Source organism: Nelumbo lutea, chromosome 8 (genome assembly GCF_056320005.1).
Source record: "Nelumbo lutea isolate HS-2025 chromosome 8, American lotus-T2T, whole genome shotgun sequence".
NCBI lineage: Eukaryota > Viridiplantae > Streptophyta > Magnoliopsida > Proteales > Nelumbonaceae > Nelumbo > Nelumbo lutea.
Window position 1 is genome coordinate 34,180,817 of NC_142691.1, and position 144,179 is coordinate 34,324,995.

Below are 144,179 nucleotides of genomic sequence, written 5' to 3' on the forward strand. Positions count from 1 at the left end.
CCATTATTCAAAGTATATATGCAATTATCAAATGAATTAAGAACAAAGCCCATTTTTAAAACATCATTATGAAAAGTAAAGTACCACATCCTAGGAGATTGCTTTAAACCATACATAGCCCTTTTAAGTTTATAAACTTCATCATCATTTCCTTTAATTGTATAACCTTTGGGTTGAGTCATATAGATTTCTTCATTTAGTTTTTACATTCATTTGGCATATTTGTAGGTCAAAATGGGATGCTAAGGCCATTTGAAGGAAGGGGAAATCCATCATATGGATGGCCGAACCATGCTAGATGGTTGGGTGAAATTTCAAAAATTTTCTTTCACACTTTCGGGAATCGTATTCCCGGTTCTAAAAAAATTGCATTTTTCTAGGATTGTTCTTGCACCGAAACCGAACAAGATTTGAAACCAACAGAAAGGAAAAAGTATATATGATACAAATTCCACAAATGTAGCTCCCAAAGTGGTAGTTCACACCCAAAGAAAGTACCAAAACCAGCTCCCACTAAAGATAGTGCAGCTTGAATCAAAGTTGGTTTAACAACACAGTTTTCAGCAAAAATGTGATCCAACACCTTGGATCGAACAAGGGAGGTGGGTACGAATTGGTTCTGATATTTTCTTCAAAAACCAAAAGTCAGAACTAGTCAAAATCAGCCCAAGAACTGGAGGTCAAAGTAGGGTTTCTAAGGCAGCAAGAGCAGAGAGAGAGAGAATTGAGAGCAGAGTAATTTGAAGCAAATTTCGATCTCCTCTTTTCTTAGCCTTAAGGATCAACACTCCTAACCGAATTAGGTGGTCTTAATCCAAATCTTTATTTGGATTGAAACTCTCTAAGTGGATAAGACTTATTCGCCCATATTTGCCCATATCCAAACCCATACTCGCCCATCACATGATCGCTTAAGCTGTCATGTGACCACTTGATTAATCCAATTAATTTTGGACTTTAGGCCCATTAAGCAAGTGGCTCACAACCCTAGGTAGTTGCTGGCCCATTTGGTTCAATTTGTATGAAGTGGGACCCCAAAAATGACCATACATAAGCCATATGAATTCGGCCTAGCCTCTGTGAAAAAAAGGCTTGCACAAATTCATTGTCAAGCACAGTAAACCCCTGAGTCCATTAGTATGGGCTCTTAATGGGCTCAACATTTACATTAAATGATCATTGAGTCCAACCATCCTATGAAGGCTCAAGGATATTGGACTTAAGTAGGATATAGTCCATCAGGTAAATAGCCCTAAATGGTCTCTTACACTTAACCTCTCAGCCCATAATGATCAAACACTGCCTGATAGAGAAGGACCTCTCTCTTGGTTGCAAGGTGCAGAGTGCATTCTCAGCTCAGATGGGTCTCGGGAATTAAAACCTTTTGCAAATCTTTTTCTTAAAACAAAATATATAAGTATATATATTATCATATAAATATATTTTGCAAAACAAATCTCAAACAAGTTTAAAATCGACTACCGGCAGTTTTGGTTTCCATCAGAGAGAGTGTAGTCTTGATCATTCACTTTGTTTGACAAAGGAGCTGATCTTGTCACTATGATCACCTACTCGATTGAATTCTCAGACTGCCCCAACATACCGAGGTTTTGACTCCCAAAGGATCTCATTGATTAGCAAATCAAAGATAGCCCAATCCAACACCCAGGGCAATACCATAATCGAGTCTAGGGGTTATGTGCAACTTTTCAATTTTGCCCACCAGTCTCCAATGTCTAGAGCATAACTGAAAATTGGTTCGAGTTCAATGTTTCAAACAAACACACACTACATGTGCTTTAGGTCCAACCCTGACAGTTGAGACAAACTGCCCCAACCTTCTTGGCAGAACATCAGTGTCAACCTTAATCGGATAAACTTTCCCAAGTTTATCAAATAGCTGAGAACATTCTAAACTATCACAAGTCTCATAACTGTCTAGTTTAAGGGTAATTGTACAGAAACACACCAATTATAACATGAAACAATTATGTACTTTTATTCATTTACAATAAATGGATCTGTACATCAATCTAATTGGATCTATGGGCATACACTATCCAACACCATTATCATCCTAACATATGTGAATTTGCTACAAGAGAATATGTTTCTTCATAATCTACTCCTTCTATTTGATTGTATCATTTTGCTACTAGTCTAGCTTTGTATTTCATTATACTACCATCTGATTTTAGTTTCTTTCTCAATACCTAGTTGCACCCAATTGGTTTTCTATTAAATGATAAGTCAACTAGCTCCGATACATTATTTTTTTATAGGCTCTAATTCTTCATTTATTGCATTTTTCCATTTTTCACTATCATGTGCATTCATAGCTTGCTAAACATTGTTCGGTCTAGTGTTTCATATTCATTTATTAAACTCTCATCAAAGTTTAAGAAGGTATAATAAGGTTTCATATTCATAGGTATAATAAGGTTTATCAAAGTTCAACTCTCATTCTTGTTATTGTGCTTTACTTTTCTTTTGGATTTTCATTTGGGTTTTCATTTGAATAAGGTTTCTTTGTAGTTCCTTCTTCCTTATCATTATTTTCAAACAAATCCACTAGTTTCTTTTTATCTAGAGTTTCAATTTGGTCTTCTAAACCACTACATTTCTACTTTCTATAACTTTCATTCCTCTATTTGATTTACGGTTTATAAGTTTATAACCTTTTGAATTTTCATGGTAGCCTATAAATGTGCATCTTACACTCTTGTTGTCTAGTTTAGTTCTTTGCTGATTTAGAATCCAAACATAGGGAGTTAATTTATTAATTTTTGTAGGTACTCTATTTAATATATACATGGATGTATTTAAAGCTTCCCCCCAAAAGATATTACTTAGTGAGGAATGACTTAACATGGATTTAACCCTATCAAGTAAAGTCCTATTTCTTCTTTCATTTACCCCATTTTGGTGGGGAGTATACCTAATAGTGAGTTGATGTTTTATACCATGTTCTCTACAAAATTCATCAAATAAATTAAAAATATACTCACTTCTTCTATCACTTCTATGTGTTTGTATCTTTCTTCCTAATCGAATTTCTACTTCAGTTTTATATTCTTTGAATTTATCTAACATTTTAGAATTTTGTTTTAAAAGTTAAATTTGTCCAAATCTAGAAAAATCATATACAAATGTAACAAAATATTCCATTCCCCTATGAGTTTTTACTGTTAGGGACCCACACACATCTGAATACATTATGTCTAATAATTCTTCACTTTTCGTGCCTTTTCCAAAAGGCAATCTTGTCATTTTACCTTTCAAGCATGGTTCACAGAGTTTAAAGTTTATATCCATTTTTGGGAGAAGTCCACTATATGTCATTCTAAGCATTTTATACTTATTTATGTGTCCTAGACGTAAATGCCATATATAAGCATTAATATCATCACAAGCAAATGAGCAATAAGAAAAGGAAGATATTTTATTAATAATGAGATAGTACAATCCATTAACTTTCTCTCCCCTTACAAGGATATGTCCATGTTTCTCAATAGTAACTTTTTTTGACCTAAAACGAACTTGAAATCCCTTTTCATCTAGAAGAGGGATAGATCAGAGATTTTGCCTCATTGTAAGAGCATATAATACATCATTCAAAATATAGTTTGTAGAGGCATCTATGGGAATTTTTAATGTCCCTATTTCCAATACATCACAATAAGTATTATTCCCCATGAAAATTTTATGTTCTCCATCTTGAATTTCCTTGAAATTCACAAACAACTCCCTATTCTTAGAAACATGGCGAGTTGCGACTGAATCTATCCACCAATCTAGATGATTTGAATCAGTCATGAAGGATTTTTAAATAACACAAATATTGTCTTTAGTTCCAGAAGTTCCACATTCTTATTGTTCATGTTATTATTTTGATAGCCATTTTTCTTATTATAATTCTTATTTCCTTCCTTCTCGAACTCCCTACAATCAGGTTTTGTATATCCAACTTTTCCACAATTGTAACAAGTTAATTTCTTTTTGAAGCTTTTATGAAAATTAGATTTTTTATGCCACTTGTTTTCCCTTTAAAATTTGTTTTTTACTTCCCTATTCCTATTGGGTTGTTATTTATCTTAGTGGTAGTAGTGTTAGCCATCATAGCTTGATCTAATTTCTTTTTGCTTTTCCTTTTAGCCTCTAATGCTAATAATGTAGTGAGACTTTTTAAGTTCAGAGCACTTACAAAAAGGTTCAAGGAAATAACTATAGGTTCCCACGAATCAAGTAAGCTATGCAATATATTAGAGATTTGTATTTTTTCAAGAATGGGATTTCCAGAATTCATAAATCATTATGATTTAGCCCAAATTCTTTATCATGTCTAAAGTCCCTCTTAAGATCGATTGTAACTCTCAAGTGGCGGTCCCGCCAAACACAAAGATGATAGTGCCGACTCAGGTCCCTTATAGTGACTACCTCCATCTCCTAGAAAGATTCAATGAAATGTCTATTAAGTTGGCCAAATTGGAAGCCAAGAAATCCCAAACTGTTTAATTTGCTCCTGTAATGGGAACCCAACCATCTTTCCCTCCTACATCATATGCCTTTGTATCCTCCTCATCCCAAAACCCAACACCTATGCCAGAAACAACATACTAGTCATCTCCCTTTGTCTTTACTATGGAAACCAAAACAGTCGAAGACATTTTCCACCCATAACTTTAAGAATTCAGCCATACCACAACCCACTACTACATCCTTAGGTGGAAAGAATTTGAATATGACTGTCATGCAATCGCCACTCCAAGATTTCTTTAAGATTGAATTATAGCAGATGAAAGATGAATTGAAGAGACTGAAAGAAGTTCAAAACTTGGGATTTATAGATTTCAAAGAGTTGTGCTTATACCCTGATGTGGAATTGCCTATTAGATTTAAGATGATAGACCTTGAAAAGTATGACAAGAAGGGATACTCACAAACTCATTTGAAAATCTTTTTGCAATGATACGTTTCAATATGGATCAAATGAGAAGTTACTCATTCAGATGTTCCAAAAGAGCTTTATGGGGAGTGCTAGAACCTGGTTTGTAGATTTGGCAGATGGAAAGAAAAATACTTGGAAAGGTTTTTAAAGCCATTCTTTGACCACTTTTCTTACAACATGGAGTTATCACCAAATCGATCAATCTTGAGTCTCTGACTCAGAAGTTAGGAGAAAGTTTCTTGGATTATGCAAATTGATTGCATGAAACGGCAGCTAGTTATGACATTGAATGCCAAAAGAAGAGATGGTGAGGTTGCTCATTAAGATGTTGAAGGATCTATATCATACCTTGCTAATTGGATAACCTTCAAAGGATTTTAGTGATGTTGTGAAGGGAGCTATCTGAATCAAAGAGGCTCTTAGGCATGGTCGAATCAACCCAGTGATGATCCCTAGAAATTCACCATCAGTTGGGACATCCTTTCCAAAGTATAATGAAGGGAATGAAGTGCAAGTTATATTTGCTTTTGACTCTTAATTACCTTAAGCCCATTATCCAAAAAGTTTTAAAATTGCAACATGTCCCAGATCTTCTCAGAATAGTTGGATCGATCCCGAGCAAACATACTATCCTTCACCCGCACAAGAACAAACATATCATCTGCCTCCCATAGCCTTGATGACTCATCAGTCTCCTCAAAAGGAAAGAAGAAAATTCCCTCCTTTGTTTGATTATTTCAAATGCCGCCTCTAATACTAGGGCACCTTTGTCAGCTTAAATGTAACTTTTGGAGTAGGGGAACAATGCTCTCTACCCTACTTTCACATTCTCCGAGAGCATCTTTTAATCATTGTACACAGTCCCTAAAGCAGTCCATCTCATGGGTACTATGTTCAACCTAATTCCTTGCAAATGGGTACATAAAACAATCTATCTCACGAGTCCGACCACTTCCATCAATAAAATACCAATTTTTCCAATGACTTTTTTTGCCATTTACTTTTGCTTTAATTGCCTACTCATGACTGAACAATAAATCCTATTGAGTCCTATAACCCTTAGAGGAAGATGAAAATTCCCATTTCTAAGAAAGTTGCATAATTGAAACCTAAAATAATTGTGAAGTTGCAATGAATCATAAAAATATGTCTTTGTAAAAGGTTAGTTGATAATCTTTGATGCGCATATGGAAATACCTAATAAAAGGGAATAGCCCAGTGAATAAAAGCACTAATGCTCATCCCTACCCGCCTCATTGGACGTTTCCAATAGCATTGAGCATAAATCTTAATCATTTTCCAAGAGCACCCAAATATCCTAAAATGGGGTAGTTTTGACAATTTAAGTATATATCTTCTATCAATTTTCCCAATGCCAACATAGAGTAAGAGTGTCGTCATGTCCTAATGCTTCATTAATTCTCAAGTGACCCTAATATCTCTCAAGTGACCCTATTACCTCTGGTCATCTTAATTCTCAAGTGACTCTATTATCTCTCAAAATCTACTAGTTAGCCCGATTGAGCCATGCATAAATACCTTTTCCTTGCTAACTAGTCAAATTCCCAGTGTACTTTTATTCCAAAAAAAAAGAAGAAAGAAAAAAAAAAAGAAAAAAGAAAAGGAAAAGGGAAAAGGGAAAATCAAAGGAGAGCAATGAAAAAGAAGCTAGGGCAACCTAACATGGAGGAATGCTCAAAGAAGATTGGAAAAATTGGAAAGCTTTAAGTAGATGGAAGTCAAGGAAAATCAATTAGAGAATCTGGGGCAGATGAAAAATGAGAGTTAATGATAGAGAAATATTTGTAGAAGGTTGAAAAAGAAAGAAGTGGAAAAAAACTTGGGTAGATATATCTTTCAATAATTCTAGAATCGGTTAGTTTGAGTATTTATTTATCGATTTTCTAATGTGTAAAGTCCTCCATGATTAATAAAGAAACATGGTTCATATTGGAAGATGCCAATAGTATGTAAAAGAAGAGAGAGAGAGAGAGAGAGAGAGAGATGATGATGAGAAAATAGCAGCCCTACATAAAGATCAAGTATCTAGTTTTCCATTGTATATAAGTTTTTTAGCCTTTTACCCTTCATTTCAGATTCCTTGTCTTAAATCACATTTTGTCCCACTCATTAAGTCTTCATTGATCCTTTAGAAATCAATAATTCAGTACAGGATAGACCTATTGGCCGGTGATGAGGGATTTTGTTTTGAACCTTCTTTAATCAAGCATCTCTTTCATCACAAATCCTCCTATTAACCAAATACTAGGGCAATTTCCCATAAAACCTGGGTGTTTCTCAAAGCAAATCTATGATTGTCTCACTTGCATTTTTTATGCACATGCCTTTATAATTGCTTTGGTTTCGATTATCTCTTTCAAAGATGGGGGAAATTCTTTTATCTCTTGCTAAGGTGTGATGTGAGTTCCGTTTGACATAATTGTTCTATCTTGAATCAATAGTAGTGGCATCTCTTCTTTCGATCATATAGCCTCTAAAAATGTGCAATAAAAGAAGAAAATTTTAATCTCCTTTCTGTTTGAACTTTTGCACTATCTTTATGTTTTGGAAGTTACAAGAACAGAGAGAGAGAGGGAGAGAGAAAAAGAGAGGGAAGAAAAAGAAAAAGAAAAGAAGAGGGAGAGATAAAATGAGGTCATCCTGGGGAGTTTAGCATTTGAATCAAACGTAGGTGTGTCTTAAAGAAGAAGTTCAAGTTGCACCACTACAAAGTCTTTTATAAAGGAATTCAGTTGTTCATTCTGCACCAAAAAATAAAAACAATAAAAAAGAGAAAAGTAATAAAAAGAAAAGAGCAAAGTATAGTAAAAATGTGTAGAGAAATGATTGTCAACAAGGAGAATGATTAAGTAAAAAATGACAAATAAGCTAAACTAAATTTGTTGAGATGATAATTCATAAGCTTTTAATCGCATTTTACATGTTACTGACTTTCTTTAATTTTTTTTGTCATCATTTTCATCTTTAATGTGACTTTGAGATAGTTTCATGTCTTCACTATTATGCAATACATTGCAAATTTTGGTTTCTACCAAAGTGATTACATTATTCTCATCATGAATCATCAATTTTTTATCACGTCATCGGCTTTGTTGTTTAATTGAATCACTAGTTTTTCCACTCTTGCACCTTATTGTCCATATTGATTTTCTCTTCTTTTTATAGCACATGAGTTTATTGAGCTTAACGCTTCATATGTACATTTTTAATTAAGAATTTTCTACTACATAGCATATGATTTTTTTGCCTTTGGCACATCCCAAATTTGAATTGTCTGCTTTATAGAAATGAGTGTCCACGCTATTGCACATGAGTTATTTCTACTCTCTAGCACATGACATTTTCTACTCTTTAGCATATGAGTTGTTTCCGCTTTCTAGCACATGACATTTTTGTTAGACAGTTTTGTATGCCCTTAGCTTCAATCTGATTTGATGTACTTTTGTTATTTAGTGGAAATAAATAAAGTGCATGTTTGATTCATGTTGTTTGGTTTAATTCTGTGTAAAACCCTAAAACTGGACATTTATAGAGACTCATGTTAGTTTTAAATGTTCACAGCCGTTGGATAAGTCTGGGGAGATTTATCCTGCCAAGGCTGATACTGGTGTGCCACCAAGTGTTGGGATGGCCTGTCTCAGCCATCAGGGTAAGACCCGAGGCACATGCAGTATGGGATTACTTGAATCCTTGAACCGGACCAGATTTCCAGTATTGCCCTGGACCTTGGAGATAGATGGGCAAAACTGGAAAGTTACACCTGACCCCTAGACTCGATTATGACATTTCACTAGGTGTTGGATCAGGCTGCCTTTGATATGCCATTCAATGAGATCCTTAGCGGGGATCAAAACCTGGGTATGTTGGGGCAGTTTGAGAATTCATCTGAGTGGGTGATCATAGTGACAGAATCAGCCACTTTGTCGGACAAAGGGTAATGATCGGGAATGCACTCTCTCTGATGGAAACCAAACTGCCGGCAGTTGATTTCAATCGTTGGAATTTTGTTTTGCAAAATTAATATATTTATATATATATGTACGGTTTTGAATTGTTTGCAAATGGTTTTAATTCCCGGGATCCATGTGAGAGGAGAGTGCGGCACTGTTCCTTGCAGCCGAGGGAGAGGTCCTCTCTTGTCGGGCAATGCTTGATCATTAAGGGCTGAGAGGTTAAGTGTAAGACCATTGAGGATAATACCTGATGGGCTAATCTTGCACCTGCCCACAGTCCCTGGGTTTTTATAAGATGGCTTGGCCCAGGGACCACTTAATGTAAGTGTCGGGCCCATAGGGTCTATATGATGGACTCAAGGGGTTCATTGAGTTTTTCAGTGAATTCGGCTGGGCCTTGTATTAAAGGCTGGGCCGAACCCATGTGGCTGGTGTGTAGATCAATGCTTGGGTCCCACGCCATACAAAGAAGCCCAACTGGGCAGCAGATTGGAAAGTAATTAGACACTGAACACTTAATGGGCCAAAAGCCCATTTCGAGGTGGGCTGATATGATCACCCATCCATGGGGCGAATTTGAGATTAAAGTTAGTAAAAGGATTGGGCCTTTAGTCTTATCCACTCTTAGAGACCAAATTCAAATTAGATTTGAATCTGGCAACCTCCTGATAAGATCAGGAGTAAGCTAACTCTATCTGCAAAAGGGATTAAGATTATCCCCTATCCAAATACTGATTTGGATTGGGATAACTCCTAAAAAGGAGGTTTATTAATCAAGAAGAAAGGAGGAGATTTTGAACCACCTTGAAGAGGTATAGGATACCTCCTGCAAATTCAGATCAGATCTGATTCATACTCTCCAGAAAAACAGAAAACAGTTCAGCCTTTTGTTTTGGAGATCTCCTCCTGCCGCCGCCATCTGCCATTGCAAGATTAGATCTTTGCAGAAAAGAAAGTCAAGAAATCTGTTCTTGACATCAGTCTTGCAAGAAAGACTGAAAAGGATTCAGTGTTTAGTACTTCCAGAGGATTCTTGTGAAGGATCCAATGTGTAGGACGCACCCTGCTGGTTCTGTTCCATTCACAGCTGTGTCATCTTCAGCAGGAACGGATCTTGGAGCATTCTTTGGGCGTGAACACCAACTTTGGGAGATACTGCTTCTCCGGATCAGGTATATTCCTCCCATTTATCTTTTGGTACAGATCTGGTTTGATTATGGTTCAAGTAGGATCCTTGAATATTGTATTCTAAATTCAGGGAATATGATTCCCAGTTGAGAGAAGGTAGGAAATTTTTGAAATTCGACCACCCATTCCGCAACCTTTATGGCGTCCATTAGATGGATCCTACCCTTCTTTCAATTTTTTGCTTTCCAACACATATGTTGTTTCCACTTTGTGGCACATGAATTTTTCTTCTCTCTAACACATGAATTATTTTGCTTTATAGCATGTGTTTCTCCACACTACGACATAGGTTTTCCTGCTTTATAACACATGAGTATTTGTCGTTGAAAAGCATATGGTTTTCCCACTAAATAGCACATGGATATTCCGCCTTTAAAACATCACAAATAAGAGTTCTTCACTTCATAACACATAGGTTTTTCTACCATTTTGGCACATCATAAATCACTAATTTCTTTGCTTTATAACACATGAGCTTTCTGTTGTATAGTACATGAATTTTCTACCTTTGGCACAACACAAAGTAATGTTCTACTACATAGCATACGATTTTTTAGACTTTGGCATACCACAAAGCAATGTTTTCCGCTGCACAACACATGGTTTTTCCGCCATTTAGTGCATCACGAAGTAGTGTTTTCTGCTATAGCACATGGTTTTTCTACCTTTGGCACATCACAAAACAATATTTTCCACTTTATAGCATGTAGTTTTTTTGCCTTTAGCACATCACAAATAAAAACTTTCTATAGTATAGCACACGAGTTTTTCATGTTTGGGACATTACAATAAGTATTTTTCGCTATATAACACATGGATTTTTTGCCTTGGACACATAACACATCAATGTTTTTTCTGCTACTAGCACATGTTTTCGTGCTTTATAGAACATAAGTTTTTTTGCTATATAGCACATGGATTTTTTGTCATCTAGCACATCATGAATTGGATTTTTCATTGTATAACACATGATTTTCTGCCACTTTGTCACATCATAAATCACTTATTTCTTCACTTTATAGCACACGAGTATTTTTTGCTACACTAGTACATCACAATTTTAATCAAGGCTTTATCATTGTTTTCATCGTTGTATAACACATTATTGTTTTTCAATTTTATGCTTTCCCACCTCATGGTGAATAACTTATGTCAGTCCAAGAGATCATCCGTACTTATTAGAAAGTTCACTATTGCCAAAATTAAATAGACATCATAAATTGAATTACTTTTATCGTTGTTTTTTATTTGTTCTCTATGTTTTTCTTTATGACAAATGTACCCTAACTATGAAGGTTCTTTGGAGGGGTCACTTTTCTAAGAACAAAATGGCTTGTACATGATAGAGCAATGCTGCACAGGAACCTTTCCATTCACCTTAATCCTCATTCCTCATCTCGTCCCTCCTACAAGCTTACCCTTTGCAAAAATCTCTGTGTGATTCTTTTTGGTCTTTGTTATTTCGTAGTTTCCTATCTCAAAAGAAAGAGGGGCATCTGTTAACACTCAATTTTTGCTCATCTATCACCTGAATCCCTTACTTACCTAGAACACCCAATCATACCATTCCGATCCTTCTAAAATTCTTAAAAACCTAAGAAACCTGAATTCTACCTTGAGAGCCCCTAAATCCATCGTTAAACCCATATGATACCAATCCAACGACCTTGATCGACCCCCATTTACACCTCAATCCTCATATCAGATGCCACCATTAAACTCAAGACCTCTTAAAATACCCACCCAGCAAATTTCAACTTAAAATTCCTTTGTGTACCCTTCCATCAAACAAGATTCTATTCCAACGTCTCTCATTAGCCTACACACTAGGGACCCAGATTCCCTTCATCTTAACACATCTGAACTGATTAGACCACACCATTAAACTTTGGATACACCAAAACACCTACCCATAAAGTTTTAACCCAAGATTCCCTCGTTTACCCTTCCATCAAACTAAAATTTCATTCCAGATCCCTTCGCTGACCCAAAGTTCTACAATCTTAACCTCCTAAACCAATCAGACATTACTACCAGATTCTAGATCCCCAAAATACCCACATGTAAAATTGTAGCTCAAAATACCTATGTTTACCCTTCCATTACACCAAGATTCCATTTTGAGGCTCTAGATTAACCCAACCAAGCCCTTTCTAGAACTATCCAATCTATGGCTATTTGGCCCAATGTAACCCCACCAATCAACTCAGAATGTCCAAAAACCTCACCTTGCCAAATTTCAGTCAAAAAATACCCCTGCTTATCCATCCATCTAGAAATTTTCAATTTCAACCAATCACATTTAGCACATGTAAAACCCTTCTATGCACTCATACCCATCTAAACCTTGAAATTTTGGCCCAAAAGTCTCAGCCATCCAAACATGAACCCTGGTTTGACCCCTTAGACCAGTTAAACCAAAGTTACACTCGATTTAGCAAAAGTACCTAATTGCTCTTTAAACCCCTAAAAATTACAAAATTTCCATTATAACCTAATACTTAAGCCTACTTTCTTTCATTTGAAGGAGTAAGAGACTATATTCTTCCTCCAATCCCCCAGAAACTACTATTCTCAACTATTCCTCCCCTTCCTCTTGGCGGTAGCAGCCATTGTCCAAGTGTTTCCTTTAGGCCGAAGCTATACTGAAATTGATTGCAACAATGGTTGTTCTCAAGGCCGAAGCCATATGTATGTTTCATGTATTTTTGTTAGTATTAGTTCAATACGGGCCCATATCCATCTGTTTCGGGTCTGTATCAGCCGATACAATCCCAATATAGTCAATTTAATAACATGCTATTAAAGGCAAATTGAATAGTGCATTTAAGACAATGTTTAAATTCGAATTTGAATTTGACATGCTACTAACTTGCCTACTAAAAATCACAAATAGAGGACCAAGGGATTTGAACCCTAGTCATTTGTTTATAATGACCACCACTCCACCATTATGCCATACCACAGGTGTTTGTCATATAAATCTGTATTTTTATTCTTAATTAAATTCGTTTGTTAGTGGATGATTACCAATAAAAGCTAAAATTCATCATTAAAATATATAATAAATATCATTGTTTAAAGAACCGGGCTAGACATCAACCCAGAAAAGGGAGAGCTTCATAGGTTAGAGGTTTAACCGAGGTCAAATTGTGATGACGTAATATTATATATATATATATATATATATATATATATATATATATATATATATATAATATTGTATACATATATAATAATACATATATATATTATATTATATTATATTATATTATATAGTGGATTCTAATATATTCAAATTATATAATTGTATTTTTTATTTTTATTTTAATTTTTTTATAAGGCACCTATATCAAAAAGTTACCCAAAATACAAACAAAAGTCACCACAATAGGACATCTAAGCAAAAAGTTATGGCCTTTAGAAATTTGCATTAATGTGCTAAAACAATTTAAAAAATCAATTGTTTTTCTAAAACCATGACTGATTCACTAGTTTTCAAGTTTGACTAGTCGGGTTAGCAATTTTGGCAAAATTTTCATTTTCTACTGATCCAATAGGCCAATTAGTCCTATCTTCTAAAAGATGGTAAATATTAATACAAACTATATTGATTCCTTAAATACTATGGTATGTATGCATACACAAACATTTTAATTCTTTCATCATTTTTCAACAATTTCTAATTATGTTTCAATATTTTACACTTTATATAAATCATTGAAATATGGATTTTTATGTTTAAATAGCTTATTTATAGTGATATAAAACTCATATTTATTATAATTAACAAAGGCTTTTAGGATTTATATGATTTTCTTAGCGTATCCATACGTGTCTTAACTTTTCGTCCATATCCATGTGTATTTTAAGCATATCTCGATAGGTCTCTTAAAATTCTCTCTTCGATACACATTGCATTTCCGATACTTTAAACATTGATTCTAACAAAGGCCGAAATCCCACCAGAACTGGTGACGAATCTTTTTGCCAAACCAAGTTGTGTAAAATCTTAGCCTAGGTAAACCCATTCTCCCTCCCTTGCTTAGGTTTGCTTCTTTCTTTTTTTTAATTTGTTTTCCAAAGTGAGTTGATTGCAATTTGAGGAAGGGGAGGATAGCTGACGGAGCTGGTTCAGACAGCTCCAGTGACCTCACCACATCCCCCTCATTTGATTTGCTCATGGATTCGATTTGAATATGATCATGTGTGGGTTGAATCTTGTTCCTCTGAGCTTTTCATTTTTTATATTCTGATACTAAACTCCATTCTCTTCGACCATATTTTCTCAGACGATTATTTAAATATAAATTCATTATTTCTTAATTACTTACTGATGGAGCGCAATCCGACCGGACTTAGCTGTCAACGATTTTGCCTCTGACTAGAGCAACGGGGAGCCTAAAACGGAGAAGATGAGGGAACTCCGGGGGAAACCCGGTGTGATAATTTCGAAGCTCAAGTTAGTATTCTCTCAAAGGCAAAGTAAAGACCAGATGGCACAAAGTTCACATACCTTGTTGTTGGGGGTAGGGGGCCTTTTATAACCACTTCGCGCACTCACTCCGAGGCCTCTGTCATGTCGGGTATGATTACCTCTGTTTTTGCTGGTTCGGGTGTCATCATTTCTGCTAGGATAGAACCGCCACTGCTCCTTGTCGGAGCCATCTCTGTAACTAGAGATGGCGGTTTCAGGTGGCCGTGTCAGGTGGCCATTTTGAAGTGTGGCCGTCAAGTGTCAGATCCCAAGTCAGTCAGGTGCGCCGCCCCTGGGTACGAACTTCCTCGGTGTCAGGCATGGTACGGTTTGTCCAGTTTGGCATCCTGGAGGCGAAGTGTTGGAGTGGTGAGCGAGGTGAAGTCTTGAGTTCGGAGGTATGTCCTGTCTTTCCATAGTGCAGGCCAGTTCGGTGAGGTGTGTCCCGAACTGCTATAAGGCAGGTCAGTTCGGTGAGGTATGTCCCGAACTTCTATAAGGCAGGCCAGTTCGGGTTGCTGTCCTTTGAGTGGCTTGGGGCCTAAGGGAGAGTTCGGGCTCCTAGTAGAGAGTTCGGACTGCTGATAGGGGAGTTCAGTCCGTTGGTTCCTCCCCTTGGTGCTCGTGCCTTAGGCGCGCTTTTGTGCCGAGTTGTTGCCTTTGCCACATGTTGCGTAACTATGAGGTCGGGCCAAATCTTCCTTCATCAATTGCCCCCCACTCCTCGTGCCAAGAGTCTTGCCCTGGCGCGGGGAGTTTGCGAGGTGCTTTGTCATGGTTCTTCGGTTTTCTAGAGTGTCCTAAAAGGCGAGAGACGTGCCTACCTGCTTACAAATGTTGACAAATGTGGCGGCGTGCGTTTATTTTAAATTTCAAGAAATCGCACCACTGGGAGACATGACAACGGGTCTTTTGATTTTGAAAAAAGTGTGCCACTACCGTTTTGAGGAGACGTGCGCTGGTAGTTGTCATTTGCAGAAAGACGTGCACCGGTGCATCGTCAGTTTCAGAAAGACATCCTCTGATGTTTCATCAATTTCAGAGAGACGTGCACCAATCACGTCTCGGTCTCAGGGGACATGCGGTCTGCGCGAATGCGGGCCGTCAGATTGGCTTTGATTTGCACTGTTGGTTCTTGGTTACTATGGTTATAAATAGTAGGGGACCCCAGTCGATTTGTCACTTCTGCGATTTGCTTCTTGAACTCGCGTCCAACTTTTCAGCTCGTGTCCAGGCCTTCCAGTTCGCATCTAGGCTTGTTATTTTACCTCCAATGTTTTCTTGCTTGTTTTAGTTTTCGGAGCCTTCAAAACTTTTTTCGGGTGAGTACTTTCTTGAATCCACCTTTTCTTCTCGATGTCTAGATTGGATAGCTCAGACGATTCTTCAAGTAGGTCTGATGTAGGTTCTACAAACTGAGTCTCATCCCCTGATGGCCTTAGTGATCCTGAGGTGGAACTTGAGGACGACTTCGAACCCATAGGCTGAGCCGCTTTCGGCAATTTGGCGTCTACCTCTCGTCGAGGTCGGATGCTAGATAGGTTTGGTCATTCGACCATGACGTCCGAGGAGCTCCAATCTCTTATTATTTCTTACAATTTGCCTGGCGGGTACGCCTATTTCATTCCTTCGGGTAGCTTTACTTGGGAACACGGTCCTGATGAGATCATGATATTTCGGGAGCAGCTCGCTACGGGGCTACGATTGCCTTTCCTCCCCCTTCTCATCGAAGTCATAAACCACTTCGGCGTTACCATTGACTAGCTTCATCCGAACACTATTCGGAATTTGGTGGGGACAACCTCCCTTTTTTGCGAACAGGGCTTCCCTTTAAACTTGGAGATATTTTCCTCCATTTTAATGCTCAAGAAACAAGCGGGTTGACTTCCCGGGGGAAGGCGGGCGTACTACCTGTCTCCTCACCCAGGTTTTAAGCTTCTGCATGAACTTCCTATCAAGGTCCCGGCGTGGAAGCGGGACTACTTCGGGGTGCGAAGTGCACAAGGGTGGCCTTTTCAGACCGGGTGGGGGGAGGCTGCTCCTGATTCTGGTGTCACTCTTGATAAAGAGACGGTGAAGGGCCTCCGACAATGGGCATGATAGGGGTTAAAATGCCATCAGTACCTAACGGAGGCCAAGCTTATTACGGCCGGCCTGAGTTCGGGTAGGTTCCTTGCTCAGAGGTTTCTTGTTAGCTTTGTTCCTTCATTTTTTTTGATGTCGAACTCTTTTCTGCAGGTGTGATGGACTCAGAGAGGACTCGTGGGGGGCGCCTATTCCAAGGCATAAAGAGGAGGAAGCGGGTTGCCAAGCGAACTCGTATCGAGCTGTCCTAGGATGAGGAGCCTCAAGTTCTAGACCACACGTCGGAGGATATGCCCAGGGAGCCCGAGGTGGCTCCTTCAATGCAGGAAGCGGCCGGGGCCCCTTACGCCGAGACCACTCATACGTGTGTTCCCGCTTACTCTAGTGCTCCTGCTTACTCTAGGTCCGCTCATATGCGAGCTGGGCCCTCGAGCTCGGGAGCTCAAGGAGAGTTTAGGAGCATGTTGTCGCTGAATTACGCTCTTCAGAAGAGTAGGGAGGCCACTTTCCTCGAGGAGATTGCGACGTGGACTGATCTTCCCTTGAACCAGATTGCCTGTCGTGCCATAACTCATGCTATGGTGGTGAGTCAAATTTTGTCTGCCCTCTTTGTTTTCTATCCTTCTTGTTGTCGTTAATCACTTGTTCTTTTTGGTAGGTGAACTCTTCTATTCACGCCTTAGCGACCCAAGTGGAGAGGAGCTCGAGGCAGGTGCGAGCTGCCGAAGAGGCTTTTCGTGCCGCCGAGGCGAATACCCAAGCTGCTGAAGCGGCCGCTCATGCTGCCGAAGAGGCTACTCGCATTGCTATGGCCAGGCAGGCGATGTCCCAGCGGGATGCCAAGGCCATGGGGGTAGTCATGAAGCATATGGCGGACCTGAGGTTGGACCTGCAACATTAGGTTGAATATCTTCAGGAAGACATCAGGGAGAAAACGTAGATCTTTTCCCAAGGTATCAAAAATGCCAAGAAGAAGGCCATTGAGGACTACATCGCCTCGCCGCGTTTTGACGACCTGATGGTGGATTCTTACAGAAGGGGATTCAAACTGAGCCGGTGGATGATCCGGAACACGTACCCCGACCTCGATATTAGTGCCATATCCACTTTGTGTATAACTCAGGAGATGGCCAAAGCTGCTGATGGCGAGCCGGATTCCGAGGGTGAGGCAAGGCCTTCGGGTGTTGTTGAAGTGCCTTCTGATGGGGAAGAAGTAGGTCCGAGCTTGTAAATTTTTTTTAATGTACTCTTCCTTTTCTTGCAATTAAATAGACAATCTTTTCGGTTAAGTGTTGTTCTTTTTTTCGAACTGATAATATGCCTGATCTGTTTCTTGCCCGGGTTATTGCACTCGCGCGACCTGTTTCGGTGTTTAATACTTAGTCTCTGCTTCGCTTTAGTTTTTTGACTGATATTTTGCCGAACTGATAATATACCCGACTTTTCTTTGCTTTCCTATGCCGATGTTCCTCTTGTTAGCTCGACATCCTGACCCTTAGGCTCTTGTAGCGATTTCGTCTACTTCGCTTGGCGGTCTATAGGCAGTATCACCTCAAGTTAACGATGTTCCATGCTTAGGGTACTTGTTTGCCTTCTAAGGTTTCGAGCTCGTATGCCCCCCCCCCCGAGCGCTCTCTTTACTCTATAGGGTCCTTCCCAATTTGGTCCAAGTTTGCCTACGCCGGGTTCGGGCACCATAATCTTACGGAGAACCAAGTCGCCGACTCGGAAGCTTCGCTTCTTTACTCTAGCATTGTAGTACCGAGCTACCTACTGCTGATAGGCCGCTGTCTGGATGTGTGTGAGGTCTCTTACCTCATCCAGTAGGTCGAGGTTGGTACGTAACTCGTCTCCGTTCATCTGATCATCATATGTTTCTAGTCGCAGTGTAGGTACTTCAATTTCCGTTGGGATTACCGCTTCAGTGCCGTAGGTGATGTTGAAGGGGGTCTCTCCCGTGGCAGTTTTTTCTGTAGTTTGGTGAGCCCATAAAATACTTGGTAGCTCTTCCGCCCATAACCCTTTAGCTCGGTCTAGACGTGCTTTCAGTCCACATAGGATGGCTCTGTTCATTACTTCTGTCTGACTGTTTGCCCACGGGTGCATGACCGATGTGAAGTTCTGACGAATTCCCATATTCTGGCACCATTCTTGGAACTTGATATCCTCGAACTGCTTGCCGTTGTTGGAGATTAGAACCCGAGGTAGCCCAAAGCGACATACTATGTTCTTCCAAAAGAAGTTCTATATGTTTCGGGTTGTAACTGTTGTCAGAGGTTTGACTTCTATCCACTTTGTGAAGTAATCTACTGCCACCACTAGAAATTTTCTCCCACCTGTTGCTAGCGGGAATGGCCCCATTGTGCAAAGGGCCATGGGCTGGTGAGGTATTTGAGGTCGGAAGCAGGCTGATGGTGGATATTGGCGTGCTTCTGACACCTGTCGCATTTTTTGACGAGCTCGACGGCTTCTGCCTTCATCGTTGGCCAGTAGTATCCTTGTCGAAGTACTTTTTGGGCGAGTGCTCTACCCCCAGGTGTCCACCGCACAAACCTTCATGAGTGTCGTGGAGTACGAGCTCGGCTTCGGCAGGACGCAGGCAATGCAAGTAGGGGAGCGTGTAGGACCGTCGGTACAACCGTCCGTCTATTATGACGTATTTGGCTGCCTAGCGCTGCACCCTCTTGGCTGCATTGCGGTCCGCAGGGAGGGTTCCATCTAGCAAGAAGCTCGCGAGTGGGTTAATCCAGCTCGGCTCTGCTTCAAGGACGGGAGCGACCTTCTCTACCCCACCGAGAATACTAGGCTGAGGTAAGTCCTCTATGTACACGGTTCTCATGGTGTTGTGACTCGTGCTGGCTAACCGGGACAAAGCATCGGCCTCAGTGTTCTCTGACCTCAGGATTTGCCTGATGAAGTGTGACTGGAAGTTGAAAAGGGCCTCTTTTACTTTCGCTAAGTATGCGATCATGGAGAGCTCGCATGCTTCGTACTCGCTTGTAACCTAGGTTACCACGAGCTGGGAATCGTTGCAGATGACTATCTGCTTTGCTCTTACCTTTTGCGCTAGGTTCAGCCCGGCTATCAGTGCTTCCTACTCTGCCTCATTGTTGGATGCCGCGAACTCAAAGCGTAGTGCGTATTCCAATTTTGTGCCACCCGGACCACATAAGACTATTCCAGCCCCGCTGCCCTGCTGGTTCGAGGAGCCATCTACGTGAAAGATCCAGGGCTCCTCATCCCAGTTCGCGCTTGGCCTGACTAGGAGAGATGCCACATTGGCTGCTACTTCACGGGGTTCAGACTCTATTGACTTGGGAGCTCTAGGTTCACCCGAACTGGGGGTCTCGGGCTCAACCGGTCCAGGGGCTTCGAGGCTAAATGTGCACTCGACGATAAAATCTGCTAAGGCTTGGGCCTTAATGGTAGTCCATGGCTTGTACTGGAGGTCGTACTCGCTAAGTTCGATGGACCACTTCGTCAGACGACCGGAAACCTCGGGCTTGAGCAAGACTTGTCTTAGAGGTTTGTCAGTCAAGACGACGACGGTGTGAGCCTGGAAATATGGACAGAGTTTTCGAGCTGAAATCACCAGTGCGTACACTATTTTTCTATCTGCGGGTATCTCGTCTTTGCTCCCTGCAGAATTTTACTAACATAATAGACGAGCCACTGGACCTTATCTACTTCCTTTATTAGTACTGAACTGACCACCTCGTCGCTCGCCGAGAGGTACAATTCTAAGACCTCGCCCTCCTCGGGTCTGGCTAAGGATGGCACAGTGGCGAGGTAGGTTTTTAGCTCGTCGAACACGAGCTGGCAATCTCGGGTCCATTCGAACCCTTTGCCTTTGATTGCCTTAAAGAAATGCAGACAACGGTCTGCCGATTTGGACATGAAGTGACTCAGAGCGGCTATGCGGCCATTTGGCCTCAATACCGCACCGGTTGACAATGTACCCTAGAAACTTACCCAATGTGACACCGAAGACACACTTGTTTGGGTTCAGTCTCATTCTATATTGATGCAAAATTTGGAAGACAAAATCTAAGTCTTTTATTAATTCTTGCGAGAACTGTGTTTTGACGACCATGTCGTCTACATAACATTCTATTTTCATGCCAATTAAGGGCAGAGAAAGCTTATTTACTAGCCTTTGAAAGGTTGCCCCAACATTCTTTAGTCCGAAGGACATGACCTTGTAACAGTACAGGCCGAACTCGGTTATGAAGCTGGTTTTTTCCTCATCGGACTGGTCCATCTTGATTTAGTTGTAGCCTGAGTAGGCGTCTAGGAAGCTTAGCATCTCATGTCCCGAGGTCGCGTCAACTAGGCGGTCAATTTGAGGCAGGGGGAAGCAGTCTTTTGGGCAAGCTCGGTTCAGGTCGGTGTAATCGACGCACATACGCCACTTGCCGTTTGTTTTTTTACCAGCACTGTGTTGAATACCCAGCTCGGGTAATGAACTTCCCTTATGAAGTCCACTGCGAGGAGCTTTTCAACTTCTTCGTTGACCGCCCTCCAGCGCTCCGGGGCTAAGTTGCTCTTCTGTCTAATGGATCTAAGTTCAGAGTCAGTGTTAAGTTTGTGAGTTATAAGGCCAGGGTCAATACTGAGCATATCCGTTGCGGACCATGCTAAAATATCTAAAATTTGAAGTAAGAAACTCACCAGTTCAGTTTGTAGAGGCTCCTTGACGAAAGCACCAATTTGTAGTGTTCGCGCCGGATTTGTAGACGAGGTTAGGACCGCGATTGTTTCCTCAGTGGGCGAAGCTCGTTCCTCGCCCTACTCCGTAGGCCGCTCCAGTTCGAGGTCATCGACTGCCTTGGTTTTTCCCTTTAGGGCGGCAACATAGCATTTGTAGGACTCAAGCTGGTCGCCCCGCGCTACCGCCACACCAAAGTCCGTGGGAAACTTCATTGCCAAATAGTAGGTGGAGGCCACTGCCCGTAGAATATGCATAATTGGCCGCCCTATTATGGCGTTATATGGGGAGGGGGTCGCGACTACTAGGAAATCGTGGTTGAGTCTTATCGCGCAAGGCCATGTGCCGAATTCCACAGGTACTGTTATCTTCCCCAGGGGCCTGACTTCCTCTCCGCTGAAGCCCACCAGAGGAGTGTGAGCGGGCTTCAACCCGCTTCTCTGCAACTGTAGTTGGTCGAACGCCGATTTGAAGAGGATGTCCGCTGAACTACCTGAGTCCACAAGTACGCGCCAGACTTCGAAGTCGTTGATCCTTAGTTTTATGACGAGCGCATCATCGTGGGGATAGTGAACACCTCGCACGTCGTCTTCTGTGAAAAAGATCGGTTCTTCCGTCTTCGGCCTCTTTGGAGGGTTCTGCTCCTCTCGGGCCGCTATGCGTACTGACGTTCGTGCTGCTGCCGAAGTGCAACCTGCTACCACCGAACCGCCCACTATCACATGGATGGTTCCCCGAACTGGCCTCTCTTCTGGAGGAGGTCACTGCAAGGCTTCGGTCGACTTGCTACTGGATTCGGGGGCATCCTTTCCGTGCTCCCCTTGCCGACCTACTTTATTATTATTGTCATTATGTACAAAATTTCACAAGTATCTGCAATGGATGAGTCTCTCTATCTCGTCCTGGAGATTATTACATTGTTCAGTACTATGATTGTGATTTTTATGAAAACTACAGTATAGATTTTTATCTCTCGTTTGGATTACTCTTTAGGCAAGGTGGCCACTTTATGTAGGGGGCGTCCTTGATCGTCATCATGATCTCGGTCTACCTTGTGTTCAACGGTATGTAATCTGTCTGAACTGCTAAGGGAGCATGGGACGGCTGGCTTGGCTTCGCCTCTCGGGCCTGGCTTAGGTTGGAGGGCTCACCTTCTCTTTTTCTTTTCTTGACCCTGCCTTCGGTTCTTTGGTTGATTTCTTCCTCTGTTCTCATGAACTTATCTGCGAGCTTGAGGAAATCGGCCACGGTTGCTGGCTGACTGGCCACTATTTGCCATTTGAATTCTTTGTGCGTTACCCCTCTTTTGGCTGCTGCAAGCTGTACCGCGGGGTCTAACCGTGGTATCTGCAAGCATGCTTCATTGAACCGCTTGATGTATGGATTCTCCTTCTCTCTGGATTACCTCGAAGATACTTTCCTCGGTTCTGGGGCACCGCTTGCTGTAACAAAGTGTGCGGTGAAGATCTGCACGAACTGGGCCTAGCTTTTTATTGACTCGGGAGCCAGGTTCCGGTACCAGGTGCGGGCCACCCCCCTGAAGGTGGTGGTGAAGGCCACACACATGCATGACTCACTAGCCCTAGCGAGGTGCATTTGTGACTGGAATGCATCGACGTGGTCGTTGGGGTCAAAGGACCCATCATACTTGTCCGGAGATGGAAGTTTGAAGTCTCTGGGCATGAGGACTGCTAGAAGTTCTAATGAAAGGGGGGAAGGAACTAAGAGAATTGGGATAGTTTTTACCTCGTCCGAGCTCGTCTCTTCCTTGCCTCTGAGCTCAGGTAGGACATGGGTAGCAGTTCGACGACTTCGCCAACGCTTTCTTTGAGCGGGCCTGGTGCTGGCGCTGCTGGCCTCCGTGTTGCCGAGCTCGATGGGGCCGAAATGTTGGTCTGCTGCTAGGGCACTGAACCGGTTCTCCGTGAGTGGTAACTTGGGCTTGGAGCGCCAAGGTGACTTTGTGGTTCCTGACCCGCCTGCGAGCTGCGAGGCGGGAGTAATTTTTCTTTGCTTTCGGCATGGGGATGAGGCCTGACTATTAGGGGGGTTCTAGGGTTGGGAAACTTCTCCTCAGTGAGGTCGTCCACCTTGAGGGGAGGCCTTAACCGACTTCGAAACAGGGTGCCAGGGGGGGAAGCAGTGATTGGTTTAGGAGTAGCTGAGGGAACTGCTGGTGATAATTGTGTTGGGAGAGGTGGTGTAGTACCTGGTGTTACTGGAGTTGGTGCTGCTGGAATTGTTGCATTTGGGCTTGCATTGCCCGCATGCATTGCATTAGGTCATCCAGCTGGTTCTAGCGGGTCACCAGTGGTACAACAGTTGGTTCAGCAAAGTTTGTTTCAATAGGGAGTGGAAGAGGGGTGTTCAATGAAAGAATTGATCAAGGAAGGTTCAGGGGCACCACTACTTGTGGCACATTCAGACTGGGGATCCCATCCACTGAAAGAGGGATGGTGAACTGCCCAATGCACACCACGGGAACTTGGAGTTGCTCTCCGGTGGTGGTCATTTCTATGCTGCGTTCGACGTTGTTGGAGGAAGCCATGGGTGTTGGAGTTTTTGAAAGGAGGGTAGGTAAGAGAGGTAAGAGAGATTTAGAGGGAGGCTTTTAGAAGCATTCCCACAGACGACGCCAATTGATGGAGCGCAATCCGGCTGGTCTTAGCTATCAACGATTTCACCTCTGATTGGAGCAATGGGGAGCCTGAAACGGAGAAGATGAGGGAACTCCGAGGGGAACCCAGTGAGATAACTCCGAAGCTCAAGTTAGTATTCTCTCAAAGGCAAAGTGAAGACCAAATGGCGCAAAGTTCACTCACTCCGATGCCTCTGTCGGTCGGGTATGATTACCTCTGTTTCTGTCGGTTCGGGAGTCATCCTTTCTGCTGGGACAAAACCGCCACTGCTCTTTGTCGGAACCGTCTCTGTAACTGGAAATGGCGATGTCAGGTGGCGGTGGCAGGTGGCCGTTTTGAAGTGCGGTCGTCAAGCGTCAGATCCCAAGTCAGTCAAGTGTGCCACCCTTGGGCACAAACTTCCTCGATGTCAGGCATGGTACGGTTTGTTCAATTTAGCGTCCTGGAGGCGAAGTGTTGGAGTGGTGAGCAAGGTGAAGTCTTGAGTTCGGATGTATGTCTTGTCTTGCCATAGTGCAGGCCAGTTCGGTGAGGTGTGTCCCAAACTGCTATAAGGCAGGCCAGTTTGGTGAGGTATGACACGAACTGCTATAAGGAAGGCCAGTTTGGGTTACTATCCTTTGAGTGACTTGGGGACTAAGAGAGTGTTCGGGCTCCTAGTAGGGAGTTCGGACTACTGGTAGGGGAGTTCGGTCCGCTAGTTCCTCCCCTTGGTGCTCACGTCTTAGGCACGCTTTTGTGCCGAGCTATTGCCTTTGCCACGTGTTGCATAACTATGAGGTCGGGCCAAATCTTCTTTCATCACTTACCAATTACGTCGTGTTCTGAACTTATTATTCTATTTAGTGGTCGATCACTAGTTTAAATCGTGCTCTTCTTTCAAATTTGGGTTAAAGTAGCCCCCTGGTTTAGTTTTTTCTTTTTAAAATTATGCAAAGAAGCATTGTTTTCTTTTGGATTGTTTGCTTTTACTGTAACTGGAGTCAAAGAAGGTAACCGATTTGAGCTGTCCAGTGAACATGAGGTTTTTTATTCTGTAGCAAATAGGAAAAGAAATAGGCAAATAAATAAGACAACAAATAGAATAAAAGGATAAAAAATCAATAAAGAAATGAAAAGGAGATAGAATAGGAGGTATCAGGCTCTTTGCAGTTTGGTAGAATGAAAAGGGAAGGGAGGTCGGTTGTAGAGAGTAATGCAACTTTGAAAAAAAATGAAATAAAGCTAAAATAACAAAATAAATAAATAACCTAATGACAATAATAGGATGCTTTTATGACTAGCATAGCAATTAAAAGGATATTGGCAACTTGCGTAGATTTAGTAGATTTAGAGAAAAAGTGTAGGTTGGTGAATAATTGATAACCATTGATAAAATTTAAACAAATTATATGTATGTATGTATTTAGAGAAAAAGAGTAGGTTGGTGTGTGTGTATATGCATGTATGTATGTATGTAATTAATAATAAGAAAATAAATAAATCAATAAGACAAAATAAATAAAAGGAAAAAAATGCATAAAAAAGAAATATGGAGGAATTTCTTTATGATGATTTATTCTGTTTGTTTTCTTTTAGTTAGCTTATTTTTTTTTGTTTGGATAATTGCCTTTTAGTTTTGTGTCTATTTGGGATCTTCATGTAGAACCCACCTATTGGACTCGAGAAGAGTGTTAACCCTTACTCTCTCTCATCCGATTAATGTAGTCATGCCTCAGGTTTGGAATCACCATTGAAACAAAAAACAGTTTAAAAATCATTCTCGGAGGTCTCATCACCTTCATTTTCTTAACTAATGGGTGGCAACTCAAAATCCAGCTCAAGTGAACCGTTTTCCGACGCTCACACCAATATAATAGCACTTTAAATAAATACATACAACATACACCTCTAATAGTCTAATTGTAGCGTACAACATATCCAATGCACCGATAGGATACACCTCATACCAATGTCTGATATGGAATGTATTATATCAATGTTTTAAACATTACCTAATACATGATATATCTCGCATGATATGCACCGATATGTTGCATATTTTGAAGATTTCTCAATGTATTCTTAATGCATTACAATCTAGATCCAACCATGAGATGGTGCATGAATTAATGGTATGTTACCACTTACCAGCAAAATAGGGAAAATAAGGAGACTGAAGAGCAATGGTATGATACAAACTCAAAATCAGGAGACCTAGAGCCAGTAGCACGTGGTTGAAACATTTGATTAGTACAAGACTCCTTGTAAACAATGAGCTCACCACAACAGTTCCTACAATCTAACCAATGGACATCAATTCTAATAACTTACAGAAATGCATGCTTCTTATACAACCTTGCATCTATCAGACTAGTGTACACTAAATAATACAATAGGGTACATACAAGAGACGATTTTGCATTATTTCCCCCTTCCCCTGCCTCTCCGATTGTATCTCCCAATTCTCTTTCTCTGCGGCCTCTCAACCTTGCTGTTGGTTCTCCGTTCTGGATTGTGGTTTACAGTTACTTGAGGTTGATTCTGCAATGACTCATCATATTGCCTATTTGAACTGTTCCAAGACCCACTAGCAAAGCTATCGGTTTCTTCAGCAATTGGCACCTCCATTGAAGCTTCACTCAAAAGCTCACAGGGCTCCTCAACAGGGATGTTATCCAACTTGTCACGACTTAAATCAATTGGGTTTGAACCTCCTTCATCAGAAGGTTTCAAGTTGTAATCTGCATGCAATCCTACAGACCAACTGAACAAACACCACCATGATCTGCTTAGAACAAGTTACATAATGCAGGAAAGGTAATGATCCTGTAGAAAAGATCATTGCCGTTGCCTGCCAAGAAGATACTGACCAAAAAAATGGTGTGAGATGCCTTTACGGGAAGGGTCACCTTGATGCTGGAGAACCGTTGGCAGTAAATCTGTCTCCCGATCCATTTGCTTCTTTCTGTGTTTCATGATTTCCATCCTGTGATCTTGAATCTGCAAATACACTCAGAAATCAGAAATGACAAACTTTATTAAGGTAAATGCTGTGAAACAAATGTATAAAAGATGTTCTTTCATTCCGTGTTTTCCGTTATTGATATCTGATAGAACTTATTAAAAAGAAGGTACGAGACAAATTTGAAAAAAAGCATCCACTTGTGCACAACTGAGATCCATCCACACCATCCTGCAATACATGAATAACAATTTCTAGAAGGAAGATCAAGAGACCTAAAGGGACTAGGTGTCAGTGAGGCAGCCCAATACATGATCTCTAACAAGGGTTTGTTCATATGACTATTATGGCAGGAAAAGAAGCTTATCTCTTACCCAACAGTCATGACAGTAACCATTTTTAGTTCTTTTTCTACCATTCCATATATCTTCTATTTCTTTCTTAATATGGCCACTTATTTGAAAATTTTTTGATAAGGTTACTAACAAAGCTTCTACTCTTATTTCTGTTGTGATTAGAAAACCCTTTCTAGCAGAACAAAGGAAAGAAGAAAAGTAAATACTAGGGCTACCAGTCCTCATATTTACATGTCATGGGAAAACAGAAAATTACAATAACAACCCACCTAATAACAGTAAAAAGACTAGACTTCCCATTAAATATTAGTACTAATTATACAAAAGAAAAACCCACTCTAATTTTGATCTGGCTTTGTATTTCAGTCTCAAAATTCCCCCCAAGCTGAGCATGGATATTAATCATGCCTAGCTTGCCCATCCAACAATTTTGATTTCAACATTAATGATATCAGCTACTCTTTTTCTTTTTCTTTTCCTTTGCTTTTAAAAAAAAAAAAAGATGCTCTTCAAGTGCACCCAGGTGCATAAAGCAAGGTGTCATTTAATGAATGTGCCTCACTTGAATCTAGGTGACACCACTTCCAAAGGGTGCACTCCCGAGGCACAGGCAACCCAGGCTTGCCCCCCTTTTTAAGCTAATACCCAAGTTTTTTTTTTGTTTTTTTTTTTTGTATATTCTTATATATTTTACAGCTTTATAAACGTCTATTAAGTTTCAAACAATCCTTTATTGTTGCTTGTGTGCTAATAACGATATATTAACTTTTAAAAGAAACAAGAACAAAGGCCTTTTGAATACCTAAATCCCTAGTAGTTGTTTCTTATAGGATATCAGCTAACAAAATTACCACTGACGAAGCAACAAGAGTTCAACTAGTCTCTGACACCCCAAACAAAATTCCAAGCAAAGACCTTTTGCTTTATTCCCTTTTTCTTTATTTTGGAGAGAGAGAGAGGCACATCACTTATTTTGCTGCCTACCAGCCCTATGCCTCCATAGACCATAAAGGTCCAACCTCATAGGATTATGAAAATAGACACCTAACATCACATTGGTTACCTAAAGTGATACAACTTGGAGAAGCAATTACATCAATAGTTTCATAGGCTTTAATTGTCAAATGCTTGAAGCACTTGGTATGATCCACATCTATGTCAGGTATGCATATTATTTTCTTTATTTATTCATTCATTGAAGCAATGACCCATTGAAACAAAGGTTTTGCCCATCTTCCTCAATCTTCATCTTTCTAATGATTTGTTCTATGGCTGTTATGAAATTTTAAACTCTGATTATTGGATGATCACATTGTGTCATTATAGATGATCATATACTTTTTATTTGATAGCATATACATTTGCATCTGCTTCGACAAGACCCCCCTTTCAACTAATGTTATGCATCTTTATTTTTCTTAATATAAAATATTTTTATTAAAAATAAAGAAAAAATGAGATCCCCCCTTCCTCCTAATCCCCCTCCTCTTAAGAAGGCTTATGCCTCCATGTGTTCGGGAGGCTTACGCCTCTAGCGTTTTGAACTATGCTTCAAGCCTCTAGGTAGTGGAACGCCTCACGTCACACCTCTGTTTTAAAACATTGAAACCTCTTTAGTCAAATCTCTATTTAAGAAGGCATCTTTAACATCAAACTGATATAATGGCCAGTCATAATGCCAAGGACAACAAAACTCTCACTGAAGTTACTGCCCCCAACAGTCTCTCCATAGACCCTCCTGGACCAATCCGGAATCTATGGAGTGTTTCACCTCACCTCCAGTTTGCTCCATTGGCCAAACGGAGACAAAAAAAAAAAATCAAAACAAGGTGTTACTAGTCAAGGCTTATTATCCCAAGGCAAAAACTACTCTTCAAACAGCCAAATTAGGAATTTCATTGGGCTTGAAAAAATGGGAGAAAGGGAGAAGAAAAAGGGGAAGAAGATGGAAGAGAAGAAAAAGATTGCACTCGCAATAATCTATAAAAAAATAGGAAAAATAGAAGAGAAGAAAAAGATTGCAAAAGTTGGAAGAGATAGAAGTAATGGAGGAAGATGGAAGAAAAGGGAAGGAATAAGAGAGTAGTTCAATCCCTCTATCCAGCCTCGAAAGATATCTTTTATTCTTTAATTGTAATCTGAGTCCAATTAATAGGGTGGCCAGCATTAAAACAATAATAAAAAGGGTAAAATACAAAAAACTCCCTTGAAGTTTCTATCAATCATAAAATCCTCCCCTATAGTTTCATTTGAATAAATACCTCCCCTAAACTCAGTGTTTTAAAAGTGCAAGGGCCAATTTGCACCTGAAGCGAGATGCACAAGGCAAGGTGCAAAAATACAAAAAATAAAAAAATGCATTAAAAAAATGCAAAAAAAAATATTAAACATAATATTAATAACAAATATAAACTTAAGTTTTAAAATTAATGGTTTAAAAACCTATTGTCTAAAATTAAAATACATAAACATAACATGTAAATCATATTTAAATGAAAATTTAAAAATAAAATCAAACATATAAAACATTTTCAAGCATGTAATGCCTACAATCCCTTTTTATCTCAACTGCATTACTTCAAGTAGCTAATGTGATGTAAAACATATTACATTCCTAATTCTATGAGTCGCCTTTGTGCCATGCCCCATGAGGCAAGCCCAAACAAGTCCATGTTCGGGTCTTAAATTCTTAATTATCACACAAAAGATAATGATTTTATAATTTTAATTGCCTTTTAAGAAGATGTTTTATTAAGATGAATGAATGAACAACATTAGCAAATAGTGGAGAATTATTGTTTGTGTGCAAATTAAGAATTTAAGACCCAAACATGGACTTGTTTGGGCTTGCCTTTAGGGGCGTGGTCGGGGGTGGAGCCCTGGACCCAGCCGCTAGGTTCAAAAAAAGTAAAAAAAAACGTACAATTTTCAAAAGGCACACGCCTAGGTGCACCAGGCGTACACCTTTTGAAAGTGTTGCGCCTAGGACTTGGGCGAGGCACCTACCCAAAAATGCGCCTCGCCTGTGCACCTAGGCGCGCCTTTTAAATCACTGCCTGAACTTTTGAGAAACTAGACAAAAACCTTCCTATCACCTTCCCAAACAAAAAATGTAAGATTGATGCACTAGTTTTTCCAAATACACATTCTAGCCTTTTATAAATTATTTTACATATAGAATTACTATATTAACCCTATTTTAACTTGACAAAAACATCCTTTAACATCATCTTCTAACATTTTTGTTGAGTTAAAATAGGGTTATTTCAGTAATTTTGTATCTAAAATAATTTATAAAAGGGTAGAATGAATATTTGGAAAAAATTGATGCATCAGTCTAACGTTTTCCGTCTGGGAAGGTGACAGAAGGGAGGTTTTTCTTGAGTTTCTCAAAAGTTTAGGGAAGGTATTTGTTCAAGTGAAACTATAGGGGAGGTTTTTATAATTGTCAGAAACTTTAGGGGAGTCTTGTATTTTACCCTGATAAAAAATGCAAAAAACAAGCCCATAACTAAGGCCCACTACTCAAAAACATAAAACATAAACATAACTGAATAAAAAGAAAGAAACTAACGCCCTTTCAGCCCATCATTTCTATAGTGTTGATGGAGGAAAAGTGTTCAAGGTGAATACAGATCCATGGCCCATAGTGTCTCAAAATTGTTGTGGCTTCAATCATTGTTGGAGGACTTGGCATTGTAGCAAAGAAACCTATGAACTTATATTTTGATAACTAGGCTGCAATTTATGTAGTCCACAATCTTGTCCAACATGATACAAAGCATATTTAGATGGATAGACATTTTATTAGGGAAAGGATCACCTCATGAGAAGTTTGCTTGCCTATGTTTCACCTACATTGTAGTTAGCATATGTTCTCACCAAGGGAACCACTAGAAACAAGCTTGAGCATGATTTACACAAGTTGAGAATGATCGACATCATAGTTGTCTAGGTAGGTGCCTAGGCAACAAGTTGCCCTTGGAGGCTCGCCTTACCCAGTCGCCAAGCAGTCTTGTATATTGTCTTATAAAATACTTTTATATTGTTAAACAAAAATATTCATTTTTCTATTTATAAACTAATTTCTTTTTATTATTTTCTTATTCGTTAGGGTTTAATCAACACAAACATCGCTAACTGCTGTATTGAACCCTCAAAAGACTTCAAAATCTGAACCAATAAGGGAGGAACTCAAAATCTGAACCCTCAAAGACTTATTCTTCTTCTTCTTCTTCTTCCACCTTTTCTTTTCTTCTTTTCCTATAACAAAAATAGGGGTTCAGCCCCTACATGTTTTGAATTTTCTTTTCTTTCTTCTTTTTCTTCTCATAGATATGTTGATTTTCTAGACTTAAACATGAATTTTATGGATAGTCATTAAGGAAAGATGGTTATGGGACTTAAGGAACTACCCTAGGATATGTGGTTTTTAGTTAAAAAAATCCATTGCCTAGACAACTAGGCAACAAAGCACTCTCTTGTTGCCTAGCCTTGCCTTGGCGCCTTGAAAACTATGATTGATATCTATTCCCAACTTTAGGGGGGAGTGTTAACAACTATTTTTAGTATGTTTTTTCTTTAATTATTGTTATATACTATTGGGTCAGACAACTCTTTATTTCATTTTTAGTGGTTCTAATTATTGTCAGTCCGTGAGAAGGTGAAAGAGCAAGAGATGCGATAGAGGTTCAGATCTGTTAGAGTTGATCAATCTGATCGAACCAACCCAAAAAAGAGATATTTATATTAATCTTGGGTAAATGGACAAGATTGACCTTACAAAGAGAATAAAAGAGTTGTACACTAAAGTACACGCCTATTACAGTACAAGAAAGAATAATAAAGTACAGTAGAATTACAAAACTACTCTTCAGTTCTTCTACACTCCCCCTCAAACTGATGTTGGGGTATAAGCATCAGTTTGTCAACAAGAAAATTATGTCGGGATTTGGTCATGGCTTTGGTGAAGAGATCCGCAAGTTGTAGACCCAATGAAACATGTGGGAGAGAGATCTGACCTGCATGGAGAAGGTCACGAATGAAGTGACAATTCACCTCAATATGTTTAGTGCGCTCATGAAATACGGGATTGGTTGCAATCTTGATTGCACTCATATTGTCAACAAACAGAGGAGTAACAAATGAGTGATTAATATTCATGTGCCTTAAGCCAAATTATTTCACTGCATACTGAAGACATGGCTCTGTACTTGGTTTCAGTAGATGACTTGGAAACCATTTGTTGTTTCTTGCATTTCCAAGAAATCAGAGAATCACCAAGGAATATACACCAACCAGTAGTAGAGTGACGAGTGTCAAGACAACCTACCCAATCTGCATCTGCATAAGCTCGGAGTTGTAATGGATAATTTGGAGAACTACAGAATAGTGAGGCTGACATGGAGCAAAAACAAACTGACTCACAATCTGAACCACATAGAAAATGTCCGGTCTAGTCATGGTTAGGTAGATAAGCCTACCAACAAGTTGTCAATACAGGGTAGCAACAGGATGGAGATCACCCTCATCTTTACTCAACTTACAGTTAAGCTCCAGAGGTGTATCAACATGTTTAGAGTCAGTCAAGCGAGAAAGAGTCACCAAATCAGAAGCATATTTCTGTTGGTTGACAAAGTAACCACGATGACATCTTTGAATTTCAAGTCCAAGAAAGTATGTTGTTGGCCCAAGATCCTTCATTTTGAAGGATTTACTAAGCAGAAGTTTGAGTTTGTTAATACCATCTGCATTATCTCTAGTAATAAGGATGTCATCAACATAGACCAAAAGAAGAGTCAATCCCTAAGCTCGCTTGAGAGTGAAGAGAGAGTAGTTTGAAGCACTCTACTAAAAACCAACCTCCAACACTACTGTACGGAAGCGATCAAACCAAGCTCGTGGAGCTTGTTTAAGGCCATATGGAGATTTCTTCAGTTTACGCACCAACTAAAGATTGTCGCAATAGCCAGGAGGTGGTTTCATATAAACTGTCTCTTGTAACTCTCCATGGAGGAAGGCATTCTTGACATCCATCTGGTCAACTGTCTACTGTTTGAGAGCAGTAATGGCTAGTAGCAAACGAACTGTTGTCATTTTGGCCACAAGTGCAAAAGTTTCATCATAGTCAATTCCATACTCTTTGCAGCCTTGAGTGACCAAATGGGCCTTATATTTGTCCAGAATAGCATCAGATTTGAGTTTCACGATGTAAACCCACTAGCTACCAATTATGGAGGCATCTATGGAGGAGAGTCAAGATTCCATGTATCATTCTCCAATAAAGCCTAAACCTCTAAATCCATAGCATCTTTCCAATGCTCAACTACTACGGCTTGGCTGTAAGACTTAGGAATATCTATGGATGACAAAACAACTAAGAATGAACTATGACTCAAAAAGAAGCCATAGCAATCAGGTGAACAAGAAATACAAGATCACCGACACAAAGGAATAAATGAAGGTAAATCCTCGGGGGGAGAATCTGCACTTACAGTAGTGTTGGATGGAGAGGAATGACTAGTCACTATTGCTTGAGGTGGAGAGGTGGAGGAGACAGGAAATGGGCGAACTAGATGCTTCCTAAAATACGTCTAAAGAGGCTAAAATGGAGAATCACCTGTAGATCCAAGGTTATGAAGAATAGAAATGGATGGTGCAGGCAATTTATAAATATGTTCAAAGAATGAAAGATTCTCAAGAAAGATGACATTGCGAGAAATGCACAACCGACGGACTTTGGAATCATAACAAAGAAACCCCTTGTGTTTCGTACTATATCCCATGAAAGCACACATAACTGATTGAGCTATTAGCTTGGTGCATTCATGGGGAGGGAGATAGACGAAACAAACACATCCAAAGACACGAAGTATGGATAGGTTTGGAGGGCGATGAAATAAGTTTTGTTGGGAAGAAGAATTTTCAAGATTAGGTGTAGGAAGACTATTGATGAGGTGAACAATAGTGCAGGTCGCCTCCACCCAGAAGGTAAGGGGAGCATGAGAGTCTTGTATCAAGGATCTCACCATACTAGCAATGTGTCGGTTCTTGCGCTCTGATACTCCATTCTATTGAGTACTGGGACAAGATCTCTGGGACTGAATACCATGTTGTTTAAGATAGGTTTGAAACTCACCAACCTCACCATCATAGTACTCTCCCCCTAAATCTGACCTCAAAATATTTATGGTGCTTTTAAACTGGGTCATTACCATGCATGAAAGTTCTTAAACATGGAGAAGCCTTCTAATTTCTTTCGAAGAAAATAAACCAATGTGTAACGAGTACAGTCATCAATGAATAACACAAAGTACTTATAACCCATGCATGAAATAACTGAAAACAACCACACATCACCATGAATGTGATAAAAAGGTGTAGATGCATGTTCAATAGAAGATGAAAAAGATAAAACATGACTTTTAACAATAGCAGCAAGTTAAACAAGATTTATCAACATTTTTAACTGAAGAAGTATTCATAGGCAAGCAACCAGAGCAAAATAAATAACCCAAATTTTTAGCATGTGACCCAAACTCTATGCCATAAGTGCCACACATTATTATAGGAAAAAATAGATGAACTATGTGTAATGAATAGAAAACAAGAATCCAACGAAGATATCTTAGTCTAGAATTCTGAAGCAAACAGCCTCCCAAGCTTATGCCCCTTCCCCTTCAGCTCCCCAATGTATTGGTCCTGAATAAAACAACCATCACGAGTTAATAAGACATTATTACCATCATCAACAAGTTGCCCAACAGAGATTAGACTAGTAGTCAGTTTAGGCACAAAGAAAGTTTTGGGAAGATGTAAGGATTTGGTCTTAGTAGTGGATAAAGATAAACCATTACAACCATATATAGGTAAAGAATCACCATTAGCGGTAATAATATGGTTGCCAAAGGTGCAAGGCTTAGGAGACTGACCGAAGGAGGCCCCAGTCATGTGATTTGAGGCCCTGGAATCAATAACCCACATGTGACAAGGAGATGAACACAAAAAAGCAGACTTACCAGCCAGTCCAAAAGCAGAAAAAGCTGAAGAAATAGCTGAAGACATGAGCTCACGAATCTTTTCTTCAGTCAGATTTCGCTGAGCATCTAGCTTGTGAGCTGATGATGAGGCGGTAGTATCAGTAGAAACAGATTCAATTGAGGCTTGATAAGCCTTACGGTGTCCTTTATTGGGGGGCCTAGTTAGGCATTCCGCTATAATGTGTCCTTGTTTGCAATAGGTGCAAAAGTTTTTCTTCTTGCAGTGGGATGCCACGTGACCGTATTCTTTGCATTCATAACACTGCAACTTCGAGAAGTCTTTCTTACCCTTCTGTTTGGTAGCCAAAAACACTGTATCAATCCCATGTTCCTTCTTCTGATCTAGTGCAGATAAGGTAAGAAGATGAGTTTCCTCCCTTAACAACTATCCAAGGATTGCATCAAGTTCAGGCACTGGTTCTCTATTGAGAATACTAGAGTGTAGAGTTTCATAATCAGGCCTGAGGTGCATCAAAAAGTGCATGGTCTTTCTCTTATTGAGATGCTTCTTAATAGTATTCACACAATAGTCTATAGACAGATCCCCAAAGTGAGCCAATTCATATTTAGTCTAGAGATTTACAAATCCTGCATAGTATTCCTGAATCCGCTTCTCCCCTTGAACATAGAAGATATCAATTTCAATCTGATATTGCCTAGACATATTCGATTGTTGATATACCTTTTCAAGGTATCCGAACATGTCATGGGCATATTTGAGACCTCTCAATGGAATACTGACCTCCATTAGGATAGACCCAAGTATCCATGAAGTAACTTGAGCATTCTCAGTTCTCCATTGTTTCATCCCTTTGACATCACTGGTGCTAGGCATGGAAGTAGAACCATCAATGTAATCCCACATGCTTTTCCCTTCAACAAAATACTGGAAATGAAACTTCCAAAGAGCACAGTAGCTCCCATCGAACTTAACAGAAATAAATTTATTCTTTTCCAGAGCCATAATGAAAAGGAAACAAAGTAAAGACTGATCAAATCAAGCAATATAGTAATCAAACTATGAGTCAAAAAAACTGACAATAGAAACCTCTTACAATCACCAAAAAATTGTCCAAGTTCCAACAAATGGAGAAAACTTGATACACAATCCAGAAAAGGAAAGTCTGGATGCAGCCGCCCAGAAGAGATGTATCTCTCAAAACTTCTCAGATCTCGATGAAAATTTCAAAATATGGTGAGAGGCCCTAAGTGACACTTCCTTTCAATTCTTATTGCAAATTGATGTCATACGAGAGAGATCTAATGAAATCTCTCTCCTAGATGCGCAAAACACAGAGAACAGTTCTCTGGAGAGATCGAAACAATCCAGAGTCAATTGACAATGATTAAAGTTCTCAAACTGATAAAAAAGGAGGAGATAAGGATTAGAAAGTTGCCTGCTCTGATACCATGCCAGTTTGTTAGAAGGTGAAAGAGCAAGAGATGCGGCAGAGGTTCAGATCTGTTAGGGTTGATCAATCTAATCAAACCAACCCAGAAAAGAGATATTTATATTAATCTGAGGTAAATAGACAAATTGTCCTTACAAAGAGAACTAAAGAGTTGTACACTACAGTACATGCCTATTACAGTACAAGAAAGAATAATAAAGTACAATAGAATTACAAAACTACCCTTCAGTTCTTCTACAATTATAGCTGCCTTAGTGAGGGCAATATTGTCATTGTATAAACTTTTAGTTTTTAATATAAATAATAGTGAGTGGGGCAGCCATAATACTTTTGGCACCCCTTTTCCAAACTTCTCTTTTCTTTCTCTTCCCTAAAAACTTTCTACACCCTTTTTGTCTTGTTTCTCTTATTTAGGGATGGCAATTTTCCCCATAAAACCTGGGACCCACCCCGAATGGGACCAGTTTTCTCCAATCTTAAAGGGGAAAGGGCAAGGCAGGGAAAATATTTTTGCCCTGAACCAAGGATGGGACAAGGATGGGGTTTGCATATAATTCCCCAAACCTGATGGAAAATTAATAAAATATCCCTAGATTTAATATTGATTTTTAAAATATCTCCAAGTTTTCCCCAAATTCTTAAAATCCTAGGATCCCATAATTCTATTTCTAAAGCACCTCCAAATTGTCATAATTCAATTCATAAAATACCCCCAACTTCCCATAATCTTATTTGTAAAATATCCAACAATTAGATTATTTTTAGGTGGTTGCCTTGGGACAGGGAAAATTTGGGGATTCCTCATCCTGGTGCCCCATCCCGAACCTACCAAGGATGGGGTAGGGATAGATAGGGGTGCCCTGCCAGAACCCTGTTGCCATTTCCACTCTCATTTTTTCTTTATCTCTAATTTCTACTATTCTCGCATGCAAGTTGTTAATAGAATCCTGCACTACTTGAAAGGATGGCCTGGTAAAAGAATGTTGTACTCAAACAATGGACATCTAAAAGTTGAGACCTACACAAATGTAGACTAGGTCGGGTTTGTTGATGATAGAAGATTTGCATTTGGTTACTATGCCTTAATTGGAGGCAATGTTGTTTCATGGAAAAGCAAGAAACAATCAGTTGTCGCTTGATCTAGTGATGAGGCAAAATACAAGCTCCAAGTTTTATTATACCAATCAATTGGTTATAAGTTTTTCCAGTATGGTGTCTTTCAGGTATCATAGTCAAACCCATATTATAAACATCATAAAGTCAAAAAATATATATAAAAATAATGCCTTATACACAAATATGTAGCTGCTTAGGCAAGGCAACTCTCTAAAGGCACCTGCCTAGGTGCCGCCTTGAGAACCTCTCTCTCTCTCTCCCTCTAAGGTCATATGGTTTCCCCTAAAAATTACTGTTCGCACCAACCAATGGGAACAGTCTTCTCAATTTTATAATTGAATTATCTTTCATAATTCAGATCTTTAATTCCTCTTACCCCCCACCTACACCCTAGTAGGGTGCTTCCTCCCTGTCCTACATAACATCTCCAATTGCTGGTCTTATCAATCAAAGCTGTGCCTTAAAAGTGATGAACCCATTTTATAGATAAGTACCTAATTAGCTCTATGCAAACTAATGTAGATTGATACAGGCTCAACTCCCTAATTGCCTTTCGGTTATCAACTCCCCCTTTTCTCCCTTTTCATTTTTAACCATAACTAAAACTGCAACAAAATCCAAGTTCCCCACCGCCAAATGCCAAAACCCTTCTACAACTTTTCATAAGAAAAAAGAAAGTCTACCCCAAAATGTCCTCAATCACAACTACTTCACCTTCAAGGAATTAAAGGTCTACAACTGAATGGCTAATAGCATGTTACAACAGTTCAGTAATACCTAAAAAGTAGAATAATGTTAAAAAGAAAAGCTTACTACTGCCAAAAAATTGCAAAAATAAAATTCATGTCATACTCAAACCATTTTGGTATGAAAATAATTTCAACAACTGAGAATATGCTGAGTGGCACATACCTACAGTAGGATGAATTTCCTTCAGAGCAGAACACTGATGTGGTTCAGAAGAACACTCAGCCTGTACAGTTTCTTTCACTGGAGGACTTGGCTTTTGATTAGACCCATGAGTTTCACCAAGGCCATCAACTTCATTGTCATCACTGCAATGTATGGAACCAAACAAAATAAAATTGTAAAGAGATAGGCATGTTTGTTGGAGAGAGAGAGAGAGAGATGGACAGAACTTTAATACCACTTAATGCCAAGAAAACCACACCAATGCAAGAATAATTAGGCATGTTTGTTTGAGAACTGGACTATTGACAAAACCAAGACATTGATGGACTTCAAAACCTACCAAGTGTCAACAGATTCCATTATCTTAATCCCACTTTCCTAGACCTGGTTATTTTGACACAATAAATTTTATTAATGAAAACAATTCATATGACCTCAAAACTCTCAACTTACAATTTGTTAAAAGAAAAAAATAACAGTCATGCTCTAACAATTAAATTCCACCTTCAAAACCTTTCTCAGTGTTTTAAAAGTGCAAGGCGCAAAAAAAGCGCAAGGGCCAATTTGCGCCTAAGGCACAGGGTGAAGCATACGCCTTTTTGAAGCAAGGTGCAAAATTACAAAAAATGCTAAAAAATAAAATAAATGTTAGAAAATTTTAAAAATACCAAAAAAGGCAAACACTTCAAAAAATATTAAACATAATGTTAATAAAAAATATAACCTTAAATTTTAAAATAAATGTTTTAAAAAAACCTATTATCTAAAATTAAAATACATACCATGTAAAGCATATTCAAATGAAAATTTAAAAATAAAAGCAAATATATAAAGCATTTTCAAGCATGTAAAACCCACACCCTTTTTTTCCTCAATTGCATTACTTCAAATAGCTAATGTGATGTAAAACATATTGCATTCTTGATTCTATGAGTCACCTTTGTACCACGCCCCTCGAGGCAGGCCCGAACAATTCCATGTTAGGGTCTTAAATTCTTATTTCTCACATAAAAGACAATGATTTTATAACTTTAATTGCCTTTTAAGAAGATATTTTATTAGAATGAATGAATAAACATTAGAAAATAGGGGGTTCTTGGATGAAAAAGTGCAAAATTTTAAAAAGGCGCACACCTGGGCTGAGGCACAAGGTGCATCAGGCACACGCCTAGGTACACCAGGGTTTGCGCCTAGGACCCAGGTGAGGTGCATACCCTAAAATGCGCCTTGCCTATGTACCTAGGCACACCTTTTAAATCACTGTTTTTACTGATCTGAAATTCTAAAGATGTTAGTTTAATAAAACCACAATCATACCCAAAATTCTGACCAATCCAATTAGACAAGATAGAGTTTCCAATATTCTGCAGCTGTAGTTGACTTGGAATCAGTCAAACCACCACTTTCTTCTAACAATATTTGCATCTTGAGTCTTAGAAATAACCTTTTAAAATAGTCCAGCAATGGTCCATGAAAATGCAAAACAAAAGCTTCATCATCAGCATCATCTAAGCTCTGTCTCAAATATATGGGTTGGCTACATGAATCATATCCCAGTATCCCGTTCTATTCAGTGCCATTATTGAAAATTTATAGCATCAATGTCAGTATCAACATCAATCTCCTTCATTATCTGGTTGTTTTGATAGGATCAAATAGATAGTTGATTTTCCAAAAGGTACCGGAAGCCAGAAAAACCTGATCCAGATTTTGCTATTTGATCAGGAATTCAGGACACAGTAGGGTGGTATCCATTTGCTTCTTGGGATACAATATAAAAGTATTTTTACTGGTATTTCAGTTAACTGAGAACTGTAACCTGTAAAGCACATTATTTTGATTAATGTGATATCTGAAAAATATGACATACTATGTATGATTTGATGGGTGATCACAAGGTTCTGAAGATCTTTTCTCTGGAATGTTTTGGTGAACTTTGGCACTACACACACACGTACAGCGTTTTGAACTGTATGATCAGTTAAAGATGTTTTCTCAGGCCTAATCCATTATGTAAGAAGGTATTTTAAAATATGTTTTTGCAATTGTTCTCTGTTAAGTACACTAATTCTGATCTGGTCGGGCATCACGGGCTTTTCATTAAGGTGAATTTGACATTTTGACTTAGGTGTCAATTGAGATAAAAACTGAGCTGTTATCAGATTCCATCTGATCTTTTCGTATTGATCTGTTAGTCAGCTATCATGTTTCATGTCTTAATTCATTCAGTCCAAGACATGTTCTCTGTTAAGTAAGAAGGTATGTAATAAGGTATTTTAAAGTATGTTTTTGCAATTGTTCTCTGTGGGCTTTTCATTAAGCTGAATTTGACATTTTGACTTAGGTGTCAATTGAGATAAAAACTGAGCTGTTATCAGATTCCATCTGATCTTTTCGTATTGATCTGTTAGTCAGCTATCATGTTTCATGTCTTAATTCATTCAGTCCAAGAGGGTCTATTTTGGTGGTCACCTTAATTATTTCCATTATTATCCATTATTATAGCATCTCTTGATGCATTTTTTGGTGTAACAGACAGAACCAAAGTGATTGAGTTCCTTCATCTCCTGCCAGCCAGTGCTCATAGTCTGCTTCTGCATATGATTGGAAAACTCAAGATTCACCATCTTGACTTTTAGGGAGGAGTGTAGAGGTACATATTGAGCTATAGATTGGTCAGGTGAAAAGATATAGGTCCATTACATGTTGGTATATGGATATATTGTTGTATGATTTGGTGAAACAGGGATATGACTGAGGGTTCTTTTATACTCTTCCTTTATTTATCTATTTCTTTTGGATAAGCAACTTCAATTTTATTAGAGAAATCAATATATGCAGCAATACAAGCATCCCAAGAGAAGTGTGAGACTCACCTCCAATACTTGGAAAAACACAAAAAGAATTACAGCTGAGCCCAATATAATTGATCCCTATTGGATCCTTTCTTAGCTAGAGAACCATTCATCCCATTAGCTGACCTCCTTCCTGTTGTACACAGTCATATTATTGGTTAACAAATTTAAAGAAGAAGAAGAAGGTGACTTTCTTTTGACTGTCGAGTTAAATAGCTGGTGAGGCAAATGGTGGCGCAAGTATTAATTTTTAACATATAAATAATATTTTTAGGTTTAACTGTACAAACCATGACCCATAGAATGGGTTGGATGATTCAGCATTTTAATATTCCAGGATGAATTGGTTTTGACCAAGTCGATAAGCTTTTTTGTTTTTTTTTTTTTTGGTATTGATAGATTTTGGAGTTGAACCAGACTGTTTTGGCCTCCAGGTGACAGATTCAACAATTCGACTGTCCGGCTTAACAACAGGTTGAAAACATTGAAACAAAACATGTTAGCATGTTTCTTCTTCTTATTTTACTTCTTTTTATGGTTATTTTCAATTTTCTTCTCATTAGGTTGTCACAAAGAAAATCAGGGCCTCACAAAGGGAAGATAAGTGACCTACTCAATTACATCAAATATAGGGAAGAAATTTGGACAAGAAAGACCCCAAAGGGGGAAAAACAAAACAGAGAAAAGCAAAAGGATATGAATACAGAAATTTTGAACCCATACAACTCGTACTGACTATTACCACCTAGACATCCAGTGGAATTAGGCATATGATCTGGCAACAAGAGATCAAAGCCTCTCCGATTAGGAAGTAATTTTGGGGGATTAAATGTCTTGTGTTCCAGGGAGATAAAGGTGGTGTTTTTTCTATGTTGTGGGGTGATTAGCTGTGGCTAAGTACTATATTTTGGGGTTTCAGATGTATTATTACCAATATTATATAAAACAAAATATTTCTCTTACCTATCAAAAGGAAGTTATGGAGGATCCATGGTTCAACCCCTTCCCTTATCAGTCCTATGCACTAGTTGATTTCTTTTCATTCTTTTCCTCTATATTTTCCGTTTTAGTTTTTGGATTAGATACAAAATTATAGCAGAAGATTTGTTTTATTACAACACCATATAAGACAGTTTCCCTTTTATTTACAACGTTACAATCCCCTCATATACCACCCAAAAGAGGGGAAAAAAGTTATGGTTGCATACATTCCAATTGCAAGGAACAATCCAGGATCAAGTCTATGTTGCTCAGATACAAGCTGGACAAAGTGATGGACATGGAGTTTATGCTAAAAATTCAAGCACCCGACATCATACAGCATCCTGTATAGGTATCCAAGTATCATAGGTTCAGGAAATCTAGGTTAATAGAAATTAGAACTAACCATTTCAATGAAGGATTCATATCTGCAGAGGAATGGACTTCTACTACAGAGTTCAATGCTCCTACTGAGGAATCCTGTGGACCTAATGTAGAAGGTTCATCATATAAACAAATCATAGCTATAGTAAGAGAATGCTAAAGAACAAGAAAACAGAAAAAGCACCAACAACTCGAAGAACAAGAAATCTTGTGATGCACTTTAACAGCATAGAATACTACCATCATGTTGCACAAGAATGGGATGTGGAACGAACTTGTTATTCTGTGCATCTTCTATATCCTTCATAAGTAAGATGATTTCAATTAGTTGCAGATTAAGGTCAAGTTCTGTATGTTCAGAATTTGGAAAATCATTTTCTTCAATTGATATCAACCCACTAGAACAACATTAAGAAACAGCTCTAATCTAGTTCTAGATACCTTATTATTGTTGCAAATGTGGATATCCAGACTAGTCGACAAAGATTTATTTACTGGCCCATCACATAAAGTTTCTAAAAGCAAGTTAGCTGATGATGTTCCATGCTTCAAATTGTCTGCATATAGGATGCCTTCACATTAAAAGAATATTGCAAACAGGTTGTTGCGTATATTTCCACAACATAAATATATGTAGAGAATTTTGAGTAGACAGGAAAAGCATCAAACCTGGACAGACATCACCACTAGCCAATCCTACATGCAAGTTAACAGGTGAGTCTGCACATTTTGTGGCTGACAAAGAATATGAGACCTGGATTTTATCAGCCCCTTCCGCATTGCTTTCATGAGCTTCAGATGAAGCTTGGCCACCAATATGCTCTATAGCTTCAGCAGACAGATCAATTTTCTTGGGCTCAAGAGGTCCTAAAATATTTTGTCTTGCCTTAAAACGCACTCTTCGTATTTCATCCAGAAGATCCCATGAGCCAGTAGCAAGAGAACTCCTTTTCTGTTGGCCAAACCCATGTGAAAAAGAAAGAAAAAGGTAAATGGAACATCAGAAGGAATTTGAAAATAATATAACCAGCACCTAGTACATGTATCCCTTTTGTCAGCATATAATTAGTCATAATTGTTCACACCATGTTCAAAGGTCTAGCATATCACTGGAAGTTGATAATAAATTGGTTTGGTTACTTTAAAAATCATGTTTGTCCAAGCAACCCAAAGTTCCTCTAAGAGACTCAAAACCCATGTAATTCTTTTTTATTCTGACCTGCTAAAAATCCTAGATGAGGTGGATATTGACCCATCTAGGAGGGACAGTAGGATTTGGGTCCCTTATCCTTTGGGTGTATTCTCATGTTCCTCTTTCTTCAAAGAACTGGCATATTCCCCACCTGTTTTTGGACACCCTTTTCAAGTTTTGGAAGTTTGGGTTAGACCAATTCCTCTCAGAATTAGTGCTTTTTGTTGGGAAGCTTTCCTTGAAAAGTTTAACACTTGCAACCTAATTCAAAGAAAAAGGCCTAATTGGTGTTTATCCCCAAACTGGTGCATCCTTTGTAAGAATAATGGTGAGAATTGTTATCACTTACTGGTTTCCTGCCCATTTGTTTCAGAGATCTGGTGTTGCTTTTTCTATCTTTTTGGTTGCAGGTGGACCCCCCCCCCCCCAATGTACAAAGCCTATTCCATTCTACTACTGTTGGGGGGCTGAAGAAGAGAGGGAAAATTCTGTGGAGATGTGTAAAAGCAGCTGTATGTTGGACAGACTGGGAGGAAAGGAATCAATGGACCTTTCATGGGAAAGAAAGAAAAAGAGTGTAATCATTGAACTAATTTCCATAAGGGTGGTTCATTGGGTTAAGACTTTGCAACTTTTTGAAAACTATTCAGAAGGAGATATTATCAGGAAGTGGAAAGAAGTGGCTTGGTCAGCTCCAAGGAAGACTATCCAGTTTGGTGCTCTCCAGCTTCGGGGTTCACTAAACTAAGCTTTGATGGCAGTAGCAAAGGAAATCCAGGCCCGTCGGGTATAGGGGGAGCTTTCAGGATGGTGAAGGTCGAATTATTGCATTGTATTTTGGTTCTATTGGATGGGGGGACTCTCTTAGAGCTGAAATATTGGCTGTTTTGGAAGGGTTAAAAAGAGCTCAAGAGTAAAATATCAGAAAACTGATAGTGGAAGGTGAATCTAAGTTGGCTGTAAACTGGCTAATGAAGGATGATTCTAGTTTGTGGAAGTTTCTAAATGAGAAGAAGAAAGTTAGACATCTCACTCAAAACATGGAAATCAAGTTTCAATGGACTAAGAGGTGTGCCAATTCCTTGGAAGATTCAATGGCCAAACAAGGGATGGGAAGAGTCAATTTTTTCTGGGCAATATTGTAATCTGAACTGTATTCTTGGGAGGATTAAGAGTTTTTAGCCCTCCTTTTGTATCATTCTTTATTAATATCTATTAATAAAGGTCTTTGTTATTTATCCAAAAATAATGTTCTTTTGATGACCCCAAATAAGTAAAGAGGCCTTCATTTAGGTGGCATTTTATTCTCCCTATGCTTTGGTTGGGCCTGAAAGACATACGCTTCTACAATGACTCATCTCACCTTTGGTAAGGAATGGTAAGTGCATCTAGCAGTGCTTTTGCACAAGGTGCACATTCATTTACTTTTGACAATATTGTTCAAGGTTGGATTAATTGAATGGTGAACTGAGTTTGAAATATTTTTCAGTGACTGGGGGGCCTTGCAGGTTTTGTCACCAGGCAAGACAGAATCATGATTCAAGAAAACAGGGAAGATAGCCATGTTATATAATGTGAAAAAAGAGACAGACCTGGTCAAATTTTTAAGAGAGGAGCATTCACTCCAAATAAATGTTGTTTAGGGATAACAAAAACAAGCACAGAAACAACTTTCTTTAATGGACCTTAATATTTGGCAATCATTTGACTGAAGATCATTACATCAACAAGGATTCTTTCATCATAAACATTTTCTTGTAGTCTTTGTGAGGTAGCATGAGAAGGAGACATCACATTGGAGCGAATATGTTGCAAAAAGAAGGGGGATTAAAGATATGAGTTATGAAAGAAATAGATTCTGATTAAAACTAAAACAATGAAAGAGAAGGAAGGTTGCACATTTAAAAGAAAAAGAGGATATAAAAAAGAAGATTAATTCATATTCTAGACTTCTAGAGTAACTTTGAAACAAACTTTTGTTCCATTCATTTAACTCCAAAATTTAAATTACAATGGCTCTTGTTATAGGCTCAATATATGGGCTTCAATTCCCTTTTATAGATTCCAACCTAGACCTGTAAGAGATGAGAGAGGGGTAGTTTGGTCTCTTATTATTAAAATGAATAGTTTAAGTTCAGTCCCACTTCATTAAGGACAGAACAGTCCTTTTGAAGTATCATAAAAATATAAATAAGTGGTTGACTGGTGGGATACCATCCTATTCTCTCCCAGTTGTTATTTCTATACTTCTCTCACCCTTCTCTTCACTTTCCCTCTTCCTTTAACAGTATACACCATTTACATAGTATCACTTGTGACCGGCAGTTGATGCTAGAAAGGATTGTGGACTGAAAGTGGTTGACTGGTGGGATACCATCCTATTCTCTCCCAGTTGTTATTTCTATACTTCTCTCACCCTTCTCTTCACTTTCCCTCTTCCTTTAACAGTATACACCATTTACATAGCATCACTTGTGACCGGCAGTTGATGCTAGAAAGGATTGTGGACTGATCACAGCAACCTATAATTGTGTTTAGAGTGGAGACCTGTTCACAGGCCGGGCTCGGGCTTCAGGACAGGCCCATTCAAATTTTGGCCCAAGCCCAGCCCATGAACAGGTCTAAGTGTGGCCTGAGTATTTACATGTATGATTAAGGTCCGAGATCCATGGTAGAATTGGTGTTAAGAGTGCAGGATCAATTCTATGAGTTTTCTTCTGCAGATCAGTGTTTTAAAAGCGCAAGGCACAAAAAAAGGCACAGGGGTCAATTTGTGCTTGAGGCGCAAGGCGAAGTGTACACCTTTTTAAGCAAGGCTAAAAAAAATGATAAAAAATAAAAAAATGCCAAAAACATCAAAAAAAAAAATATTAAGCATAATATTAATAAAAATATAAACTTAAATTTTAAAATAAAATGTTTAAAACACCTATTATCTAAAATTAAAATACATAAACATAACATCTAAAGCATGTTCAAATGAGAATTTAAAAATAAAATCAAACATATAAAACATTTTCAAGCATATAAAACCCACAATCTCTTTTTTCTCAATTGCATTACTTCAAGTAGCTAATGTGACAAATTGCATTCCTGATTCTACGAGCCGCCTCTGTGCCATGCCCCTCGAGGCAAGCTTAAATAAGTCCTTGTAGGGTCTTAAATTCTTAGTTCTCACACAAAAAACTATGATAGTTTTAATTGCTTATTAAGAAGATATTTTATTAGGATGAATGAATAAACAACATTACCAAAAAAGGGGTTCTCAAAAAAAAGCAAAAAATCCACGCGCCTAGTCAGAGGTGCAAGGCACACCAGGTGTGCGCCTTTTGAAAGGGTTGCGCCTAGGACTTGGGCAAGGCGCCCACCCTAAAATGTGCCTCGCATGTGCGCCTAGGTGCACCTAAGGCATGCCTTTTAAATCACTGCCGCAGATCAGTATCTTCTCTCAATTGCAGCCTTGAGAAAGTTCTCTTTTCTCTTTTCTGCATAGTTACAGTGACCATATGTGACAGTGGAGTTGTTCGTCTGGTTATTTAGACCCTGCATTGATGTTATCAAGGAGGGAAATAGTCTGTACACCAATATTTTAAAAGCACAAGGCACAAAAAAGGCATAGGAGTCAATTTGCGATTGAGGCACAAGGCAAGGCATGCGCCTTTTAGAAGCAAGGCATAGAATCATAAAAAAAAATGCTAAAAATTAAAAAAAAATAAAATTCAAAAAAAAATATATTAAACATAATATATTAATAAAAATATAAACTTAAATTTTAAAATACTGTTTTAAAAAACCTATTATCTAAAATTAAAATACAAAAACATAAGATGTAAAGCATATTCAAATGAGAATTTAAAAATAAAATCAAACATATAAAACATTTTCAAGCATTTAAAACCTCTAATCTCTTTTTTCACTCAATTGCATTACTTCACATAGATAATGTAATGTAAAACATATACATTCCTATTTCTACGAGCCACCTTCGTGCCATGCCCCTCGAGGCAAACCCAAACAAGTCCACGTTAGGTCTTAAATTCTTAGTTTCACATAAAAAATAATGATTTTATAGTTTTAATTGTTTTTTAAGAAAACATTTTACTAGGATGAATGAATGAACAACATTACCAAATTGGGCTTGCCTTGAGAGGTGTGGCACAGGGGTCCAGGGCCTAGCCGCTATGTTCAAAAAAAGCAAAAAAGCGTCAAATTTTCAAAAGGCGCACGCCTGGACTGAGGCGCAAGGCACATGCTAGGCGTACCAGGCATGCGCCTTTTGAAAGGGCTGCACCTAGGACCCAGGCGAGGCGCATACCCTGAAATTCACCTCGCCTATGCGCCTAGGTACACCTTTTAATGGTCATCAGTTTTGGAGACTAGAGTATGTGGCAGCCAGTATGGAAAAGAGAACAGTTAAGGAGATGGAATTGGTTTGCTACTGGTGTGAAGTCAACATTCTCCTCATTCTTGTGGCTGGAATTGTTTTGGGAAGTGTTCATTACAGTGTGGATGATTAAACTAAGCTATGACAACATCTAGAAGGGGTAAGATTAAACCTAGTTGTTGGTTCCATGCGTGTTATTTGTAGTGCAACATTGCATATGGCTTCCATTAAGTTCAATGGGGAGAATTACAAACCATGGGCCAAGCCTATGGAGGTCTTCCTTTCAGATGAAAGTTTTCTGGTATTAGATCTACAAGAAAGGAAAAAGAAATAGAAGAGAAAGGGATAATAAAAAGATATTGGTCCAATGGGAAAGAGATTAAGGGCCTGTTCATTTCCTCTTAACTCTTATCTCTTAAGAGGAATCTTTTAACTTTAAGAGAAAAATGGTTGTTCATTTCCTCTTATCTCTTATTTCTTAATGTTTTCCAATGATACTCCCAAAAAGACAAACAAAAACTCTCATATATGGGGTCAAAATGGATATTTGATAATTTTAAGAATTCAGAACAACATTCTCTGCATTCAGAGTTCAGAGGAAAGAAAAGTTCACCAATACCAATATACCTCTTAATGTAATTATTTCACTTTTAGATGTCAGACTTTAGAGCAAACGAACAGGCCCTATTATTACACTCAATTATAATTACTAGTGTACCCTTATTATGGAACAGAACCTAAATATAATAATAAAAAGAATAAAATTGCATTACTACCTTATACACATGTCATCTAAGACTCCCCTCAATCTGGTCAGTATATTCATATAATCCCAGCTTGTTACATACTCCACCCTCACCCAATTCAAATTCTTGGTAAAGTTTTCAACTTTCAGGCTTCATATAATACCCTTTGAGTACTTCTATCTAAAAAGTGGCAATCAACTTCTATGTGAATAGTTTTCTCAAGAAACACAGGATTGGATTTACGTGAACAGCATCTTGGTTGTTGCAATATAACTTCAAAGGAGTTATCACCAAGTATCCAATCTCTTGGAGGAGATGTTTCAGCTAAACGAATTCATTGGAATTATGATAAAACAATTACAAGAATAGGAGAGAAACATTCTTAACTCTCGACAGCAGAATTTTGCTATTAGAATTGAGCCCAGAATAAATGATTCCTTCCCACCCCTTGTTTGGCTAACACATCAGCAAACCCAATCGCAGTTCTTTTAACCCAACTGAATTTCACATCTATATTTTGTGTCAACCACTTGAATCTCTTCTTTTCATTATTAAAAACCCAAAATCCTTTTTCTCCGTTTTGCAACCACTCCACTACCAGCTTTGAATCACCCTCTATAACCAGATTTCTTAGATTCATATCCTTAGGCTTTTGCAGTCCCTCTATGACAGCCATCACCTAAACCCTTAAAGAATCCCCTACTCCAACTGGGCCTGAAAACAGGCCAACAATTCTGCCTTCACAATCTCTAAACACCTCTCCAATACCAGACGACCTGGATTACCTACACTGCTTCCATCAAAGTTTAGCCTTTTTTACTCATTCATTGGTGGAGACCAACTAGGGCTTACAATGGACTTATGGTAATCAGACCTGGCCACTTCCTTCCAATTTTTTTATAATATCACCTGTTGAGCAATCAGCAAACAGCTCCGTTGATTTTACCCAATGTATCACTCTCACCATGATTGTTTCTTAGACAGCCCCTCTAGTTCTTTCCTTACCTGAAAACAGTCTTGTATTCCTTTCTTCCCAAATGGTGTAGCTCACTGCCACCCTCAAACATCACCAAAACACTCTTCCCCTTTTCTTTGGCCACCTAAAAAGGTAGAACTGTAGAAGAAAACAAGCTTTGCACTTTCATCAGAGGAAATCACCTACACCCAAACAATGAAAAAAACCCTTCCCAAAGAAAAGTTGCAAAGGGGCAGGAGATTAATAAGTGAAAGCAAGTCGCTCCATTGGCCTTACACATAACACATCATTAAGGGGATTAACACCAATTGGTTCTAGAAATCTAGTTTCATCTTTTGTGCTGGTGTTTCTCCTCTTCAGCTTCTTAGAAGCTAGAGAAATCTGGGTTGGCAGAAAAACCGACGCATGGAATATCCCATCCTCTTAAGTCCAACCATCTCAACCGATGGGTTGAAGTAGCTCATTTCCTAATAGGTGACCCACTGGTTTGGAAGTACAACACCAACAAGGATTCCATATTGCGAGTGACAAAGGAGACTTGCTCAAGCGGCAACATATTGAGCCCCATTGCTGAGCACGAGGATGGCAACAACAATCAGGGCTGTTCTATTTCATCAACGGAGCCAATGGACACTATGAGAAGGGGCAGAATCTGATTGTGATTGTGCTTTCTTCAAAAATAGGTTCATTAGCTTTTCTTTGGCGCCATCTCCAGAAGAAATTGAGGAACCCATTGTGGCTCCAAGCCTCCAACAAGCAATGCTAAAAGCTTGAAGGGTGGGTTGATGATTGTACTTGGGAGCTTGGTGGGGATGGTTTTATTATGAAAAGAGGAAGGTTTGGTGGGAAATTTCAAGTTTCCACTTGAGGGGATTATTTAATTCATTTATTGGTTATTTTTCTCGAGAATTTTTTGGGCATGAGTTTGCCACAATTACTAAGATTATAACGAGATTTCTATACATTGAACAGAAAAAAAAAAATGTTTCCAAGTCATCGACTGAAGCGGAATATACAACAACGTCATCTGCATGCAGTGAGATAATTTGGCTCAATGATTTGCTTTGTGATATGGACATTGACCACTCATTTTCCATTCCACTCTTCACTGATAACATGAGTGCTATCAAGATTGCATCCATTCCTGTCTTCCATGAGAGTACAAAAACACATTGAGGTGGACTGCAATTTCATCAAAGATCCCCTTGTTGGCCATATCTATCTCTCACATGTTTCTTTTGGCTTGTAAATCGCTGATTTCTTCACCAAAGCCATGACTAGGGCCAGACATAATTTTCTAATAGACAAACTGATGCTTGTTATATCTTTTTTTTTTTCTCTTTCTCTTGCTCGAAGGTAAGCATGCCTCCAGTAGTTGCTGAAGTGATTACTTCAGTGGGTTCATAGAAACCCTCTACTCGATGACTCGAAGAGGGCTAGTTAGTGAACGGTTCATCCATACCTTGTTTTTGGACTGGTGATTCAATCCAATTAGGAGTGGAATAGTGTTGATCAACAGTGAATCTTGTTGCAAAACCTATGATAGTGTGTGTTTCAGCCACAATTGACTACTAGTAGTACAATGTGGTGAGTACTGAACAGTGTAGTGTGGTATTAGTAATTGAAGGCTTTATTTTCATAAACCCATGTAAACGACAGGAGAGAGTTATGGCATCTATCAAATGACATATTGAATGTACAAATAACATCTATCAAATTAAGTGGTGAGAATTATGTGCTATGGGCTCAGTCAGTGGAAGTTTTTCTTAGAGCCAAGAAAAAGGTAAAACACATGAAAGATAAAAAAACCCTCAGCTAAGTCTCAAGGGTATAGTGAGTGGGAATAAGAGGAAGCACAAATTATGATATGATTGTGGAATAGCATGGAGACTAAAATTAGTGTGAATTTTACATTCTTAGATGCAACCAAAGAAATTTGGGACCATGTGCAAGATAACACTACAAGGGTGTATCAAGAGTGTTTTAATCTGTAGTAGGGAAATCAAAGCCTTGATGAGTATTATGCTAGTATAAGAAACCTTCAGAAATAGCTTAATGAATATCATCCTTAACATCGTATTTTAAAATTCAGCAACAGCAAAGGGAACAATCTAAAACCTGAATATGAGCCAATTAGATCACAAATATTAGGTGGTGCTGATCTTTCCTCTCTTCAGGAGGGGTTTGCCCAACTACATAGGATTTCTATTGGGCCTTCAAAGAGTCCTACAATCTCTAACAAGTTTTCTTTTGCAATGGCAAAAGGGGGAGGTCATAGGAATAGAGGAAGTGGTCGTGGAGTTCAAGGAAGCCGAGATGGTCCTTTGTTTAACCATATTGGTGAGTGTAGTGGAGATCAAGATTCAAGAGGAAGTCATGGTAAAGGACACAAGAATGGTCCTAGGAAGTGCGCATACTGCTAATTGTTGTCATGAACTTATAATCTACATGGGCTAACCACGTTGTGACAAGTGGTGGTGGTGAAATCAGTGAAAATCAGCAAGCTAACCAAACACCTTCTTCATCTATAAGTGCATCTACAAAGTAGATGGTGAGTGTTCCACGTAATGAATATGGAAATGTTCTTTAGGTTCCTCACAACATAACACTACCACCCTTGCCTACTCAGGTATGGTTTATTTGGCATTCAAACCTTCCCACTTGATTATCGACTCTAGAGCTTCCAATCATATGACTAGGACTTCAGGTGTTTTTTTCCTTCTCTGAGTCCTCCACATCCCAAATAGTTACCCTAACTAATGGTTATACTTCCCCTATTTGTGGTGTTGGTATTGTTGACCTTTCATCATTATTTTTATCTTCTGTTTATATGTACCCAAATTTTCATTCAATCTTATGTCTGTTAGCAAATTGACTAAGACTCTTAATTGTTCTACCACATTTTACCCCTATCCTTGTGTTTTTCAAGATCTCAAGACATGGATGAAGATTGGTAGAGGGCATGAAGCTAATGGACTGTATTATCTTGATGGTAGTGGTCTAAAATTCAGTCCTCTCTTACTCTTTAGTGGCATTGCAGGCTTGGTCATCCATCTCTTAAAGTACTTAAGCTACTTATTCCCACATTGAGTTGAGTCATCCTTCTTCCTTGGAATGTGAGTCATGTCAATACAAGAAAAATCATTACTCTTTAGTGGCATTGCAGGCTTGGTCATCCATCTCTTAAAGTACTTAAGTTACTTATTCCCACATTGAGTTGAGTCATCCTTTTTCCTTGGAATGTGAGTCATGTCAGTACAAGAAAAATCATCTAGTTCCCCTCACTCCTAGAGTCAATTGTCGAGTTTCAAGCCCTTTTGCTTTGATCCATTGAGATATTTGGGGTCCAAATAGAATTGTGTCATACAATGGTTACAAATATTTTGTAATTTCTATTGACAATTATTCAAGGATGACATAGCTCTATCTTATGAAAGAAAAAAGTGAACTATTCTCCATTTTTCAAAAGTTTCATGTTGAAAGCCGTGCTTCATTTGGAATAATATGGTATTATTATTCATCAAACTTCCTACACATACACACCACAACATAATAGGGTGTCTAAATGGAAAAACCACCATTTGCTTGAGACTACTCGATCCCTTTTACATGATGTAAATGTTCTAAAAGAATTTTACCGTGATGTACTTACATCCTGATTTATCATCAATCGGATGCACATGTCTATTATTGGAGGTCGTTCTCCTTTCTCGGTTTTGTTTCCCACAAGGTCCCCTTTTCCTCTTACTCCTACAATTTTTTATTGTGTATGTTTTGTTCACAATCTGGAGCCTAGGATGGATAAGTTGGATGCATGTTCCACGAAATGCATCTCTCTTGGCTATAATCCCAAATCCTAGCATTCATTTATTTGTCCAGACATCACTTTCTATGAATTGATTCCATTCTTTACGAGTCCAATGTTCCTTCCTCACCACCCATGTTTCCTCTTCCAGATCCTATTCTTGCAGTTCCAGTTGTGTCCAAACCTTCATCTTCAATGCAGGTTACTATTGAACAATCACCATTCACACAAAGTGTATACTCACTAACAAGTATGCTTGTAATCAGATTGGATTCAGATCAGATTCAGCAAAATCCAAATCCGATCCAATTATTAAAAAGTTGCATATGAATCCAGTCCAAAATCCAATTAGATTTGAAGACCTTGGATTCGAATTCAAATACAAAAAAATTAAGAAGTTAATTACTTTCCAACTTTTATATATAATAAATAAATGTATATCTAATAATGATATATAAAAATATATTTATTTATAATTTTAAATATAATTATATAATTAAATCAATAAATATTATAACATAATCAGATTCGGATTTTAATCGAATCGGATGGAGTCAAATCCAAATCCAATCTGATTATTAATCGGATCCGATGTTGGATCGAGCCACAGAATTTTGGGTATCATTGACAGACCTCCAACAAGCACCCACTCCTCCAGTTCTTTCTCCATCATAGATCCAACAGTTGTTTCTCCTCCTTTTGACTTTATTCTTCCCATTGCATTCATGCAAAGATAAACGTAGTTGTACTCTTCATCCCATTTCCAATTATGTTACCTTTTTTTCTTTTGATAATTGAAAGAAATTTATTAATCAGCAATGATAAATAGTACAATGTCCCCAAGGAGAGGCACGAGATGCAACCTCTCCACACTAGTTAAGTACAACTTTCCAATATACTAGAACAAGTTACAATGTAGCACAAAAAATATCCTCACTAGAAACCCCCTGTTTGGACAAAGAATCAGCCATAGTATTAGCTGACCTGCTTACCCCATTTTACCTCAACTCACATATTATTGGTGTTTCAGCAGTTCAAACCAGTAGACAAGGAAGGAGAGAGAAAAGAAGAAATAGAGGAAGAAGAAGAAGAAATAGTCGAACTAGTGAGGCTTAACCCTACTAGTCGACCATAATATACATTATGTTGTAATTAGTGTACAATGACTAAACTACCCCCACTTAAGTATGGGACAAGTGAACTACAGAAATAATATCAGGAATGCCACATCAGCATATAACTTAAACATGATGAAAAGACTACTCTACCCTTAACCAAATCTAACACCCCCCTCAAGCTGGAGAATATATGTCATATAATCCCAGCTTGTTACATATACAGTTCACTCTCCCTGGATTATTAACTCTGGAACCTCTGATCACATGATCGGGACTCCAGGTGTGTTTTCTTCTCTGTATGAAACTTCCACATCTCAAACTGTTACCCTAGCCAATGGCTCCTCTTCTCCCATCTGTGGTGTTGGTAATGTTTACACGGAATCTCTTTCTTTATCATCTGATCACTACCACCATCTCCAGTTGCTGCCATTATATCCCCCAATCAACACCTATTTCTAATGCTGAATTCTCAGTCACCAAACAAATACTGCTGTCAAGGCAACACAACAGCAGTCTCCAAAACACTGATAATAGTCTCACAAGCAGTCAACAAACTTGGTGTAAACTAACATTCAGATCAAGAACTTGATGTTTCAAAAAGATTCGGCTACCATTCAGATCAAAAATTTGATGTAAACGACCATTCAGGCAGACTCGGCTACCATTCAGATTAAAAACGTTGATGTGAACTACCAGTCAGAGATATTCGGCCACTCCTTTCACACCACTGATTATCTTCATTAACCTACATGATTTAAGCTCTCCAAGAAACTATCTTCCCCTCCTTTAGAAGCCTTTTTCCTTTCCCCTCTCCATTGAATTTGATATCCCCTTCAATGTCCAAAATTAGTCGCTCTACTTCAGATTTCTTCTTCTTTTTCCTACCCTTATTACCCACGGACTTCCTAGACGGCCCTTTATTTCCTGTTTCCTGCCCCAATCTATTGGGGCTTGCATCTAATTCAGGTTTTTTTGGGGTACAAAAACCTGAATTAGATGCTCCCAAATCCATTCCAGTTCCTCATGTTTCCTTTCTACTAAACAATCCCCCTTCTTAGTTCGACTTCCAGCACTTTCATTCACCACTCCCCTGCTGCCATTTGGTTGTTCTGGTTGAGATTCCAGGATATCTGTCACAAGCATAGAACCCACATCAGTATCTAAAAACAAATGGACAGGCTTACCTAAAGGTAGCAGAGGTGATCGCAATGGGACCAAATGTTGGGTATCAACTGTTGAAATCAAGACCAGACCCATTCCTTGTTCCTAACTCCATTGTGGAGGTAAAACCATGACATTTTCACCCCTACAGTCAAAGGTACCTCATTAGTCTTTCCCTCTATGTGAATCCTTAGGTAAGGTGCAAGATCCGATTCCTGTCTCTCTGTCCCGATGTCCTGAATAGGCTGTGCAAGTGGAGTAGACGGACTCGTTTATTGGCAGAGATGTAATCTGCCGAACCTTTGCAAGTGTTTCCAACACCATCTGTTTTTTGTACAGAATTCCTAGAAGGGAAGATATCTGTTTGCCACCGTTGAAACTAAGATTCCTCGGCTGTTTGTCATTGCCAAAAGCTTTCAGATCCATTTCCTCCTCTGGAAATAAAAGTTCAGTGTTTACACTTCCCTCCTCCATGATATTTAGGTTTTTGGAGGTCAATACTTTCCAGACTGATGGTTTCTCCAGATTCTGAATCCGAATCAAGAAACCCATCATCATCTGTCGACATGTCCAAATCTAAGTCATGTAGCTCATTGCGCTTCACACACCTCAGATTACAGCAATCATGTGAAGATCGAGCCAGCTTCTTCGATGGGATCCACCGTAAGGAGCTTGACACCTTTGCAGAGCAGTTCAAGCGAAAGGAGGAACCCGAGGAAGACGATGGTAGACCTTGTTTACTGTCTACCTGAGATGCTCCCCTTGTCACGTGCTCCTTTAAGTCCTCACGCACCAACTTAAGCCCTGGGTCAATTAATTTTGGCCCACTTAACTTAGATTTAGGCCTACTAGGCCTAGGAGTAGAATCTGAATTTGAATCTGGGTCTACTGGGTCAGCCACCATAAGGTTTCCTAATTCTAACAAGCTCCAACCTGACCCAATGGTTTACCTCCCCCAATCTGTGGTTCAATTCGTACTACCAATGGGCCCTTCCCCTCACTTGAGCCATTCAAAATATCTTGCTTGGCGCCAGAAGCTAGTACTTGAGCAAAAGTCCTGTTGGTTGTCATACCCTTACCTTGTATCACGCGTTTTCTACTAATCTCCTGACCCAAATCTTTTGGGCTGCGTAAAGGCTGTGTTATCATTTTGGCGAAATTTCCTTTTAACCAACTCCAATCTGCCACGTAGCTCCATTTCCTGAACCTTTTCATCTTCCTCCTGCCTGGCCTCCCTCCAAAGGGCAGTTTCAATGGAAGACACTAACCAGACTGGTAAAAACAATCCATCCACAGCTATGGCCACCTTCCTCAGTATATCTTCTGGTTTTACTCCACCCAGTAGAAGGGCTGCACTTCACAGGTCTCCCCAAAATACACCATCAAGGCAAGCTCCACACAACAAAGCAATTGAATTTGCTATCTCTTGAACCCAAGGATGAAATGGCAAACCAAAGACTCGAACAGTAAATTATCTTCCGCTGAAAATACTTTTGAATTGGAAGATGAAGACCATTTAAAGACTGAGAAGGTCCCCAGAGCATCTTGAATACATAAGGCTTTAACATTTACCTGGTTTTCAAGAGGGTGGAGAACTGCCTTAGCAAGATCGAACGGAGTTAAAATAAAGGTGCTCCTTAGCCCCAGTTTGAACTTCAACAGTTCTGCAACTTTCCACCAATCTGCCACAAACTTTCTGGCATCAATCACTAGCATTCTTCCCCATTTTCCTGTTGTTCCATGGCCAAGAATTTCTTTTTTGGTTCCTCTTCCTTACACAAGAGCCGGCTGCTAAATACTGGGCTTTGTTCACTTTCATCAATTTCCATCAACTCTTTTTTCTCCAGCTCCCTTCTATTTAGGAAATTTGTTTGTATACCAGCTATCTCTATCCATCCTTGACTATTTTTCCCTCAAGGGAAACAAACCATTTGCTTCCTTCCTTTATAGAAATATTCAGTAAGAGATATGAATGCACCTTTCACATTCCTCTTGTTTTCCATCACATACCTCCAACCTGTCTCTGAGAAATTTTCTTCCCGTTTTATCTACTTCCCTTTAGCTGCTGCATCAGAAACGAACTCTTTCAAATGGTCAATCATCTCTGAGCCTTCCACAAGAACCGTGACCATCTTCTGTTAGGAACCTGCCTAACTCAGGGCTCTTCAAGGGGCCAACCTCCTGAATTCTAGGAAGAAGAGAGAGAGAGAGAGAGAGAGAGAGAGAGAGAGTTTAATGCTGAAAGAATCAATGTCCTATTCCCTTTCCTGCTCTCCTACTTATAGTTTTACAATCTTGATTGTTACAGTTGTTACAAGGAGGTTGTTACAAGTGGGCGGCAGTTGTTACAAGTGGATAGTTAGTTGTGCTGATGTGGCCTCCTCTTGTAAAACTGCTTAACTGCCTTCTGTTGTTCTGTTCCAGCAGTCTTGACAATCCCCCCTTCCTTTAGAGCGACCTTGCCCCCAAGGTCTAATGTAGGAAAATTAGTTTGCAGATCTAAGTAGAATTCCCAGGTTGCATCCTCTTCCAGAAGGTTAGACCAAACAACTTCTGGTATGACTCTTCCTCCCCGGTGCACCCATCTGAAATCAATGATGCGGGCTGGCTCAGTCTGCACTTGTCCTTCTTCTGAAAATATGGGAAGGGTCGCACTCGTAATGACTCCTGACTCTGGCCCCTTCTTCAGTAAGGAGATATGGAATACAGGGTGCACTTTGGATGTTGCCGGAAGGTCCAGTTTGTAGGCCACTGATCCTATTCTCTCCAGGATTTTAAATGGGCCAAAATAGCACGGGCTGAGTTTGTTCCACTGTCGGCTTGCAACCGAAATCTGCCTGAAGAGTTGTAATTTGAGAAACACCCAATCACCTAGTTCATATTGGACATTCTTGTGGTGTTTATCATAGGTGTGCTTCATCCAATGCTGTGCCTGTAAGAGGTGATGTCTCAGTTCCATTAGTACCTCATCCCGTTGTGTTAGTTGTTCTTCAACGGCCGCTACTGTGGTGGTTCCTTTTTCATAAGTAGAGGGGGAGGGTCCCGACCATATAAAGCTCTGAAGGGTGTCATCCCCACGGCACTATGGAAAGTGGTGTTGTACCACCATTCGGCCCAGTGGATCCACTTCACCCATTGTCTTGGTCGATCTCCAGCAAAGCATCTCAGATATGTTTCGAGACTCTTGTTAACTGCCTCTGTCTGTCCATCAGATTGGGGGTGGTAGCTAGTTGACTTGAATAGTTTAACCCCGTGTAGATGGAAAAGCTCAGCCCAGAAATGGCTCATAAAGATAGGGTCCCTATCTGATACAATTGAGCTGGGGAGCCCATGTAGGCGCACAATTTCCCGGAGGAATAATTCAGAAACTGTGGCTGCTGTAAATGGGTGTGATAGAGGTAGGAAATGACTGTATTTTGTTAGTCTATCTACTACCACAAGGATAACTGTTTTGCCAGCAGAAACAGGCAATCCCGTGATGAAATCCATTGATATATCATCCCAGAATTGGGTTGGTATTGGGAGTGGTTGCAAGAGGCCTGCTGGTGTTGTAGTGGCTGACTTGTTTTGCTGGCATACTGCACACTCGGCCATGAAGTTATGGGTCGATGTACGCATGCCTTTCCAATGAAATTGTTTGGCGATGCGCTTTTGTGTTCGTAGGATGTCGGAGTGGCCACACGTGGGTGAGGCATGGAATAATTCCAGGAGCTTTCTGAGATGAGCAGAGGCTGCCGGGATTTCCAGGCGTCCTTTGAAGAAGCGTAGATCATTCTTAATTGTGTACCCAGGGTGCAGTGAGGGATTTGCCAAAACTTGGGCCTTCAACTGTTGTAACTCCTTAAGAGATTGGGCTTCTTTTTGTAGTAGATCCAGGAGTGGAGAAGTTGGGGAAGATACTAGTAACTGAAATGACTATGGGTGCCGTGAGAGGACGTCCGCCACTCGGTTAGCAGTCCCTGCTTTGTATTCAATTCTATAGTTGTACCCCAGTAGCTTGGATATCCAGCATTGTTGTTCCGAGGATAGAACTGATTGATCCAATAAGAACTTCAGCCTTTGATGGTCGGTCCGAATTGTGAAGCGTCTACCGATCAAGTAGGATCGCCAACGTTGGACTGCTAAGACTATTGCTATTAATTCTCGCTCATAATTTGGCCCACTTTTGTGATGTTAAGGCCTTGCTAAAAAAGGCTAGTGGTCACCCCTCTTGCATGAGAACAGCCCCAACGCTTTGACCCGAGGCATCACACTCAATGATGAAATCGTTTGTGAAATCAGGCAGTGCTAATGTTGGAGGGCTCGCAACTACCTGTTTCAATTGCTCAAAAGCTTGTTGGGCCTGGTTTGACCAGTTAAAAGCGTCTTGTTTCAGCAATTGGGTCAATGGGGTAGCTATTAGGCCGTAGATTTTGATGAAGCGGTGGTAGTACACGGACAGTCCCAAGAAGGCCCTTAATTCTTTCACACATTTGGGTTGCGGCCAGCCCAGTATACTGGAGATTTTATCTGGGTCAACCGCTACAGTCCCCTTTTCTACAACATGTCCCAAGTAGTGAACTTGGTTTTGTCCAAAGGAGCACTTGGACTCTTTAGCGATCAGCTGGTGGGCCTCAAGTGTTGCAAGGGTGACCTGTAGATGGTTCAGATGTTCCTCCCAATTGGAGTTGTAGACCAATATGTCGTCAAAGAAAACAAGGATGAACCTACGTAAATATGGCCAGAATACATCATTCATCAAGGCTTGAAATGTGACTAGAGCATTGGTCAGTCCAAATGGCATGACCTGGAACTCATAGAGGCCATCATGAGTCCTGAAAGCCGTTTTGTGAACATCCTCCCTATGTACCCTTATTTGATGATACCCAGCTCGTAAATCTAGTTTTGAGAATATGGTGGCTTGATTGAGTTCATCAAGCATCTCATTAATGATTGGTATTGGGAATCGGTCTTTAATGGTGATGCTGTTAAGGGCTCTGTAACCAATACAAAACTGCCACGTCCCATCCTTTTTCTTGACTAATAGTACCGGTGACGAGAATGGGCTGTGACTAGGCTGTATAATCCCTTGCTTAAGCATATCTTGAACTTGCTTCTCAATTTCAGATTTCTGAAAGTAAGGGTATCGGTAGGGTCTTACATTGGTCGGGGCAGATCATGGCATGAGAGGGATGCGGTGGTCATGCTCCCGACGTGGTGCAATCCTTGGGGTTCTTTGAACACGTTGCCATAGTGCAGAGGGAGTTGTTGTAGGCGGCTTTGGAAGTCTCTAGGCCCATCTGGGCTACTGTTAGCTAAGGATGGCCTGGTCCAATTTGAGTCCATGTGCATGAATATGGGCTGATCTGGATCTCCTCTTTGCTTTGTCAGTGTTGCAAGATTGATGGGCCTTGGGCCCTTGCATGTTTGCCCTTGTAGATGGACTGTAGAGTTTCCTGATGTGAAGTCCATGGTGAGACGGGCCCAGTCGTAGACCACGGGTCCTAGTTGTCTTAACCGTTGAATGCCTAGCACCACGTCCGCTCCACTGAGATGGAGAGGATATAGGTCCACCGCAAACTGATGACCTTGAATCTTTAGTAGTAGGCCCATGCAAATGCTATTGCAAGATAGGCTGTTACCGTTGGCCACATGAATCGTAAAGGCCGTTGTGGGTTGAATCGAAAGTCCCATTTTATCCACCAAGACTTGAGTTATGAAGTTTAGGGAGTTGCCACTGTCTATGAGGATTGACACTTGGCGTCCTAGGATCAGCCCTGCAACTCTCATTGTCCGAGGGGATGCAAGTCCCCTAAGGGCTTGTAAGGATATTTCAGGCGTGCCATTGGATTGTATTTCCCACCCTGGGTTAGATTCTCCGCAACCGGTGATGTTGTCTTCCTCTTCGGCATCTGTTTGGAGGATAAACACTTGTTTCTTGCAGCGATGTCCCGGCCCAAATTTCTCTTCACAATTGTAACAGAGACCTTTGTCTCTACGGGCTTGCATCTCTGCCCAGGTCAGCCATTTGAAAGGAACCAGTGGGCCTGGGCCCAGTACTCCTTCCTCCTTGTCTGGTGTTGTCGTCCTTTCTTGCTCCCTTCTTGCTCCGGGACCCCATGGTCTACACCTTTCTTGCTCGACTGAACTTGTCCTCATACAATCTGGCTAGTGTTGCCACACTGATGACCGAAGTGGGCTGCATCGCTTTCACTTCTAGTCGCAGTTCTTCTTTTAGGCCGCCGACGAAGCTTCCCACCAATGCCTTCTCCGTCCACCCTTGGCCTCTCACGACTAGCCTTTCGAACTCCATCTGGTATTCTTTTACTGATCCCACCTGCCGCACCTTTGCCAAATTTTCATCAAGATCTTCGAACCCAGATGATCCAAAACGGACAGTCATGGCATCTGTGAAGTCTACCCAGGTTTGACGAGGGTGCCCCCTTCTGTACCATTGAAACCCGAGGATAGCTTCCCCTTCAAGATGCGCAGAAGCCAGAACTACCCTATCTTGCCCCAGTGTTTCATGGTAATCGAAATACCTTTCGGCTCTGAGAATCCAGGGAGTTGGGTCGCCGCCTGAGAAGATGGAGAAGTCGATTTTGGCTATTCTTGTTGCTGCCCCTGTTTTGCGGCTATTTTCATTGTTACGCTCTTCTTGGCTTCCTCTGTCAATGTCCGTGGCCCCCTACTCCAATCGAAGGAGGAGATCAGTGAAGCCTTCCTTCATTTCTTTGAGATCTGAAGGCATTCGATGGATCTTTACCTCCATCTGGATCCATTCGGGTGTCTACTGACGTGTTTCTTGTGTTGGTCATGCTGACTCTGATACCAAACTGTTAGGAACCTGCCTAACTCAGGGCTCTTTGAGGGGCCAACCTCTTGAATTCTTGGAAGAAGAGAGAGAAAGAGAGAGAGAGAGAGAGAGAGAATTTAATGTTGAAAGAATCAATGTCCTATTCCCTTTCCTGCTCTCCTACTTATAGTTTTACAATCTTGAATGTTACAGTTGTTACAAGGAAGTTGTTACAAGTGGATGGCAGTTGTTACAAGTGGGTGGTAGTTGTTACAAGTGGGTGGTTAGTTGTGCTGGCGTGGCCTCCTCTTGTAAAACTGCTTAACTGCCTTAAGTTGGTCTGTTCCAGCAATCTTGACATCTTCTGCCCTCTTACTTTCAGACTAAGTCTTCCTTTGATCCATATTTCTTCAAAGAGATCTTTAGCCTCTACCCTTAGAGATGACCTTTATTTTGCTTTCTCGTCGAAGCCTCTCTCCATTTTTGGTTTCTTCATTTCTCTACCTATGTTGGTCTAACATTACCAATGGTACAAAGTGAATGATCCATCAGAAGGAACCACCTATTTGCTTCCCATCGCTAGTTTGCTTCCTTTTATCCTCTATTTCTATTCCTAAAAATGTCCAGGAAGCTCTTACCTCCCCAGGGTGGCGTCAAGCAATGGAGGAGAGGAACTATCTACACTTGCACATAATCACACATGGGAGCTTACCACTCTCCTGCCTGGTAAGCATGTTGTAGGTTGTAAGTGGATGTACATTGCCAAATACTTACCATATGGCAAGATAGAAAGGTTGAAGGCTCAACTAATTGTAACAGGAAACTTTCTTTCCTGTTGCCAATATTGGATCAATTTGGGTTCTAATATCTTTAGCAACTATATATGACTGGCCCCTATTTCGGCTTGAAATTAAGAATGCCTTCTTACATGGTGGCCTTCTTGAGGAGGTTTATATGGAACAACCACCAAGGTTTGTTGCTCAAGGGAATGATGGTAAAGCACAGACTCAAGGAGGCAATTTATGGGATAAAACAGTCTCTATGTGCTTGGTTTGGCACATTTAGTGAAATGGTAAAATATTTTGGTATGACACAGTGTCAAGTTGACCACTCAATATTCAGCTATGATTTTGAAGTTGGGAAGATTTTGTTGGTGGTATATGTAGATGACCTTGTTATAAATCGTAGTGATAGTTTAGGAATTGATAGATAGAAAGCCTTTCTGCATGATCATTTTCAAATCTTGGCAAACTGAAGTATTTTCTAGGAATAGAGGTTGCAAGGTCAAAGCATGTCATCAATTTGTGCCAAAGGGACAGAATAGTTGGGTGCTAAACTAGCTAAAACAACCATGAAGCCAAATGTCAAATTAAATACTAATGCAAGTGAGAAATTTCATGATCCTAAGAAGTATAGAAGGTTAGTAGGTAAGTTGAACCATCTAACAATTACCTAGTCGGATATCTCTTTTGCAGTTAGTGTGGTTAGCCGGTTTATTCAAAACCCTCGAGTCCCACATTGGAATTCAATCTTGAGAATTGTGTGGTATTTGAAGGGAGCTCTAGGCCGTGGGTTGTTGTACAAGTTTGAAGGATGCCATGAAATTGAAGGTTACATTGATGTAGATTGCTCTGGCTCAATATTTGACAAAGATCCACTACAGGGTGTAGTACCTTCCTTAGAGGGAATTTAATGACATGGAAGATTAAGGAACAAGTAGTGGTAACAAGGAGCAGTGTCAAAGCTGAATATAGAGCTATGGCACATACAACTTGTGAGCTAGTGTGGTTGAAAACCTCCTTTAGGAGATAGGGTACTCAGTTAACAACCCCAAGAAGTTGTACTGTGACAACCAAGTTGTTGCCCATATCCAATCAAGTTTTCCATGAAAGAACAAAGCACATAGAGGTTGATCGTCATTTTATAAGAGAAAGTGCTCAATGGAGTGATAAGTACAGCACATGTGAAATAAAGAACTCGGTGGGAAGATTTGTTTACAAAAGAGTTGAGTTGGGGAAGAGTGGATTACATATGTAACAAGTTGCGACTATATGAAAAATACTCACCAGCTTGAGAGGGAGTGTTAGAGTCAGTCATGGGCATTTTAGTCTTTATCCATTGCTTTCTTAATAGTTTTTTTTCTATTTTGTCTCAACTTAAGTTGTGTCCCATATATAATTAGGGACATAAAGTCCTTTTGTATCTTTGATCACAAAACCTATAAATAAAGAGTTGGTCAGTTGGGAGAAATATTGGATTCTCTCTAGTCGTTTCTCTCTATCTTCTCCTTCTTCTCTTCTCTTTTATTTTTCGCTAGGACTTAACCATTAACACGGTGGAATGAAGATGTTCAAAATATAATAATATTAAAATGAGCATATATATACAATTATACACCTTATTATGACACTAATAAAATAAAGTGTGTGGGGAGCCACCAGTCACATACAGATCATGACAGAAAACAGAGGCATTATATCATGTTACAATATAAAGTTAAGTATTCTTTCAATAGCATATTTACCACACATTATAGATGCAAATGCAATTATATATGGTAAGGACTACAAAATGGCCCTAAAAGTTAAACTCGAATATAAGACCATATTAGAGTTGCTACTTTTGGAAAAGTATGACAGCAATTATAGTAGTAAGTACCTTAGATAAGGACAAAGAAATAGCATCAGTTGTAAATGGGGTTCCCTCCTTGAGCATATATACTGCAGTCGGTGATGGACTTTGGGATCCCAAATGGCTAAAAGAAGCAGAAGCCCATGGAGGTCTGGTACGCATATACGACTTTGCCATATCCACAGGTGAACCAACTTCAACTTCCCTTTCAGCAACCTGAGTGGGATTATCTAACATTAAATAGAAATGACCAAGAGATAGTTCTTGAAAAGGAATAACTTGAAACAAATGAAACTTGCAAAAATTCAACGAGGAGGTATCAGCAATGGGTAGGAGGACTGAAGAATAACTTGCATAGAATCTTCAGATTACATTTGAACTAGACAACCTAGTCAGATTCTTGTGCTTAACATAGGATAAATACTTCTATGAAGCTGCTGAAAATGAATTGAAATATGCTGATCTCTATGCAGAACATAAAAGAACTAGCTAGAAGAACCTATCATCATCTTCAATTCATGTGCTACACCAGAAATTTCAACAAATATAACAAGTATTACTCCGGATGCCCAATCCCCAAAACATGACAGCCCCGGAAAAAAAATATAAAAAAATACATGCCAGAGAGGATGAACCTCAATAAAAAATCACTGCCTCACATCCCTTTCAGCAAGGTTTCCAGAAAAAAGAATTATCAGATCTCCAAAAAAAGAAGGTTCTCTTCAACCAAGAATCTCATCTCTTTGGCAAGGTAATTAAGCCACAACAGGCCCAAGGGTCAATTTCTCATCCACCCAATATCAACCAGAAAACCATCCTACAATATGTACTTCTACAATCTTTAAATACGCCTCCAATTTTTTGGTAATAAAAAAATAAATTTTATTAATGAAAAAAGATGGAATACAAGTACAACTAGGAGATATTGAGAGATGACCCAGCAAAAGGAAAAAAAAGTTACATAAACAAAGAAAACAAACAACTAGTTTCATCCCCCCAGTTCCAACTCTAAGACTCACCATAAACCAATCCCAAAAGAGTCTTTACTATCATCTACAAATCCTTGAAGAATCATGATCCAGTCCAAAATTCTTCTCCTAATAATTGAGACAAGATGGTTATGACACTTGTTGGTACTCAAAAATTATTCTGTTTCTCTCCTACCATAATTCCCAACAGATTGCAAAAGGAACACAACTCCATGCTTCCTAAAGATAAAAAGCTCATAGCTAATTAGAGGGGGCTACTTGAGAATAATCACAAGCCTGACTGGATAGAATTGAACAATTAAATATTACATAGAAAAATTAATGTTGAGATCTTCCAGATACCAGAGACAATTTTATCTTAGAAAATGCTAAAATAAAAATATGCCTAACTTCAATATCAAAGCATATAGGTAAGGATTTCTCAAATTTAAATGTCCAGAAAGATGACCCAGTTCCCTGAGTAGTGAGTAGCTTAACACAATATTCTGAAAACCGGTGTTGTACCCTAGCTCCTAAATGTCACAAGTAAACAAGTTGATGAAAAGGACATTTAATTATGAAAAAACAATCTTTAAATACTCAATGCCATAACCTATATTCCTGTAAAAGAAACTTAATCAAATATTAATACCATACGACCACAGGCAGAAGGTTTCAGATAAATGAGAAAGTGCTTTCAGGAGGATGGACAATCCTTAGAAAGATATGGAAGACATGGGAAGAGGCATCATATCTGCAAGACATCGTCTGCACTTGGCTTTAGAGCATGTAAATGGAACAAGGAAAGACATCAACAAACCTAAAGCAACATTAGCCAAACAGTAAAAAGTAGATGGAATTACTTAGTACTGCAGAACAAAAAGAAAAGCAATTTGAGAACAAGTCCTAATAATCTAGCTTCCAAATAAGCTAATTACTAAGATAAAAAGGAACTCCAAGAGAAAGCAAAGAATCGCTGACATGTAGTTGCTTACTAGAGTTGAAGGAAAGTTAGCTGAGAACTAATCCATGCAATCTAGCTTCACTAATAAGGTTACCATTAAGATAAACAAGAACAGAAAGAGATAGGAGAGAATTACTAACATTTAGTTGTTTAATAGGTTTCAGAGTACAGGTTCCATGGTCCACTACTGTCTTTGCACTAGATTCAAATCTCTTCTCTTCTAGCCATTTCTTTGCCTCCATAACAGCTGTATTGCGTAGACTGGTGACATTTCCTTCAAGTGAAGAAGCCCTAGGAGACAAATTATAGTTATTGGCTAAGAAAGAATATGCAGCAGATGACTTTTTTGTATGCCATTGCAGTTCTGAAGAACCTGCCAAAGCAATACTACTTCCAATTATTCTGTCAGCCAACTCATTTTGTCTTCCATCTTGTTCTGTAATGGTTGGACAGTCTACAACTCGTGATTGAATAATCTTTGTTAATCTATCACACTCATCCCTGGTGAAATAAATACCAAGACATCCATTCAGAAATTCAAAGATTAAAAGCAGATGTTAAATGAAATACCATTTTTTACTAATATAAACATAAATATTTTGCAGCAATTTTGTATATCAAATCTAATTAAACCACAAAAGGAATTACCCATTTTCATGACTGGTTCTTGTGCATGGTTTAGACCAAAAACAAGGTCACAAATTCCATTTCAAGGAAAATTTGGGTAATGGAGATTTTCCTGGGGCATTTAGTGGGAACTTTTAAAATTGCCTAAGACCATACTTATTCAGGTGACAAGGTGAGAATAGGCACCACCTAGGCAGTTTTTTTTTTTGTTTTCGACAAAAAAAGTTACTTTTTTATGATTAAATAAAAATTTATTAAGAGCTATGATTTGTTGATTTTGATTCATACTAATGTGTTCCATATTTTCAATTTCTTACTGGTCTATACTGAAAATTATGAAACAAGGCCAATTATAATGAGGCTTGCATTTAAATACACATTATACCATTAATTCCATGAAGCAATATCACTTCAAATCATATATTTCCATATTCCACATACAATATAATCAACTCCTATCAGCAAAGTAGAAAGTTCTTTTTATAGATACAGAAAAAATTTATTAACAAGAATCAAACAAGTAAAAAGGCATATTTAAGACTGAATTTTCAGGTAATAAGAATCAAACAAATAATCAAAGAAACAGGTCAATAAAATCAACACAAAGGATCAACACAGAAAAAAATACTGCTAAATATGATATATTTAGAGAACAAATAAAACACAACAGAGTATACAACATATGATGCAGTGCTTATTTGCTCTTTTCCTTTTCCTTGCCTAAGAAGGCAACCAACATGTATGCAAAAAAAAAAAAAGAAAAAAAAAGTATAATATAAAGGAATCCCCAAGAAAACATCATATTGCTCCCCCCCCCAAGGAATAGAACATGGTATACAACTATGCCTAAGACTTCCACTTCGATGGAAAAACTATAAAAATTGAATGTTGAATGTTTGTGTGGAACTTCGAGAAATGTTGATACAAACATAATCAATATACAAGTACAAAAATTTTAAAGTACGAACATGCTTGTAAATGGTTATATATGTTCATTTCTACTCAAACTAATATCCATACAAATGTAGTTTCAATTGAGTATCTTTAAAGTTCAAAAAGACAAGGCAATTTATATGTTAATCTTCTGGTTTTTGTCATATTTTTTAAAAACTAATAAATAAACTAAAGTTCAACTCAACTCATCCTTAATCCCAATTATTTGAATCAGATACACGAACCCTTTCCCACCATTCTGCTCTATCAAGAGGCATCTTAAATCATGACTTACCATTTAATCTACACTTTGGTCTTCCCTTTGATCTTTAGAACCTTCTAGCAGCACCATGCTACCAAGTCACCCCTCACCAGTGCAGTCATTGTTCATCTATTCACAATGTCACATGACCAAACAAACCATCTCAATCAACTTTCCATCATCTTGTCCCAAAATGGTGTGACTCCTAAATCCTCTCCAAACTGCATATTCTAAATATATCCTTTCTTAGAAGTAATTTTACTAAAAAGTAACCACCACAATAGGCAAACACAGGGCAGGCACAATGAGCTGCCAGGCTGCAAGAGACAAAGATAAATCATTCCATAGGCTAACAGATCGCAGAAATTGCACAATGGACAGATTAGATAAGTCATTGGTGGCAGCATCCCAAGACCCAAACTTGTATGTGTTGTTGAAAATTCTATTGTTTCTCGGGCCATACTGTTGTGGCCACCGGTTTCTGGGTCAGCTGCTCAACTGTCTGGGTCGACCGGTTCGGACGATTTGATTATTAGGGCAAATATTATTACCTATTCTTAGACTTTTAGTCTTGTATGAGGAAAGAGAGGCTGGTTGTCAGCTAAGCAAAAAGAAAGAAGAAAAGAAGGAAAGAAAGAAAGGAAAAGGAAGGAAGAAGAGAAAGGAAAAAAAAAAACGGAAAGGAAAGGGAGAAAAGAAAGAAAATAAGGAAGAAGGGAAGGAGGAGGAGGGAAGAAGGAAGAGGAGGATTTGGCGTTCACTGGCGACGACGATGGCAACGGTAACAGCGAGGCAGTGGCAACAGAAACACAGATCAGATCTCAGATCTGAGATGTCAGAACTGAGATCTCAGATCTGAGATCTAATTTCTCTTCAACATCTGCAATCTTCTTTTTCTTCTTCTTTCTCTGCCATATCTGGGATCTAGCGATCTCAGACCTGAGATCATTCTTGTCTCAGTACCTCCGCTCTCTGATCTCCTTGCAACTTTATTAAACCACAAACCACTGTCTGGGTGGGTCGATGGTTCAACTGCCCGGGTCAGCAGTTCTCTGACCAAGTCAACGTTTTTTGGTCCAGGAACGGGTTAAGGGTGAAACAGAATTTGTTGCCTAGACGGTTTCCGGGCCAAACGGTTCAACCGTCCGGGTCAACATCTGCAATCTTCTTCTTCTTTCTCTGCTGTATCTGGGATCTAGCGATCTCAGATCTGAGATTATTCTTGTCTCAGTTTCTCCCCTCTGATCTCCTTGCAACTTTATTAAACTGCTGTCCGGATCGATGGTTCGACTGCCCGGGTCAGCAGTTCTCTGACCAAATCAATGGTTTTTGGTCCAGGAATAGGTTAAGGGTGAAACAGAACTGGTCGCCTGGACGGTTTCCAGGCCGAATGGTCCAATCGTCCAGGTCAACGATGGTTCAAAAACACTGATCCACACAACAGCATCAGGCATACCTCACACAAGCTTTCCTTTGTTGCTCAAACCCTGAGGTACCCAAGATCACTAACAGCCTAAGGTGCAACCCAGTAATAGCTTTGCATCTCTCAAAAAGCACAGCCAGATTTCTTGAGCCATAGGGCAGTGAATAAGGAGATGGCCCACCTTTTCCAGGTCTTTTGCACACATTAGACAAGATTGGTCTTGAATCTGCAGACCTCTTTTTAGCAGGTTATCAATATGTTGTTAGGCATTTCCCTGATACAGAATACCAAGCAGAAAGCTAACCTTTTAAGGTACAGATGGAGTGCAGCCAGATTTCATGAGCCATAGGGCAGTGAATAAGGAGATGATCCACCTTTTCCAGGGCATTATTAGACAATATTGGTCTTGAATCTGCAGACCTCTTTTTAGCAGGTTATCAATCTGTTGTTAGGCATTTCCCTGATACAGAATACCAAGCAGAAAGCTAACCTTTGAAGGTACAGATGGCCTCCAAATCAGCTTACAAGCAAAAGCTCTGTGACCGAAGGGTCTCAGGTTTCTAGCAAAAGATCCGACTGAGAAAATCCCGCTTCCAGCACCACTTGAGCAGCTCCACCACACTCCCTAGCTCCCAATCATGAAAATTTATGCTAATCTGGGAACCCAAGCCACATTACCACCCTGCCTTTGATATGACTCAGACACATAAGTTTCTTCATTGTCTGCCAGCAAACACAACTGTGGGAACAGCTGTTCAAAAGGCCTGCATGTGCCCCATCACCTAGCTTGTAAGAGGTACCTTTTGAGAATGCATTCTAATTTTTTATAATACCTTTCCATAAAGAGCAGCCATGGGAAGAAAGAGGATCATTTTAGGTCCAGCCTCCTAAGGGCACACCATATTTTGCAGCAATTATCTTCCTCCACCAATCCTCTCACTCAACTCCAAACCTCCAGATCCATTTACGAAGAAAGGCAACATTAAACCCCTTGATTCCTTAATGCCAAGCCTACCCACTTCAATAGGGAGACAGATTTGTTCCCACCATAGTTTTCAAGGCACCAAGACAAGGCTAGGCAACAGGGGAGCACCTTGTCACTTAGTCGCCTAGGCGATTGATTTTTTCAAGTAAAAGACATATCCTAGCGTAGTTCCCTAGGTTCCATAACCATATTTCCTTAATAATTATCCACAATTTTCATGAGAAAAGTATAAACTTCATGTTAAAAGTATAGAAAATCAGCATATTCATGAGAAGAAAAAGAAGAAAGAAAATAGGCTGAACCCCTATTTTTGTTATATGAAGAAAAAACGAAAAAGGTGGAAGAAGAAGTGGCAGAAGAAAATGTGTTGATTAGACAAAATTTTAATTTCTTCCTTACTGGTTCAAGTTTTGGAGTCTTTGAGTGTTCAATACAGCATTTAGTAATGTCTGTTGATTAAATCCTAACAAATAAGAAAATAATAAAAAGAAATTAGTATATAAACACACAAAATGAACAAACAAATGCCTCTCTCCTCGTGTGTATGTCCTTTGTAAGGACTGTGGTGAAACCCTACCCCACTTACTTTTATCCTGCTCTTTTGTTTCTGGTACTTGGGAATTTCTTTGTTCTCTCTTTGGATGCAGATGGGCTCCCCCACAGGATGTGGCAAGTCTATTCAGCCCCTCTTCCTGAGGCAACAGAAGAAAAGAGGAAAGTGCTTATGGAAGGCAGCAAGAGCTGCTACAGTATAGACTATATGGGAGGAAAGAAATCAAAGACTTTTCTCAGAAAAAAAGTAAATCAAAGGAGGAAGATATTGAAGCAATAAAAATCAGAACTGTACATTGGGTGATGACCATAGTGCTATTCAAAAATTTCTCCACAAATGAGATTCTAAGAAGCTGGACTGAAGTAGCACAAACAGATGTATCCAAAGAAGTTGAGTAGAATGGAAGCCACCTGCACTGAACAAACTAAAACTAAACTTTGATGGGAATTCTTTTGGTAACCCAGGAAGGGCAGGCATAGGGGGTGTGATTAGAAATCATCTGGGTGAAGTGGTGGCACTCTTCTCAGGACCAATTGGTATCGGTGACTCAATACAGGCTGAATCTCTAGCTCTACATCAAGGTCTAAAGTTGGCTGAGCAGATTGGAACAACAGACTTAGAAATAGAAGAAGACTCACTACTGGTCATTTCTTGGGCTAAAAACATCACATCAGCACCTTGGAAGCTCAAATTTATCTTCAGAGAAATTGACATACTTGCAAGGAGGCTCAACTCTCCGTTTGCTTGGGTCAAACGGAATGCAAATGGGTTGGCGGATACCCTAGCAAAACAACGGGCAAATAGATCTACCTTGTACTGGGCAGAACTATAGCTGTTTGTATGTGTTTGCAGACTGGGTTAATGCATTACTGCAACCTATAACTATTATAACTGTTTGTAACTTTTTCTCTGTTACTAATAAAATTTTTTTTCTGATAAAAAAAATAATGTATTTTATAATTATAAACTCAAAAGATTAAGAGTATAAAAGTATTTTATAACACTGAGTACAAAATGTTCGGCAATTAGGCAATTAGGCAACTATGGTTCCCGGCAAACTGTGTGGCTTTTGTTTTCCTCCTTCCAACCTGCCACAGAAAGTCTCTTTGCATCTTCTCAATCCTTCTGCAACTTTTGAAAGAATAGGGAATAGTGACAAATAATAAGTTGGTATACTGTTCAACACACTTCCAACCAAAGTACCAAACTTTGCCCCCCTTAGATAAATACTTACTTTCCACAAGAACAGCCTTTTCTCCATCCTTTCTAAACCTGGATTTCAGATAGTAGAAGAAAAATTCCTAGCCCCAAGTAGCGGGCCAAGATACTTCAATGATAGATAATCTACCTTACAGGCAAGAACTTCAGCCAACCTCTCCACCTAACCAATTGGGATAATGGAGCTCTTTCCCTAGTTAATTTCCAAACCTGAGACTAGCTCAAACCACATTAGGACTCCAGACAGAGTGGTAAGTTGGACTCGAGAAACCTCCAAGGAAAATATTGTTCCATCAGAAAAATGCAGCACCTGAACCTTCACTAGAGATCATTCCAAAACCCTCCAACAGCCCCAACTCTACCATCCTCTAAGAAAACTGGGTCAGAATATCCATCCTGCAAATGATGAGAAGAGGGGAGAGGGGATCCCCTTGTCCAATCCCTTCAAAGCTTTTGAAGCCCGAGCTATGGCCACTCACCAACACAATGAAGAGTTCGTGTTATATGTGCTACGATGATGAGTATGTGTGCCATCTGTTCATATCATGTACGCTGGCTGATTTCATTTAGCGCTTCTTTTCCACTCTTTTTGAATTAATACATTTTCACCCAAGGAACCCGCCAACCTGGCAGAGATTTTCTATTGGACAAAACTCCATGGAGGCAAGAAAGCTAATTTAGTTTGGATTTATATGCCTTTTGCGGTATGTTAGGGCATTTGGACGGAAAGAAACAGAAGATTGTTTGAAGGTAAGGCCCAAAGAGTGGAAAGAATGGTGGCTCATAATGGCAAACTAATTGTAGATTTCGTGCTGGTGCTGCCAGATTTTGCTCAAGCTTCCAGATCAGAATTTGGAGAGAGGTTCTGGGATTTATTAGAAATGCGAAATACTGTTCCTTTATGCCTTTATGATTAGTTTGTACTAACATGTTGCCTTTTTTATTATCAGCAAAGGTAAATTATATTAAGCATTATATAAAGCTTGAGTTTACAATTCTGTGGGTAATTTACCCACACCCATAGGAATAACCAAATACAACTAGAACTGCAGTGACCAAAAACCAGCCGTACAATTTAGCCCAAAGTGCTGCCTGTTTGCCCACTGTTTAGCTAAAGCACCTTCCATGCCATTTGCAGTTCTTCTCGCCCATTTAAAAATAACACTCAATTCCCTAGTTAAACTTTCAATTTCCCTGATCCTTTGCCAGTAAGCCTGAGGAGTTTGGCCATGGTCCAGGAATCAACCACCTGAGAGTCCCCTCCCACTTCTAACCTCTGAAAACCAAACTGCTTTGTGAATTTCAGCCCTTGAAACAAAACCAATAATTCTTCTGCCAATGGATCAACTTTCTCTACAGGACCGGAAAAAGTACTAGTATCTCACCTTCTGTACCTCGAAATACACCCCCTAATCCAGCCCGCCTTCATTTCCCAAAAAACTTCCATCAAAATTTAGTTTCACAGCATTAGGTATTGGTAGTTCCATTCCATAACCACCCTTTCTTTCTCTTGAGTTAAATTTGCCACTTCCATGATCTCAAAATGTCATTAAAGGAGAAATCATGGAAGATTCCCAAGGTTTTTACACAATGTGCAAATTTTATCTTAATGGTTTTTATGATCTTCGACTCAGACCTATTCTCATTGCTTTCCACAGGATACTTCCTCTCTTATTTGGCTGTCTCAGGAAGTTTGGATCAAAGAGACCCACCACATCCTGGAGAGGAGTCCACTTGCAACCAAAAGGAGAACAGAAATGCTCCCAAACACGAAGCATAAAAGTACAGTGAATAAACAAATGGGAGATACTTTCTCTACTAGCTTTGCAAAACCAACAAACATGAGGGGAAAGGCATTTGTTTGGCCTTCTTTACTGCAAGAAGTCACAGGTATTAAACTTCCCAAAAAAGATCTCCCAACAAAGGGCCTGAAATTTTAGTTAAATTGGCTTGCTCCAAATCTCTTTTACCGGGAGGTTTAAACGCAAGGTGGTAGGCTGAATTAGGTTATTGAGAAAGGAAGCACATGTGAAGATACCAACCGTAGAAATTGCCCAAAACCTTCTGTTCTCTGTTCTATGATCAACCTTCTTATATTCAGCTCCTTGGCTTTTTGGATACCTTCAATCACAGCCAAGATTTCTGCCCTCAAGGAGTCTCCCACATCTATTGGCCCAGAGTAAAGGGCAATAACACCTCCCTCCTCATTCGAAAAAGAACCTCCAATACCTGAAGGGCCTGGATTCCCCTCACTACTACTACCGAAATTCAGCTTAATAAACCTGCTAGGAGGTGGAGCCCAAACAGACCTTAATAACAGCTCTTGGGAGAGAAGAATCAGACACCTCCTTCCACTTTCTAAGCAAGTCATTTGTGGGAATGTCACCGAAGTTTCTCAAGGATTTAACCTAATGGATCACTCTGACAGTAATGGCTTCTATGATTGCTTCTCTGCTCCTTTCCTTGTCTGAAAAAGTTCTTTGATTCCTTTCTTCCCATATTGTCCATCATATTGCCACTCTTGTACACCTCCAAAGGGTTCTCCCCGTCCTCTTTTTCCAGTTAACAAAGGAAGAATCAAACAAGCCTTGAACATTCAGCAAGGGGTTCCAACTGCACCCAAACAAAGAGAAAAACCATTCCCAAATAGAAAGAGCAAAAGGGCAGGAAATAATAAGCGGTAGATAGTATCACCATTAGCCTTACAAAGGATGCACCAATTTGGGGAGAGGCACCAATTTTGTCTCTTTCTTTGAAGCAGATCACAAGTATTAATTCTTCCCAAGAAAACTCCCCAATAGAAACCACTTACCCTAGGAGGAATAGGCTTGTTCCAAACCTCCTTCATCGGAAAGGCTAACATGAATTATTAAAAGGTTGGGTCAAAGCAGAAAAGAAGGAAGCACAAGAAAAGGAACCAGAAAAATCAATTCACCAAATCCTACAATCTGACTCTGACAGGTTCAAGAATACCCCATCCAAATAGTGAAGTAAAACTGAAACACTACTTAATTCAGCCTCCCTAAGACTCCTTCCAAACCCCAGGATCCAGGCATTGCCTGAAATTGAGCTAGAAGGTAACAAAAAGGAAGACACAGGCTCATCCTTAAAGATAGAAAGTCTAAAAAGGGAGGGAAATTGTTCCTTCAGCAGGAGGTCACCCAACCACACATGTTCCCAGAAGTAAGGGAAATGGGTTCAGATTTATAGTTTGAAAAAGTAAATAGCAAGGGGAATTGAGTCTTTAGGTGTTGTTTTCCTAGCCAAAGGACTTCCTAAAATAAGACCTTGTTCCCATTTCCCACATCGAATTGAATATGGTTGAGGAAGAAAGGATAAACCTCTTGAATTGCTTTCCAGGGAGATGATGATAGAGCATGAGGGGCTACTTTTGCATCCCAGCCATTGTCTAATCGCCTATGTATACTTACAATCACCTTGTGCTAAAGCCTTTCTCATTCCAGTGGAAATATCTAAAGCCATTTTCTTGGGAAAGCTGTATTTTCCAGACTAAGGAGGCATTTGATAACACTTTTCAGACATCTCACATGTAAAAACTTGCTCTTCAGACCTCAAACGCATTTGGGTTTGTGTCTGAAAGAATGATCCGAAATGCCTTTTCAGATCTGAAACGGTAACACTGCAGCCCAACACTTAACGCATTTCAGATTTGGCCCATAGTCGAAAATACCCCCAAATAATTTTGAAAAGACATGATACTTCCCTGTTTTTAACCCAAAACTAGCTCATTTGTATTCTTCCTCTCGAACGAGAAAGACACTCGCCACACTGCCAAAGCTTTGCCCCAGGTATGTTCAGGGTTCAAATCCGAGCTTACATCTCGTTTTGCTTCTTCACTGCCGCAGATCTAAGCTTCCACTTTTCCTGGAATGATTTTCTAGGGTTTCGATTTGCTTCTTATTTATCTTTCTTTGTTTTGGTCATTTCTCCATTTTTGTTTTGCTTATCCTCATTGGATATCTCCACTTTTTTGTGTTTATTTCCCTCTCACCTAGTGAGATAAGGACTATCTACATTGGTTTCACCCATTTCTTGTGATTGTTGTTGTCTCGTTGCTGTTGTTATTGTTACATACTGAAAATTGCTATCATTTTATTGTTCTTGTTGCAATTGTCTTCTTTAAGTTGGTGGCTTGTAAAAAGAAAGACTAACAAAGGTCGAGTTTGCTTCAATCTAAAAGAGCTTAAAAACTATGTTTTTGATGTAAAAGTTATGAGTGAAACTTGATCCTAAATTCTAACAGAAACCGAAAAACACCTTGATTTGGTTCCAAATTGATCTTTATGGAAATGCTTGATGAATGACATAATGCCATGAATGAATCATGATGAGGATTGAAAATATAAAGAGCACACATGTGACTACAGTACTACACTTCCTAATAAGCTACAAAGAATAGAAGCAAAAACCCTTATGGAATTGTAGAAGGATTTAACTGAAAACTCCCCACTTTTGTTCCCTTTCCACACTAGTGCATCCCCAGTCTGCAAATTCAAAACCTGGGACTGAAACAAAACCAAAAGAGTCCCCACATGTTGAATCTCCCAATCATTGAAGTCCTTTCTAAAGGTTGGAGCCCAGCAAAAAGCATTATCCACACAAAAGCATCTGCTACCACTGCTTCTTTATCTTCAGCCAAATTGAACAAGGTAGGAACATATCCTTAAGGGAATTCTCCCCTGACCAGGCATCCAACCAAAACTTAATCCTTCTCCCATTCCAAACTTTAAATCTAACTTCCCTTCTGAAAAGAAAGCTTTGCATATACCTTTCCACAGACTGCATCCATAGGTTGACATGGGTGGACCACTACCCCAACCACTTTAATCCAGCCCATATTTTTCTGCTATTACTATTCTCCATAGGTTGTCAGGTTCAGCAACAAATCTCCACAGCCAACTTCCTAGCAGAGATAGATTGAAGGATTTTAATCTCCTTAACCCAAACCCCCCTTGATAGGGGTTTACAAATCTGACCCCAGTCAACAAGATGATATCTATGTGAATCCTTCCAACCCACCCACAAAAAGTCTCATCTTCCTTTTTCTAAAACCTCTGCCACTTCCGAAGGGATAGGAAATAGGATCATGAAGTGTGTTGGCAAGTTTGCAAGGGCACTCTTGATAAGTGTTACCTTTCCACCTTTGGAGAGATACCTTGCTTTCCAAGTAGCCAATTTCTGATCCATTCTTTCTATTATTGGACTCCAAATGGTTTTTAAATTGCATTTGGCTTCCAGAGGCAACCCTAAATAATTAGACGGCAGCTGACCAACCTTGCAGCCTAACAAGTCTGCCAAGCACCTTTGCGACTAGAGTGAAAAGGAATGGGAATAAGGGGTCCCCCAGTCTAATGCCTCATTTTGCTGTGAAGAGATCTCTAGCAGCTCCATTTATTAGGATGGAGTAATGCATCGAGCTCAGGCATCCCTTGATCCACTCTCCATCATTCCCATCAACCAACTTTGTACATAACCTCAAGAAAGAGAGACCAATCCACATAGCCAAAGACTTTCTCTAGGTCAAATTTACAAATGAAATCTTCCCCCCTGGCTTTCCTTTTTTTTCGATACACACTCATTTGTCACTTGGATTTGTTCTACAATTTGCCTGCCTTCCACAAAGGCCCATTGAAATGGTAAAACCACTGATGGTAAGACCTTTTTCAATCTGTCTGCCAACACTTTAGCTAAGATTTTGTACAAACTTCCCACCAGACTAATAGGTCTATAATCTCTTAGTGATGTGGCCTCGTTCTTCTTCGGTACTAGTGCAATAAAGGTGGCATTTGTTCCTGGTGAGACCGTGAGACCTTCCCTTTTTGGTGGAACTCCTCAAAGACCTCTAGTAAATCATGTTTTAAGAACTCCCAACAGTCTTGATAGAAAGCCAAAGAGAACCCATCCAGTCCAGGGAACTTTGATCTTTCCATTTAAAAAACAGCTTCTCTAATTTGCTCAATTGCAGAAAGCCCAGGATTGATCACTTGTTAGCCTAGTCCAAGGCCTAGCATCTCTTGTCTACCCCAACCACTCTAGAGAAATTAGCTTTGAAATGGTCTACAAAAGCTTTAATGATCCGCCTTCTCTTCTAGTCTCCTGCCCATCCACCTATACCTTAGTAATAAAGTTTTTCCTTCTTCTCCCATTTGCAAGAGAACGGAAAAAACTTGTATGACCATCCCCTTCTCGAAACCATTTGCATCTAGACTTTCACCTCCAAGAGATTTCTTCCTTCCTTAGAAGTTCCTCCAAGTCTACCCTCAATATCCACTTTTCACACCTTCATGTTGATGTCGTGTACTCAGATTTTTCTATTTTAAATAAATTCATTTTCGTTTTGTAATAAAAAAACAATTATCAAAATATCCAAGTTTACGAAACAGCCAGCAACACTATTCAAATAAAATACTTTAGATATTAAATTCTCAAAGAATAGAGGAAATTTTCATGAAATGAGTATCATGTAAGTGATACATATCCACATTACAGAAAGCATACCCTTTAAAGTTGATGATAACCAAGAGAGGCATATATACACCCAGATATGCATCTTTGACGGCATGTACAACTTGCACAAGTAGTTTACCTTGAAAAAACAAACATGAGTATTTTCTTTTACCACTCAATACTCAGTAACACTATGTTCTCTTTCCCACATGGGTAAAAGGGTTATGCCTTCTGCTGGGTACTTCTTCTTGGTAAGTAATACATCTTATAATTCTTTCATGCAGTGCATCTTTGAAAAATAACAATTCAAAATCCAGGCAGTTTCAATCACAATCAAATAAACATTGAAATCATGGCCTTCACTCAGCTGTCCCACATAAGCAACTATAATGTGAAACAAGACAAACAAAGAAACAATAGAAATCTAAATTACCTTGAAAATGTCTCCTGCATAAGCATTCGTTCAATTGCAAGTTTGGTTTCACTTTTCTCTACTATAAGTTGCGGCTCCTTCTCGACAAATGTATTCTCTTCAAGTGCCTTCTCATTCTTCTAATATATGCAAAAAAGTCAACATCGCATGACCAGAAAAACCAAAGTTCATAAAATTTTCATGATCATAGCCATAAATGCTATAGATTTATGAAATAAAGAATGACATACAGAAGCCAAAATTGTGCCAGAACGACTCTTAATAGGTTAGCCCCTGCTGCCTAATTCATTGATACCATTCATTTAACTTACATATTGCAATCAACTTCCCTCAGAAAAAATCCTTGATGTGGAGAAGCTGAAGATTAGTTCCAAGGCAGCAGTAATACCTTTTAGTGAGAAAGAGCAATTCTTGACTTGATGTGGACGATGAGACAATGGAGTTGATGTCAATCAAAACAGAGGACTTGTGGTGGTCAAATAGTAGCAAATGTCCTGTAATGAGGGAGAGGTTGGAGAGTGAAACTTTGCAATAAAACTGATGGAGCTTCCATTCAACCTCTTGAAGGAATCAATCATCAACAGGATTGTTCAGACATTGGGTGGGATCATGGAGAGCTTTGAGATGCATGATTTGCATGCAGTAAAGGTGAAGGTAGCAGGAGTACAACCAGATGACATCCCTGGATCTGTGCAACTCTTCTCTGATGGACTGTGGAGGAAGGTGTGGCTGCTAACGGAGGTCAAATTGGCGTTGTGGGAAGCATGCTCCAAGGAAAAAGACGATGGTGAGTTGACATGTTCGAGTCAACATGGAAGGAGGTGAGAGGGCAAAGGTGGAAGAGGAAATGTCAGCTTATCTATGGAAGTCAAAAAGTCAAATCCAAAAAATCTCTCTGCTGTTGGTCCTGAAAAAGAATCATTTTCAAAAAATCTTGAACTAAGGGAGAATATGAACAAGGATTTATCCTTTGCCTAAGTAGTTAAAAAAGGGGCCAGCTTTGATCAGGTAGGATCCACCTAATATTAAGAAGGAATTAAAGACCCTCTCGAACCCAACCGGGTTTACAGCCAGACAAGTAGAGTTGAACCATTCTAATGAGAAAGCTGAGAGGACCGGCTCATGTGACATGTTAAGTAGTCACGTGAGTCGGGTTTCTTTGACTCCGATGGGAGACCATAATAGTGGTCTATCTTCTTCCCCAAGTGCACACAAAAGGCTGGTTTGAAGAACTCAACTAAGAAATCATTACAGAGGGTGCCCAGGAGTAAGAACAAAGAAGAGGATTCTGGTAAACAGAGGATCACCCGAACCCAAGATACTCTAGGGCTCGATCAGAGGAGATTGAGGAGTAAGATGGAGGTTGGTGTTGACTGCAATATATCGGAGGATGACAACAATGTGTCTAAGACTGAGTCTGAGGTTGGCAGCTTGGGATAATGAAGCAAGGGAAGGCGAAGAGGATACTTCCAATACAGCTCTACTCTTTGTCAATGAACTGGAAGAACAAAAAGAAGAAAATACTTCTATTCTGCAGATTTCTACAGTCCAGGAGTTCAAACAAAATTGAGTACAATTTGGTTGCTAGGGAGGATAATCAAAGACCTAATCGAAGAGAACAAAACCAAATACAAAGCTGTGGGCAGGGTGTCCATAAGTTAATAGTGGACGATCACCTGCAGACTCACAAAAATAATCCAAGAGGGTATAAACTACAGACTTGTGGGAGAAATAATGAGTGTGCACCAAGTCTAGATAACTCCTTGCAGCAAGCTCTCCCTAGGGTGGTCAGTAAATCCCAAAATCCTAAACTGGACAAGAGTACAGAGGCCCCTTGTTTGGTAACCATGTCTGGAAAAACCTAAGATTCCTTTCTTCCCAAACTGTCCAACAATTAGCAGCTCTTGTGCATCTCCATAAATTCTTCCCCTCTTCGAATTATTTCTTCAAATCAACTCTTCTTAAACTCCCAATACAATAACTCTATTTATAGACTCAATTATGAACTCAGATGTCCCTTTACAGACTCCAACTCTCCAACTTCAACTAAGAACTGACCCAAAACATCTTCAAGTTGCCTTATGACTAAGACAATCTTTTTATTATCAATAACTTAAACTTTTTGTTGAGTTGGGCCTAGTTGTTTTTATTCTTATTTTAATTTATTTAGTTAGGAAGTTGTTGGGCTTTAGGCCCATTAGTTTATGTTTTTAAGTTGTGACTGTTCAGCTACATTAGTAGCTGCCCTACTAAGGGCATCCTTGTAATATCTCATCCTTTAAGCATAAATATAATGAGGGGTTGGTGGCTAGGGTGAATCTATGAATCCTGGTTGACTTCCTACTCTTTTCCTCTCTACTGCTGAAATCTTCATCTTCCTCTTCTTTCCCTTCACAAGAAATTCGACTAAATCTGCAATCGGCGATTTCTACTTGGCATCAGAGCAGGCCGAAGGTTCCACGAGTTGTTTTCTCATGCAGCCCTAGATTGGCCAACTGCATGGTGATTTAAGAGGATGATCGAAGATCTCAGGTAAGCCCAGTTTTTGGATTTTTTGGTGGATCTATGTGCCCTGTAGCTGGTCTAGGGTTTCTCATCAAAGTCAGGAAAAACTGGAGAAAGGGGAAGAGTCTTGTTTCTGTTGGACTCTTCAATTTTGACCTAGGAAGTGGCGCCCTAATTTTTTAGGGTTCCTTGGAGTTTTCTGTAAGGGGCGGTTCAAGTCCTACCTGATTTGGAGGCTTCTAGAGAGAGCGGCTGCCTCGTCTCTCTCTTCTCTCGTCCCACAAAAAAGGAATCTTATGTGGGAAGGCACTCTAGAACACCAGAAAGGTGGTGTTGGTTCCAAAAGTGTTCCGTTAGATCTTCTTGCATATTTCAGTTATTTTCTTTACACTTTTTCAGTAGCATGGAGGGTCACGAAGTTGAAAATAAGGCCGAGAGTGAAATGCGACCAGTGAAAGGAGGTGTTGGAGACCTTTTCGGGACTGGGACCATTACTACTGTTAGGTTGGATTGTGCAAATTACTTAGAATGGTCACAATTTACAAAGATGGCCATTGGTGCTCGTGGGAAATTAGGGTATATCCCTGGTGAAAAAGTGAAACCCGAAACTAGCAACTCCTGGTGGGTACAAGAGAATTATATGGTGATGACTTGGTTGTGTAATTCCATGTTGCCCCATATAAGTAAAACTTTTTTATGGGCAAATACAGCTAAGGAAATATGGGATGGGGTTGCAGAAACCTATTCACAGAGGGAGAATGTTGCTAGGGCTTATCAGTTGAGAAATCAGATTATTTCTACAAGGTAGGGAGATAGACCTATTGCAGCCTATTTTTCAGCCATTAAAACTCTATGGCAAGAGATTGACCATTTAGAGACATTTGCTTGGGAAACCACTAAGGATACAGCTACCTATCAGAAACATCTAGAGAAGTATAGAGTGTTTGAATCTCTTGTTGAACTTAATCTTGAGTATGATATTTCAAGACAGCATCTTCTTTCTAGGGACAGTGCTACCCTCTCCCAGGCATATGCCTTTGTGTCAGGGGAGGAGAGCAGGAGAGATGTGATGATGAAAAATCTTGTTTCTGATCAATCTGCCATGGTGAGTACTGTGAAACCTAAACAAAGTGGAGATCAGGGTGGTAGTGAAATCAAGAAGGAAGATAAAAGAGATTTGATTTGTGACTACTGTAAGAAGCCTAAACATATAAGAGATACTTGTCGGAGGCTTCACCCACATCTTGTGCCGAACAGATTGAAAAATAAGAAGGGAAATGCACACATGGCAGTTACTGGTGACATTCTGGCCTCTCCTACTACAGCTGCTCTGGAGTCTGTTGCAGCTACTGTAGTAAGGTCCGAACTTGAAAGGTATGGGCAACTCCTGAACCAACGGGATACAGCCAGTTCCAGTTCAGCAGCAAGCGAATAGCAAGGTACAGGTGGTACTGGTGGAGTCCACTCCACTTCCTTTGCTCACACAGGTAGTTCACACGTCACTGCAAATTATATTTCTCTTCGGGTAAGGAGGGACCTCCTTGGATTATAGATTCTAGAGCCTCAGAGCACATGACCCATAGCTCTACTATTTTTTCTTCTTACCAACTCAGTTCTGGCAGAGATAGGGTCTCCACAGCTGATGGATCCCATGTTCACATTGCTGGTAAAGGATCTGTCGAGATTACTGGTTCTATTTCTCTACCCTCTGTCCTTCATGTTCCCAGATTGAGCACTAATTTGTTATCTGTTAGTAGTTTGATTAAGAACCTAAACTGCTCAATAATTTTTTCTCCTGGTCATTGTATTTTGTAGGATCTGGATTCAAAGAAGACAATTGGGAGTGGGCGTGAAGTGAACGGGATCTACCTCCTGGATGTGCTTCCTCCTCATCAGAGTCATCATGTCAGCAGGGATAGTGAGTCAGGGTCTGTGTGTCAAATTATGCTTTGGCATAATAGTTTGGGCCATTTACCTTTTTATTCTTTATGTCTTTGTTTCCAAAACCTTTTGAGTATGTTAGTTTGACAGGTCTGGAGTGTGAAGGTTGTCAACTTGGAAAGCATTGTAGACATTCATTTAAACCTAGTAATAAAGGTGTTCTTCTTCTTTTGATGTTATTCATTCTGATGTGTGGGGACCTTACCATGTTTCTTCTATGGGAGGCTATCGATATTTTCTCTTATTTGTGGATGATTTCTCACGATACTCTTGGATTTACTTGATGAGATCCCACGATGAAGTACCATCCTTGGTGAGGCAATTTCATCAGATGGTGCTAACACAGTTTAGAACAAGAACAAAGGTGTTCAGATCAGACAATGCCAGGGAATATTTTGAAAAACAACTTACCTCATATCTGTTAGAATATGGTGATGTCCATCAGAGCAGTTGTCCTTACAGTCCACAGCAGAATGGTGTTGCAAAAAGGAAAAACAAACATATTATTGAGATTGCAAGAAGCATGATGATCACATCTACAGTTCCAGTTCGGTTTTGGGGAGATGCAGTTCTCACAGCAGTATATCAGATTAACAGGGTGCCCTCTCGTATACTTGGATTCAGCACCCCATTCAGTCTCCTTTTTCCTAAGGGGGAGATGTTTCATATTCCTCTCAGGGTGTTTAGGTGTGTCTGTTTTGCACATAACCTTGGTCCTCACCGATCGAAGCTTGATCCCAAGGCAAAGAAGTGTCTTCCTTGGATATGCAAAAAATCAGAAAGGATACTACTGCTATGATCCAATCTCTGGGATCCGGTATGTTACCATGGATGTCACCTTTTTTGAACCCACATACTTCTTCTCAAAGAATCCTTCTCAAGAGGAGTGTTTTGGGGAAGTGAGTCAGCAGTCTATTCCTCACCCAGTTTCAATCCCTCTGTCTACCCCTGTGCTTGACCCTCCTATGTCACCTACCTTACCACCTCCTGTGTCAACCTACCTTACCACCTCCTTTGCGTCCTGCTTATCAACATTACTTACGACAGAGACTTCACAAGGAGGTTGATTCCACTATAGTAGAACTCACATCACTTCTTGTTGGTTCCTTGGAGACTCAAGATTCAGCTGACATAGATTCAGGTATTCCTCTTGGTCCCACTACTGTTTCAATTCCCATTGATTATACTAACCCTGTTACAGATAACCTTGATCTTCCTATTGCTCTCAGAAAAGGGAAGAGAAAGTGTATTGCTCATTGTATTTCACAGTACTTATCCTACAGAGGACTTTCTCCTTCCTACCGTGTTTTTCTTTCCTCTCTTGCCTCAATGTCTATACCCAAGGGTGTTGGTGAGGCTCTCTCCAAAACTGAGTGGAAGACAGCTATGCAAGAAGAGATGGCAGTTTTGATTAAGAATCGAACATGGGACATTGTGGATCTACCAGAAGGCAAGGAGACAGTTGGATGCAGATGGGTGTCCATAAAGAATTTGAAATTAAGGATCTTGGAGAACTGAGATACTTCTTAGGCATTGAAGTTACAAGATTAAAACATGGAATTTTTATCTCTCAAATGAAGTATGTTCAAGAGACAGGGGAGCTTGCAACGAAGGCAATCAGTACCCCTATTGATCAAAACCATAGAATCAATGCATCAGAAAGTAAGCCAGTAAAGGACGCTGGGAGATATCAGAGACTTGTGGGTCGACTGCTATACTTATGTATGACAAGACCAAACATTTCCTATGCAATAAGTGTGGCAAGTCAATACATGCATACTACACGAGTCCAACATTGGGAGGCAGTTGACAGGATTCTTGCTTATCTAAAGGGACACCCAGGCAGAGGCATATTGTTTACTGATAATGGACAGTTGAAACTAGAGGCTTATACAAATGCAGATTGGGCAGGATGCCTTGATGACAGGAGATCAACTTCAGGAGTATGCACCCTTGCTGGGGGTAACCTTGTCTCATGGAAGAGTAAGAAACAAACAGTGGTGGCAAGATCAAGTGCTGAAGCTGAATACAGGGCCATGGCACATGGAGTTTCAGAACTTCTCTAGATTCGTTCCCTATTAGAAGAAATTGGTGTACAGGCAGAAGAACCTATGATGTTGTACTGTGATAACCAGGCAGCAATTAACATTGCCCATAACCCAGTCCAGCATGACCGAACTAAACACATTGAAGTGGATAGACATTTTATCAGAGAAAGAGTGACTTCTGGAGAAGTTTGTCTTCCATATATTGCTTCTGATCTGCAGCTCGCTAATGTTCTCACAAAAGATGTTGCAAAGAACAAGCTGGAGCATGATCTACGCAAGTTGGAAATGTGTGACATTTACTCCCAACTTGAGGGGGAGTGTTGAGTTGGGCCTAGTTATTTTATTCTTATTTCGAGTTATTTAGTTAGGAAGTTGTTGGGCTTTACGCCCATTAGTTTATGTTTTTAAGTTGTGACTGTTCAGCTACATTAGTAGCTGCCCTACTAGGGGCATCCTTGTAATATCTCATCCTTTAAGTTAAGTATAAATATAATGAGGGTTGGCAACTAGGGTGAATCTATGAATCCTGGTTGACTTCCTACTCTTTTCTCCTCTTTTCTTCTCTACTGCTGAAATCTTCATCTTCCTCTTCTTTCCCTTCACAAGAAATTCGACTAAATTTGCAATCAGTGATTTCTACTCTTTTATTTATTAAAATACTTTAGGATACAACAATAAGTTACAAAAGAAATCAGCATAGTAAGCTGACCCAGTACAAAATTACAAGTGTGCCCAAAACATATCTATTCTGTGAACCCCTTGCTTTGCTAAGCTATCTACCAAACTGTTGGCAGATCTCCTTACCCATCTCACCTGAATTGACAAGTTCCTTGACATCCATTTAAATCTTTTGAATTCATTCTTCAACTGCCATGTCACCCCTTCCCCATTCTGCAACCATTTTTATAACAATTTTTGAATCTCCCTCAATGATCAGTCTATTGATCCCCAACTTTTTAGCCTTCTCAACCCCATATACTACAACTAGAAACTTTACCCTTGTCACATCACCTACCTCCACAGGACCAGAGTAAAGGGCAATGATGGAACCATTATCGTCTCTAATGGCCCCCCAATACCTGAAAGGCCCGGGTTACCCACACAACTCCCGTCAAAATTTAGCTTCTTTCAACCCTCTGTTGGAGGGGACCAAGTCTCAACAAACCATCGTCTCATAGATGATGAAGCAACAATAAGTCCCCACATCCTGAAAAAATCTTCAACCTTGAAAGCTGAAAACAGCTTAAAACTTTTTACTCAACTCAAAGTTATTGTTTCAACTAAAGCTTCCTTGAATTTTTCTTTACTTTCAAATATCCTATTGCTTCTTTCCTCCCAGATGGTCCAGAGAATTGCTGCTCTAGTGTATCTCTAAAGAATCCTTCCCCTCCTTGTCATACCACTAATACCATTAAGGTTGAATAAGCCTTCCACCCTGTCAGGAGAGGACCACCTGCACCCAAAAAGGAAAGTAAACCAATTCCAAATAAAACTGACAAAAGGGCAAGATATAAGGTGGAAAACAGTCTCACCATTCAATTTACACAGGACACACCAGTTAGGGAACAAGCACCAATTTGGCCTTTTCCTTTGAAGTACATCAAAGGTTTTAATACAACCATGAGAAACTTCCCAACAAAAAGCACCGACTTTAGGGGGATAGGAGGGCACCAAATTTCTTTGATTGGAAAATGAGAAGAAGATTGTGCGACAACCATCGAATGAAGAAAGGATTTACAAGAAAATGACTCTTTGGCATTAGGACCCCAAATTCCAGAATCTGACCCACCTTCCCCCAAACGAACTGAACTCAACAATCCTAACAGCTTGGACACTGCAAGAAGTTCAGATTCTCTAAGGTTCCTATTAAATCCAAAGTTCCAATTCAACCCTGGAAGGTGAGATGGTTGTGTAGGCACCATGGTAAGGCTGTGAAGGTCAAGTCTCTGAAGGTCCGGAGATGGCAGCGGGAAAGAGAGAGGACGTGGGAAAGAGAGAAGAGAAGAGAGACCCCTTGTGAGAAACCCTAGGTCAAAGCTATGATTATGTTGTCTCCCCCTTTTATAGAGAGGGTTAAGGCCATCAGGGAAGGAGTTCTTTCTTGTTAGGAAAGAGAATCTCTCCTATTAGGAAAGGAGGTCTTATTAAGAGATCATTATTAAAGAATCCTATCCCTTCAGATTCTCTCCGTACGTGACCCTATTGTATTGACATGGCGCGGGTGACGTCATCGCTTGGCAGGTGTACTTTCATTAAACTCGCATGCGTAACTTAAAGACGTGCATGTAACCGGTATTTGTTCCTGTTCTACCGTGATTCCGCAGTTCTATGATGGTGTCGGGTTCATCGCAATTTTACGCGTGTTCAGGTTCATCGAAAATCCGTATGTGTTTGGGGTCATCGCAAACCCATATGTGTCTTAGCTTTATCGCAGATTCGTGCTAGCCAAAGTTCATCGCGACTTGTCCCGAGTGTGAGTTCATCGCAATCGTGCAATGGGTTCTGGATTCATCACAGGCGTCCGTGTAGTGTTAGTTTGACACCTTTTGTACTCTGAGGGTCTTAGTGACCACTATGTACCTACAGGTTGACTTAGGAACTCAGAAATAGGCTTACTTGTAAAGTTGGATAGGTCATAAAGAGAAGGAAATTTCTCACCCAAAGGAATATCCCCGATCCACACATTCCCAATATCTGATTTTGCTACCAGTAGACAAGTCATATCTGATAAAATTTAGGAATGTAAGGAGAAAATCCCTCATGATTTTTTCAATTTTCCTCACTATCCCTTGTGGCATCCTAAACACTGACAATCGTTTCTCAATCCTTTTCCACTACCAGAGACCAAAAGCTAGCAGATCTAGGGTTATCTCCAAGGGGTAAACCCAAATATTTCATTGGCCACTCACTTTTCTCGCAGCCTAGGGAATTTTCCAGATCTCTCACTTGATCCTCTTCAATATTAATTCCAAGCAATAAACTCTTTGACCAATTAATCCTCAAATTAGACATCCTCTCGAAGAGTTTCACAACCAACCTCAGATTTTCCACTCCCTCCCTGTTTTCTCCATCACAAAAGATAAGAATATTGTCTACAAACTGTAAATGAGTGACTAGCACATTATCCCTCCCAACTGACCATCCCAACTAAGACAATCTATAAATAACCCTAAGACATTTAAATAAGGACTCTAACTACTAAACAACTCTAATAGCACTTTCCTGATCCTACTAAAACTAACCCAATGACAGCAGAAATTGCTAAAAATAGTAAAACGCAAGTAAGAAAGTTAACTAAAAAATAGTAATTATGAGGATTAAGATAAATAAGTCCAAAAGTTGAGAAGTTTTGGGAATAAGTCGATCCCTTTGGAATATATTAGAGGTAGAGCTATATCTGAAATTTTCAAATCTTGCAAACATCTTCTGTCGATTTCATCTCAGCCAACTCCCAATCCAAGGTCTGATGCAGATTTTTTCTTAATGCTTGATAGCAGTTGCAGATCAGGTCCTAGTCATCTGGGGGCGACTGGCATTGGTGCTCTAATTCTCAAAATTTAAGGCAGTGTGGTTCGGGCTTTTAGTGAGCATGTTGGGGTTGCAGATGCTTCTGAAGCTAAAGTTAGACCTTTGGTGGTTGGTCTGAGGGTTGCCAAGTCTATTCTGGCCAGACCTCTTACGGTTGAAGAAGATTCTAGGAACTCCATTGGCTGGGCCTCCAATTAGTATTTGGGCCCTTTGAGGCTTCCTTCAATTGCTTATTTAGATGGATTCCAAGGGAATTGAATTTGACAACTAATGCATTAGCTAAATCTCGAGAGGAAAGGGCTTTTTGGTATAGTGCTAATTCTTTGCCTATTCTTGATTTCTTGCTTCTATTTTGTACATTCGCTCCTTTACATCCCTCCCCCCCACCCACCTTGAAATGAATGCTACCTTTTCTCAAAAAATAGAAAATAAAAAAAAGTAAGTCTGAAAGTTACCATAAAAAGAAATTTTGAAATAATAGTAAATCTATAGAAAACTTAACATCCTACTTTTTAAGACACCTACAACTAGAAAAATAAAACAAACAAAAATAACTCACATAATAGCAGTATCCTATCACCCAAAAATTCCGAAATTGGTATTGCAGTGAAAAAATAGATTTATTTGTCCACAATAAATTTATTTATTTATGTGTGTGTAGGCAGGGCCAAGACTGGGTCGGCCCTAAAGTGTTGGGCCCAGACCAGGGCCGGAAATTTGTAGGCTCGATGTGGGCTGCACCCAGGACAGGATGAAAATGATCACCCCTAATCTATAGATTCTATACATTATTAAGGACCCAAAAGGACCCACGTTATCCTCTTGCCACCCTGAAATTGTAGGACAAGGTTCATTTCCAAAACACTTGCGATTTATATAGAGTATGCCTTATCTAGGTAATTTCTAAATGAAAAATCAAAACCCCGGATAGTCACTCTAAGAAAATTCCAATACAGGTTCATAGAGGGCTTATGTGTTAGAGAGGATTGAAATCATTGAACACAAAACAAATCCATAGAGTTGTGTACCTGGTGGATAGCTCAAAAAAGCTAAAACCATTCCTCCATGTAGTTCAAAAAAGCATTCATGGTGAAAAGAAAATGGTTGGGATGCAAAACAAGCATCCAATTTAGCTCCAAATTCCCCTTGGAAGGCAATCATTGAGGTACTACCAACCTTTTTTCAATTTATCAGGTTTGATGTTGGGTGTGGCAATAAAGTTTTATTCTGGGAAGACCTTTGGGTTGGGGATTTACCTTTTAAGGTCAAATTCCCAGACCTCTACTCTTTATCAAACCTTAAAAACAAACTTGTTGCTAGGGTTGGCATATGCTTTCAGACTTGAGTATATATTGGGACTTTGGCTTCAGAAGGGGGCTAAGGGAAAATGATGTGAGTCCTTATTGCTTTTGTTATCAACCCTTGGGAAGGTCTACTTAGACCAAACTACAGCTGATAGTATTGTTTGGTCCCCAACTCCTGATGGTTTATTCTCTTGTGCCTCTTTCTTCGGTTTGCTCACTCACTCTGATCCTTTGGGGGTGAGCTTCCCAGTGAGAGAAATCTGGTGTAAACAGATCCCTCTTAAAGTACAAGCCTTCTATTGGGAAGTGTTCCTAGGGAAGGTAAACACTTGTGATGTGCTATAGAAAAGGTCAAACAAATGCCTCTCCCCTCATGTGTGTGTCCTTTGTAAGGATTGTGGTGAAACCCTACCCCATTTACTTTTATCCTACTCTTTTGTTTCTTGTATTTAGGAAATTGTTTGTTCTCTATTTGGATGTAGATGGGCTCCCCCACTGGATGTCGTAAGTCTATTCAGCCCCTCCTTAATGAGGCAACAGAAGAAAAGAGGAAAGTGCTTATGGAAGGCAGCAAGAGCTGCTAATGGTATGGGCTATATGAGAGGAAAGAAACCAAAGACTCTTCTTTGAAAAAAGCAAAGCAAAGGAGGAAGTCATTGAAACCATAAAAATCAGAACTGCACATTGGGTGATGACCATGGAACTATTCAAAAACTTATCCATGAATGACATTCTAAGAAACTGGACTGAAGTAGCACAAACAGATGTGCCCAAAGAAGATCTGAGAGTGGAATGGAAACCACCTGCAATGAACAAATTAAAACTAAACTTTGATGGGAGTTCCTTTGGTAACCCGGGAAGGGCAGGGGTGTGATTAGAAATCATCTAGGTGAAGTTGTGGCACTCTTCTCAGGACCAATAGGTATTGGTGACTCAATACAGGCTGAATCTTTGGCTCTACTTCAAGGCTTAAAGATGGCTGAGCAGATTGGAACAACAGACTTAGAAATGGAAGGAGACTCACTACTGGTCATTTATTGAGCTAAAAACATCACATCAGCACCTTGGAAGCTCAAATTTATCTACAGAGAAATTGACACAATCGCAAGGAGGTTCAACTTTCAGTCCGGTTGGGTCAGAAGGACTGCAAATGGGTTGGCGGATACCCTAGCAAAACAGGGGGCAAATAGACCTACCTTGTACTGGGCTGAACTATAACTGTTTTGTATGTGTCCGTAGAATGGGTTATAGATTGGATTAATGCACTATTGCAACCTATATCTATTGTAATTCAATAATTCTCTGTTATTAATAAAAGTCCTTTTGCTGATCAAAAAAAAAAAAAAAAAAGGCTAAGAACCACATCAACCAAACAGCCTATAAATAAGGTAGGTACAAAGACATTTAAACTTATTTTGGTTACCAATTCATTTTGCAAGAAGAGAGAATCATATAAGAATAACTTGTATTGCAAAATCGTGTGTGTGTCTCGGTAAGTTTCATCAACCATGTGCTTATGCTTAAGTAAATTTAATTCAAGCATCCATTTCTATGATATAAAAAGGCTTCATTTCTATTACTCCTAATCTAAAAGAGTTGAGGGATAAACCCGTTCTCTTGGTTGACTTGCAGGAACCAGGTGATGAAAAGAAAGATCACTTGGTAAAATGGGCATAGGTGTTTAAGTCTAAGGAATGGGGAGGACAAGGCATTGGGACTCTGACTAAGAGGTATATAGCTCTACTAGGAAAGTGGCTTTAGAGATTTCCAATAGAAAGTGATAGGTCATGGCAGAAGGTCATTAAAACCATTTATGATCTTTTGGAAAATGGCTGGGATGAAAATTGGTGCCTCACACTTTGCCAACCATAGGAAAGCAATAATTGAGTTACTACCAACTTTTATTAATTTTATTCGTTTCGATATAAGGTGCAAGAATAGAGTCTTGTTTAGGAAAGATCTTTGGGTTGGTGACTTAGGGCCTGTTCCTTTGCTCTGAAGTCTAACATCTGAAAGTGCAATAATTACATTAAGAGGTATATTGATATTGGTGAACTTTTCTTTCCTCTGAACTCTGAATGCAGAGAATGTTGTTCTGAATTCTGAAAATTATCAAATATCCATTTTGACCCCCATATATGAGAGTTTTTGTTTGTCTTTTTGGGGTATCATTGGAAAACAAAATGTTGTATGATTGCACTTTAAGAGATAAGATAAGAGATAAGAGGAAACGAACAACCATTTTTCTCTTAAAGTTAAAAGATTCCTCTTAAGAGATAGGAGTTAAGAGGAAACGAACAGGCCATTACCCCTTAAAATGCAATTTCCTATTTTCCTGTACCTTACTCTTTTTCCAACTACAAGCTTGAACCTATTTCTACATTTGGTATGACATCTGCACTTCGGTTAAACAGGGATTATGGTTTCAAGAGGGGTTTACGGTATAATGAGTGACTCCCTTGTTCTCCTACTATCAAAGTTGGAAAATATCTTTTCGGATCAAAACTTTTTATGGTAGAACCTAATCTCCCTCCACTAATAGCCTCTTCTTTGGTGCCTCCTTTTTCAACTTTCTAGTCCATTCAGACTCTTTAGGGGTTAACTTCTCGGTGAAGGAAATTTGATGCAAACCTATTCCTCCTAAAGTACAACCTTTGTAATGGGAAGTGTTCCTTGGAAAGATTAACACTTGTGACGTGCTGCGGAAAAGAAGGCTAGTGGTGAGACCCTTCCTCATTTATTAATATCCTATTCTTTTTTATCTTGCATTTGAGAATTCTTCTGCTCTCTCTTTGGTTGTAGATGGGTTCCCCAACAAGATCTGGTAAGCTTGTTCAACACCAACTTCCTGAAGAAAAAGAAAAAAGAGGGTGGATTATGTGGAGGGTAGTAAGAGCAGCATTGGTGTGAACTATTTGGGAAGAAAGAAACCAAAGAATCTTTAGGCTGTGTTTGGTTGCAATGCAAATAAATTTGCACTGATACAAAATTATGGCAGTGCAAATGATTTGAGTGTAAACTCTGACTTTTTTTTTCAAAATTTAGATTATTTTGTTTGATTGCAGTATAAATGAAGTAAATTAAGACATGAAACAGAATAAAATAAAACCCAAAACAAAATTAAACAAGAATTTGCATTTTTTTCATTTGCACTCCCATGCATTTGTTCTAGCGCAAATCAAATTCCACTGCAACCAAAGACAGCATTAATGAAAATAGTAGATCTAAGAAGGAATTGATTGAAGACAATAACAGTTAGAACTGTGCATTGGATAACAACCTTGGAGCTCTTTTGAGAATTCTCAACCAATGACATAGTAAGAACATGGGCTGAAGTGACACAAATAGGAATACATAAGGACAGTGTAAGAATGGAATTGAAACCTCCAGCTGTAGATAAGTTGAAGCTAAACTTTGATGACAGCTCTATGGCCAATCTGAGAAGGGCAGGCATAGGAGGAATATTTAGAAACCACCACGGATTGCAAGTGGCTTTGTATTCAGGATCAAATGACTTCAGAGACCCGGTTAAAGATGAAATGATTACTCTATTACAATGGAGACTAATAGTACAGCTTGGTGTTAGGGATCTGGAAATTGAAGGAGATTCACAACTAGTCATTTCTGGACCAAGCACGTCAACTCAGCACCTTGGAACCATAGACATGCTTTCAGGGAAATTGATCTCCTAGAAAGGAAGATTAATCCTAAGTTCAGCTGGGTAAGAACTGCAAATGGGATTGAGGATGTATTAGCAAAACAAAGAGTTGACAGACCTCTTTTAATTTGGGCAAAATTGCAATCCGATGTAACCAGGGCTGGTGGGAATGCTCTTTTTTTCTTTTTTTTTTTTCTTTTTTTTCTTTTTTGATAATCTGGTGGGAATGCTCTAACAGCTTTACTAAGTTTCTGATTTAATTAATTAATGAAATTCCTTTGTTGATCAAAAGAAAAAACTGTTATCTTTGTTGAGCTTAACTAACCAGTTAAGCCACACTATCTAATCACCTGCCCATTTACCATCCCCACCTTTGCTCTTAACTTATTCCATGTCCTGTTTCATCTCAATTTAGTTGCAAAGAATTTTGCCTAAATTAAGATATGAATTCAGCTAACCCAAGACAAATGATCCAGCCATATTCTTAACAAGCCCATATGATAACATGCATGTGTAAAGACACATGTAGATAATGCAATTACCTGATTCAACTCAGCCCCTTCAGTAGAACAATCATCATTTTCATCATCTGCATAAACAAATAATATTTTTGCACCAAGTGGTACAGAAAAGCAACAAATCAGAAACGAAGTTCTAATTATACTTACTACCATCATGGTAAGAAAACATAAATAATGCATAGATAATGTCACTAGATGCTGCAATAAATGGAAATTATCCAACTTGTATAATTGACCTTTCTCAAACAAAATTCAAAGGAACACTAGAAGAAAAAGAGCTAGCCATAAGGGTATTGAATGGAGTGGTTTGAATCCAAGATCCACATCCACCCGCTCAAAATATTTTGGTGGTCTTTTTAATTGTTAGCAGATAAATTTCATTGAAGATGATTGAAAATAATGAATATGTACATATTAGTGTCAAACACCCCAAACATAGACTAGAAGTTGTTATCTAACCATTTTCTATTTTTTTACTATAATGTAATATCCTATAATTATCCCTAAAGGCCTAAAATGTTTGCTCTCTATTCAAGATTCAACACTTGCATAGCCAAAGCATCAGCTAAAACATTGGCTTATCTTCTAAGTTCTAAGCTGTTGAAAGAGAGTGCTGTATTATTTGTTACTTGTTTACTATTGTCAGCCAGGGGTTCTGTCGTTTACTCATTTACTGTTGTGTTGACAAATAAAGGAAAAGGGGCTTTATGCCCATAATTTTTCTCCACAAAATTCTCTTCCTTCTTTCACGATTATCTCTTCTTCTATATTCTTTTCCACAATCACACAATCAATTTTAGATTTCTAAACTAAATTAATTATTGATCCACAACTGGGTAACAAAACAGTCAACTCCAGGGTTAAAAACCATGCAGTTGTAGGATCAGTAAACTGCATGAAGATTTGATAGTGATAATCAACCTTTTGAATCACCTAGCTCTTAAATGATTTTTGGAGAAAATTTTTATGCTGTTTGCTGCCCAAGAAGATGATCTTGGATATTTATCCAAGAAAGGTAGATGATTTGGGATCTCCACCAAGAGGAAAACCTAAATAACGGAGGGTTCAATCTGCTACCAAACTCCTAAAGTGCCTGCAAAAATGGAGGGGGACTGAGGCCAGAGATTGGCTGTCAGAGAAGAGGGTTGATTGTGGTTGGAATCAAGATGGAATGTCAAGGGGAAGACCACCACGGTTGGGTGGTAAGAAAGCAAAAATGAGAAAGGGGATCTCCTTCAAAGAGGTGACTGAGACTAGAGCCTGGCCAACTGATGGTGAGTGCAGGTTTTTCCGCGATGATGGATTTTTCTTAATCAAGACGGCAGAGAAAGGTGTGAACCTTCAAAAGAAGTTTTTGGAGGGTTTCCTTGTCGATAGATTTGCGGCAGAACTGGCATTTTTTCAGTGGAGAACTGGACTCAAGAAGTTTGGGGCTTTGCAGGGGAGGTGAAGGTTAAAAAGCTTGTGAATGGTTTGTTTCTGTTCATAGCCTCCTTTGAGAAGGAAGCAAAGCATATTCTACATGGCTCGTCGTGGTGTTTGGGAGCAAACAAGCTTCTACTAGACAAACAGACTGCTTGTGCAGGATGTACCTCCAATGAGCCATCGTGGATGAACAACTATGAACCGAAGATTAGGGTGTGTATCAATGGTCTCCTGCTGGCTCTATGGACTCCGAAAATTATCTTTGAGATAGGGGATTTTTGTGGAGGTTTCTTAGCCACAAACGACTCCAGGGACAAGTTGGTGACATGTGAATGGGTGAGAACAGAGGTGGTGTGGAGGGAGAGAGATTCTAGCAACAATGGACATAAAGGTGGGTGAAGTGGTGTATATTGTTCATATCTGGCCAGAACTGGAACCATTGGTGAGGCCAACAATGGATATGCACAAATCAGCTAAGAGAATTACAAGGGATGAGTTGATTGCAAGCTATAGGGAGGGTGTCGTAGAGATAGAAGGGAGTGAGTAGTTGGTGGGGTCAATTTCGGTCAAACAAATGGCAGGTGACGCACAGCAGGCGCAGTTGCTTGTCAGGTTGGAGAAGACAATAGGTGAACCATTCATTGAGTCAAACAGGGAAAATCAGATGATAGAACAAAGAACCTGGTTGCAGTCAGGCAGATTCAGGTTCAAATTTCAAATGAACCACAAAGAAGTTCTGGCCTAGTAAGGAAGAATTAAAGGCATTAACAGGGGAATGAATGTCTGTTGGATTTGGGGATCCCAGGTGGTTCAAGAAGAGATGAACAAGCCAAGTGAAAAACCCAAAACTTTAAACACAAGAGGCGGCCCAAGGGTTCAAACAGTAACCGGGAAGAGGAGCATGATGTCAGGGGAAAGGGGAGGTCAAAAGTCAAATGCTTTGTTTGGCCCACAATCCTCCAGCTGTTAGGCCTCCAGGGAAGGCCTGGTTCACAAGTCGAACCAATACTTTGGCCAGGCCCTCGGTAGAACCAGGAAAGTTCAAAGAACTCTTGGGAGAAGTTTGGAAGGGACCCAGGGGTGATCAAGATTTATGAAGGGAGAAATTTCCAGTTGAAGCAACAGGGGGTCCAAGAAGGGTTGATTACAAGAAAAGGGAAAGGATTGGTGGTGGAGGAAGAGGACTCACCAACGGATGAAGAACCGGTGGAGGTTGGCATTTTGGGCTCTCCAAGGTTCAGAAAAAGCCCTAGCAGACCCCAGGAAGTGTGTCTTACAATGTGAGTTGTGACGACTTACAGGAGGAAGACATCTCCACTACAATTTGTGGAACTGTTAATGCAAGGGAGGGTGGAGAAGGTAAAGGAGCATAAGAGCTCCCAGGAGCTTCCTATTGTTGAGTCTGAGGAGTCGATGATGTATGGCTCCCGAGACAGCTTCGCTGAAGGAGGGGAGATTATGGAGGATGGGTCTAAGAAGGAGGAATGGACATCGTGGCAACGGCCTAAAACAATGTTCGAAGGTGAGTTAGTTTCAAACTAGGTGCTTTCCAAGAACTTGAAATTTGGGGAATTCCTTGGTGTCTCAATGATAGGTTTTGAGAAGCAGATGAGAGAGATTGAACATAGGATATTGCAGGGAAGGGACAAAGTGAATGCCAAAACTAAGAAGAGTAGTCATTTGAAGGTCGGGAAGTTTTAGTTGTCTCAGGGAATCTTGTCAGGTGGTAATGGCCTCTTTCTTCTATATGTTGCAATGAAGATTATCATGGAATGTGCATGGCTTGTGCTCAGGTCTAAGAAGGGTAATCATTTTTTCAGTAATCAAAATGCAAAGGCCAGATGTCATCCTAATTTAGGAAACAAAACTGAATAGGGTGGAGGTTACAGTGGTTAGAAGTGTTTGAGGGGATGGAAAGTGCGGGTGGAGATGTTTAAATGATTCTGGGACAGCAAGGGGGATACTGGTGATTTGGAACTCCAACACTGTCAAGGGGATTATCACTGGGGTCTATGGTCCCTATGAAGAATCCAAAAGGCGAGTGTTTTGGGAGGAGCTGGGCAGGACCCAGAGTAAGGGTAATCTCTCCTGGTGTAGAGGTGGAGATTTCAATATTATTAGGTTTCCACAGGGGAAGAAAGGGGCTTTGAGGAGCTCTATGGGAATGAGAACTTTTGGGGAGTTTGTTAACAGGCATGGTACCTTTGACTAGAGCTAAGTTTACTTGGACTAATAATCAGGGTGACCCTACCCTAGTTTAGCTTTAATCGGTTCTTAGTGTCAACTGAGTGGGAGGAAAGTTTCCCTAACCTATATCAGGAAGCTCTGCCTAGACAAATGTCTGATCACAGACCTATTTTGTTATGGGCAGGGGGGTATGAGGAGAAAGCCAAGCCCTTTTTGGTTTGAGCATCTATGGTTCCAGGAGGCTGGGTTTAAAGCTTTGTTGGAGTGGTGGTTGCCTTTTGAGGTAGAAGGCTCAGGATCTCACATTTTAGCCAAGAAACTACATTTACTGAAAGAAAAAAATCTTAGAATGGAAGAACAATTGTTTCAAGGCGGTGGAAGTAAAGAAAAGAGAGATATTAAACACCATTGAAGAGCTAGACACGAAAGAGGAGCATGTGAATCTCTCTGAAAAGAAGAAGGTAGCCAAGATTGAGGATAAGTCATGTTTTGATAAGGTAGCTTATCAGGAAGAAGTCAAATGGAGGCGACAAGTTAAAATTTCTTGGTTGAAGGTAGGAAACAAAAATACAAAATAGTTCCACGTAGTAGCAAATTTCCGAAGGGAAAATGCATTGAAGAAGTTTCTGGTGGGGGAAAGGGTCATCGAAGATGAAGATTCCATTAAGAAGGAGGTGGTGAAGTTTTATAAAAAGTTATTCAAGGAAGTTTGACAAGTGCATCCTGGTCTAGATGGGAGTTTATTGGATGCTATTTCCAGTAGGCAGAGAGATGAATTAGAGAAACCCTTCTAGGAGGAGATTTGGGAGGTTATCTTGAGTCTGGAAGGGGAGAAGACCCCTGGACATGATGGTTTTACTATGCTGTTCTTCAAAAAATGTTGGGATTTTCTGAAGCCAGATGTAATGAAGCCCTGAGTGATTTCCATGACAGAGCTTCCTTGGAATGTAGTCTAAATACCCTCATATAACATTGATTCCGAAAGTATAAAATCCTACCCATATCTCTGATTACAGACCCGTAAGTTTGGTGGGATATTTTTATAAAATGCTGGCAAAAACACTTGCTAACAGATTGAAGAAGGTACTTCCTGATATCATCACAGGTTCACAGGGGGCCTTCCTGCCGGGAAGGTTGTTGTTAGAATGTGTCATAGTTGCCAATGAACTGGTGGATTCGAAATTAAGGATTGGGAGGAAAGAGCTGGTCTGTGAGATTGATCTGGAAAAGGCTTATGACCATGTAAACTAGAGGTTTCTTGACTCAGTGTTGCAGAAGATGAATTTTGTGCAGAAGTGGAGGAATTGGATCAGAGTGTGCATGTCTACTGCTAAATTCTCTATTCTTGTAAATGGGTCATCCTCTGGATATTTTAAAAGGTCGAGGGGTCTCCAGCAGGGAGACCCACTCTCTCTCTGTTATTTATATGCATGGTGGGGGCCCTTGCTAGAATGACTAGAAGATCTTTGGCTGAAGGATAAATTGAAGGCTTTCGAGTGGCAGATGGAGGGACAGTGGTTCCCTTGCTGTATGCGGATGACACTATTTTTTGTTCAGGCTGAGGAGCAGTTGAACAATCTTCGGATGATTCCGCTCTAGTTTTAAATGATTTCAGCATTACAGGTTAATTTCCAAAAGAGTGAAATCTTTCCCGTTGGGGAGGTCAATGACATCCAGGAACTTGCTTCAGAACTTATGTATAAAGTCGGAAAGCTTCCATTCAGTTTTCTGGGCTTTCTAGTTGGGGCAAAATGCTCCTCCAAGTTCATTTGGGACCAAGTTGTGGAAAGACTGGAGAAGAGGCTGGGAGGCTCAAAGTCTAGGTATCTTTCCAAGGTAGCCAAGATTACCCTGTTAAAAATCTCATTAGCAAACCTGCCTATTCATTTTTTATCACTGTTTCCAATCCCAACCCATGTGGCAGAAAGGCTGGAGAAAATAGAAAGGGGTTTCCTTTGGTGTGGAAAGGAAGGTGAGCAGAGAATTCATCAGGTTAAGTGGGAAACTATTTGCAAACCAGTAACCTAAGGAAGCCTAGGTGTGAGAAGCTTCAGACAAGTTAACACTGCTCTATTAGGGAGGTGGCTTTGGCTTTCCAATTCTCAGCCCTAAAGCTTGTGGAGAAATTTGGTACAAGAAACAGTGTTGGGACCCAGGGCCTACTCCCTCTTCTGTTGGTTGTTTGGTCTGAAAAGGGATTGAGAAGGTTTTTCCTATTTTCATTCAAGTGGTGAGGCTGAAAGTAGGGGATGGTAGAAGGATAATGTAGAGAAGATGGGCCGAATGGCCCATAGACTGTCATTTCATGTTATGTTATGTTTCTCTCTGTTGTGGGCCTTATTCTGGGCCCATACTCTGTAATATTCTGTTTTTTGTATTTTCCTGCTCACTCAAGGGCCTCTCTGTAATTTGTCAAAGATTAACTTATTAATAAGATGATTAGAGTGTTAGAGAGTGGTTATGTTCGAACCTCTTACTCTCTAACACTCATTGCCGCCATCTCTCTCTTCTCTTCCTCTCTTGTTTTTTCATTTTCTGGTTTGCATCTAATCTCAAACAGTTCCATACATCAAGTGGGCTGTTTTTCAACTTGGTATCAGAGCGGGCCATTGCTTGGCTTGTCCCTCATGTGGTTCTAGTTCAGCCAACTACATGAGGAGGTTCTAGGGCTGAAAGTTTACAGTCATCCGCCTGGTTCTTGGAGGTCATTGGAGGGTGCCCAAGTTTCTATACACTTGGAGAAGGGTTCGGTGACCAGGAAGAATCAGAGAGCAAGTTGTTTGGCCTGATTTGAAATCAGAGAAAAGGACTTTCGAAGTTATCTCAGAGAACAAGTGTTCGGCCTGGTTTATAGTTCAAACCAGAGACTCTCTTGCTGTAAGTCTTTTCTCAGTCCTTTGCTGAATTATTTTTTATTGTTTGGGAGGACTATTAAAGCATTCAAAGCCCACATACATTCGGCCCACTGTTGCTGGACTGTTTTTTCTGGGTTGTTTTGGAAGTGCTATTCGGCTGATTATTGGACTGCCGAGCTGCTGAAACTGATCTAAAACTAAGTGGCACTAGTCTCATCTTCATCCCAGCCTCTTCTTGGACCTATACTGAACACCTTGAAGTGGTTTCTTCTAGTTAACAGTAGGCTGTTAACTACTGCACACTGAGTGTTCGACGAAAGGTCTCTTAAGGACTGTGGCCCTGTTTTCTTCTCTTTGGGACAACGGCTGTTGAGAACCTGAAATACCTTGTGATTGGAGGTTTGTTGGGTGTCCTTTAAAGGGTGAAACAGTAAAGAAAAAACTACCACCGAATTGGACTGTCACAGTTATCAAGTCTGAACTGATTCTGTGAGCTAGTTGTTGTTGCCTATTCAGCTCAAACTAAACTCATCAAGACCCCAGTACCTTGAGAAACCTATTAAAAATCCTAATTGGAGCCTTTACATGATGGATTTCTCAAGCCTTGAAAACAAAAATGCTGCTGAATATGGACAGATTTTGGGAACCCCAACTGATTCTATGCTGGCTGTAACTACAGTTAAGCTTGATGGGACCAACTACTTGGCTTGGTCACAATCAGTGAAAATCCACATTTGTAGCAAAGGAAAATGGGGTTTTATTTCTGGGAGCAAGAAAGCTCCTCCAGAGGATGATCCATCTTATGAGAGATGGGTACAAGAAAACTACACAGTGATTGGGTGGCTTGTGAACTCAATGCAGCCACAGATTAGTCAGCATTATCTGTGGATGAACTCGGCTAAAGAAATCTGGGATAGTGTTGCAGAAACTTACTCCCAGAAGTTGAATGTTGCCAGAGCTTACAAACTGAGAAGTGATGTGAAGAATCTAAGACAGGGGGAGAAGTCACTTGCAGCATACTTCTCAGCCCTAAAATCTATATGGCAAGAGATTGATTTGATAGAGGCCGTGACATGGGATACCCCTAAGGATGCTGAAACATATAGGAAATTGGTTGAAAGGAATAGGGTCTTTGAGTTCTTGACAGGGCTGAATTCTAAATATGACATTACAAAGCAAAGCATCTTGTCCAAGGAAGATGTTTCATTGTCTCAAGCATATGCTTTGGTCAGCAGTGAAGAAAGCAGGAGGCAAGTGCAGGTTCAAGGGGTCAGTATCAATGATCATTTTGCAAATATGGGAATCAAACCCAAAGGGGTTACAGGAGCCCCCAGTGGCACAGGAAAGAAGGAGGTGGTGTGTGAATATTGCAAGAAGCCGAAACACACTAAGGACAAGTGCTGGAAATTGCATCCCAGTCTTGTCCCTATCCGATTCCAAAAGAAGAATGACAGTAGAAAGACAGGAAGTGCACATACAGCCACAAGTACAGATACAGAGTTTGAGTCTGCAAGTGCGCAATTGGAAGCCATGAAAGCTGATTATGAGAAGTTTGGAAGGATGATCAGCCAGCTTGAAGGTGTAACTTCATTATCCAACCCTTCTGGAAGTCCAGCCACCTCTGCATTTGCTCACTCAGGTATAAGGGCTTCTGCTAACCATGCATCTACCTCAGGTAATCCCAAGACCCCTTGGATCATTGACTCAGGTGCTTCTGATCACATGACCAACCTTTCCACTTTGTTTGTGTCATATGATTTGCTTCCTGGTCGTGACAAAATCACCTTAGCTGATGGTTCTCTTGCCCCCATTTCTGGCAAGGGAACTGTCAAGCCTACAGGCTCTTTACTTTTATCTTCCACTCTTCATGTACCTAAGTTAAATACCAACTTGTTATCTGTAAGTAGCTTGACCAAGTCATTGAATTGTTGTGTAACCTTTTTCCCTTCTCACTGTGTGTTTCAGGACCTGAAGTCTCGGAAGGTGATTGGGAGTGGCCATGAAGCGAATGGAATATACTTGCTCGACACCCCTGGCCAATGCTTTGATCATCCCAAGAATGCTGCTTTTGGTTCTACTTCTTCAGAGTCAGTCAGTCAAATTATGTTGAGTCATTGTCGGTTGGGTCATTTACCTTTTTCTGCTTTAAGTCATTTGCTTCCCAAACTGTTTAAGGGAGTCAGTGTGTCCAGTCTCAATTGTGAGTCATGTCAGTTGTCAAAGCATTGTAGAAAAAATTACCCTGTGAGCAATAAAAGATCCTCTTTTCTTTTTCATATTGTACACTCTGATGTGTGGGGGCCTTACCACTTATCCTCTATGGGGGGCTACAAATACTTTATCCTGTTCATTGATGACTTTTCTAGATTCACTTGGATATACTTAATGAAATCCCGAGACGAAGTCCCGAGACTTGTGAGGCAATTTCATGAGCTTGTTTTGACTCAATTTGGTACCAGAATTAAGGTTTTCAGATCTGACAATGCAAAAGAGTATTTTGAGAAGAGCTTATCCTTGTATCTCTTTGACATGGGGGTTATTCACCAAAGCTCCTGTGTTAGAACCCCTGAACAAAATGGAGTTGCTGAGAGAAAAAATAGACATATTGTTGAAGTTGCAAGGAGCCTTTTATTTGCCTCACATGTTCCCACAAGATTTTGGGGTGATGCTGTACTTACTGCTACCTATCTCATAAACCGTATGCCATCCAGGGTTTTAGGGTTTAAATCCCCCTTCAGTCTTCTTCATCCAGATAAGGATCTCTTCCCAATTCCTCTTCGTGTGTTTGGTTGTACCTGTTATGTTCACATTCCAAGTGTGCAGAGACACAAGTTTGAACCAAAAGCCCACAAATGCATCTTCCTCGGTTACTCTCCCACACAAAAGGGTTATTGTTGTTTTGATCCAAAGACTGGCACCAGACATGTCTCTATGGACGTTACATTTGATGAACTTTCTCCTTTTTATGGTTCCTCTCAGGAAGGACATTGTCAACAGGGGGAGAGTCTGTCACAAGTTTTTGCTCTTCCCCTTCCTGTCCCAGTTCAGTCTCTTGACAAATCTGTATCCTCACAAAATGAATCAAAGGAGGATCAGCCACTTCATTCCTCTTGTCCTAGTGCTCCTATTTCTTTACCTCCTCGTCCTACCCATAATCCCAAAGTGTATCAAAGGCAGAGATCCAGGAATGAGCAAGTGGTTTCCCTTACAACAGATGAGGCTCATACCCTCCCAATCACAGATGAGATAACAGGTATTGCTTCAGCTCCCTTGGAATCCCCCTTCCCAGATCTTGATGTCCCCATTGCTGTTAAGAAAGGAAAGCGGAAGTGTACTGCACACTGCATTTCCAAACACCTTTCTTATGACCTACTTTCCCCTTCATATTGTGCCTACCTCTCTTCAGTTGCTTCTAACCCCATTCCTAGGTCTGTATCAGAAGCTCTTGGGATTCCAGAATGGAGAGATGCCATGCAGGCTGAAATGGATGCTCTACATGAAAATGGTACTTGGGAGGTGGTGGATTTGCCTGAAGGGAAGGATCCAGTTGGATGCAAGTGGGTTTTTACCATTAAATACAGGGTAGATGGGACTATTGAGAGGTACAAGGCCAGACTTGTTGCAAAGGGCTACACACAGACATATGGGATTGACTATCTGGAGACTTTTGCCCCTGTTGCTAAGATGACATCTGTGAGGGTTCTTTTATCTCTGGCAGCTCACTTTGATTGGCCTCTCTATCAGTTAGATGTAAAGAATGCATTTCTGAATGGTGACTTACATGAGGAGGTCTACATGTGTCTTCCTCCAGGAATGTATGGGAAAGATATGCAAGGAAAGGTATGTAAACTGAAGAAATCTCTTTATGGCCTCAAACAATCTCCTAGAGCCTGGTTTGAGAGATTTAGAACTGCACTTGTTAAATTCGGCTATGTTCAGACACAGTCAGATCATACTCTTTTTGTAAAGAAAAGTGGGTCTCTAGCAGTGTATCTCATTGTGTATGTTGATGACATTATAGTGACTGGTGATGATGCCTCTGGCATTCTGGGCCTTAAGTCTTTCCTCCGTACAGAATTTGAGATTAAGGATCTGGGGGAGTTGAGATATTTCCTTGGCATAGAAGTTGCCAGATCCAGGGATGGGATTCTTATTTCTCAGAGGAAATATGTCCTTGATTTGTTGTTTGAAACTGGAAAATTGGGTGCAAGACCAGCTGCAACTCCTATTGATATGAGTCACAAACTTTCAGCGTCGGATGGAACTTTGTTGGAAGACAAAGGGGTCTTTCAGAGACTTCTTGGGAAGCTTTTGTACATGTGCATGACTAGGCCAGATATCGCGTATGCTGTCAGTTGCATTAGCCAGTTCATGCATGCTCCTAGAGATACCCATATGGCAGCAGCAGAACGGATTTTGTGCTATCTGAAAGGCTCTCCAGGAAAAGGAATTCTATTTGCCAAACATGGTCATCTGAAACTTGAAGCCTATACTGATGTTGATTGGGCTGGAAATATTGATGATAGAATATCTACTTCAGGGTATTGCAGTCTAGTGGCTGGTAATGTTGTCTCTTGGAGGAGTAAGAAACAAACAATTGTGGCTCGATCCTCCGCAGAAGCAGAATATAGAGCCATGGCACATGGAGTCTCGGAATTATTGTGGCTAAGGTCCTTAATGGAAGAACTTGGGGTAGATCATGACAAACCCATGATGTTGTACTGTGATAATCAGGCTGCCATCAACATTGCTCACAACCCGGTACAACATGATAGAACCAAACATATTGAGGTTGATAGACACTTTATTCGTGAAAGAGTCTCCTCCGGTGAAGTGTGTCTTCCATTCATTACTTCTGAAGGACAACTGGCAGATTTTCTCACCAAGGGAATTTCCAAGGCAAGGCTTCAACATGACACTGGCAAGCTGGGCATGATTAACATCTATGCTCAGCTTGAGGGGGAGTGTAGAGAAGATGGGCCGAATGGCCCATAGACTGTCATTTCATGTTATGTTATGTTTCTCTCTGTTGTGGGCCTTATTCGGGGCCCATACTCTGTAATATTCTGTTTTTTGTATTTTCCTGCTCACTCAAGGGCCTCTCTGTAATTTGTCAAAGATTAACTTATTAATAAGATGATTAGAGTGTTAGAGAGTGGTTATGTTCGAACCTCTTACTCTCTAACACTCATTGCCGCCAGCTCTCTCTTCTCTTCCTCTCTTGTTTGTTCATTTTCTGGTTTGCATCTAATCTCAAACAGTTCCATACATCAAGTGGGCTGTTTTTCAACTGATAAGATTCTGGCAAGACCCTTGGTGTAACAACTCTGCCTTAATGGAGGTCTTCCCTTCATTGTTTCTCATGGCTGAGGATAGGGATGTGATGGTGGCAGATGATTTGGTGTCCTAAATTCAGAAGATAACTCAATGATTGGGAGATTTCAGACCTGCTAGCACTGTGCCAGCTACATCAGATTCAACATCCACACCCAAATCAGCAAGATTCAATAGAGGTGTCCTTCCTGGTTTGGACTGCACTCATGGCAAATGCCTCTCAAAGTATCACCTTTTCATTCATAGTAAGGCTGCTCATAAACTTTTCAGTCATTTCTATTCCCTGCTGAGTGTCAGCTGGTGTTTGCTGAGTTCTCTTCCTGATTTTCTATTTTCCTGGAAGTTACTGGGCTTAAAGTGGTAGGGGCAAAGTGCTTTAGAGTGCTATTTCTCATGTGGCGTGTTGGGTTCTATGGACAGAAAGAAATGGGAGGATTTTTTAAGGAAAGTTCTGCTCTTTAGATGATGCGGTGGTTTGGGCTATGGCTACTCTGCATTCTTGGCTGTCTACCAAGGATTCCTTCAAACGCATCCCACATCATCACTATTTTGATTATGGCATACCCTGTTTATTTAATATCAGAGTCTGCTTGTCTCTTGTATTTAGTCTTGAGAGCCTAGTTTTTTGGGTGGCTTCTCTGTATAGTTGCTGGCTGTACATGGAGCATACCGGACAGATATATGTTTTTTTGTTCTTTACAGTATAATTTCAATACAATATCTTAACTCTTTCTCAGAAAAATAAATGTTTCACTCAATGTTAATTCCTGCTGTAGAGAGATCTGCTCAAAATCTAGCTTTGTGGAAGAGAAATCATATCTCCATGGGGGGTAACTTCAATCAAAGTTGCATTGGCTAACCTTCCTGTTTATTATTTGTCCACTCAAAATAGCAGGAAAGTTGGAGAAGATGATGAGGGACTTCCTATGGGAACCAGGAGATGAAAAGAACGATCTTTTGGTGAAATGGGAGCAGGTGTGTAGAACAAAGGACAAAAGGGGGCTGGTATAGGGAACTTGGTCCGGGTTCCCGAAAAATATAGCTCTCCTAGGAAAATGACTTTGGATATTTCCCTTAGAACAAGAAAGGCTCTGGCACAAGGTGATTAAAGTATACATGGGCGGTCGAAATATGGTTGGGATGCAAAAGTGGCCCCTAATGCATCTTCGACATCTCCCTGGGAAATGGGAACAAAGTCATCTTGGGAAGCCCTTTGGCTGGGAGAACAACCTTTAAAGACCCAATTCCCCTTACTATTTGCCTTATCAAACTATAAATCTGAACCCATTTCCAAATTTGTGATCTTCAACAACTCTGGGCTGAACTGGGACTTTGGCTTTAGAAGGGGTCTTACGGAGATGCAAAAGTGGCCCCTAATGCATCTTTGACATCTCCCTGGGAAATGGGAACAAGGTCATCTTGGGAAGCCCTTTGGCTGGGAGAACAACCTTTAAGGACCCAATTCCCCTTACTATTTGCCTTATCAAACTATAAATCTGAACCCATTTCCAAATTTGTGATCTTCAACAACTCTGGGCTGAACTGGGACTTTGGCTTTAGAAGGGGTCTCACGGAGATGCAAAAGTGGCCCCTAATGCATCTTCGACATCTCCCTGGGAAATGGGAACAAAGTCATCTTGGGAAGCCCTTTGGCTGGGAGAACAACCTTTAAAGACCCAATTCCCCTTACTATTTGCCTTATCAAACTATAAATCTGAACCCATTTCCAAATTTGTGATCTTCAACAACTCGGGGCTGAACTGGGACTTTGGCTTTAGAAGGGGTCTTACGGAGATGGAATGTGAGTCTCTAATACACTCCTATTGGCCAAGCTGGATTCAATTTTCCTGGACCAAAGAACAAAGGACACAAGGGTTTGGGCAATTTCTACCAATGGCATCTTCACATGTGCTTCCTTTTTCAATAACCTAATTCAGCCTACCACCTAGGGTTTAAACCCCCCGTTAAAAAAGTTTGGAGCAAGCCAATCCCACCAGAAATTCAGGCCTTTTGTCAGGAGTTTTTCTTGGGAAGTTAAATACCTGTGTCTTTCTGCAGAAAAGAAGGTCAAACAAATGGCTTTTCCCTCGCATTTGTTGCCTTTGCAAAGCTAGTGGAGAAAGTATTTCCCACTTGTTTATTCACTATGCTCTTGTGTTTTATGTTTGGGAGCAGTTTTGTTCTCTTTTTGGTAGCAGATGGACTCCTCCCTAGGTCATGGTGAGTCTCTTTGATCCAAACTTCCTGAGACAGTTGAAGAAGAGAGGAAGTATTCTGTGGAAAGCAATGAGATCAGCCTTGATTGGACTATTTGGGAAGAAAGGAACAGGAAATTTTTCAATGAAAAGAGTAAGCCTGTGTCAGAGATCATAGAAACCATTAAGATAAAAGTTGCAAATTGGGTAAAAAAACCCTTGGAAAGTTTCAATAACATATTGAGATCACGGAAGGAAGAGATCCATTGACAGAAGAATTACTGTCTCTGCTTCAAGAGCTGAAATTTGCAAAGAAGTTTGGTTTTCAGTTGCTAGATGTGAAAGGGGACTCTCTGGTGGTTATTTCCTGGACAAAATATCACAGCCAAAATCCTTGGGTTTACAGGCACAGAATTAGGGAAATTGAAAGCTTAACAAGGGAATTAAATGTACTTGTAAAAGGGTGAGAAGAAATACAAATGGCATAGCAGATGCTTTACCTAAACAAGGGGCAAATAGGCAGCAATTATTTGGGGCTAAATTGTTAGACTGGCTTTGGGGGATGCAGTTCTAGTTGTTTTTTATTATTTCTATGGATGTGGATTAACTTACCCACAGATTACAGATTTGTAACATCAAGTTTGATAAAATGCTTAATAAAATTTAACTTTTCTGATCAAAAATGTTGATTCCTGCTATATAACTCTTTCCCATATTAACCTTTAGATTTGAGATTCGCTCAAAACAATTTATAGTTGTGGGTTCCTAACTCAAGCACCTTCCTCATCTTCCCACAAAAGATTATGATATCATCCACAAACTATAGATGGATGACTTTAGTTTTCTCCCTGCCCACCCCACAACCCCGAACTGGCCCTAGTCTATAGGCTCTAGTTCTCATTCTACCAAGCATATCAGCCACCAAAGCTAACAAGAAGGAAATGAAGAGTTGCCTTGCCTTAGACCTCACTTAGTAGGGAAGAAGTCTATACCTTTTCCATTCACCAAGACCAAGAAATGACAAGACTATAAACAACCTCTAATCTTTTTTTTTTTTTTTGTAGATCAATAAAGAAAAAAAATTATTCAGAAAATAGCAAAATACAAGGTTTGGTTGACAGGGAGTCACCCCACTAACAAATTATAGATAATCAAAAAGCAAAACAACAGAGATTGACATCAAAATTAAACATTCAAAGTGTTCTAGAATTTGTAAGGTAATTTTATTCAAACCAAGATCACATACAGGCTGAATTCAAAGTGTTCCAGAATTCAGTTGCACGATTCTTTTTTTTTTTTTTGATAGATAGTTGCAAAATTCTCTTTATTAAGGCCTTCAAATTCTGGCAAAACTAACACCCAGAAAACAATCCTTGAACTGATTACAGCCCCCAAATCTTTGTTGCTTCTCATTTTATCCTCAAATATTCTCTTATTTCTTTCCTTCCAAACCTCCCAGCACACAACTCCAGATTATTTTTGCTTTGGAGTTCCCATGCACCTTTGGCCAGGAGTTCCCATTTCTTTTAGTCCTTTCATGTGCATTTACATGTACACTGTGCCTTGATAACTTATTAAAAGTTCTTCATAATTGGTAATGCAAAGTCTCTCGCCTCTATGGATAATATAAAGTACCAAATAAACTCAAATTTTGTGCAATCCTGAAAGAATTTCTCCACCACAGAATTTTCTTACATTGATCTCAAAACCCCCTAGAAAGAAGTGGAAATTTATCTCCCTTCAAAATCCTCATGTTTTCCCACTTAATGGGAAAAAAAGATCTTGGAAATCAAACCATACAGCGTGTCTACAAACAATTTAAAGGGGATAGAGTTCAATGTCGTTTTCACAGTTGAGTAAGTGTGCAAAGGAAACATAGACAAATAAAAGCATCTTGCGCCCTTAATTTCCGGTCCAAAACCAGGAACCGTTAAGACTCCGTTTGTTTCTTAATAAAATAGACATAAGTTTTTCCAGAGTGCAATGTTTTAGCTATTATCTTCACTCCTTTATAGCAAAAATGTCATTTTCCAACTCTCCTATATGTATTGATACAAATGCCATGCAGAAGAACATTTTCATCGTAAAAGAGATGAAAATATCACATAAATATTTCAGCCTGAAAAACCTCAAACCCATTTTACGGAGAAACAAACGCAATCTAAATAATTACAAAAACAAGACGAAACAATTCAAGAATCTTTTCCACACAGCAGTAAATACAAAGCAAGAACCCTAAAACTGCACCACAGACGCCGCAAATTGAAACTCTGAAAGGTAAACAAGCGACTCAAATAACGGAGAAATTAAAAAAAAAAAAAAGCAACAATATACCGGAACCCGAATCACTGCCAGAAGATGAAGACGACGAGCTGCTAGAACCAAAGACGGCTGAAATAAATTTCCCGGCGCCATTTACGATCATACGGGTGGCAGGAGAAATGAGTCCCGTTAGCCAATTAGGGTTTTCTGTAGGTGGAGAAGGAGAATTTGGCCGAGCATAAGGAGACGCTGCGCCTGCAACTCGCCTGCCACGTAAGATTTTCCCTCCCGATCTGGCCTCCACCGCCCGGCGAGGTCGAAAAATTGTAGCCATGCGAGAGAACGAGAGAGAGAAAGAGAGAGAGAGACCGTAATATGTATGAGAGAGGAAGAGAGTACGGGAACAGACGGAAAAATGTTGGGTGATCAATTGTCTGATAAATCACGGTTCTGTCCTTATTCGTGAGTAGGAAATGACACGTGTGAATAGAACATTGGGAACAAGTGGCCGATTTTAATTGGCAAATTCACTTATGGCAGGATCTCAACACAAAATTCAATATAGATCACGGACGACGCATGTAATTCACGGCCCACGCTAAGCCGAGTCCGGATTTCCTTGCAGTTGCAGGCTTGCACTCGCCTTAGTTTGCAGCATAAAAGACATGGTATGAATACCGAAAAAAAAAAAAACATGATACCGGAAATGCTACGGCTGCGCCCGCTGCGGTGTATAAGTAAAAGTAGTAGAGTTAGAATTTAGAAAGTGTGATTATGGATGTAAATATTTACATCACTTTTTATCGAAATTGTATTGCCCGGGGTGTAAAGAGATCGAATTCGAGTCGGGTAATATTTGAATTTGAATCCGATTAAAAAATTGATATCCAAATTCGATTTGATTTTAATTTAACTAATTAATTATTTTAGGTAATTAATAAATATATAAAATAAGTATTTTATTTATATAAAGTATATAAATTATTTATACAATTTAATTATTATATATAAATTATATAAAATATTTACAAATTTTATATATTATATATAAGAATTAAATAATTGGTAGAGTTCAGATATTTATCAAATCAAATAAGATCATATCCGAATTCGAATCTGATTAGCTATTCGGTATGAATAGGATATCCGAATTCGATAAGTTAGATATTTGAATTTTTCAAATTTGATTTGATTGTCGAATCTCAAATTCAAAATCGGATTTTTGAATACCATTGACACCCCTACCAGCAAACAGCCTTTATGGGCTTGCAATGGGAATATCTCCCATGAAAAAGTACATAGGTATAAAGGTATTCCCAATGCAAGATTATAAAGGTTGTTCAAACAATGTTTGAGCGGGCCTTGTACTGACTAGAGCCAATTTTGTAAAACTTGATGTGAGTAAGGTTTTATGTTGATTTTTTATGTTCATCTATACTCCATCCAGACACCAACAAATATGGACCAGAGTCAAATGCAGCCTTATAACCAAACAACTAGTATCATAAAGTGACCCCAAAAAAATCACAATTTAACGAATTGTGAATTTCTCTTCACAAAATGGGTTTCTACATCCACCTCATAACACTACTAGTATGCATTGGGAACATCTATCCATGCATTAGGAACATCCCCTCCTTTTCTCTCTAATGTACTTACTCATGAGATTTTGTTGCTTGATTAATGAATTTACCTTTGGGCTTTAAAAAAAAGCATACAAGAATGGAGATGTTCCCAATACACATTGCAAGTGTTGCGAGGTGGATGTTGAAGGAAGGTTAGGATCCATCGTATGGATGGCCAAACCATACTAGATGATTGGCGAAATTTCAAAAATTTTCTTAACCTTATGGGAATTGAATTCTCTGATTTTCGAAAAATTGCATTTTTCTAAGATCGATCTTGCACTAAAATCGGATCATATTTGAAACCAAATAGTATATGTATATCTGATAAGGATTCCACAAATGTAGTTCCCAAGGTAGTAGTTCAAGGCCAAATCAGTCCCTAAAACTCGCTTCCACTAAAGATGGCATAGCTTGAAATGAAGTTGGTTCAGCAATGCAGTTTTCAACAAAATTGTAATTCAACAGCTTGGGTCGAACTGGGGAGGTGAGCATGAATTTACTTTATATTTTTCTTGCAAAAATCAGAGAAATAAGTGATCAAGATCAGTCCTAAGAGCTGAGATCGAACTAAGTTTCTTGGGCGACAAGAGGAGAAGAGAAAAAGCTGAATTGTAGAGTATTCTGGAGTAGTTCGATCTCATCTTCTTTTATCCTTTCTGGAGCAGTCCATATCTTTATTTGGATATGGACTCTATCGACAGATAAGTCATATCCTCTTAAGAGAATGGGTACTCCATACCCATATCCAAACCCAGATTCACCCATGTCAAGTTGTCATGTGACATCTTAATTAATCATATTGATTATGGGCTTTGCGCCCATTAGATGTATGGTTCATGACCCAAAAGTGTTGCTTGGCCAATTTATGTTTGATTTGTATGTCGTGGGACCCTACAATGACCTCACATAAGAACACATGGGTTCGACCTAGCCTTTATGAAAAGGCCTGGCCAAATTCAATGCTAAATGCAATGAACCCCTAAGCTCATCACTATAGGCTCAAAATGGGCCCAACATTTATAGTTAAATGATCATTGAATCCAACCATCTTATAAAGACACAAGGATAATAAATTTAAGTAAAATGTAGCTCATTAGGTAATCAGCCCTTAATGGTCTCTTACACTTAACCTCTCAGCCCATAATGATCAAACACTACCCGACAAAGGATGACATCTCCCCTGACCGTAAGGTGTAGTGTTACACTTTCTACTCAAATGGATCTCGGGAATTAAAACCTTTCTACAAACACTTTTCTTTAAACACATTATATATCATATAAATATATTTTACAAAAACCAAATCTCAAACATTGTTGGAATCCACTGCCAACAGTTTAGGTTTCCATCAGAGAGTGTGTAGTCATGATCATTTACTTTATCCGACAAAGGGGCTGATCTTATCACTATGATCACCCACTTAAGTGAATCCTCATATTGCCCCAACATACCCATGTTTTGACCCACAAAGGATTTCACTTATTAGCATATAAAAAACTGTCTGATCTAACACCTGGTGCAATACCATAATCAAGTCTAGGGGTTATGTGCAACTTTCTAGTTTTGCCCATCAATCTCCAAGGTCCAAAGCATAACTGAAAAATGGTTTGGGTTCAGTGCTTCAACCAAGCACACACTACATGTGCTTTGGGTCTAACCCTAGTAGCTGAGACAAGTTGCTCCAATTTCTTTGGCAATACATTAGTGTCAGCCTTGGCAGGATAAACTCCCCAAGTCTATCCAACGATTAAGAACATTTTAAACTAATACGAGTCTCACAAGTGTCCAGTTTGAGGGGTAAAATCAAAGAAACATACCAACGAAAACATGAAACAATAATGTACTTTTATTCATTTACAATAAATGTATCTGTACATCAGTCTGATTGGAGCTAAGGGCATACACTATCTAACAACTCCCACTTGCACTTAAGTCAAATTGGGTACAAACCTCAATCTTATATTGTCCACGTGTTTCTCAAACACTTTCTATGTTAGTGACTTAGTCAATGAGTCTGCCACATTCTTTGCTAATGCTACATTCTAAATCTAGATGTCCCTTCTACCAACAATCTCCATGGTATTAGGTTACCTTTTAGTTGTCTGAAACCATCTTAATCCATTGTATATCATAATAGTGAATGTATTGATCCATGTCATTTCATATTTTAAGTTGTCCTAATGGATGAAACAGTGCCAAAAAAAGATGGGTGCTGGTTCAGATTGGTTGTTCTCTCTAATCAACGATGGTTATTCCCTCCAATCAACAAGAAAACTTCTAGACCATCTTCGTAAGCCAGATCATCTTCAATAGCTACTATATTGTTTCCTTCCTCTATGATGAAGAAAAGAAGAGGGCTTTGTACGGTAAGTGGGAGCAATGAGATGGCTTCGAGGACAAGGGTGTGATACAAGAAGTCAATGAAGACGAGCTTGAACTCATCGTGATGAAGGAAGACAGAGATGGTTTGAGCATTCAGATGGTATTAAATATTGATGGTGTTGAGGATGGCATTAACCATGGGGACAACGAAGTGGAGCTCGTACATGGTTGGGACATTCGGAGATATGATAGAGACCACATCTCCTCTCTTGATGTCGAGTGAAGTGAGTTACAAACACCAGCAATGAGACCAAGTGTAGGAGATAGACAACATAGTGGAAAGCAAAGTATAAAAATGATAATAAGTGTAAAATTGTTCAAATAATTATCTAAAGGGTAGTTTGGAGATTTAAAACTCTTATAACAGTGAAATGAGAATCTTTTTCAATGATAATTGGTGGAATGCTAATGGAGGGGGTCTTTGTTTAACAACCAAAGTTCAAGGGGGTCTTTATAGAAAAAAAATATAGGGGGTTTTGTCACTGACCCCATAGTATAGGGGGTCCTTGTAATTTACCCTTCCTTTTTTGCTTCTAATTTTGTGATTCCTCCCAATAAGGCGACCTAATTCATTGCTTACACAATCAAGCATGACTCAAATGTTTTTCTACAAACAATAGGGCTTTTAAAAGGCCTTCGGGTTGGGTTCCTCATCATGACACAATGCACATTGAGACTAATGAGAATGGTTTTCTAACTTTCTTGATTTTATTTTCTATAGTCTTTATTAATTTATTTTACATGTTAGATTCACTCAAAATAGATGTTAAATGAAGTTCAATTCACTATCATAACCAAGACCCCTATTTGTAACAATAGCTTACCACTTCTTGGCATAAAGGTTCAGTTAAATGCTCTTCACCCATAAACACACTCATGGTTTTCTAATTACATTTTTCTCTTATGTTGTACTAGTAAGTGTGCACATGACAATTCTAGACGATAATAATGATAGTAATAATGTATTCAAATTTTCTATAAATATGTTTTTTTTTTGGTTTTTTATTATTAATCAGATATAGATTGCAAAATCCAACTTTGATTACATAAACACCTAATCCAAATATGTGATAGTCGATCGAGTTATGAAGTTTCAAATATCATTACCATGCCTATTTGCTTGGTTAGATTCTTCTTTTTTGTAACGTTTTATATTTTTAATATATTTTTTTGTTCATTTATAAAAAAAAATGTAATGTTTAAATAGAGGGGAATTGGGTGAAAAGTAATAGTTCAATTTACAACTTAAACCTCACAATTAAATAGGGATTAAATTCAAAAATGTGTATTTTAGTCAAAGATATGTTCAAAATTTTCTACATTTCTTTTGTATTTTTGTGTGTAAAAATAAATCTAATATATCACACACTTACTTTTGTTTAATATGATAATTATATACATTTACTTGAATTTTTTTGCAAAATTTATGTACTTCTTTTTTGTGTTTCTATATTTTATTATTTATTTATGACATTAAATGTTAACACATTTGATCCAAAAGTTGAACTATTGATCTTTGGCAACCAATAAAATAATTTTGTTATTAGTCAGTTCTAAATTATGTATTTCATTTTCATTATTGATAACAATAATTTTCGTTCATTATACTTTTTTAATTGATTAATAAAAATATCATAAATCTGTCTATTTTTTTCTACATTTTTATAAATTTTAATATTTATTTCTATTTTAAAAATTTTATAACCTAACTATGACTTCATAGGTTGAATTGTTTAGCCACCACTTGGATAAAGAATGGTTTTGTTTTCTAATCAGTTTTAAAATATTAGTATTTGTGTACATGCTTTGCACGTGACAAATTTTGTCATGATGATATTAGTATAATATATTTTTTTGCAAATTTTTTATATTTTCACATCTATAAAAATTATTCTTATTTATCATTTTTGTTATGGTTCATTAATATAAAGATATGTCCAAATAAAATTCTTGCAACGATAATGAGAATTAATAAATTTTTTATTATTCTTATTTATTATGGTTCATTAATAAAATTAATAAAACTACTAACTTTTATCAAATACTTTCATCAAAATTTTATTTGAATTCTCATTACCTTTGTAATAAATAACTTTTATATGATAAATCCAATTTCAACTCCTTTAACCACTAAAAATATCACTTACTCATGTAGATATCTTGTCAGCTAGTGATGTAGGCTTTGAGGTAACATAAATGAAAAATTAACCCACCATATGGTGGGAATAAAGAAGAGAAAACCATATGCTACTTTAATAGTCAAGAACTGAACCAATGAAAATAGGATAAAAATATTAAAAAAACAAGAAAATAGTTTAAAAAATAAATTGCTCATCCATTTGTAAGTTGGAAATCTCCTCATGGTGGTTAATGTGGCCTAACATTGGCTATTGAAAACATAAGATGTACTTTTAGTTTTTTTTTAATTTAAATAAATGAAAGGGTAAATTACTAAAACCTCCCGTAAAATTTTTATCATTGCTGAACCCCCTAAAGTTTGGTAAATGCAATCACCTCCCATGAACTTTTTGACACAATTGCAAATAGACCCTCTATTAGAATCTTCTAACAAAAAGCCCAAAAATGTCCAAAATACCCATGTAGTTATTTTTTACCAAAATGTTTATTTTCCAATTTTTTCTTCAAATCAATCACTACCCCAATTCCTTCTAATCACTTTTTCGGAGTTGATGTATTTTCCAAATTTCCCTTCATATCAATTGCTCAAAGGTAAAATTGCAATTTTAAACTCTTTGTTTTTGCTTTTCTTAACATTTATATTGTTTTTTTCTGTATAAACCAGCCACAATAATAATTACATGGGTATTTTGGATATTTTCATGCTTCTTGTTAGAGGATTTTACAAAGGGGGTCTACTTGCAACTATGTTAATAAGTTTAGGAGAGGTGATTGCAATTACAAAACTTTAGGTGAGGTTTGGGCATGATAAAAAACTTCAGGGGAGGTTTTAGTAATTACCATAGTTTGTTTTCTAATTATTGAACAAAAAGAGGGATTTTTGTGTATTTTCCCTAACAATCATTAAATGAGAATGTTAAATAACATTTTCGCCATTGATTTGTTTTACAATTATGAACAAAAAGAATGGAATTTTGTGTCTTTTTTATAATAAGAATTAAATGATAAAGAACGATCATTGAGTCATTTAATGATAAACATTAAATGAGAAAACAAAATTGACATATTTATAATTGCTCCTTCTCTAATTCAAACCTTAGAGATGGGGTAATTTAATCTAGTGAAAATTTCAGAAGCCAACCACATCTATTCGTACCTTTATAAATAGTATAGATAGATATGGATTTATATTGTTAAGAATACTAATTAGTAGCATTTATTAGTAAAAATAACTTAAATATAGGATTTAATAAGAGAACATGTGAGTTAATACTTTAAGTATAAGACTTAATGAGAGGGGATTGAATGAGGGGGAAAGTAATAATTGAAGTTATATTTTCAACCATTACAATTAGAGATGAACTAAATACACAAATATGAGCATTTAATAGTCATTAAAATTGGCATTAAAAGTTGTATTCAAAATAACTTTTATAACTTTGTCAAACAATGAAATAGAGGTTAATTTTAGTCCAAAAAAACTTTCACTCTTCATCCAAAATTGTATATATAGTATATATTTTTTGAATCATTTTTTAATCATGGAACAAATGATTTCCTTTTCTATAAATGCCTTGAATCTAACCCCCACCTTCCTCTCTATAAACCTGTATTTGGCTGCCATTTTTGCAACTTCAATATAATGTAAAGGCATCCATCTTGTCTTCTACTTGTCCAAGGTCTTTGCAACCAAGGTTGTGTTTGGTTGCAATGCAATTTTATTTGCACTAGTACTAGTGCATGGGAGTGCAAATGTAGAAAATGCAAATTCTATTCAATTTCGTTTTGGATTTTACTTTATTTTGTTTCATGTCTTAATTTACTACATTTGTACTACAACCAAGCAAAATAAGTTAGAATTTGAAACAAAAATAGGTCAGAATTTACTTTTAAATCATTTGCATTGCCATGGTTTTGCATCAATGCAAATTTATTCGCATTGCAACCAAACACAGCCCAAGGTTCAAATATCAATACACTTCATAACACTAAAAGGAGTGTATCGACCCTTTGAACCTTGCATAATTTTTTGTTCCGTTTTTGCAAAAGTCCAGTTTAAATGTTGAACAATGTTTAAACCAACCCCTTTTGGGAAAATCCTTAAAAAAGTTGTGTTGTTAAGTGTTAACATGCCCCCAATGCAAAAGCATATTGTGTCAAAATTTTGAAACTTGTGTTGCAAGCTTTATTTTGCAGTTTGGATCAAATAAAGGGTTTTCCATTATTGTGTCCAACTAGCTTGTCTTGAAGCATTGTGTAAGCGTGTGGATTTAAATCGTATCACATACAATAAACAACATATCTCATAGGACTACGCGATCAACCATTGCATGGTAGTAGCAGTGCGATGAAATAGCAATATTAGTGTGGAATAACAATGTAGCTACTTTGTGAATTTAAATTACAATTGTCTCTCAGCTTTCATCATAGAAGAATCTTTCAATAGGACATCACAATCTTGCATCATGGCCACACTACCTCTTCTTGTCTCACGATTAACTATTCATCGCTGAGTCTTTCATTAAAGCCCCTAGTGCACCTACCGCATATGTGTGCTCAGTCACTCCATTACATCTCCTTATCACACCTTGCATCATGGAAAAAGCTTACAGTTTGAATCTATATCATAGCAAGACCATTGCAGTCCCATGATACAGTCCTATCTTACGGATATGTGTTGCAATTTTACCATAGTTTTGCATAGCTCATTGCATATACAAGCTGATATTTAAGCATTTTCAAGATAAAACTTCCCCCAGAAAAAAGGCTCACGTAAGAACCTAGAAGGGACAATAACAACACTCATCCTCACATGTGCATATTGGGAAAGAGCGGAATTTCAAGTACCAAAGTAATCACATGGGCACATGGTTAAACCCTAAATAGTCTAGGTGTTTCAGATCTAATAGATTTGTAATAGCCTTTGTGATTATGGAACAATGGTATCCGAGGGTCAAAAGGTAAAACCCCACTAACATTGACAATGGGATCCATGATAATAACAAAATCAATGCCTCATGATACATTAAAAATAGAGGCCCTAGGGTTGATATCCCATGAGCGTTGACTCTAACAATCAAGTCAGTAATGCCAGAAGTAAAGAAAATGAATTTAAGAGCTCAGTGAGACATAATAAGAGGTAAGATGAGAAGATGAGCTAAAGAACTCGATGAGATAGAATGTGAGGTGAGGTGAGATGAAGTGAAGTGTGCCAAGGTGTCTGGAAATTTGTATCTTCATATAGTATAAGTGTCTTGAAACAAATGAGGGGCCTACCTATTTATACAAGGAGAGATTCATCCTATAATGGGCATTCCACTCACACGTGATTAGAGCTCGGTTCACTTGTCATGCCTTGGTTAACATGTTATGTGCACATGATGTCTAGCATGCCCTCACATGGATGTCCACTTGTTGCTTCCTCGTTTGATCGGATGCATGTGTCATAAGCTAATTCTAGGTTGGTTCAACTAGGTCAACTATTATCAAGAGAGCTCAACTAGGTCTTCTAATCTTAGGTCAATTCAACTAGGTTAGCCTAACCAACTGGTCTTAAGTTGATTAACAATGGTCTTAAGTCGGTTTGGCCTTCAACCAAGTTTTTTGAGGTGGTATAAGGTCAATAGATCATTTTCCCCTAAGCTATTGGCACATGGTAACTTTTGGTTGGTGATCAATTTTGGCTTTATCAATTGCCACCCAATTCCAACAATGAGGTGACAATTAGATTGGCTCATCCAAAGGAAGTACCAAATTAGTCACTTTGACACATTTCCTTATTGACTCCATTACCCAAGAAAGTCAATGCTTCCACTCGGGGGGAATTTGCTAATTGATCATTCCTATTAGGTGGTTGTTATGTTTTTGGTTTTCAGGTCATCTCATTCATGAAGATGGTTTGAGTTGAGTTGGAAGTCACCTCAACTCATCCATGAAGATGTATCAAGTTGAGTTGAAGGTCACCTCATTTTGTCCATGAAGATGAACCGAGTTAAGTTGAAGTACAAGTGACACTTTTATCTACCTAATTGTTGACAGGTTGGGCCTAATTGAGATGTAGGACCCAAGGTGAAGATGTAACCACCAACACTTTGCAATGGATTGATCAATCAAAGTTTGGTACTTTATTTAAGTTATGTTTGGCATGTAATCAAGGTGAGTTGTATATCAATACTGCTAGTCACACCTAACCTTAGCTATGGCTTTGAAGAGGTCACCACTGATGTGTCCTTCGGAATGGTAATTCGGTGTTAATTACTTGTTTAGGCAAGTTATGGTTGACATGTAACTTGAGGTGGGTTGTACGTCAAATACTCCCAGTTGAATCTAATCTTAGTGAGGACTTTTCCCTTGCTCACCGTGAAGATGGCCAAAACTAAGTTAAAAAATTGTCCCAGCTTGCCATGAAGATGGACTAAGTAGATTTAAAGGTTGGCGATTTTTTATTTTGGGGGTTATTGCATAGGTTGGCCTTATGAGGATGTTGTTGTGTAGGTTGATTATCCTTACACATCATTGCATAGGTCAACTACTTCCACGTTGTCTTAGGTTGGAAATTCACAAATATTGTCGAATAGGTTAGTTGTTTTAGTTTTGCTTGGCCATTGGCAACTCAGCTAGTAGCTCTTGAACCTAGGTCAGTCATTGTGTGGAAGTCCATTTAGTTCTGTCATTAATAGGTTGGCCATTTGGAGGTTGGTTTAGGTCAGCCCTAGCCAACAAGTTGGCTGCTTGTTGGGTGAAATGGGTTTTTGTTTAATTTTTCCTAGATAGTGTCATTTGTTGCTACCAAAATTTTGCAACAAGGGTGAAGTTAGAAAATTGCTGAAAATCTTGGTTTAGCGACTGGAATGTCACCTTGGCTAAGAGGGTGTCACCTCATCTAGGGAGACCTTAGCTACTAGAGGGTTACATGTAATCATAGAGGAATGTCAAAGGCCCCAAGGTGATATCCAAGGGCATAGATTTCGATAATCAAGTCAGTAATGCTGATGTTAGCAACCAATTTTTGCTCAGTCCCGTCTCTATCCCACTTCTTGCACCCTAGATGCCTGACTAGACCTCACCAACTTCCTTAGAACAGGCAAAAAAACCCAAAAAACCAAATTCCATAAGATTCCCTTTTGATGGTCTCAATTATACTACATCAACATACCTGTTGCCTGATTGGACTCCATCATATGAAACAAAGCTGTTTATAATTCAATCACACCAAATTTCAACCTTAAATTCCTTGGTTTCACCATTTATCCATCAAAGATTCCATTTCGGTGTACTTGACATTACGACAATTCTCAAGCCAAAAAACTAGAATCCACACGTCCCCGACACGATTAAGCCCTCCCAACAACCTCATAATTCAGATCCATGTCACTCCACCAAACTCCAACTTAAAATTCCCCTATTTATCCATCTAACCTCAGACCTTAAAATACCTATTTTGCCCTTCATCTAAAAGGATTCTAAACCATTGATCCTCATTGGCTGCCACTCTCTAAATCCAAGTTCTTCATCGAGGCACATCATCCAAGACCCCTAAAACCTACCAACACCTTCCCGGTCAATCATCTACCCAACTTCAAAGCTCAAAATTTCCCTTTATAAAAAAAGATTCCAAATTAACGATTCTCATTAGTTGTTACTCTCTAAATCTAAGATCTTTATCTAGGTACATCATCCAAGACCCCCAAAACCTTCATCAACTTCTTGATCAACCATATGTCCAACTTCAGACCTCAAAATGTCCATTTTTCCCTTTACCCAAACAGATTCTAAATCGACGATCCTCATTAGCCATTACTCTCCAAATCTAAGATCTTCATCGATACACATCATCTAAGACCCCCAAGAATTACCAAAAACCTTCATCAAGTTCCCGATCAACCATTCACCAAATTTCAAACCTTAAAATGACCATTTTTCCCTTTATTAAAAAAGATTCCAAACTAATTATCCTTACTGGCTACCACTTTCTATGTCAAAGATCTTCATTGAGACACATCATCTAAGATCCCAAAAATATACCAAAACTTTCATCGACTTCCCGATTAGCCATCCACCAAATTTCAAACCTAAATGATCATTTTGCTCCTCATCCAAAAAGATTCTAAATCAATGATCCTTATTGGCCGCCACTCTCCAAATCCAAGATTTCTATCATGATACCTCCCTTGAGACACTCAAACCTTATCAAAACTCCATCAACTTCCTAATAAACCATCCATACAATTTTAGACATTAAAATTACCTTTTTACCGTTCATTCAAAAAGATTCTAAATTGATGATCCTTATTGGCCATCACTTCTTGAATCTAGGATTTCCATTACGACACACTATCCAAGACCTTCAAACTATATCCAAAATCAGCAATTTTTTTTTATGTGTGCACAGATCTGATTTTTTATTTCAACAATGATAGTTAATGTATACAGATCTGAACTACACCATTTTTTTTATAACATATACATAACTTAAATTCAGCTACACTACCAAGACTAGAGCAACAACAAAAAACTAAGCAAATCAGCAATAAGGAAGAAAACTACTAATATCAGTAATGGAGGTTACTATATACCAATCTGAATTCTACTACAAATCAGAAATTCATCAAATTAGAAATGAAAACTATAATAGCAAGCTATAGAAATTTTTCTACAAAATATAGATCTAAAATCTACCAATTCAACAAGGTACCTATAGAATCAAGAAGCTACACATTACCAAAACAAGAACATCAATCTATACTAAAAGCAGTCGACAAGAAGAAAGAAAGCACCTAATTCAGTAATGTAGGTTAGTGTGTGCAGAACTGAACTGTAATGTATAGACTAAAGGGCAGCTACACTACAGAACTAGAATAGCAACCTATGTTAGAGACAATCGGCTATAAAAAAGAAAATTACCTAAATCAGCAAAAGAGGTTAATGCATACTAATCAGAACTACAATGTAGCAGAGTTATAAATCAGAATAACAGTGGCTAATAGTTCCTAATATTGCTGCAATAAGTCCCCGACAACGGTGCCAAAATCTTTATGTGTATTTGCTACACTAGCAAGTGCATTAGCCACACAAGCAATAGAGTGATGAATAGCTGAATTGTAGCAACTACTTGTAATATATCAGCCTACTCTTATCTGATTACCAAAATTGTAAATCTAATTCAAAATTGAAATTCTATCTAACAAGCTATCTCTAAGGAATTTTATTAAACACCTTGCATGCAAGTTGAGAAGACAAACTAATTAAGCACAAAAATAATTCAACAATTAGTTCTCTAGGTCATTCGAGTAGATTATGATTCAGCCTTGGTTTGGTGAAACCCCAAGGCAATGAACAGCCTCTCTCAAGCGCATGTTCACTCTATGCATGAGTGATTATTCTTATATCTCTATCAAGAATCTAATCCCCATGCATGCATTAAGATCTATTAATTCTAGGGCATCATTTCAGCTGAATGAATATCATTTCTGCTGAATGAACACCAACAGAATTGTGCAAGTTATCTCTAACCTTGCACCCAATTCGGTTCTTGATTAGTAGATTTGAAACCGTAGAATCTTTCTCAAGCACTCTAGAACTTCCAATTATCAAGAACAGAATTAAGATTGCCTAAATTCTTTCTCAAACAATTTAGACATTACAAAATCAAGATCTGAAATTACAGATTTAAAATTACAAAACAACGGTTCGGCTAGCTGTTCTACAATCAAATTTCTAATCAAGAAACATCAAGATTACATCTAATCCATTCAAATGAACCTAAAAAGCTAACTACTGCTCTGAATTTACAGAAATCATGCTTTAATTACCACAAGAAAGAAAAATTAATGGAGAATTGAACATGAAACCCTAGCTGATATCAATTACCAATGGCGCAGAATTCAAGGAAGAAGACAACCTATATTGATCTCCTCCAATGGATTCTTCTCCCAAATTCGAATTCAGCTTCTTCTCCTCATAAAGTTGCTTGAATCTCCTTTCTTCTCTTCTCTTGTGCCTATCTCTCTTTTCTCCTTCCAAAAATTCGAACTCTAGGAGTTTTCTCCCCAAAGGGCTTGAACCACAAGGTGTTGAACCCTTTTTCCTCTATGAGACATCCTTAAATAGTTTTTCCTTTAGCTCTCCAAGAATTCTAGAAGTTGCCGCTCTTAGCCTCTCTTGAACCTTCTAGATTTTGCTGCCCCTAGCCTCCCTTGAACCTTATAGAATTTGCTAACCCTAGTTTCTCTTGAACTTTTTAGAAGTTTCTGCCTCTAGCTTCCCTTGAACTTTGTAGAAGTTGCCGCCCCTAGCTTCTCTTGGGCTGCAATTTGGGCTGCTCTTGAGCTTCCAATGGGCCTCCTCCTTGCTGGGTTGAATATGCTCCCTTGGAAGGTTGCGGCTAGGCTCTCTCTTTGGGCATCTCCCAAAGAATGCAACATGGGCTGCATGGGCCGAATAGCCCTGCTTTGTCCTCTTAGCAGGGTTTTTGTTCCAGCTGGGCTGAATTAATTACCTTCAATTTAGCACATCTTTCCTTGTTTTATGCTTTCTCTCTCTTGAATTGGTTTCCCTTCAAGATTTCTTGAAATTAAGCTGAATTGGGTTAAAACTCACACAAAACTAGCATAAAAACAATGCATAAAGACTCAAAAAATATGTTTAATTTGTGCACTCATCAAATACCCCCACACAATTTTTAGGAGGAAAATGCATTGAGTGGTCGGGAAACTTGTGTAAGTATTCTGCTCCATTCCTATGAACTACCATTCTTATCACATACATAAGAGCCAAGGCAGGGGAGAATATGAGATTATTTAAGTTCCAACTTTCACTCCCATTCAATATGTAGATTAGCTCATTGATCGCCAAAATTAACCATCACTTTGAGCTAGGTATCAAATCTGTCACTGCACCAAATTGAGTGCTCAACTGCATTTTGTCCCTTTGAACCTCAGCCGTCACCGAATTTATTTCTTTTCTTTCCCCAATTTTTTTCTGTGAGTGCATTTTATTCTCCATCTCACATGGTGTATTTTCTTCTTTCTTTTTTTCTTTTTTCTTTTGGTGTGTGTGCATTTTATGCTCCATCTCACACTTTTTTTTTTCTTTTGTTTTGGCGTGAGTGCATTTTATGCTCTATCTCACACTGTCACAGGCTTGAGGTAGATTGAAGGGTTGAGAGATCCATCACATGGATGCCCAAAGATTGTGGAATAAGGGGCAAATTTCAAAATTTTTTCTCTCCCTTCAACTGGGAATCACATTCCCTATTTAGAAAATCACATTTTCAAGGATAAATCTTGAACCTTAAACTGAACCAGATCTGAACCAAAAGGAATGGGAAAGAATGATACCTGATACGGAGAAGCAATATCTCCCAATGAAGGTGTTCACGCCCAAGGAAGGATCCAAAGACTGCTCCCACTGAAGATGGCGCAGTGCAGGATGGAGCAGAATCAGCAGTGTTCTTCCCCAAGAACTCTGTCTTTCGCAAGAAACAACAGGATGGAACGTGAGCACAGCTCCCTTTTCAATCATTTCTCAAAGAATTGATGTCAAGATCCAATCTTGACTTCTCCCACAGCTGGAGATCGAACTGGCAAACAGGGCGGCAAGAGCAGGGAGGCGGCAAGAGAGTATTCGCAGGGTGCAGAATTCTCTCTTCTTGATTTCAGCACTAAAAGAGGATCTGATGTGTTTCTTGGTCTCTCTCAAGGCTGCCGCCCCCTTCCTTCTTTTGTTAACTTGAAAAGATCAGTTCCTAATCCCATTAGGAGGTGCTTATCCAAATCATATTTGAATCAGCCTTCTCATCTAATGATAAGGATAAACCCTTATCTTATCTGCAGAATAGATTAGCTTTATCCTAATCTTATTAGGAGGTTTCTAGATCTAAATCACATTCAGATCTGGAGTCTCTGAGTGGATAGGATTAAGACCCTATCCTAACTGCTAATCCATATCAGAATTCGCCCCTTTAATTAACTAAATTAATAGCCCAGTTCGAAATTGGCTTTAGGTCCATTAAGCTTATGTGCTCACTTAACCTTCCTAACTTCTGCCCAGTTGGGCTTCCTTGTATGGCGTGGGACCGAAGCATTGATCTACACATCAGCCACATGGGTTCGGCCCAGCCTTTGTTACAAGGCCTGGGTCGAATACACTGTTAAAGATAGTGCACCCCCTGAAATCCATCAAATGGGCTCTATGGGTCCAAAACTTAGCTCATCAGGTATTATCCTCAATGGTCTTACACTTAACCTCTCAGCCCATAATGATCATACACTGCCCGAGAAGAGAGGACCTCTCCCTTGGCTGCAAAGAACAGTGCTGCACTCTCCACTTATATGGATCCCGGGAATTAAAACCCTTTTTGCAAACATTTTAGAAACCATAATATATATACTTTTATATCTCATATAAAATATATTTTGCAAAACAAATTTCAACAGTTGAAATCGGCTGCCGGCAGTCTTGGTTTCCAACAGTGAGAGTGCATCCCCGATCATTACCTTTGTCCGACAAAGGGGCTGATCCTGTCACTATGATCACCCACTCAGATGAATTCTCGGATTATCCCAACATACCCAGGTTTTGACCCCCGCTAAAGATCTCACTGATTGGTACGTCAAAAATAGCCCGATCTGACATCTAGTGCGTATCTAATCGAGTCTAGGGGTCAGGTGTAACTTTTTAGTTTTGCCCATCAATCTCCAATGTCCAGGGCAATATTGGAAATCTGGTCCAGTTCAAAGATTCAATTAATCCCACACTGTATGTGCTTAGGGTTTCACCCCGGTAGCTGAGACAAGCCACCCCAACTGACTTGGTGGCACCACAGTGTCAGCCTTGTCAGGATAGGTCTCCCGAGACCGACCCATTGGCTGTGAACATTCAAAACTAACACGAGTCTCAATAAGTGTTCAGTTTAAGGGTAATACACAGAAACATACCAAGGGAACATGAATCAAATATGTACTTTTATTCATTTACAATAAACTCATAAAATACATCAATTTTGATTGAAGCTAAGGGCATACAAAACTGTCTAGCAGCTCCCACTTGCACTTAGGTCCAATCAGGTACTAGCCGGAGTCCCATGCTTTCCACGTGTTTCTCAAACACTTTCTATGTCAGTGGCTTAGTCAATGGGTCTACCACATTCTCCGCTGATGCTACCTCTTGCTATCATCCTCCCGTAGGTCCAGTGTTGTCATACAACAATGGAATGGGTGATGTGCTGAATTCCAAATTCATGAATGAACACCTTCATTCATAAGGCAGCATCACTTACGGCAATGCGCTCGGCTTGGGTTGTGGACTATTAATTTGCAACTTAGGACCCCTGTTTGCTGACACTCAGGAAACAACACACGATCCTATCGTGAAAACATATCCAGATGTAGACTTTCTATCATCCGGGTCTGACTGGAAATCGGCATCTTTATACCCTTGGATCTGTAGTGAGCTACCGTCGAATACTAGACAAAACTCTTTTGTCCTTCAAAGGTACTTATGTATATTTTTCACAGCAGTCCAATGCTCCTGCCCTGGGTTGGCCTGAAATCTGCTTACTACACTCACTGCCTGAGCTATGTCAGGACGAGTGCACAGCATGGCATACATAATGCTCCCTACGGCAGAGGCATAGGGAACGTCTTTCATGCCATCAATCTCCTCAGAAGTCTTGGGAGACATCTTCTTGGAGAGAGTGACTCCGTGCCTGAAAGGAACATTTCCTTTCTTGGAGTTTTCCATGCTATATCTTTTGACTATTTTGTCAATGTAGGCAGATTGGGATAATCCTATTATCCGCTTCGATCTTTCTCTATAGAGTCGAAGACAGTATATAGGAGGCTTCTCCAAGATCTTTCATTTAGAATTGCTGGATAGCTATACTTTCACCGTAGTTAACATACCTACATCATTCCCAATGAGTAGAATGTCATCTACATACAGAACCAAGAAGGTAACCTTATCTCCACTGTACTTCTTGTAGACACAGGGTTCATCCGGATTCTGCTCGAAGTCAAACGATTTGATGGCAGAGTCAAAACGGATGTTCCAACTTCTAGAAGCTTGCTTAAGTCCATAAAAGGATCTATTAAGTTTACATACCATGTTTTCCTGACCTGCAACAATGAAGCCTTGCGGCTGCTGCATGTAGATATCTTCAATAAGATCTCCATTCAGGAATGTAGTTTTGACATCCATTTGCCAAATCTCATAATCATGGTATGCTGCTACAGCTAGCAGGATCCTAATGGATTTAAGCAGGGCCACAGGCGAAAAGGTTTCCTCATAATCGATGCCCTCTTTCTGAGTGTAACCTTTCGCCTCCAGACGAGCCTTGAAGGTCTCAACCTTACCATCGGGGCCCTTCTTCCTCTTGTAAATCCATTTGCAACCGATTGCTTTTACCTCGGAGGGCGGATCTACTAGAGTCCAGACTCCATTGGTCTCCATTGAGTCCATCTCTGCTCTCATGGCCTCCACCCACTTCTGGGAATCTATGTCCAAGAAGGTAACCTTATCTCCACTGTACTTCTTGTAGACACAGGGTTCATCCGGATTCTGCTCGAAGTCAAACGATTTGACGGCAGAGTCAAAACGGATGTTCCTACTTCTAGAAGCTTGCTTAAGTCCATAAAAGGATCTATTAAGTTTACATACCATGTTTTCCTGACCTGCAACAATGAAGCCTTGCGGCTGCTGCATGTAGATATCTTCAGTAAGATCTCCATTCAGGAATGCAGTTTTGACATCCATTTGCCAAATCTCATAATCATGGTATGCTGCTACAGCTAGCAAGATCCTAATGGATTTAAGCAGGGCCACAGGCGAAAGGTTTCCTCATAATCGATGCCCTCTTTCTGAGTGTACCCTTTCGCCTCCAGACGAGCCTTGAAGGTCTCAACCTTACCATCGGGGCCCTTCTTCCTCTTGTAAATCCATTTGCAACCGATTGCTTTTACCTCGGAGGGCGGATCTACTAGAGTCCAGACTCCATTGGTCTCCATTGAGTCCATCTCTGCTCTCATGGCCTCCACCCACTTCTGGGAATCTATGTCCAACATAGCTTCCGTGTAAGTCACAGGATCCTCCTCACTAGTCAATGTTTCTACCAGGTAACTATCCTGGTCATAACCATAACGGACTGGTGGCCTGGATAACCGAGTGGATCTTCTAGGTTGGTCACTACCTGGAACTTGTGGGACATCTCCCACTACTCCTGAGCTCTCCTCATCAAGAACAATTTCCTGACGATGGGTGTTCAGGATATAGTCGGTTTCCAAGAATTGCACATTACGACTGCAGAACACTTTCTGCTCACTTGGGTCATAGAATAGGTAACTTACAGAGCCTTTTGGGTAGCCTACAAATAGGCAACGACTGCTCTTGGATTCCAAATTGTCTGCACTCATTCTCTTAACGTGTGCTGGACAACCCCAAATCTTCAAGTGTCTGACACTTGGTTTCTTTCCGATCCAAAGTTCATATGGAGTATTCGGAACCGATTTGGTTGGAACTGACTGCTCTTGGATTCCAACTTGTCTGCACTCATTCTCTTAACGTGTGTTGGACAACCCCAAATCTTCAAGTGTCTGACACTTGGTTTCTTTCCGATCCAAAGTTCATATGGAGTATTCGGAACCGATTTGGTTGGAACCCGATTCAGCACATAAATCGCAATCTCTAATGCGTAACCCCAAAAGGATGTGGGTAACTCTGAGTGTATGAGAAGCGGCCGAACCATATCCAATAAGGTCCTATTCCTCCTCTCCGAAACACCGTTAAGTTGTGGTGTAGCAGGAGGAGCTAATTGTGATACTATCCCATTGTCCTTTAAATAGTCCCTAAATTCGTCAGAGAGATACTCGCCACCTCGATCTGATCGAAGGGCCTTAATTTCTCTCCCTAACTGTTTCTCGACCTCTTGTCTAAACTCTTTGAACTTTTCAAAGGATTCAGACTTGTGTGTCATTAGGTACACGTAACCGTATTGTGAAAAATCATCTGTGAAGGTGATGAAATGCACGTGTTGATTTCGTGTCCTAACACTCAGGGGACCACATACATTAGTATGTATTAGGTCAAGTGTGCCCGTAGATCTTTCAGGCTTACCATTAAATGGCCGTTTCGTCATCTAGCCTTGTAGGCAAGGCTCACAAGTGGGAAGATCTTCTACAGTTAGAAAATCCAAAGGACCATCCTTTACCAACCTTGTGATTCGGTCAACACCGATGTGGCCAAGTCGATAATGCCATAGACACGTGGGATTAACTGTATCACGAGCTCTCTTCTTAGGGATTTCAGCCGACGTAGTTTCGGTTATGTTAGTTTCTAGAGAAGGATGTAGAACATAGAGACCGTTCTCCAGTTCCCCGTATGCGATGAATCAGTTGTTTATTTTAACAGTAATCGTATTAGTAAAGAAGACAGAATAACCATCTGCACACAGTTTTGAGACAAGAATCAAATTTCTCCTTATATTTTGTACATAAAGACAGTCTTTCAGTACAATTATTCCTTCTCTAAAAATTAATTCCACGGTTCCTATGGCCGCGGCTGCAACAGTTGCAGTAGTCCCCAAGAAGAGTGTGACTTCTCCTTCACTTAGCCTTCTGCTTATCTTGAACCCCTGCAGTGAGTTACAAGCATGAGTCGAAGCCCCGGAGTCAATACACCAGGAAGCAGAAGCTACCAACAAATTGGTTTCTATAACACATGTTTCGAAGTTACCTTTCTTGGATCCAGGTAGGCAGGACAATTCCTTTTCCAGTGGCCGGTCTTCTTGCAGAAGTGACAGGCATCCGATGCTTTGTCTTTCTTCTGCTTCTTGTTCTTAGTGGCTTTCTTCTGAGTCTTCTTTGCCTTCCTCTTTCTCTTGCCTGTCTTGCCAGCTTCAACAAGCATGGCTACAGGCTCATCCTTTCTAATCAGTTCCTCAGTTCTTTGCAACATATTGCTGAGCTCTTGTAAGCTGACATTCAGCTTGTTCATGTTATAGTTCATGATGGACAGATTAAAGGAAGGAGGCAAAGAGTCAAGGATAGCATCTATCTGGGTAGCAAGGTCCAGCCCAGATCCAAGAGCTTCCAGTTCGTTGATGTATCCCATCATCCGAAGACAATGGTCGTGAATTTGTTGACCCTTGGACATTTGTGCGGTCATGAACTGTTTCAAGACCTTTTGTCGAGTAGAACGATTCTGCTCTTCATACATTGTCCTGAGACTGTCCAATATGTCTTTGGCAAGTTTGATCTGATCGAACTGCCTCTGTATCGGGTTGTCTAAGGAGGCAATGATGTAACACCGGGCAAGGGAGTTTTTCTCCTCCCATTCTTGATAGTCTCTCATTCGGGCCTCAGAAGCCCTATCACCCGGACGCTCCGGGGCTGGATTCTTTGCCACTTTGTCCAGCTTTTCAGAAGCTAGGATCAGCATAAGGTTCTTGTACCAATCAGCATAGTTTGGGCCCTTCAACTTGTTGTCATCAAGTAGTTTTGCAAAAGATCCGTTTGCCATTTTCTGATAAAAGAGCAAAATCAGTCCACAACCTAATTTGATTCATGTTCATTTCATAGATATGGATTCTAATCTATGATCCATTTCCATTTATTCGTCTATGAGATTTCCCTCCTCTCTCAGTGACGGAGACTACGGGTTGTCTCTGGAAATGTGGAAAATCACATAGGGTGCATGGAGCCAACTGTTTCAGCTGCATAACCCCACCACCTTTCTGTGAAGGATCACATCCACTCATCATATGAGTTTTCCCTTTGGCCTCTGTTAGACAAGGTTCAGAGCCATTTTCAGGTAAACCTTTCTATCCAGTGAGTGCTTACCCATCATATTCGTGAACGCCAAGGTACCGTGAGAGAGTTCCCATTTTCTGGTGAAGCCCCTCCCACATCAGTCAATGACGCTCCTATCATCTTATGAAACACTCAGACAAGCCCAACAGCAAATGGAGAGCCCATTTTCTGGTGCGTTTCCTCATTACTGAAGGACCCATCCTCATGCTAATGATGGAAGGCCTTTAGAGAGTTCATCATATGAATCTCCCTATCACACACACTCATATTAGATGGAGGGAACAAAATTACGCCCTAGTTTGATTTAGGTCAAAGAAAAGTGGCTCCCACTGACTTTCATAAAGCCAGATTTCGGTGGGCCTTAAATCGGCTAGGGTTCCGCATGCAACCTCTTGATGAGGTGTGGGGCCCACCATTGAGGGAAGTCATCCAATGACCAAAAGGGACACCATGGCAATGATGTGCATTCAGCCATGGTGTGCGCAAGAGCCACTGTCGAATGAGCATGGGCCAAGTACTTATGGCCCATGTACGCAGCACATCATACATCCATACATCACATGCAGGGATAAATTGATCCAATCAATTAATTATCTGTAAGGCCCGTTGGAAGCCCGTTAAAATTCCATAATATTAACCATTAATATTATCTAGGTATATGGGCTGAATTAGGGTTACCCAGTTCGGCCCATATAGCTTTATCCTTTGAAATGGGCTTTTGCAGTTTTAACTATTTAAAACTGGGCCTTTACAGGCTGGGCCAAATTAACCATTTAATTAAATATCAATCCTTACACCCATTAGTGGGAAATTAGGGCTGACATTCAACCTTGATTAAACCCTAGAATTGGTCCAAACAGTTTTGAATCAATCTTGGTTCGAATGGGTCTAGTGTTTGATTTTTAATTAAATCCTTAATTCACGAAAATAATATGAAATTAAATACTGATAAAAGGAAAAACAACAATCAGTCAAACAGGGCTGTTCGCACAATCCTTCCTGCAAAACAGAGGTTAGATCACAGAAATGCAGTTTCACAAACTGCAAATCGCAGATAGCATTTCTCTTATCTGCGAAATCTCCTTCTCTGCACCGCCATCTTCGATCCAAAATAAAATAAATAGAAATCCTATTTCTATTAATAATTACATCAGATCGAATACCTATACATTGAGTCTAGAAAATAAGAAAAAAATATTTACAGACCCAAAATAAATCAAGAACTGCAAAATCGCAGATTCCTTGCGCAAACCAAGAATTCGATCTCCTCTTGTACGAATAGCCAATAAATCAAGAAAATTGTAAAGAACAATTCTAAATAATAATCAGATTTATTTAAATTTAATTTCAAATTATTTTCCCATCTGATTTGGGAACAAATTTTTCAAAACCAAATCTGCGCAAATTGGATAGAACGCCTTCTCCCTAATTGCGTAGGTTCAGATTTGAAACATAATGGTTCAAGATTTGAACCTGTGGCTCTGATACCACTGAAGGGTTGAGAGATCCATCAATGGTAATGATGGGAATGCACTCTCTCTGATGGAAACGAAACTGCCGGCAGTTGATTTCAATCGTTGGAATTTTTTTTTGCAAAATAAGATATATATGTATATGTACGGTTTCAAAAGATTTGCAAAAGGTTTTAATTCCCGGGATCCATGTGAGTAGAGAGTGCGGCACTGTTCCTTGCAGCCGAGGGAGATGTCTTCTCTTGTCGGGCAGTGCTTGATCATTAAGGGCTAAGAGGTTAAGTGTAAGACCATTTAGGATATTACCTGATGGGCTAATCTTGCACCTGCCCACAGTCCCTGTGTTTTTATAAGATGGCTTGGCCCAGGGACCACTTAATGTAAGTGTTGGGCCCATAGGGTCCATGTGATGGGCTCAAGGGGGTCACTGAGTCTTTCAGTGAATTCGGCTGGGCCTTATAATAAAGGCTGGGCCAAATCCATGTGGTTGGTGTGTAGATCAATGCTTGGGTCCCATGCCACACAAAGAAGCCCAACTGGGCAGTAGGTTGGAAACTAGTTAAACACTAAACACTTAATGGGCCAAAAGCCCATTTCGAACTAGGCTGATATGACCACCAGTTCATGGGGTGAATCTGAGATTAGTGTTAGTAAAAAGATTGGGTCATTGACCTTATCCACTCTAAGAGGCCAAATTCAAATTAGATTTGAATCTGGTAACCTCCTGATAAGATCAGGAGTTAACTAACTTAATCTGCGGATATGTTTAAGATTAACCTCTATCCAAATACTGATTTGGATTGTGATAACTCCCAAAAATATTGAGAGGTTTCTTAATCAAGAAGAAAAAGGAGAAAACCCCAGCAGAAATATCAGATTTCGAACTTGGGGTTTGAGAGAGCAAGAAACACAACCTGCAATATGAGATTTGATCTCTCACAGACTCCAGAGAGAAGAGACAATTCTTCCCTCTTCGTCCCTGGATTTCTCCTCCTTCAGCCGCCGCCACTACCTGTTGGAAGATTGGATCTTTGCATCAACAGGAAGTCAAGAAAGCAGTTCTTCACAATAGTTTTGCAAGAAAGACAAAAGGATTCGGTGTTCAAGGTTTCCAGAGGGTTCTTGTGAAGAATCCAGTGTGTATGATGCACTCTGCTGGTTCCGTTCCATCCATAGCTGTGTCATCTTCAGCAGGAGCGGATCTTGGTTATTTCTTTGAGCGTGAACACCAACTTTGGGAGATATTATTTCTCCGGATCAGGTATAATCCTTCCTGTTTCTTTTTGGTTCAGATCTGATTTGTTTATGGTTCAACTAGGATCATTGAGTAATGTATTCTAAATTTAGGGAATGCGATTCCCAGTTGGAAGAAGGTAGGAAAATTTTTGAAATTTGCCCCCCATTCCGCACTCTTCTTGGCATCCATTAGATGGATCCTACCATTCTTTCAATCGAGAGGAAGTTCCACGTACTACGGGAGATTGTTGGTAGAGGGGACGTCCTGATTCAGAAGGTAGCATCAGCGGAAAATGTAGCAGACCCATTGACAAAGCCACTATCGCAGAAGGTGTTTGAGAAACACATGGAAAGCATGGGACTCCGGCTAGTACCTGATTGGACCTAAGTGCAAGTGGGAGCTGTTAGACGGTTTTGTATGCCCTTAGCTTCAATCAAGATGATGTACTTTATGAGTTTATTGTAAATGAATAAAAGTGCATATTTGATTAATGTTCCCTTGGGTATCACCCTAGCGGCTGAGACAGGCCACCCCAACCAACTTGGTGGCACATCATCGTCAGCCTTATTAGGATAGATTTCTCAGATCGATCCACTGGTTGTGAACATTCTAAACTAACACGAGTCTCATTATGTGTCCAGTTTAAGGGTATTATACTAAAATACACCTCTATAACATGAATAAAAAATGTACTTTATTCATTTACAATAAATGTCATAAGTACATCAATCTTATTGGTGAAAGAATGGTAGGATCCATCTAATGGACGCCAAGAAGAGTGCGGAATGGGGGGCGAATTTCAAAAGAATTTCCTACCTTCTTCCAACTGGGAATCATATTCCCTAAATTTAGAATACATTTTTCAAGGATCCTACTTGAACCATAAACAAACCAGATCTGAACCAAAAGGAAACAGGAAGGATTATACCTGATCTGAAGAAATAATATCTCCCAAAGTTGGTGTTCACGCTCAAAGAAGTAACCAAGATCCGCTCCTGCTGAAGATGACACAATTGTGGGTGGAACGGAACCAGCAGCGTGCATCCTACACACTAGATTCTTCACAAGAACCATCTGGAAACATTGAACACCGAATCCTAGTGTCTTTTTTGCAAGACTATTGTCAAGAACTGCTTTCTTGACTTCCTGTTGCTGCAAAGATCCAATCTTCCAACAGGTAGTGGTGGCGGCTGAAGGAGGGGAAGTCCAAGGATGAAGAGGGCAGAACTGTCTCTTCTCTCTGGAGTCTGTGAGAGATCAAATCTCAGATTGCAGGATGTGTTTTTGCTTCTTCAAACCGCTAGTTCGAAATCTGATATTTCTGCTAGGGTTTTCTCATCTTTCTTCTTGATTAAGAAACCTCCCAATATTTTGGGAGTTATCCCCATCCAAATCAGTATTTGGATAGGGGTTGATCTTAATCATATTTGTAGATTAAGTTAGTTAACTCCTGATCTTATCAGGAGATTCCCAGATTCAAATCTAATTTGAATTTGGTCTCTTAGAGTGGATAAGGTCAATGACCCAATCCTTTTACTAACACTAATCTCAGATTCACCCCATTAACTGGTGATCATATCAGCCCAATTCGAAATGGGCTTTTGGCCCATTAAGTGTTCAGTGTTTAACCAGTTTCCAACCTACTGCACAGTTGGGCTTCTTTGTATTGCATGAGACCCAAGCATTGATCTACACACCAGCCACATGGGTTCAGCCCAGCCTTTTTTACAAGGCCCAGCCGATTTCATTGAAAGACTCAGTGACCCCCTTGAGCCCATCACATGGACCCTATGGGCCCAACACTTACATTAAGTGGTCCCTGAGCCAAGCCATCTTATAAAAACCCAGGGACTGTGGGCAGGTGCAAGATTAGCCCATCAGGTACTATTCTAAATGGTCTTTCACTCAACCTCTCACCCCATAATGATCAAGCACTGCCCGACAAGAGAAGACATCTCCCTCGGCTGCAAGGAACAGTGCCGCACTCTCTACTCACATGGATCCCGGGAATTAAAGTAATCTTATCCCCACTGGATTTCCTATAAACACAGGGCTCATCCGGATTTTGCTCAAAGTCAAATGTTTTGACAGTAGAATCAAAACGGATGTTCCAACTCCTAGAAGCCTGCTTAAGTCCATATATGGATTTGTTGAGTTTACATACCATGTGTTGCTGACTAGCAGCAATAAAGCCTTGCGGCTGCTGCATGTAGATATCTTCACTAAGATCTCCATTCAGGAACACGGTTTTGACATCCATTTGCCAAATCTTGTAGTTATGGTATGCTGCTACAGCTAGCAGGATCCTAATGGATTTAAGCATGGCCACGGGCAAAAAGGTTTCCTCATAATCAATGCCTTCTTTTTGAGTATACCCTTTCGCCACCAAGCGAGCTTTGTAGGTCTCAATCCTGCTATCGGGGCCCCTCTTCCTCTTATAGATCCATTTGCAACCAATTGCTTTTACCCCGGAGAGTGGATCTACTAGTGTCCAGACTCCATTGGTCTCCATCGATTCCATCTCAGCTCTCATGGCCTCCATCCACTTCTGGGAATCTATGTCTAACATAGCTTCCGCGTAAGTCACATGATCCTCTTCATTACCTGGAACTTGTGGGACATCTCCTACTACTCGTGAGCTTTCCTCATCAAGAACTATTTCCTGACGGTGAGTGTCCATGATGTATTCCGATTCTAAGAATTGAGCGTTTCGACTGCAGAACACTTTATGCTCACTTGGGTCTTAGAAAAGGTAACCCACTGAATCCTTTGGGTAGCCTATAAATAGGCAACGATTAGTTTTGGAATACAACTTGTTGCACTTGTTCTTTTAATGTGTGCAGGACAATACCAAATCTTCAAGTGTCTTACACTTGGCTTCCTTCCGGTCCATATTTCATATGGAGTTTCAGAATTGATTTGGTTGGAACCCTATTCAGCAAGTAGATAGCAGTCTCTAATGCATATCCCCAAAAGGATGTGGGTAATTTTGAGCGTAAGAGAAGTGACCGGACCATGTCCAACAAGGTCCTATTCCTCCTCTCTGAAACACCGTTGAGTTGTGGTGTACCAGGAGGAGCTAGTTGTGACACTATCCCATTATCCTTTAAGTAGTCTCTGAATTCGTCAGAGATACTCGCCACCTCGATCCGATCGAAGGGCCTTAACTTCTCTCCCTAACTATAAAGGTGATGAAGTACACGTGTTGATTCCATGTCCTAACACTCACGGGACCACATACATCAGTATGTATTAGGTTAAGTGTGCCTCCAAATCTTTCAGGTTTACCATCAAATGGCCGCTTAATCATCTTACCTTGTAGGCAAGGCTCGCAAGTGGGAAGATTTTCTACGGTTAGAAAATCCAAAGGACCATCCTTCACCAGTCTTGTGATTCGGTCAATACCGATATGGCCAAGTCGGTAATGCTAGAGGCACGTGGGATTAACTGTATCACGATTCCTTTTCTTGGAATTTTTGACCGACGTAGTTTCGGTTAGGATGGTTTCTAGAGAAGGATGTAGAACATAAAGACCATTCTCCAGTTCCCCGCATGCGATGAATTTGTTATTCCGTTTAACAGTAATCATATTACTAAAATAAATAGTATATCCATCAGCATACAGTTTAGAAACAGAAATTAAATTTCTTCTCAAGTTCTGTACATAAAGACAATCTTTAAGTACAATATCTCATTCTCTAAAAACTAATTCTACGGTTCCTATCGCCGCAGCTGCAACACTTGCAGTCATTCCCAAGAAAAGTGTCACTTCGCCATCACTTAATCTTCTGCTAACTTTGAACCCCTGCAGTGAGTTACACGCATGAGTTGAAGCCCCGGAGTCAACACACCAGGACACAAAAGTAACTAAAATATTAGTTTCTATGACACAAGTTTCGATGTTACCTTTCTTAGATTCTAGGTAGGCAGGACCGTTCCTCTTCCAGTGGCCGGTCTGTTTGCAGAAGTGACAGACATCCGATGCCTTGTTCTTCTTCTGGGGCTTCTTTGCCTTTCTCTTTTTCTTCCCCGATCTGTTAGCTTCAGCAAGCATAACCACAGGCACATCATTCTTTAAAGGATCCTCGGCCCTCTGCAACATATTGCTGAGTTCCTGGATGCTGACATTCAGCTTATTCATATTGTAGTTCATAGTGAACGCATTGAAGAAAGAGGGCAAAGAATTCAGGATGGCATCCACTTGCGTGCCAAGATCCATCCTGGATCCAAGGGCTTTAAGTTCGTTAATGTATCCCATCATTCGAAGACAATGGTCATGAACTTTCTGCCCCTTGGACATCTGCACAGTCATGAACAATTTTAGGACCTTTTGTCGAGTAGAACAGTTCTGCTCTTCATACATTGTTCTTAGACTGTCCAATATGTCCTTGGCTAGTTCGGTCTGATTGAACTGCCTCTGTATTGAGTTGTGTAATGAGGCAATGACAAAGCAGCGGGCTAGGGAGTTTTTATCCTCCCAATCTTGGTAGTCCCTCCTACGGGCCTCAGAGGCCCTATCACCTGGACGTTCCGGGGCAGGATTTTTCACCACCTTATCTAACTTTTCAGAAGTTAGGACCAACATAAGATTTTTGTACCAGTCGGCATAGTTTGGGCCCTTAAGCTTGTTATCATCTAGAAGCTTTGCAAATTGACCGTTTGCCATTTTCTAATAAAACAGCAAAAACGTTTGTCTACAACCTTAGTTCGATTCATGTTATCTACATAGATATGGCTTTTAATCTATGTTCCATTCCCATTTGTTCATCTCTGAGAATTTCCCTCCCTTCTCAGTGACGGAGACGACAGAATGTATTTGAAAATGTGGGAAATCACATAGGGTGCGTGAAGCCAACTGTTTCAGCTGCATAACCTCACCACCTTTCTATGACGGATCATATCCACTCAATAGATGAGTTTCCCTTTGGCCTCTGTCAGACAAGGTTCAGAGCCGTTTTCAGGTAAACCTTTCTATCCAGTGAGTGCACACCCATCATATTCAGGTTACGCCAAGGTACCATGAGAGAGTTCCCATTTTCTGGTGAAGCCTCTCCCACATCGGTCTATGATGCCCCTATCATCTAATGAAACACTCTAACAGATCCAACAACAAATGGATAGCCCAATTTTATGGTGTGTTTCCTCATTAATGATGGACCCATCATTGTGCTAATGATGGAAGGCCTTTAGAGAGTCCATCAAATGGATCTCCCTATCACACGCACTCATATTTGCTTGGAGGGAACAAAATTTACGCCCTAGTTATAATTTAGGTCAAACCAAAGTGGCTCCCATTAGCTTTCATAAAGCCTGATTTCTGGTGGGCCTCAATCGGCTTGGGGTTCCGTACGCATCCCTTTTGAGTACAATAGTTCATTCTTTAAAAATTAATTCTACGGTTCCTATGGCCGTAGCTGTAACACTTGTAGATGTCCCCAAGTAAAGTGTCACCTCTCCTTCACTCAGCCTTCTGCTTACCTTGAACCCCTGCAGTGAATTACACGCATGAGTTGAAGCCCTAGAGTTAGTACACTAGGGCGCAGAAGCTACCAACAAATTGGTTTCTATGACACAAGATTCAAAATTATCTTTGTTGGATTCCAGGTAATGAGGACAGTTCCTCTTCCAGTGGCAGGTCTGATGGCAGAAGTGACAGACATCAGATGCCTTGTCTTTCCTCTATTTCTTGGGTTTGTTGGCCTTCTTTTGGGGCTTTTTCTTTGCTCTCCTCTTCTTACCTTTTGTCTGTTTAAACCTGCATGGCTAGGGGCTCATCCTTCTTGATTAGTTCTTCAGCCCTCTGCAATATATTGCTGAGTTCCTGAATGGTGACATTCAGCTTATTCATATTGTAGTTCATAATGAATGGATTGAAGGATGGAGGCAAAGAGTGGAGAATTGTGTCTATTTGGGTCGTATGATCTAGCCCGGATCCAAGAGCCTCAAGCTCATTGATGTATCCCATCATCTGGAGACAATGGTCATGAGCCTGCTGGCCCTTGGACATCTGCACAGTCATGAACAGTTTCAAGACCTTCTGTCAAGTAGAACAATTCTGCTCTTCGTACATTGTCATTAAACTATCCGATATGTCCTTGGCAAGTTCAATCTGAACAAAATTCCTCTATATCGGATTGTCCAGTGACGCAATGATATAGCAGTGGGTGAGGGAGTTTTTCTCCTCCCATTCCTGATAGTCCCTTTTGCTAGCCTCAGAATCCCTACCTCCCGAATATTACGGGGCAGGTTTCTTTGCCTCCTTGTCCAGTTTTTCAGAGGTTAATACCAGCATTAGGTTACCATACCAATCGGCATAGTTTGGGCCCTTAAGCTTGTTGTCGTCAAGAAGCTTTGCAAATTGTCCGATTTTCATTTTCTGATAAAAGAGCAAACATCAGTCCACAACCTAATACGATACCAATCGGCGTAGTTGGGCTCTCAACCCATAATGATCAAATACTGCCCAACAAGAGATGACCTCTCCCTCGGCTACAAGAAACAGTGTTGCACTCTCTACTCACATGGATCCCCGGAATTAAAACCTTTTGCAAACATTTTGAAACCATAATATATATATATATATATATATATATATATATATATATATATATATATATATATATATGTATATATATATATATATATGCATATCTATATATATATATATATGCATATCTTTATATAAATATATTTTGCAAAACAAATTTCAACGATTGAAATCGGCTGTTGGCAGTCTTGGTTTCCATCAGAGAGAGTGCATCCCCAATCATTTCCTTTATCCGACAAAGGGGCTGATCTTGTCACTATGATCATCCACTCAGATGAATTCTCAGACTGTCTCAACATACCCAGGTTTTGACCCCCTCTAAGGATCTCACTGGTTGGCATATCAAAAATAGCCCAATCCGACACCTAGTCCAGTATCATAATTGAGTCTAGGAGTCAGGTGTAACATTCTAGTTTTGCCCACTTATCACCAAGGTCCAGGGCAACACTGGAATTTTGGTCCGGTTCAAGGCATCAAGTTAAACCTATACTGCATGCACCTCAGGTCTCACCTTGGCAGCTGAGATAGGCCACTCCAACCAACTTGGCGGCACATTAGTGTTAGCCTTAT

At 39.6% G+C, this 144,179-nt stretch overlaps 1 protein-coding gene and 1 pseudogene across 1 annotated transcript; one reads left to right on the plus strand and one right to left on the minus strand.

Moving 5' to 3' along the window:
* Positions 1-26,190: 26,190 nt before the first annotated feature.
* On the minus strand, positions 26,191-112,834 carry LOC148843774 (flocculation protein). Its single transcript, XM_088957595.1, has 12 exons — positions 112,476-112,834; positions 96,167-96,213; positions 80,641-80,759; positions 67,879-68,239; positions 65,834-66,022; positions 43,688-43,970; positions 43,460-43,575; positions 43,259-43,319; positions 43,041-43,122; positions 38,799-38,941; positions 26,911-27,001; positions 26,191-26,765 (listed from the first exon to the last, which is right to left on the minus strand). The coding sequence occupies exons 1-12, from the start codon at positions 112,735-112,737 to the stop codon at positions 26,423-26,425; spliced, it is 2,097 nt and encodes a 698-aa protein (XP_088813721.1). The 5' UTR covers positions 112,738-112,834; the 3' UTR covers positions 26,191-26,422.
* On the plus strand, positions 46,223-51,406 carry LOC148843775 (early nodulin-like protein 15 pseudogene; annotated as a pseudogene).
* Positions 112,835-144,179: the final 31,345 nt, after the last annotated feature.

Bases quoted from the DNA above. Each gene is read 5' to 3' on its own strand.
- LOC148843774 (XM_088957595.1), bottom strand. From the start codon at position 112,737: ATGGCTACAATTTTTCGACCTCGCCGGGCGGTGGAGGCCAGATCGGGA. The intron at 66,023-67,878 runs GTTAGTAATTCT...AATCCCACTCAG, and splicing joins AACCTATTAAACAACTAAAT to GTTGCTGAAAGGGAAGTTGA. The intron at 43,320-43,459 runs GTATCTAGAACT...TTACTTATGAAG, and splicing joins ACATTTGCAACAATAATAAG to GATATAGAAGATGCACAGAA.